At 40.6% G+C, this 121,896-nt stretch overlaps 2 protein-coding genes across 4 annotated transcripts; one reads left to right on the forward strand and one right to left on the reverse strand.

Moving 5' to 3' along the window:
* Positions 1-48,744: 48,744 nt before the first annotated feature.
* Positions 48,745-120,466, reverse strand: INO80D (INO80 complex subunit D). 3 transcript variants are annotated; one of them, XM_033429311.2, is made up of 11 exons: positions 120,328-120,466; positions 101,181-101,273; positions 100,830-101,076; positions 95,145-95,887; positions 88,574-88,682; positions 76,983-77,207; positions 70,653-70,762; positions 69,114-69,247; positions 63,457-63,674; positions 62,220-62,377; positions 48,745-60,863 (listed from the first exon to the last, which is right to left on the reverse strand). In XM_033429311.2, exons 3-11 carry the CDS (start codon positions 101,045-101,047, stop codon positions 59,698-59,700), a joined length of 3,081 nt encoding a protein of 1,026 aa, XP_033285202.1. In that variant the 5' UTR covers positions 101,048-101,076; positions 101,181-101,273; positions 120,328-120,466; the 3' UTR covers positions 48,745-59,697. The 3 variants fall into 3 exon arrangements, with proteins under 3 accessions (XP_033285202.1, XP_033285220.1, XP_033285232.1); XM_033429329.2 differs by lacking the exon at positions 101,181-101,273 and having other exon boundaries at positions 120,328-120,430; XM_033429341.2 differs by lacking the exon at positions 101,181-101,273 and having other exon boundaries at positions 100,830-100,985; positions 120,328-120,427.
* Positions 75,395-75,913, forward strand: LOC101270908 (60S ribosomal protein L27a-like). The gene has a single exon (XM_033429375.2). It carries the CDS (start codon positions 75,412-75,414, stop codon positions 75,805-75,807), a length of 396 nt encoding a protein of 131 aa, XP_033285266.1. The 5' UTR covers positions 75,395-75,411; the 3' UTR covers positions 75,808-75,913.
* Positions 120,467-121,896: the final 1,430 nt, after the last annotated feature.

A 121,896-nucleotide genomic window follows, 5' to 3' on the forward strand; every position in this document is an offset into this window, starting at 1 on the left:
AATGCAGATGGAATTGAGAGTTGCTTCTCATGTGTTTATAGGTTACTTCTGCTGGGCTGCTTATGCAGGTGCACGTCTCTAGGCCTCCTTGTTTTTTCCTTTCTCTGCCTATTAGGGAAATGGAAACATATGGATTCCTTGTCTGGGCCCAGCGGACCTTATAGAATCGTATCCCTGTCGCCTTCCTCACACATCTTCCTGTATCACATGGCTCTGAATTAGCCTCTTAATCTCCAATGGAAAAGCCATAATATGGGGAAATTCAATAAAGTGTCTATGCAGTCTGAATGCCAAAGCACTTACAAAAATAGATGGGAACGTGGTCATTTATACAACTGTGAAAGGAGAGCCTTAGCTGGCATTGGTGATGAGTCACCATTGCACAAAGAAACAGACATTCAACATGGCAAGCCCGAGCCTGGTGTTCAGGCAAACTAAGATTTTTAAAGTCTAATTGGGAAAAAAGTAGTACTTGAGTGTAAAGAAATTGCAGGCTTGAATTTGGACCTGCACCACCAATGCAAACATTTCCAGGTTACGTGAGCAGTTTGATGCAGAGATTCCTTGACAATTCTTTGCCTGGAAGTTGAAGTCTAGAGACATATGCAGAGCGTTCCCAGAAACGAATGGCAAAACCCTGCTATAGGTAATATTCCCATGTTATAATTTTCATTGTAAATAAATAACTCATCTACTGAAGGCTGCATATGTTTTATTCAAATACCCTACTACATTCCTTTAGGAAGAGGAAATAAGTGAATGTTCACCCAGGAGGCTGTCCACCATGCCCAGCAGAGTGCTCAGTAAGACTAATAGGAACACATAGTGCCTACGTTGCTCCAGTTTTCAGAAAAAGAACATTCCTCAGGTGAAGATGATCATTTTGCTGTTCCTCCATGCCAGTCCAGGGACAACCTAGGAAGGAGGTGAAACATACAGACATCCGTCCCCAGCTACATCTGGACGAAAAGACGAATGCATCCTGTGAGGTATCAAGCTTGCGACGTTCTGCAGTTGGGGGCCTCAAAATGATTTGCAGAGGTTCAGACTAAAATGTGGCGGGATTCCATGTGCTTCCCTGAGCCTTTTGGGAACTTTGCCAAAGTTGCAGTCTAGAGGGAGTCACACTGTTGAGCCTTGACAGCCAGGGCCCCTGACCATCTCCGTGACACAATGAGTGGGAAACCTGCTCCTCTGTCTGGATAGATTCCACTTGGATGGGGTGGAGGCTCAAACCTTCACAAGGTCTTCCCTGGACCCACTAAGGTGCCCAAGGAAGGATAAGGCTCCAGGCGCCCCCTGGTGGAGAATCATTGTATGTATGAATGATATCAGTGATGGACACTTGCTTCGTGAACATAGTGAAAGCAGAAAAAGGAATCACTGATAAGGGTCTGCTTGGAAAACTCTTACAATGACCCTCATGACTTGAACTTGGTTTTTCCCTTCCCAAATTCATGAGTCCAGTTCTATACCAGCTCCCTCTCCAAAGAAAGTAGAACAAGGGCTAGCAGTGGGATCCCTGACCTGGGGATTGACACACCCCTGTTGTGGTCCCAGTTTTGCTTTGAACATATAACCTCAGGCAGATTGTGTGACATCTGGAGGCTCAGTTTCCAAATCTGCAAAAAAAAGTTTTGACGCGATGATGTCTAAAGTGGTTTCCAGCATTAACTTCTAGGACTCTACATTTCAAATGTTAAAAATGAACTATAGGGCTTCCCTGGTGGCGCAGTGGTTGCGAGTCCGCCTGCCGATGCAGGGGACACGGGTTCGTGCCCCGGTCCGGGAGGATCCCACATGCCGCGGAGCGGCTGGGCCCGTGAGCCATGGACGCTGGGCCTGCGCGTCCGGAGCCTGTGCTCCGCAACGGGAGGGGCCACAGCAGTGAGAGGCCCGCGTACCGCAAAAAAAAAAAAAAAAAAAAAGAACTATAAAGATGTGCTGCTCATACCATGCAAACACAATGCTCACGGCTCAGGTAAGCCCAGAAGAGGTTTCCCAACAGGGCAAGATTGGTCCCTCCCCCCTTGTGCGGACTCCCCTTCTGACCAGCAGCCGTCATCCAAGAGAAAGCTGGTGAGAAAAAAAAGGATTGCCCGTGTTTTGTCATGGAAGCATTTTCTCACTTGGTTTCTTATCGCCGGTAGGAAGACGTAATAAATACTAATTAAAATAACCTGATGCAGCATCTTTCATCTTGACAAATAGCTCGTCCCCCCATCTTTACATAAACAAATTAGAAAAACCAAATGAGGATACATGGATCTAGGGAGAGCAAAAGAACAGGAGTTACACCCCGCACGGAGGAGACAGTCACCTGTGATCCTGATCGCAGCTATTTCAAATGTAATTACCTCAGTCACCTCCCACTGGGCAGGGACTCTTAAGGTCTGCTCAGCTTCTAGTGCATGACTTGTGCTCAATAAACGACAAATGCAATTATAATAATTAATAATTCATATATTAATAATGCAGTCCCTTTCCCCACGCTCAGTAATTGCCCGCCAATATGCCATGCATACACAGGAACAGGGGCTGCCAGGCGCCCCGGAATTTCTCTACACTTCCATAAAGCTGTGTCCAAAGGTCACCTTGAAGAGGTGATCACAGCCTCCCGTTCGTCTAACAAAGATGGCTGGCTGACGTGCTTCATTTTCTCTCTGTCTCCTTCCCATGGCAAATATTGGAACTGTCTTTGAGAACGAGCCCCGAGAAATAAATGTCATGAAGACACAGCTGACATCTGTCTGGAGCCCTCACTGTGCTTCTCAGAGGCCCAGCAGTCAGGATACCTCACTCGTCCCTGGCACCTCCTTCCTTATCCAAAACCTGAAAAGAGCTTAAGCAACTGAAACGTCCATCCGGACCCTCCCCCGGCAGGGCCCAGCCTGGCAGCAGAGAGCCTTTGAGGCTTGTGGAGCAGCTTATCTGGGGTGAATTGGTGAAGACGGTTTGGGAAATCCTCATCCCACAGTGAACAGATTGTTCATTTCGGAGGCAGTCATGAAAATCAAAAGCTCAACCAGGTTATTAATACCCTAGCAGACCTCCCCAGAAGAGGGCTAATGTTGATCTCTTTATCTCATCTGTGTTTTCTTTTTTCCTGGCATTCTTTGATTCTTCGCAATGCAGGTAATTCTACTCTGATCAGAGCTCACTCAAGTGGTCTAACGAATTTCAATTGCCGGTTTATTTAGGTTTCCAACTGGCCTCTCCTCCCCGGACATTCCAAGCGATTTCCAAACTGGGATTAAAACTCAGTGCTTCAACCTCCCCCGCCCCCGTCTCCCACCCCCTCTGCCGGCTGTTCCCCACCTCAACCACCACTGTCCCATTTGCTGTAATATTAAGGCCGTGGTCAGCAGGAAACACAGAGACTGATGTCATCAGACAACTCTCTAATCCTTCTGGAGTCCAGAAATGACTGACCTTTTGTTATACATAAAATCCACTCCTAGAGAAAGCCAAATACCGTATGCTAACACATATATGTGGAATTTAAGAAAAAAAATGTCATGAAGAACCTAGGGGTAAGACAGGAATAAAGGCACAGACCTACTAGAGAATGGACTTGAGGATATGGGGAGGGGGAAGGGTGAGCTGTGACAAAGCGAGAGAGAGGCATGGACATATATACACTACCAAACGTAAGGTAGATAGCTAGTGGGAAGCAGCCGCGTAGCACAGGGAGATCAGCTCGGTGCTTCGTGACCGCCTGGAGGGGTGGGATAGGGAGGGTGGGAGGGAGGGAGACTCAGGGAAGAGATTTGGGAACATATGTATATGTATAACTGATTCACTTTGTTATAAAGCAGAAACTAACACACCATTGTAAAGCAATTATACCCCAATAAAGATGTAAAAAAAAAAAAAAATCCACTCCTACACCCTAACTCTGAGGAACCAGAAGGCAAAAGAGTCCTTTAAACTGATCATCTTGCTTCTTACAAATTGCTTTCTCACAGTTTTTTTTTAGCTTTACTTTTTTTCAGGCTCCAAGTAAAACCAGCTAAAATAAAGCTTTTGGTTTCACCTTCAGAGGATAAAGTATACACAGAACTAACTTTCAGAATTAATTTTCTGTGTGTTGATTAGATCACTTTCATCAAGATAATGTTTGATTGGAGAGCTCTGCCAAGCATACCATTGGCACTGCACCACCCTAAATAACTACTTCAAATAAGACCACGATCCCAGTTTCCACATCGCGGGAATGTCTCCCTTCTGTCTCCACTCCTCCTGGCGGAAGTGCTGTGTGTGTGTGTTTGGTACACTTTATGCCTCACAGGGGGCTGAGAATGAAACCCTTGAAAGATCAGGTTTTCTCTCTCTCATGCTTCTGGTTCAGAACCAGTGTCAAAAGTATCTGTATTCATGTTAACACCCTCCCTCCAGGCTGTTTAAAAAAAAACAACTTTGCCTTCAGTTCAGTTCTTTGTTTTTCTGAATTCCAGATTTCTCATTAAATAAAAACATTGCTCATCTGTAGATATACCCGTAAAAGAAGCCCAATATCACAAACCCATTATCTTTAGCTATAAATCTGGTCTTCCTCTCATAATCTTTATACTAACTCAAAGGCACCGTCATTGCCTAGTCCAAGGGTTAGGAAACTCTGTAAAGGGCCAGATAATAAATATTTTAGGCTTTGGAGCCATATGGTCTCTGTCACAACTACTCAATTCCACTGTTGCAGTGTGAAAGCAGCCACAGATAATACATCAGCGAATGGTGTGGCAGTGTTCCAATTACACTTTATTTACAAAAACAGGTAGTTGTCCAGGTGGGGCCCTAGGGTCATAATTTGTCCACCCTTTTGTCCAGAAACTTGGGAATCACCATCTTTGCTTCTCTCTTTAACCCCATACACCCAATCAATAGAAGAGTCTGCCAAGTTTACCTCTTAAATATTTCTGAAATCCCCTCTTCTTCACCATCTTTAAGTTCTTACTCCACTTTAAAGATATTGCAACTGAAAATTATAGACGATGCAAGAAAGACAATGGAGTACACTGATGTTCAAAGAAAATTGCCCACGTATCAAGATTGGAGGATAAATTTATGCTTACTGTGTTTCATCAAATCCAAGATCCCATTGACTGTAAGATGTACATTATTTTATGCATGCCGCTAAGAAAGAAAAAATGCAGCATAATCAAAACTTTCTTATTGCTCAGAATTTTTGTATTACACTTCTTGAAAAAATCATTTTAGACATAGAAGACATTGTTCTTCATCAGTTTTGTGCGTGCATTAAATATACATATATATGCAAAATAAATTGGTTAATGCATTCCTAAAACCTGACATGAAGAGCCTGATTTATACATCATTTTCCTTCTAGAGTCATGAAAGTCTGTGTCTTTTACCTCAATAGACCATCAGGGTGATGGTAACGCAGCATTTCTTAAAAGAGTGCTCCGTAATTGTTTCCAAGAATTCTCCCCATCCCCTGACACACATTCAACAAATTTTCATGCTGTCCCTTTTTTGATCTTACTAAAAGGTGTCATGGGAATGCTTGCCAGTAACAGCCAGTTCTCATGTTCCCTCCTTAAGGAGTCCCTTAGATGCTTTGTGGCTTAAAACATGGAGGATCTGCAGTTGTCTAGTTGTGACATCAGGAGTAGCAAACTAATATGCTCATGCTAGCAATGACAGCTACATCTTGAATTTTGCCTGGCAGACGGTGATTAGAAAACAATCCCAATTTCAGAGATGTTAACGTAAAAAAAAAAAAGTGCATCCATGAAATATGGTATACGTTTTAAGTTAGAACAAATGTTTATGGCATGTATGTAACATTTTTTATGATTCCCCCACTTGAACCAGTTTTTTTGATTAACTAGCCAACTACCAGTCATTGTTACCTATAAAATAATAAGGGTGCTTCTGCTGTACATGCCAAACAGGAATTCGACAAGCTCAGTCTTTGTCGGAGGTGAGATTTGGAGCTTAAGACACCTCTTTTTAGATGAGTATATGTCACAAGCAGCTAGACTGTCTCACTGGTACTACCTTTGACAATTAGAAAAAAAAAGAAACTAGTTTTTTCCCAAAAATTTCTCCCAGAGGACTTGAGTGGTGCTTATTCCCCCTACTGATTTGGCTTGAAAAGACTCTACCGTAGAGGCAGAAGGAGCACTGAGATTTTTTAGAACCAGTTCTTCTAGTCCAAGGATCATACCATGACCTCAAATAAGTGAAGTCTTGTGGGACCCACAAGATACAAAAGGAGAGAGTTGAATTTCACAAGGAAAGCCTTCTGAACCTGAGAGGTTAGAACATTCTTCCAAATTGACCCGAGGAGGGCACATGGGCCCACAGAGGCAAAGCCTCTGGGACCCTCAAGCTTCTATAGGCTAGCTCCCCATCAGACACTGGGGTTGGCTCCATCTTCCTCCTAGAATGAGTTGCTAGTTCAGCTACTGTTTACAGAAAGAGTGCCACTTATATAACGTTGGAGCAGGGGAGACCTCAGAAAGCCAACCTCATAAAACACCAGCTGGGAAGACTGGAGAAAGTGGGCTGGCCCATGGGACCACTCCAGGTCAAGGGCAGAGTGTCTAGATCCTTAAGCCAGTGTTTTGCTCCCCACAGCTTGGGGCCCTTGGTAGCAAAATCCCTATATTCTTCAGAGAAGCTACCCTGTGAGACCATTCTTTTAGTCATTAAAATAAAATGCTACCCTCTTCAAACTCTAGAATAGGAAATCATCTTTCCCCCACCCTCCTTGAAATGTGGCTGAGAACGGTGCTGGCTAAAATTCCATAAGACCTCTTCTTTTAAGCTTTAAATGGAGCTCATTAAAGCACTCGGGGAAAAAGACTACTGTTTATTTTCTTGTGTTTCTAAAGTACATTGCTGGGACTTCCCTGGTGGCGCAGTGGTTAAGAATCCGCCTGCCAATGCAGGCGACACGGGTTCGAGCCCTGGTCCAGGAAGATCCCACATGCCGCGGAGCAACTAAACCGGTGCGCCACAACTACTGAGCCTGCGCTCTAGAGCCCAAGAGCCACAACCACTGAGCCTGCATGCCTAGGGCCCGTGCTCCGCAACAAGAGAAGCCACCGCAATGAGAAGCCTGCGCACCGCCACAAAGACTAGCCCCTGTTTGCCGCAACTAGAGAAAGCCCGCGTGCAGCAACGAAGACCCAGCACAGCCAAAAATAAATAAATAAATAAACTTAAAAAATAAAATAAAACAAAATACATTGCTGAGGTTTTCAAGAGAAAGACAGACAGCATTGCTGGGAGAAGGAGGCCAGGAGATGGCTGGATAAAGCCACGGAGCTTCCAACTCACCCCTCAGCGTCAGATGACTCCTGAGAAAACAAAGTGAAGCCTGAGCCTATATGACCCTTTTCCTATGTGCCTATGTAATCCTGAGCTGACCCACTGTTGTGTGCCCAGGAGAACCCAGAGGTGGAAAGTGATGGGGAAGCCGTAGGCGGGTCACTTTGCTCTGTCTCACTTCAGCTGTAAATTTTCTGGGCTATACGAGCATGACAATTGATTTATTTTTCATTTAATACAGATTTATCCTGTGACGCTTTGAACACTCACTGACTCAAAATGGAGAATTTTCAGTTTAGTAAAGCAAACGCCCAGTAAATATTATTGGATATGAAATTTGTTAATCCGCACTTCCCTTGTTTGGAGATAACCATATTTTCTGCTACCCCATTGGACAGATCTCCAACTTCCAGCATTTCAACGTTAATCTGAAATGACAAGTTATGAAGGCTCAGAACCTATTTTCTTTTCAGACAAGACTCACATTATTTTTTTTTTAAATCACATTCTTAAAATCACCCCAAAGAACAAGTCAGGAATCCCCAGGGAATCTAATCAGATCTATTAGGCTAACTATAAAGACACTACTGCCCCAAGCCCTCAAGAAAAGATCTTAAGGAAGAAAAAATTAAATTGCCACATCTAATGGATTCCCTGTGTGACTAAATCATTGTATTATTTCTCATGTTTGAGGAGATACACAAATTTCACGGACAGGCCCACTCCCAGCTTCGATACCCCTGCTTTAACAGCTGTTGCCTTGCCCCTGTGTCTAAGGTCAGGTTCATCGGTGATGGAGCCCAGCGGTTCTTACTCAAGTGGGCTGAATGCATGAAAGAGTTTTCTGTTGACATTATTCCAATGCTTTCAGGAGACCCCTCCCCATCGGGTCCCAGGGAAGATTCCGCCTGGCCTCTTCGTGATGGGAGGTGGAGACGATTAAAGCCATGGGGATAGATGAAAGCTTTTTCATCTGAGAGTCTGAATAGCATAGGATGGTTCAGGTCACCCAGCTGAATTAAATAGGCTCTCCCCCCTCACAGCGTCCAACCTTCACCTTTATTTTCAACTATTTGCTTCTTCTGGTTCCCCATTTCTCATGCAAACTCCAGAGAGAAAACTAAATTAACCAGCTGAAATCCTTTTGGGGAAAGGGTGGCATAAACACAGTCCATAAAGCATCATAACCAAATAGTGACCTTCCCCTTTTCTTTCCTTGAACTCTCACATTGATCATCCCTGTCTTCCAACTGCAACCTTAGCAGCATAATCTAACATAGCCCCAAGGCTATGGGTATAATGTTTAGTTCTTTATTCTCAACTCCACTTACTACCTTTTAATATGGTTTATGTGTATATACATATATTCTTGTTTAGAAATAATTATTTAAAATATATTGAATTATGAAACAAATATAATCATCATACAGTTGCATAATAGTACATATGTTCATATGCATAATCTGAATAGTACAGTGCAGAATTCCATTTTTTTTCAAGTGGGTTATAAATAGGGTTAATATATTTTTTAGCTCTATAGTGGGCCTCTTTATCTGAACTCAGACAGGGACCATTTCCTCTCCTTCTTTTTATGAATTCTTTGCCTAGTGAACACTGAAAATAAGGCGATGCCTAAAGTTTAAAGTTAGCCCGTCAGGGAGTCCTTTGCTCTGATAATTTTAATCAGCTGCTAACACTTATTTCCATCTCCAACATCAGTTTTAGTTATGGGTTTTGTGGTTTTTTTGACTTTTTAAGGATTCAGTTTTTTTAAACTTTTTATTGGCGTAGAGTTGATTTACAATGTTGTGTTAGTTTCCAGTGTAAAGCAAAGTGAATCAGTAGCACATATCCACATATCCACTCTTTTTTAGATTCTTTTCCCACATAGGTCTTTACAGAGTATTGAGTAGAGTTCCTGTGCTATACAGTAGGTCCTTATTAGTTACCTATTTTATACACAGTAGTGTGTATGTGTCAATCCCAATCTCTCAATTTATCCCTCCCCCACCTTTCCCCTCTGGTAATCATAAGTTTGTTTTCTACATCTGTGACTCTATTTCTGTTTTGTAAATAAGTTCATTGGTACCATTTTTTTTAGTTTCTACCTATAAGCGATATCGTATGATATTTATCTTTCTTTTTCTGACTTACCTCACTCAGTATGACAATCTCTAGGTCCATCTAGGTATGTTGAAATAGGAGCTTCCCCCCAAAACTGTATCTACCTGCTAGAGAAAGAAATCAGAAAACACTACGATTATATTTCAAACTCTTTTTCTATCAAGTTGTCATTTGAAATGAGCAAAGGAAAAAAAAAAAAGGATGGTTCTGAGTTGAAAGTAAGGTGTGCGGTAGCTTGGGAGGGAGGACTGGTTACACCTGGCAATGAGAGTGATGTTCAGAAGTCAGGAAGCCCCTCCTCGGCAGAGCAGGGAGGTCTGGCCCGTGTACAGATGCCCAGCTGGTGTGCACGGGCCCTGACCTCAGCCCAGAGCCTACGAACAAGGAGCGGGCACTAAATGCAGAATTTGGAAGGAGAAGGGAAGAGAGAACTTCCAAACTCTCACACATGCACGCGCACATAAAAAGGAGTCTTAAATAAGATACAAGTGAACTTATTTACAAAACAGAAACAGACTCACACAAACATAGAAAACAAACTTACGGTTACCAAAGGGGAAAGGGGGTGGGGGAGGGATAAATTAGGAGTTTGGGATTAGCAGACACAGACTACTGTGTATAAAATAGATGAACAATAAGGTCTTACTGTATAGTACAGGGAACTATATTCAATATCCTGTAATAAACCATAATGGAAAAGAATATAAAACAGAATATATATATAAATATATATATATATATAAAACTGAATCACTGCTGTACACCAGAAACTAACACAACATTGTAAATCAACTATATTTCAATTTAAAAAAAAAAAAAAGGATTAGAGGGTGGGTAGAAAGAGCTACAGATTCACATAAGTTAACGAGGACCCAGGCCTCACTCTGCCACTGCATGAGCGCTCTGTTCCTACCTGTCTCAGTCCGCTCTGGCTGCCGTAACAAAACACCCCAGGCTGGGTAGCTTAAACAACAGACATTTATTTCTTCCCAGTTCTGGAGGCTGGAAGTCCAGGATCAGAGTGCGAGCCTGGCCAGCTGCTGGTGAGAACTGTCTTCCTGGCTTGTAGATGGCCGCCTTCTCCCTGTGTCCTCGCATGGTCTTTCCTCGGTGTGTGTGGGTGAGGGAGAGAGGCTCTCTGGTATCTCTTCTATAAGGGCACAAATCCCACCAGACCAGGGCACCACTCTGAAGGCCTCATCTAACCCTAAGCACCTCCCAAATGCCATTAATATGTGCTATATTTAGCTGTTTAATACATGTAATTAAATAAATACCATCACATTGGAGAGTTATGGCTTCGACATGTGAATCATGGTGGAGGACACAAACATTCAGTCCAGTCCATTATATAATGACACACCGTAAAACAACAAGCCACAGAGCCTCAGTGCCATTCAATAACAGCTGATTTCTCAAAATCTATGCGGTTCATTGATTTCATCTGGACTCTTTATGCATTTGGGATCCGACTGGGGGTCAGCTGGCCTGGACTGGATCCCCTGGGGCAGCTCTCTGGCCCACACCTCTCTCCTCCAGCAGGCCGGCCCAGCCGCATGCTCATGGGGTTGGCAGAGGGGTGAGTGAGAGAGCAAGCCTTTTCCATCGTCTGGTTGTGTCACATTTGTTACCATCCCATTGACCAAAGCCAGTTCACATGTCTGAGCCACGGCAGCTTGGAGGGCACCATAAAGTTACATCCTCAGTGGGGCGTAGAAGGGGAAGCCCTGGGGCCAGCCTTTAATCCCCACACAATGGTTGTGCAGATATCTTACCTCTCTGCAGACATTTCCCTTTCTTCTTCTGAGGGGCATCAGAAAATGTATGTAAGACCCTTTCCAGCATTATGATTCTGTGACAACCGCCTTAATATAATATTGCATGTATAACTTCATCCTACTGATGAAATAGTTAAGGAGTATATTAACCCTAATTAAATGGTATTTTAAGCAGTATTTTGACATATTGGGGGGCAGGGGTGATTTTAAGTTTATAGTGTTCAATTAAACCAAGACCTCTTGAAAGATTTAGCCAGAGTGAGACTGCTCGGGTTCTGACCCTCTGCTCTGCCATCCCCTGCTAGTTTTTTTCTCTGAAGGGAACTGGGGTTGGTTTAGGTAAAGTGAAGTATCCAATGGGGCCTATTTGTAGCAAATTCCGGTTTATGTGAGAAAGATAACACCCCATCCTGAAAAGTTACAAGGTGCAGAGGAAAGAAAAAGACAAAAAAGCTATTATACAGACATCCTGATGAATTTTTTAAAAAAAAAAGGAAAGAAAAAGAAAACCTAGATGGAGATTTAACCAGAAAATCTAGGGCTATGAGCTTGTGAGCTGTCAGGATAATTGAGGACAGGCAATCTCCTAAGTGGTAACGAACTAATGTGGAAGAATCGTGTTTTTTCAGCACTGGAAACAGGGTGTGGCGAGATATCAGATTTAGGAAGCTCCAGTGGGACAGCGTGAGACGCGTGTTCTGGGAGTGATGATAGCACACCCACCCGACAAAGCCAAGCGCGCTCCTGCCTCCACGTGGCTGCGGAGAGTGGAAGCCTGCAGCAGATTCCAGCTGTGTCACCAGCCCTCCCTTTCTGCAGTGGGGCAGAGTCAGCCCAGAAGGGGCCGCGGTGGCGTAAAGCAGGCAAACTCTTGCCCGAGAGTAGCCAAGGGTGTGGAGCTTTGTCTCTGGGGAAGATGTACTTCCCTGCTCCTTCCTGAGTCCCCTGAGGTGACTCTGCTAGACCCTAGGACCTCCACTTCTCCGTCTGCGGGACAGAGAGCCATTCAACTCAGGCCGGCTGAGGGCAGGCTGTTTGGACCAGAAATCACTGCCTGGACATGTCCCCCAGCACCACCCCCCCGTGTCAGGCTCCATGCTAGCCCCTCCACACCCGCCAGCTGTCAGGATCACACGTCACGTTCTGTGAGCACCGGCTCCCTAAGTGCAGACAAACCAGCCCTGCAGGACTCACAGGGCAGAAGCTGAGCCACAGCAAAGAAGATGAAATTGGATCAGCAGACACAGCGTTGGGTGCTTTGTGGGAGCAACTGGCATCCTGCTGAGTCCTGGCTGCCCCGTCCCCTCCCAACCCTCCTCTGTTGGGACAAGGTGCACAGCCCTGCCATTGACGTGTGTGGATGTGGCACTCCACGCTCAGCCCACAGAGTGACTCAGAGACGCCCATGAGCAGAAGCTGTCACACTAGTCACCGGCACTCAGTGATCTGGTGAAACGCCTCCCGGCGCTTGTGGTGACGTGCTATGCCCACAGTGTAAAGTGCTTAAAAAGAGGGCAGTGAGAGACTGGGCAAAGTCTGGGGCGAGGAGGTAAAGCAACTGCTGGAAAATCTCTTTCCACTGAGCTAGGACGTGAAAAACTTGATCAGCTGACGCATATTCACAATTTGATTCCACACCTGGATTTCTGAGGAAAACTATGAGGAAATGAATGTTTTATCCAAAAGGAACCAAACAAACTGCTTTGATGGTATGTCCCTTCTGTGCCTTTTTTTTTTTTTTTTTGTCATTTATTTGATTAATAAACAGAGGGGATTCAAAACAATTTTTTGAGTGAAACTTAGAAGGCACCCTTAAGCCATGTCAGAAAATCACCCAACCCTATAGAAAAACACAAGCACAGAAAGGAAACGAAATGGAAAAGGAGAGATGCAGGAGTGGCCCTGGCCCAGAAGGTAGCGATGTCTCTGTCTCCCCCAGGGCTGCATCCTCTCCCTTATCTGCCTTCCTCCTCTCAGCTCTCACTCGGTCTATCTGCAGACAGACGTGGGACTGGATACTACAAAATAGGCTACTTTTATACTAAAAGGAATTCAATAAAAGTGAAATACGTAAAAGCTGGGGCTTATATATTTTTATTATGATTCTTTTCAGCCAGGCTTTTAAAAATCCTCTATGTTGGGAGAAGTGTAGCCAGTGTATCTTGCAGGAAGAGACAGAAGAAAACAAAGCTGGTGTGTGTACATGAAGACAATCCCCGCCCAAAATAAAAACCTCACCTTTCACGGTAACCCAAGTTCAAGCTCCACCCTCCTCATCCCTGCGTGCTTTGAGACAACTTGCTTTATGCCGGTCCTCGTGATGGTTTTAGGTGCCAAGAAGGTGGTCCCCACAAACTGCATCTTTCTATGAATCTTTCATAAAAGCACTTTTTTCCCCTTAAGCAGTGGTAATCTGATGTTCATAGAGATTGATGAGAGCCCTGGGTGTCAGCAGAGAATCGGACAGATGGCAATTGTGACAATAAATAATCGTAATGCTTTTCACTCTCTTGACCTCAACAATTCAAGGGTCTCAAAACACAGCAGAGACTTAGAATTATAGGGCAGGAAGGGACCTTGGGAAAGGGCACCTCATTCATCCTTCCAGCTTCTCACCCAGAGCTCAGACTAAACGAGACGCTCTCATTGGCACTTGGCCTCTGACTGCAGTCGGGTGGCTGTGTTCCTGGTGAGAATACCGGTGCAGCCCATGAGTTATGGGACATGCCTCCTCCTTGCCCCAGGGGGAATCGAAGCTTCCAGACTCAAGGGCAGAGAATGCAATAGCTCCAGAGCCCTCCCAGTGAGACAGGGAAGCTGAAGAGAAGCTGGTGCCCAGGGCTGGCCCAGAGCACCAACCTGGCACAAAATGGCCGCTCTGGCCACCAGGAAGGAGCAGATGCTGGGGAACTTGGCTATGCCACAAACGATGTTAACACAGACCTACCACACCATGGATGCACATTCTAAATGACTCGCCTCTCGGAGCCCAGGCCAGGACTTCTTATGTGTGGATTTCTCTTCATTTGCTGTTAATCAGAGGTTAAGAGGGACTTTGGCATGAGTTGATAAATAGTCATTCACCTCACCTCTCAACTCCCAGCCGCCATGACAGGGCGCTTAGTGAATGGCAGTGTGCTTGTATTTCCAGATGGGGGTGGAGACAGAGGACTGCCGTTCCCAAATCTTGGTTCCAGGCAGAAAGGATGGAGGGCAAGTGAGGAGAGGAAATGAAACTTTGCTTTCAGTTACCCTTGTCCTCCCATTTCCCATCTTCAAGAACCAGTTTGAGGTGAATGTCTGGCAAATTGGTTGTAAATATCCTTATAGTTAATTTTTCCTCATGTCATAGGATTCAAGGCCTCTTGAGAACTCCGTCCCCCTTCATGGGTTCCATAATCATGAGTATTCCAGCCAAACCACTCGGAGTTCTCTTGTTTTCTGTCCCGGGATCTCTTCCTTTCCTCAGCGGCCCCATCTCTCCTGAATCTTATGTGTTTCAATTCTCATCTCCCTTGAAAAAGATCATCTTTGACTAGAAAAGCAGAAACTCTCCTGTATCCATGAAGATCTTTAATCACACCCTTGTTCTTGAGATGCAAATAAAAGAAGTAGTGGTGTTTTCAAGCCCTTCAGGCCTTCTTTGCCGTGTCTAAAAGGAGCAACCTGAATTGAAGGAATTTTAAAATTTGACAAATTTCTTAATTTTTCCAGTTAAAAAAATACAGTTGTTATGTTATCAGAAAACTCATCTTGAAGAAACAAATGCCCACAAGTAAATAGTGCAGGTGACAAACCATTAAGAAAAAATGAAGCCCTTTTTGTGAGTCCTATTTATGGCTCAGTTATCCTGTCCTAAGTACCCACATAGAAATAAATTCAAGCATCACTAAAACAACATAGAATCTAATGTTCAAAATGTTCTAGAAATAAACTCTTCCTCAAAGGCACACACACAGCTACTCTTCTCCCAGCCAGAAGCACAGACCTTCCCGAGAAAATCCAAGCATCATAATAGCACGACAGTGCTCTGCCATCTGGTGGCCAAAAGTGAAATGACCCTCAATACTCAACCCAAAGACTGCAGATAGTCATGTGAATTCATAGAAATCATGAACAACACAGTTTTCTCAAGTCCTCTACCAATGAGCAGAGAAATGGCATTCTGAAAAAACAAACCCAATTTTGAAGAATCTTCTTTAAGCCGCACAAGCTCTTACGTTGCTTGCTTGGATGAGCCTGACTGGTTACCACACATGTACAGAAAAACTGCAGTTATTTAAGTCTGCAAACCTCTTTGCTCAAATGTCTACAATGACCAACCATTGTGCCACGCACATGTCTATTGGTAGCCAAGTGGAGGAAACAAGTAGCTCATTCTGATAATACAATTACAAGACGGGGACCTGGTACATTCTGAGAGCCACTCGTGAATGTATTTACAGAGTTCTGGTCCGCAGGAGCATTTCCCAGAGTCTGGTCTATGAAACACCGGTTCCGGAGATAACTTACAAAACCGCTCAGAGGGCTTCCCTGATGGTGCAGTGGTTAAGAATCCGCCTGCCAATGCGGGGGACACAGGTTCGAGCCCTGGTCGGGGAAGATCCCACATGCCGTGGAGCAACTAAGCCCGTGCGCCACAACTACTGAGCCCGCGTGCCACAGCTACTGAAGCCCGCGTGTCTAGAGCCCGTGCTCTGCAACAAGAGAAGCCACCACAATGAGAAGCCCACGCAGTGCAACAAAGAGTAGCCCCCGCTCGCCGCAAACAGAGAAAGCCCGTGTGCAGAAACAAAGACCCAACACAGCAAAAAAAAAAAAAAAGTAATCAATAAATATCTGATGAATAAGTAAATGAATAAATTATTTAAAAAGGAAGGGGGATGAAATCAATGTAAGGAACAAAATAAAACTTCAAAGAGGTATTAATTAATATTCTCAGAGAGGAGTATAGTGTCCACCCAACAAGAGTTGGAAGCTATTAGGATAGTGGGGCTGACAAAAATAACCAGGGAGTAAGAAAGAGCTTTATAAAGTAAATATGTGGTAGCTGAAATTTAAAAAATTCAATAGAAGGCTTATTAGATTAAGCTGACAAAACCTTCTAAAAAGCTAAACCAAAAGAAAATAAGATGGAAAATGGCAGGGGAGAGTGGGGGCAAAGGAGTGGGCAGGGAGAAAATTAGGGGATAGATCAAGGCAATCTCACATCTAATACAAGTTCCAAAAAATAAGAACAGAGAAAATGGAACACAGCTGAGCAATAAAGGGAAATCACAGGAAGTCATGTGTGCACCAAGCCAGAGAACCCCAACCAACTGGAGCAGACCACAGAGGGCGGGGACTCAAGGAGACACAGGACTGATGGCTTGTGTGATTTGTCTGAGCATTTGGAGAAAGCATTATAAAGTACTTTGTTGGAAAGGTCTGTTGAAGTATTTAGGGAAAAAGTTTGTGTAGTGGTAGATCCGCAGAAAACTACAAAACTGAAAAATTAAGATAATGATTGACTCCAGGAAAAGCAAAACACTACACAGTGTGTCAACAAAAAATTAATCAGTCAACGCAAGAAAGAAATGGAAAAATGTGTTTCGAATTTTATTTTATTTTTTATACAGCATGTTCTTATTAGTTATCCATTTTATACATATTAGTGTATATATGTCAATCTATGTCAATCCCCATCTCCCAATTCATCACACCACCACCACCCCCGCTCTGCCACTTTCCCCCCTTGGTGTCCATACATTTGTTCTCTACATCTGTGTCTCATTCTGCCCTGCAAACCGGTTCATCTGTACCATTTTTCTAGGTTCCACATATATGCATTAATATACGATATTTGTTTTTCTCTTTCTGACTTACTTCACTCTGTATGACAGTCTCTAGATCCATCAACGTCTCTACAAATGACCCAATTTCATTCCTTTTATGGCTGAGTAATATTCCATTGCATATATGGACCACATCTTCTCTATCCATTCGTCTCTTTTTTTTTTAAACATCTTTATTGGAGTATAATTGCTTTACAATGGTGTGTTAGTTTCTGCTTTATAACAAAGTGAATCAGTTATACATATACATATGTTCCCATATCTCTTGCCTCTTGCGTCTCCCTCCCACCCTCCCTATCCCACCCCTCTAGGTGGTCACAAAGCACCGAGCTGATCTCCCTGTGCTATGCGGCTGCTTCCCACTAGCTATCTATTTTACATTTGGTAGTGTATGTATGTCCATGCCACTCTCTCACTTTGTCACAGCTTCCCCTTCCCCCTCCCCATATCCTCAAGTCCATTCTCTACTAGGTCTATGTCTTTATTCCTGTCTTGCCCCTAGGTTCTTCATGACCTTTTTCTTTTTTCCTTAGATTCCATACATATGTGTTAGCATATAGTATTTATTTTTCTCTTTCTGACTTACTTCACTCTGTATGACAGACTCTAGGTCCATCCACCTCACTACAAATAACTCAATTTCGTTTCCTTTTATGGCTGAGTAATGTTCCATTGTATATATGTGCCACATCTTCTTTATCCATTCATCTGTTGATGGACACTTAGGTTGCTTCCATGTCCTGGCTATTGTAAATAGAGCTGCAATGAACATTTTGGTACATGACTCTTTTTGAATTATGGTTTTCTCAGGGTATTTGCTCAGTAGTGGGATTGCTGGGTCATATGGTAATTCTATTTTTAGTTTTTTAAGGAACCTCCATACTGTTCTCCGTAGTGTCTATATCAATTTACATTCCTATCAACAGCGCAAGAGGGTTCCCTTTTCTCCACACCCTCCCCAGCATTTGTTGTTTGTACATTTTCTGGTGACGCCCATTCTAACTGGTGTGAGGTGGTGATACCTCATTGTAGTTTTGATGTGCATTTCTCTAATAATTAGTGATTTTGAGAAGCTTTTCAGGTGCTTCTTGGCCATCTGTATGTCTTCTTTGGAGAAATGTCTATTTAGGTCTTCTGCCCATTTTTGAATTGGGTTGTTTGCTTTTTTAATATTGAGCTGCATGAGCTGTTTATATATTTTGGAGATTAATCCTTTGTCCGTTGATTTGTTTGCAAACATTTTCTCCCATTCTGAGGGTTGCCTTTTCATCTTGTTTGTAGTTTCCTTTGCTTTGCAAAAGCTTTTAAGTTTCATTAGGACCCATTTATTTATTTTTGTTTTTATTTCCATTACTCTAGGAGGTGGATCAAAAAAATCTTGCTGTGATTTATGTCAAAGAGCGTTCTTCCTATGTTTTCCTGTAAGAGTTTTATAGTGCCCGGTCTTACATTTAGGTCTCTAATCCATTTTGAGTTTATTTTTGTGTATGGTGTTAGGGAGTGTTCTAATTTCATTCTTTTACATGTAGCTGTCCAGTTTTCCCAGCACCACTTATTGAAGAGACTGTCTTTTCTCCATTGTATATCCTTGCCTCCTTTGTCATAGATGAGTTGACCATAGGTACGTGGGTTTATCTCTGGGCTTTCTATCTTGTTCCATTGATCTATATTTCTGTTTTTGTGCCAGTACCATACTGTCTTGATTACTGTAGCTTTGTAGTAAGTCTGAAGTCAGGGAGTCTGATTCCTCCAGCTCCGTTTTTGTCCCTCAAGACTGCTTTGGGGGCTTCCCTGGTGGCGCAGTGGTTAAGAATCCACCTGCCAATGCAGGGGACATGGGTTCGAGCCCTGGTCTGGGAAGATCCCATATGCCATGGAGCAACTAAGCCCCTGCACCACAACTACTGAGCCCACGTGCTGCAACTACTGAAGCCCACACGCCTAGAGCCTGTGCTCCACAACAAGAGAAGCCACCGCAATGAGAAGCCCGTGCACCGCAGCGAAGAATAGCCCCCACTCACCACAACTAGAGAAAGCCCACGCACAGCAAAGAAGACCCAACGCAGCCAAAAATTAATTAATTAATTAGTTTTTTTAAAAAAGACTGCTTTGGCTATTCGGGGTCTTTTGTGTCGCCATACAAATTTTAAGATTTTTTTTTCTAGTTCTGTAAAATATGTCATTGGTAATTTGATAGGGATTGCATTGAATCTGGAGATTGCTTTGAGTAGTATAGTCATTTTCACAATATTGATTCTTCCAATCCAAGAACATGGTATATCTCTCCATCTGTTTGTATCATTTTTAATTTCTTTCATCAGTGTCTTATAGTTTTCTGCATGCAGGTCTTTTATCTCCCTAGGTAGGTTTATTCCTAGGTATTTTATTCATTTTGTTGCGGTGGTAAATAGGAGTGTTTCCTTAATTTCTCTTTCAGATTTTTCATCATTAGTGTATAGGTATGCAAGAGATTCCTGTGCATTAATTTTGTGTCCTTCAACTTTACCAAATTCATTGATTAGCTCTAGTAGTTTTCTGGTGGCATCTTTAGGATTCTCTATGTATAGTATCATGTCATCTGCAAACAGTGACAGTTTTACTTCTTATTTTCCAATTTGTATTCCTTTTATTTCTTCTTCTTCTCTGATTGCCGTGGCTAGGACTTCCAAAACTTCCAAAATGTTGAATAATAGTGGTGAGAGTGGACATCCTTGTCTTGTTCCTGATGTTAGAGGAAATGCTTTCAGTTTTTCACCATTGAGAATGATGTTGGCTGTGGGTTTGTTTTATATGGCCTTTATTATGTTGAGGTAGTTTCCCTCTATGCCCACCTTCTGGAGAGTTTTTATCATAAATAGGTGTTGAATTTTGTCCAATGCCTTTTCTGCATCTATTGAGATGATCATATGGTTTTTCTTCTTCAGTTTGTTAATATGGTTTATCACATTCATTGATTTGCGTCTATTGAAGAATCCTTACATCCCTGGGATAAATCCCACTTGATCATGGTGTCTGATCCTTTTAATATGCTGTTGGATTCTGTTTGCTAGTATTTTGTTGAGGATTTTTGCATCTATATTCATCAGTGATATTGGTCTGTAATTTTCTTTTTTTGTAGTATCTTTGTCTGGTTTTGGTAGTAGGGTGATTGTGGCCTCATAGAATGAATTTGGAAATGTTCCTTTCTCTGCAATTTTTTTGAAGAGTTTGAGAAGGATGGATGCTAGCTCTTCTCTAAATGTTTGATAACATTCACCTGTGAAGCCATCTTGTCCTGGACTTCTGTTTGTTGGAAGATTTTTAATCACAGTTTCAAATTCATTACTTGTGATTGTTCTGTTCATATTTTCTACTTCTTCCTGGTTCAGTCTTGGAAGGTTATACCTTCCTAAGAATTTGTCCATTTCTTCCAGGTTGCCCATTTTATTGGCATAGAGTTGCTTATAGTAGTCTCTTAGGATGCTTTGTATTTCTGCAGTGTCTGTTGTAACTTCTCCTTTTTCACTTCTAATTTTATTGATTTGAGTCCTCTCCTTCTTTTTCTTGATGAGTCTGGCTAATGGTTTATCAATTTTGTTTACCTTCTCAAAGAACCAGCTTTTAGTTTTATTGATGTTTGCTACTGTTTTCTTTGTTCTATTTCATTTATTTCTGCTCTGATCTTTATGATTTCTTTCCTTCTGCTAACTTTGGGTTTTGTTTGTTCTTCTTTCTCTAGTTCCTTTAGGTATAATGTTGGATTGTTTACTTGAGATCTTTATTGTTTCTTGAGGTAGGCTTGTATTGCTATAAACTTCCCTCTTAGAACTGCTTTTGCTGCATCCCATAGGTTTTGGATCGTCATGTTTTCATTGTCATTGGTCTCTAGGTATTTTTTGATTTCCTCTTTGATTTCTCCAGTGATCTCTTGGTTATTTAGTAATGTATTGTTTAGCCTCCATGTGTTTGTGTTTTTAATGTTTTTTTCCCTGTAATTGATTTCGAATCTCATGGTGTTGTGGTCAGAAAAGATGCTTGATATGATTTCAATTTTCTTAAATTTACTGAAGCTTTATTTGTGACCCCAGATGTGATCTATCCTGGACAATGTTCTGTGCGCACTTGAGAAGAAAGTGTAATCTGCTGTTTTTGGATGGAATGTCCTATAAATATCAATTAAATCTATCTGGTCTATTGTGTCATTTAAAGCTTGTGTTTCCTTATTAATTTTCTGTTTGGATGATCTGTCCATTGGTGTAACTGAGGTGTTAAAGTCCCTCACTATTATTGTGTTACTGTCAGTTTCCTCTTTTAGAGCTGTTAGCAGTTGCTTTATGTATTGAGGTGCTCCTATGTTGGTGCATATATATTTATAATTGTTATATCTTCTTCTTGGATTGGCCCCTTGATCATTATGTAGTGTCCTTCCTTGTCTCTTGTAACATTCTTTATTTTAAAGTCTATCTTATCTGATATGAGTATTGCTACTCCAGATTACTTTTGATTTCCATTTGTATGGAATATCTTTTTCCGTCCCCTCACTTTCAGTCTGTATGTGTCCCTAGGTCTGAAGTGGGTCTCTTGTAGACAGCATATATATGGGTCTTGTTTTTGTATCCATTCAGTGAGCCTGTGTCTTTTGGTTGGAGCATTTAATCCATTCATGTTTAAGGTAAATATCAAGATGTATGTTCCTATTACCTATTTTCTTAATTGTTATGAGTTTGTTTTTGTAGGTCCTTTTCTTCTCTTTGTTTCCCACTTAGAGAAGTTCCTTTAACATTTGTTGTAGAGCTGGTTTGGTTGTTCTGAGTTCTTTTAGCGTTTGCTTGTCTGTAAAGCTTTTGATTTCTCTGTCAAATCTGAATAAGATCCTTGCCAGATAGAGTAATCTTGGTTGTAGGTTCTTCCCTTTCATCACTTTAAATATGTCATGCTACTCCCTTCTGGCTTGTAGAGTTTCTGCTGAGAAATCTGTGTTAGCCTTATGGGAGTTCCCTTGTATGTTATTTGTCATTTTTCCCTTGTTGCTTTCAATAATTTTTCTTTATTTTTAATTTTTGTCAATTTGATTACTATGTGTCTCGGCATGTTTCTCCTTGGGTTTATCCTGCCTGGCGCTCTCTGCACTTCCTGGACTTGGGTAGCTATTTTCTTTCCCATGTTAGGGAGGTTTTTGACTATAATCTCTTCAAATATTTTCTCGGGTCCTTTCTGTCTCTCTTCTCCTTCTGGGACCTCTATAATGAGAATATTGTTGCATTCAATGTTGTCCCAAAGGTCTCTTAGGCTGCCTTCATTTCTTTTCATTCTTTTTTCTTTATTCTGTTCTGCCACAGTGAATTCCACCATTCTGTCTTCCAGGTCACTTATCCATTCTTCTACTTCAGTTATTCTGCTATTGATTCCTTCTAGTGTATTTTTCATTTTAGTTATTGTACTGTTCATCTCTGTTTGTTCTTTAATTCTTCTAGGGCTTTGTTAAACATTTCTTGCATATTTCGATCTTTGACTCCATTCTTTTTCTGAGGTCCTGGATCATCTTCACTCTCATTATTCTGAATTCTTTTTCTGTAAGGTTGCCTATCTCCACTTCATTTAGTTGTTTTTCTGGGGTTTTTTCTTTTTCCTTCATGTGGTACATAGCCCTCTGCCTTTTCATCTTGTCTATCTTTCTCTGAATGTGGTTTTTGTTCCACAGGCTGCAGGATTGTAGTTCTTCTTGCTTCTGCTGTCTGCCCTCTGGAGGATGAGACTATCTAAGAGGCTTGTCAAGAAATGGAAAATTTTATCCAAGCCAAATTATAACCCAGGAAGAGCATCTCAATAAACTCTGAGAACTGTTCCACCCATTAGAAGTCAAGGCACGGTTATATAAGTTTTTTGAGACAGAGAGCTGTGCATCAAATGATGTATTATTGACAGTTTACACAATCCAGATCTAAGCATCATTGTGGTCCCTTACAAGGTCAAGAACGAATGTTATCTCTTAAGGAGTTGTCTTGTTGATGCTGGAAGAATGTTGCTCTTTTTGGCTGAGGATGTATTTCTGCCAGTGTAGGAGGTTTGGTCGACGCATAATGCAGAAACACAATGCACAGTGCGGGGAGAGCTGGGAGGTCGAAGGGCAGAGAAAAAATGTTTTATGTTTAAATTTTTCCTGTTTTGCCATAAACTATGAATTTTATTTCACACATGTAACCTAGCAGTAAAGAGACAGGACTGTTAATTTATCCCCCAATGCTGATATCACCATTTTGGGAGAATGGGGGAGAGAAAGGCAGAGTGGAGGGAAAAGTGTATAAGGAGGAACTCCTCAACTACCAGGAAGCCAAGAGATGTGTCCAAAATGGATAAGTACTACACAGTAACATGAGCATATTATTTATCAATATGGAGTAAATACAATGGGGGCCTAAGGAGAGTAGAGAGAAATGGAGCAGTAAATGAATGTTTTTCTTTATAAGACTTTTGACACACATTGACTTTTCAGCTATGTGTACGTATGTCTTTGACTAAATAAAAGAAAAGGAAATAGACTAGAGTGAAGGAGATGCATGGGAAGGTATGGCAGATAGTGAGATCTGGGGCCCGGTGCTGCCTTCCTTCTCCTTTCTGATATTTCCAAATTTTCTGTAATAAAAGTGTAATGTGCTTATAATTGAAACATTTCAACAAACACTTTTTAAAAAACATACTTACAAATATTTATGCCAAAGTCATAGTCCCAAAATGTTGATATGCATAGACATTACCTGTGGAGTTACTTAAAATGCAGAAGCCCAGGTTTTACCCTCTGAGATTCTGGACCATTATGGATGCCCTAAATAGACCAGAAGTGCCACATATTGTTCAAAATATAAAGCAATACCAAGCCAGGAAACTTTTCTTCAATTTCCTAAATTACCCAATCCATAATACATATAGAATGGATAGGAAGTTTAAATAGTGTTTTTCTAGACTGGACGATTTTCTAATCTGTGTGTGTTCCTGCAAAAGCCTCTGCTTTGCTAGTGCTCTCAGCAGCTGCCAGCTGGGGTACAGAAATTTGCATTGCAGCACTCTCCCCGGTTACGTAAGAAACACTGCTCCGGGACCCCATTCCACACGGGGGCGCTCTCCCAGTTTGGTCCCTGTACCTCAGAGTCCATACGAGATCCAGTTCTTCCTTCCACTCCCAACATCTGGGACCACTCCGTAACCACAGGGGCAAGAGACACACTTGGAGCTTTCCTGGAAAGTACAATTTGTTTGAGAGCAGCAACAGCAGCTAGTAAATTCAACTGAAAAAAAAAATTAGCATAGTGAAGCAAGTTCCCTCAGGCAATGGGAGTCCCAGCCTCCACTGGAAGTGTTCAAGCATTACTCATTCTGCTCTAGCACCCCCAACCCCTCATCAGGGGATGACATAGAGAGCTTCCCACAGCCAGGAAATGGCTGGATTTCAAGGTCCCTCATAACCCGAGAGTGGTAGTTACCTACAGCAATTTTGCCTTTCCCCATACCACCCCCACAATCCCCCACCCCCAGGGACATTTAACAATGTTTAGAGACATTTTTCTTTGTTACAACTGGGGACTGGGGTGGGGTGCCACTGGCTTCTACTAGGTAGAAGCCAGGACTGCTGCTAAAAATTCTACAATGCACAGGATAGCTCCCTCCACACACTCCAATAAAGTATTATCTGACCCAATATGTAAGCAGAGCCTAGAATGACAAACCATGTGCTAGAAACTGTGATACAATTATTCAAATGAGGTTAAAAGATAAGCTGTCCTCTTCTTTTACCACAATAAAGCTCTATTATCTATTAATACTTGGCTTGATAAAATGTGTTCTATGTGCAGAAATTAAAACCATTTACAGACAGGTGCATCAGTCACCCTTTCCCAAATAGGATCCAAACACACACTATCGCCACCTCTCCTTAGCAGGCACAGCTGTAATCTCATAAAAGATGCTTTGCCTGATATGCTTTTCTTTAAGTCTTACTTCACAACAGAAGCTGGAGATGGTAAAAAATAAAATCTGTATACAAAGCTAGTGAGAAAAACAATTTGACAAGTGATGTCCAATGCTAAAAATAAAGTAAGAGGTGTTAGTTTACTAGTATTGAGGAGAATATAAGATGCTATAAAGCAAGTTCGAGATGCTATAAAGCAAGTTCAAGAATATAAGATGCTATAAAGCATGACATTTATTGGAACGGATGGTACAATTGCGACATTGTACCAGAAATAAAAGATCTGGCAATGTGCTAAGGTAAGGTGGTCTGTTATGTTTTATTATCACGTAGATGTGGTGAAACCAACAGATTAGGAGACGACTGATTGCCACTGAAAAGGATGTTTGTAACTCATACTTCTCAAGAGGAGAGGGAATGGTGTGCCACACAGGGCCACACGAGGAAGCACCAGGGTCAGTTAGGAGGCAGAAGAGGGAAGCAACAGCAAGAGTATTGCAGTTTTCATGGGAAGGGATGGGTGAAACAGGGTAAGCAGGCTAGTTTGAATAATTTCATCAGGCTGGACACAAAGGGTGTCTCTAGCTGTCTGGTACCTGGCCCCAGGTGAATAGGGCAGGTGGATAGTGGTCCAGAGTGTGACAGCCCCATTGAAGGAGGTGATTGGGGTGTGGGCTCTGAATCAGTTTCCTTCCTTCTGACAAGCACACTGGAGGGCAAGCTGTTTACTATCTCTAGGAATTGGCTAACCCTGGGAGGGGCAGTCCCTTCAGGGTCATCAAGGCCCCAAATAACAAAGCATCAGAATACAGAAAATAAAAGACATGGTTAATACACAAAGGGAATGTCAGAATGAATAACGAAATATCAAAACAGTAAGCTTATTCTTGTTGAGTGTGCATGGGTCCATGGGAAGGAGATATATGTCCAAGAAAGGTGAATGAAGCATGAGAAAGAGGTTTCTCTCTCCTCTGTACATCAGGTTTAATTCAAATGGCTGGGTCATATAATGGGTGAACAAAACCAGACATACACCCAAGCGCACATCAACTGATGAGTGTATAAATAAAATGTGGCATATTCATACAGTGGAATATTATTCACCGATAAAAAGGAATGAAGTACTGATACATGCTACATCACAGATGAACCTTGAAAATCTCATGCTCCGTCAAAGAAGCCAGACACAGAGGGTCACATATTGTATGACTCTATGTATATGAAATGTTCAGAACAGCCGTTGTATGTAGATTAGTGGTTGCCAGTGCCTGAGGGGAAGGGGGAATGAGAAATGATTGCTAACAGGTACAAAGTTTCTTTTGGGGGTGATGAAAGTGTTCTTAAATTAGATAGCAATAACGGTTGTATGTCTATGAATATACTAAAAAAATTAAACCGTACACTTTAAAAGGGTGAAATTTATGGTATATTAATTATATCCAAATAAAATTGTTATTAAAATAAATAAATAAACAGACTGTGCAAGTTTCCTCCTAAGACACAGTGATGAATTTATAGTGACTGAATAAGAAGGTAGGGCTCTGGGCTGGCTGTCAGCCCAGGGGAAGGGCCTGCCCCCCAATCCCTTCCCGACTGCCTGGTGTGGGTAATTGTATTCCACCCGTAGTTATTTATAACTTTGAGACTTGAAGGCTTTTGATAGTCGAGAGCCTCCTATTAACATGCAAATAATCCTGGGAGAGTTGTAAAATAGCAATCACTCCCCAAAGTGGAATGCAGTCTTGCAAAGGAAGCTGCTGGCCACCTGCATTCAAATGTGTTAGTGTAGGTATTGCAAAAACTGCCGTGAGCCTCAGCTCAGCAGGTGACAGCAGGTAAAAGGACGGAGGGTGTCTCATTCTGGGACAGAGAGCGAAGGAGGTGGAGCCTGGGAACATCCCGGGCTTCACAGGGAGGCATGGAGGTGAAGGCAGAGAGTGGCAGAGACAAGCCCGCACTCCCCACGCCGAGAAGACTCTCTACATTCTCCCTGAGTTGACAGTACGGCCACCCACATCAGGATGGGACTAGGGTACAGACTGGAAAAGACCTCAAGTAGGCTCGGGGGCAAATGGAGCAGGACAGGAAGTTAAAGAAATCAGCAGGCACAGCATCACAGGCCAAGAGGCAGGGCAGGGCTCAGCTGGCCTCAGCCAGGGAGGAGAGGATAGAGGATGCTGAGTTCCAGGGACGGGACCTTAAGGCAGCAGCACCAGGACAAGCACAATGAGCCTGAATCTCTCCCCATATCAGGTTCTGACCATGGTTCGGTTCTGTACAAAGTGAACACCAATGACAGAAGTACCAGGCCAGCCCTCACCAGCCTCAGTAGAAGGATGTGCTCTAAGAAATACGTTGGTGATCGATAGATTGCCGTGACCTCCCTGTGTCAGTAAACATTACTGAAGTTCTACCTGACACAGGCCCTGCAGCATGTGGAGAGATTGACACTTGGTCCCAAAACAGAGCGGGGAGCTAGTTACACCCAGAGTTGGAAAGAAGGCAGAAGGTGTGCCTCCTGTGGTCCCTGGCAGAGAAAGGCATCCTCCTTTTAGACTCTGCAGCAGCGTCGCTTCAGACAAGAGGGCTGGGGGCGGTGGCGTAAACCGTGTCACTGCCTCCTATTTTGTGAGCAGATATTATCTGACAGCCTGGAGCAAAGGTACTTAAGAAGGGGAAGGGGGAAGGCACACACGGAGATGCTGCTGTACCCAGAAGCGGGAAAGCCATCCTGCATCCTGGTCTCAAACTTGAGTGAGCACCGGAATCACCTGGAACAGAAAGGCACGTGGCTTCGTTACGTCCAGGGTGGAGCCTACCAATCCCCAGACGACACTGATGCAGATGCTGCCCGTCCCGCAGCCAGAAATTATGAACCAGCCCTGGGTAAACTATCTCACCTGTTTTCTCAGGTCATCTGAGCAGACGGGTCCTGAGAAGAAACACACACAAGTCTACAAGGAAAGGTCCAGCGCCACACAAGCTGGCTAGGGAGAAACAGAGGGAGAGATTCCACTGAAAAACACAAGTAGTGGAATAATAACAGCAGCTAACATGGATTGATTGTGCCCTTAGCCTGTGGGGAGGACACTCTAAGTGCTCTATGATTTATCTCATTTAAACCACAGGACAAGCCCACAACGGTGGTGCTATTCGTATCCCCGTATCCCCTGTTTAGTTGGAAAGGGAAACCCAAGAACAAGGGTGAAAAGCAGCTGGCCGGTGCCAAGATTCAGGTCCGGATCGAGTGGACCCATATCCTTAACCACTGTGCCCTGCTGTTGGCAGAGGAAACAGAAATGACACTGGAAACAGAGATGCTAGAATCTTCTTTCCCTCATGAATCCTCCTGTTAGGCCTTCAGGAAGGCACCTCAACTTTGCAAGCTAGTCTCTTTTGGGAGAGAAGGAGGTGAAAAGGGAAGTGTATTCATTTGGTAGGGATGCCCAGCCGAAGTACCACAAACTGAGTGCCTTGAACGACAGAAACGTACCGTTTCCCAGTTCTGGAGGCTGACAGTCCAAGAGAGAGGTGCCGGCAGGTTTCCATCCTTCTGCTGGCTGCAAGGGAGAATCTGGTCCACGCCTCTTGCTTAGTTTCTGGTGGCTTGCCGGCCATCTTTGGCGTTCCTCGGTGGATGGACATATCACTCCATCTTTGCCTTCATGTTCTCATGATGTGTGTGTCTGTCTCCAAATTTCCCCTTTTTGTAAGGACACATTCATACAGGATTAGGGGCCTCATCACACCTGCAATGACCTAAATTCCAAATAAGGCCGTACTCTGAGGTGCTAAGGGTTAGGACTTCAACATATAATTTGAGGGGGACAAAATTCAACCCATAAGAGGAAGCAAAAATCTTCCTGGTATGAACTCCAAATGCCTAGATCCTAAAGATATCAAAAATACTTTGGGAATTCCCTGGCAGTCCAGTGGTTAGGGCTCTGTGCTTTCACTGCCGAGGGCCTGGGTTCAATCCCTGGTCAGGGAACTAAGATCCCACAAGCCACAGAGCACGGCCAAAACAAAACTACTTCCCTGGGCAGGGCCAACCCACGATATGTATACACTAAATAAGAAGCCCCACTTTTATCCAAGACTTTAGAAATCAGCGCCTATGATGTAGAACCAAGTAGGAAAAAAAGAGGAGTACATTAAGGGAATTTATAATGAGAATTCTTTTTTTCCTAACACTTTTCTTCAACTTTAATGCTTCTCTTTCAGGTATATCTACCATCCAATTATAAAGTAGGAATGCAGCAAGTCAGGTGAAAATGGTCTTTTGGTACCTGCCACTAACCACTGTGTGAACCTCTCCTCTTTGAACAGCATTTGAATAAAAGCTGTGCTCATTTGAGGAGAGCAAGGTTGAATCAGAGAAGATGGATGTGAAGATTTCTCGGAACAAAGGTCTAAGAAGTAAAGCAAAGAGAACTGATGTTCTGTATCAAACCGCCTGGGAAAGACAGCAATCTAGTGATTTCATTATTTGACATTTTCCCACTCCCTTCCACGACTCAGGGTGGGGTGTGTCAAAGGTAGAAAAACGCAGTGTCTGAATCTCTCAAGAAGTTCCTGTGATGGGGGACGGGCAGAACAACTTTTCTTTGGGGACAGAATGCAGCATCCTAATTAATTGGAGAGAGTACAGCAAGGGCATTCTTGAGAATGCCAATTTACGTCCAACACAGAATTCAATTTGCCTTCATGTATGTCATGATTGTTTAGAGAGGGGATGATGAAGAGACTTGGGGTCCAGCCTTTGCTATAAATACCTCATTCACTCTCTCCTTTATTCACTGTTTGTTGGACTCCGATGATGTGCCAGGTGTTGTGAAAACAGTGAGTTAGAAAGTGAGATTGAACCAGCACCTCCTCTTGTGGGGCTCTTCCACCTTCAACAGTACTTTTCTTCATGTGTTAGCTCCTCAATCCGAAATTTGAAAATTGAATTTCCCTAAAGGATTCAAGGCGGGCTTCCCTGGTGGCGCAGTGGTTGAGAGTCCGCCTGCAGGGGACGCGGGTTCGTGCCCCGGTCCGGGAAGATCCCACATGCCGCGGAGCGGCTGGGCCCGTGAGCCATGGCCGCTGAGCCTGCGCGTCCGGAGCCTGTGCTCCGCAACGGGAGAGGCCGCAACAGTGAGAGGCCCGGGTACCACAAAAAAAAAAATTAAATAAATAAATAATAATAATTAAAAATTATTGTAATAGCATCCTCCAGGCATATTAAAGACCACAGACGTGAGCTCTGCCCTACAGGGTGCCACAGGTGAACATTTGCCTATGTCAGAGTAAAGAGCATTTCCACCAGCCTTCCCTGTTCTCCAGAGACAACCGTGGGGCCTCGCAAGTATTGGCAGAATTTCAGCAGATGGTGAAATGACACACACATGTACACTCCCACTGCATGTGTGTGTATGGTGAATGTGTGTGTGTGTGTACACGTGAACACAGATATCTATGATCTGTTGGGTTGATGATGCTGGCAGTGAAGCAAGGTGGGGAGGAGAGAAAAAAAAAAGTATTGAGAGAGAGGAAAATGAAGAGATATTTAATCTCAATGTAACCTTTCGGTGACATTTCTTTCTGCAGTAGCCGTCTAGCTAGTGAATGATGCCGCTATTCTTGGGTTAACACCTTAAGAGAATTTTTTGATTGAAAATGTGGATTCATTTCAAGAAAATAGGGAAAGCTACATATTTAGATGCAAGCCATTCAGGCCGAAGGCACAGCAGGCTAGGCCTTATCGGGTATGAATATGCCAATGACAGCCTTGTCCTGTCAAGCCTCTGCTGTAATTAATTACACACGCCCTTCGAGATTTCAACAGAAATGAAGGTCTGAGGGTCTCCTGGGGACGATCCACGAAAGCCACAAAGCAGATCTCTTGGACACAGACTGAAAACATCAGGTAGGAAGGGGTTCCCTCGGCTGGATTCATGGGAAATAAAAGGAAAAATAACTTAATTTTGGTATTTGTGACAGGCCAGGCCTACAAATCTGCAAAGCCTCCACAGGCAACAATCTGGTTTCCTCCTTTTCCATGAATGATGCGCTGGGAAGGCTGAGCCGGAAGAAATAAAAAAACAACAGCCCTTCATTCAAAGTAGCTCCTTGGAGGAGCAAGGTCAGAGGGGTGAGAAGGATGGGAACATGTGACCCAGAGGACACACAAAAGCCAGGGAGGGGGCAGGGTGGGAGGGCTGTCACTGCCACCACCCCCCCCAGCTCTCCCCACCAAAGCCAGGGTCACAGTGTCAAGTTCTCCCCTAAGATCTCCTTTTGCTCTCAGGAAAAAAAAATTTTTTCTACTTGACATCCATTTTTAAAGATTTTTTTCCCCCTATAGTGTACATGCTCAGGTCAAAAAGTTCACTCAGGGACTTCCCTGGTGGTCCAGTGGTTGAGATTTCACCTTCCAATGCAGGGGGTGCAGGTTCAATCCCCGGTCAGGGAGCTAAGATCCCACATGGCTCGGGGCCAAAAATCCAAAACATAAAACAGAAGCAATATTGTAACAAATTCAATGAACACTTTAAAAATGGTCTACATCAAAAAAAAAAACTTAAAAAAAAAAAAGTTCACTCAGTCCACTTTCAAAATGCCTCTGTGGTGCCCCTGTCTGAGCAGCTGACACAGGCGCTGAGGGCCAGGGCTTCGAACCTGCCCAAACTTACTTTGCAATAGTACAGAGTAAGAAAGGGCCAAGCAAGGGATGGGGCCGGGGAGGGAAAAGCACTGACTCCTGGGCAGAGAGAGGCGGGAGTGTCTGAGGCCAGCTGCTACCTCAAGCATTTCAGCATCAAAAGCTGATCCAGCTGGAGTTACGGGAGCTCCATGTAACTAACTAGCATTTTCTCTTTTCTTCCTGGCTAATGGCGTGTGTGTGTGTGTGTGTGTGTGTGTGTGTGTGTGTGTGTGTGTGTGTGAGAGAGGGAGAGAGAGAGAGAGAGAGAGAGAGAGAGAAGATCCACTCAAAGTCCTGTCAAGAAACAACCGAGGGACTTCCCTAGCAGTCCAGTGGTTAGGACTCCATGCTTCCACTACAGGGGGCACAGACAGGTTAGTTGAGGGGTGAAACAAGATGTTTTCTAGCCAAGAGGAGAATACACATAGATGTGTGTGTGTGTGTGTGTGTGTGTGTATGAAATGGGTATTTGTATCCCTCAAACATATATTTCTCAATTATTTTGTGAAGAAATTGAGAGTAGGAGATAAAACAGAGCGTTAATATTCACTTCTCATTTTCAGCCCGAGGAGCTCATTGGGCCTGAGCAGGCCTGAGTCTATTACTTAGATTGGGCTTGTTATTCGTTTCTCCATTTATATCCATTTATTGCATGTATGTTTATTTTCTTTATGAAAATCATCGTTTCTATGTACAGCAGAATATCCATGTTTAGTTCTCCCTCAGTTCTCCTCATTCTTTTTTCTGAATATTGAAAAATCTCCTTTTCAGAAAAAAGTTGATTAGACTTGTCTACTGGGTGAAAAAAATCCATTCTCCAAGTGTAAAATGAATTAGTAGGAAAGGAGCTTTTTGGAAAAAATAGAATTATTGAATCTAGATTGGCGTAACATATATTATACTGCAGTTTACTCTGAAGAGAGAGATGAGATATGGATGACATCATTCTAACAGAAAATCTCTCTGGAAAAATACTTTCCTGCTTTGAAAGAATTTTAACAAACAGTATTTTAGATGTAAGATTGAATCACATTGTAGGTCAAAAACAATTAAACATCCACAATTTCAATGACTGATTCGAATACAAGAGGACTGAGAAAAGCGTCATTATTTTTTTACTTAAATACAATAAAAGTTCTGCTTGAATTGTACATTTAAAATGGGTGAATCTTATGGCATATAAATTACATCTCAATGTTGTAAATTAAATGTTTGTGTACCCTCCAAAATTCATGTCGAAACCCTATGCTTCAGTGCGGCCTTTGGGAGATAATTAGGATTAGACGAGGCCATGAGGATGAAGTCTTCACGAGTGGGATTAGTGCCCTAATAAGAGTGTGGAGAGAGCTTGCTTCCCTCTCTGCTCCCTGCCATGTGAAAATATGAGAAGGTAGCTATCACAACCTGGAAGAATTCAACCATGCTGGCACCCTGATCTCGGACTTTCAACCAGGGAGAAATAAATTTCTATGGTTTACAGGCCATCCAGTTTATGATACTTTGTTATATAGCAGCCCAAATGGACTAAGACATGCGATAAAGCTGTTACAAATACTATTGAGTTATTTATTCATAACTATTTGCAAAGCACTAACCCATTATTTATAGGTAGGAGATCTACTGAGGGTCCATGAAGCTCTATGAGTTATCTAACTTATCCAGAGAAGGGGAGAAAAACAAGCCACAATGAAAAGCCCAGACCTTGCTCCTCTTGGCTCAGTCCCCTACCTCACAAGACTTGAGCGTAAAAGGGCCCAATCTATTGCCAGCATTTGCAGCTCTCCAGGACAGGAGGATAATTAAGCCAAGGCCACAGAAGTTTGTAGAAAAAGAACCAGAAACTAAAGTCCACCGTCTCAACTGCTTCTTTCTCCATGGTAAGTTAACCATTAACTTGAGACCAAACAGGGACTTTGTCTTTTTCTCTGAGGCTTCCCTCTTCTACTGTGACACACCTGCTTCTCCCTACCCCACCTCCTAGCCCATCCTGGAAAGTGTTATCAGACAACAGCCTCCCTGTGGAAGTTCACCTCAACCCAAAGGGTCCATGCTGGGAGACAGGAAAAAAAACAGAATTGGCAGTAACACTCTGAAAGTCTCTTGGGTGCTGTTCCGCATGCCACCACGCTAGCATGCTTTCCTGGTAGCAGATGGATCCACTAAACCTACAGGAAGCCCTCTGAGAGGTGCTTCTCAAACTTGAATCCGCAGCGGATCTAAAATGCAGATTCTGATTCTTTAGGTCTGGGCTGAGCTCTGAGAGTCTGTATTTCTCCCAAGATCTCGGGAAATGCTGATGCTGCTTGAGCAGGTACCACAGTAAGCAGTGAGGTTTTGAACAGCACTGTTCAGAAGAAATGTAAGGCAAGGCAAAAACGTGAGCCCCGCAGACAATTTTAAATTTTCTGGTAGCTACATTAAAAAAGTAAAAAGAGGGACTTCCCTGGCAGTCCAGTGGTTAAGACTCCATGCTTCCACTGCATGGGACCCGGGTTCGATCCCTGGTTGGGGAACTAAGATCTCACATGCCAGTGCGGTGCGACCAAAAGAAAAAAAAAGTAAAAAGAAGCCGATGAAATTAATTTTAATACTACATTTTTAATACATTTAATAAAAATGAACTTATTTACAAAAGAGAAACAGACTTAGAGAACGAACTTATGGTTACTGGGGGAAGGGTTGGGGGGATAGTTAGGGAGTGTGGGATCGACATGTACACACTGCTGTATTTAAAATGGATAACCAACAAGGACCTACTGCATAGCACAGGGATCTCTGCTCAGTGAAACGACCTAAATGGGCAACATTTAGGTTTCCCACTGAAACAACCTAAATGGGAAACAACCTAAATGGGAAAAGAATTTGAAAAAGAATAGGTACATGAATATGTATAACTGAATCACTTTGCTGTACACCTGAAACTAACACAACATTGTTAATCAACTGTACTCCAATATAAAATAAAAAGTTTTAAAAAAAATTTAATACTACCTTTTTATTTAACCCAATAGTTCAGAATGTCATCATAACTAATGTAAGAATTTATTTTTGAGGTGTTTTACATTCTTTTTTTCATATTAAGTATTTGAAATCTGGTATGTATTTTACACTTACAGCACATCTCAATTCCAACAAGCTGTTTTAAGGGCTTGGTAGCCCCATATGACCAGTGGCCACTGTTACAGGACAGCTCTAGGGACCTCCTTACGCGGCCCTGTAATGCCTGGCCAGGCACCCCACAAGCAGCAAATGCTAAGGGGAATTATTCCCATTCTACTCTATTCTTTCCTGGTGAGAGGTCTGCTAAGAGTTCCTGGAGACTCAGAAAAGGAGACAAGAAATGTCTTGTCTTTTAGGGAGGGGCATGATTCCAAGAGAGGAAGGAGGGCATTTGCATTTGGGAGCCTAGCAAGGACATAGGAAGTTCAGGGTGGCCAAGTGTGGTGGGTGAGAGGCAAGGAAGAGGCCCCAGAGCTCCTGAGCTGCTCGCTGGTCCCTGACTCTTCGCCACCCATCACTGACCTGGTGCTGCTTGGGTCCCTGCCCCAGACTCTGAGGTCATGGTCAAACTCACCAACCCTATGACTTGAATTTAGTGCCAAAATCAAAGAGGGCAAGAAAGAAATTAAAGAAGTATAAAATAAAGAGAAAAAGGAAAGTGAGACAAGTGGGAGATAGAAGAATCCCAAGGAAAAGAAAAACTCCTCTAAACACTTAACCTCTATTTACTTTCTCACTTCCTCACTCTTAGTTCCCAGACTACACACAAAAAGATAAATTTTGGAGACTTTTTTTCCTGCCTTAGCCTAGAAACAGGAGGAGGCTTAAAGCTACAGCATTTAGCTTTTACAAAACCAGCATGAGAGTATCCCTCATGACTCTTCTACAGGATTGGCTTCTGGAAGTCATAGAACTGGAGGCCCATCGACTTCAAACTCCCTTCAAGGCAGGAATTCTTTCAGAAACAACGACAGCCAGCCAGCCCTTCCATGAGAACTTCCAGAAAGAGTTCACTACCTCCATAAGACATCCTTTTCCATTTTTAAGAAATGTTACAAAATTGTTTCTATCAAGTGGAAATTTACCCCCATTTAATGTTCATCCACTCATCCAGGTCCTATTTTCTGGAACTACGCAAAATATATGTCATCCTTATCCTTTAAATAATTGAAGACAGATGTTCTGACGTGCTTGTCCTAGATCTCTTCCTGTTCAAGTCTGCCAACACTTTTGTATCAATCTGAGACCAATATATATAATATTATAATTGTCCAGAAAGAGAATTAGTTAAGTAAATTGTAGTCCTTCCATACAATGGATTACTATGCAGCCATTTAAAAATGATGATGGAGATGCAGATTTATTGACATTGAAAGATTTTTACCATATGTTAAATGATTAAAAGGCAGGCTAGAAAACCATATGTATCGTAGGATCCCATTTTTAAAATACATATATAAGTATAAATAAACAGAAAAGTCTAGGAGAATACACACTAAAATATCACAGAGGTTATTTATGGGTGAAGGCGTTATAGATATTTTCATCTTTTTGCTTAACAGCATTTTCTCATTCTTTTACAGGAACATGTGGTACTTGTATAGTACAGTTAAATAATGTTTTCTGTAAATAAATTGTAACCAGTCTTCATAGCAGATAAGGATCAGTGACAAATCATTCATCATTCATTTATTCATTCAATGAATGAATGTCTACTATATGTCAGACACTGTTCTAGGTGCTGGGAGACAACAGTGAACAAGACAGTCAGAAATCCCTGCACTTCTGGAACCTACATTCTAATGAAGAAGACAGATATCAAAAAAGAAATAAGAAAAATATATAGCATACTAGTAGTAACAAGTGATCTGGAATAAAAATAAAACAGGCAAAGGGTGGCAAGTGTACGGGAGGTTGAAATTTTAGATAAGATTGTCAGGGAAAGCCTCACAGAGAAGGTGCTAACTGAGTGAAGACCAGAAGTAGGTACAAGGATGTGCCACAGTTCAGGTGTGTGTGGAAAGAGAGTCAAGGGAGAGTAAGTACAAAGACCCTGAGGCAGGAGCATGGCCCACATTCAGAAACTATCAAAGAGCCCAGCAGGGCTGGAGTGGAGGGAGCTGGGGAGAAGGAGACAAGGTCAGAGAGGAAACAAAGGCCAGATCAGCGGGGCTTCGCATCACTCTAAGATGGGCAGCCCACGGAGGTTTCTGAGCAGAGGACTCACGTGATCTGACTTGTGTTTTAACAGAATCACTCTGGCTGCTGCTGTTGAGAATAGACTGAAGTGGGTAAGACCAAAAGCAGGGTGACCAGGTGGCCTCTGGAATCATCCAAGCAAGAGATGACAGTGGCTTGGACCATCATGGTAACCGGGTGGTTAATCAGATTAACCAATTGTTAGTGACCAGAGTATATTTTGAGAGTAGGAGCCTCAGGATTAGCTGACGGGCTAGACGTGGGGTATAAAAGACAGAAAGGAGCGCGGAGGTTTTGAGGAGGAACGATTGCAGTGATTGGTATTCGAGATGGGGAAGATTGGGGAAGGGGCAGACAGGGTTAGAAGTCAGGAGCTCAGCTTTGAACATTCAATCTGAAAACCTCTTGGTGGTTTTCACCAAGTGGAAGTATCAAGAAGATAAATGTTTCTGGAGACAAAAGGAAAGACGCTGGATAGAGATATGTTAACGAAACAAAATTCAACTGAGAGACAAAAAAACATTCAGCTGAGGACATTTGAAAGATCTTACTGGCTTCAGGCACTGATTCATGAATCAGGCAGCATCTAGTCTAGCAGATAGAAAGGAACCCCAAGGAGCTGTACAAAATGAAAAACTTTTATAGGCAGAAGGGTGCAAGAACAAGAAAGTTAGGCAAAAATCGGATCGATTATCACAAGGTTACTTTCCCTTTTGGCAGGGGCCTATCAGGTAGATTATCTAACTGGTGTTGATCAGGGGATTCCCGACTGACTGGTTCAAGGTTCCATTTCTGGGAAAATCAAAACCTTAATTAAGCTAAATCTCGGTTTTGGTGACATGGGGCTTCGCATAAGCAACTCCCTTTGGGGTCCGTTGATCTTAATAGACATAAATCAGGAGCTGTCAACAGATGGGACTTAAAGGTATGAGACTGCAGGAGATGACAAGACTGTCAGTGTAGGGAGAAGAGCTGCAGGTCTGAGCCCTGGTGCACCCGACGTTATAAGTTCAGGGCGAAGAGGAAGATCCAGAGGGAGACTGAGAAGCAGCTGAGTGGAGAAGGAAAAAAGACGGAGAAACTCTAGCATCCTAAAAGCTAACTGAAAAAAGAGATTGAAGATGGAGGGAGTGGTCAACTGTGTCAAGGACTGCTGCTAGGATAAGTGAAGGGAGGAACGAGGGTGACCTTGGGATTCAGCGACACAGAGTTGTGAGTGACCTTGGCCAGAGCAGTTCTGGTGGGGCATTCAGGGCTGGAAGCAGTGGTGAAAATCTCCTAGGAGTAGGATCAAGAGAGGCTGGGAGGAGAGAAACTGGAGACAGCTTTCTGGGAGCTTTGCTCTAAAGTGAAGAAAAATAGAATCATAACTAGAGAGGAGGAATCCAGAGAGGGTTTTTTGTTTTGTTTTTTCTGAGATGTGAAACATAACAGCATGTTTGTCTGTAAGTGGAAATGATCCAGTAGAAACAATAGGGAAGAGAAGGGAAAATTACCGGCGCAGTGTTTTGGGTGGATGAATAGGTATGGGATCCAAGCACCAGTGGAAAGCGAAGCCCTTGCTAGAGGCACAGGCTCATCCTCCACGGTACCAAGACAAAGGGAGGAAATGGGAACAGATGCATCTACCAATAAGTAGATATATTGTAGGAGCGTGTAGGGTTGGTCTCTGATTGTTTTAATTTTCTTAGTGAAACAGGAGGCAAAGGATATCTGCTCAAGGTGAGGATGAGGTGTGAGATGAGGTTGGAGGAAAGAGGAGAAAGTGTGAACCTATCATCTAGGAGAGGGAGAAGAGTAAAGGGATTACGGTACTTGTTTGCTAGGCAGCATTAAAGGTAGGCACACTTGAATTCAGTGACCATAACATCATGTTTGAGGCCTCCGATTTATAATTCCTTTTTTTTTTTTTTTTTTTTTTTGCGGTACGCGGGCCTCTCACTGTTGTGGCCTCTCCCGTTGCGGACCACAGGCTCCGGAGGCGCAGGCTCAGCGGCCATGGCTCACGGGCCCAGTCACTCCGCGGCATGTGGGATCTTCCCGGACTGGGGCACGAACCTGTGTCCCCTGCATTGGCAGGCGGACTCTCTACCACTGCGCCACCAGGGAAGCCCCTATAATTCCTTTTTAAAGAATAACTAGGAATCAGTCAATGGAAATATTGTCTTCACTACTAAAATCACAGAGCCCTAGACCTTTTGAATTGGAGGAAACTTGAAATACTATCATTCAACTTCTTTCTTTCAAAGAGAAAAACATAGGAGACCAGGGAAGTTAAGATGTTTACTAAACGAGGTCCCTAAACAAGTTAGTGGCAGAACTCAGATCCTTATGGAGGGGAAGAGAATAAATAATTGAGTGGTGTGTCCCCCAGATACAGACTACACATTAATAGCTGGAATGTATATAACACTTCCTTGCTAGAGATGTACAATAATGGCATGGGCTACCTGAGAGGGAGGGAAGGTTAAAAGACATCTTTTAAGTGTTGTGAAGGATGGCTCATGCATTACAGAGTTAGTCTAAATTACCCTTCCAATTCCAATGTTCTACCCTTCAGATGAAATGTTCAAGAATACTGTGCATGAGAAAAAGCGTACCGGGGCAGCGTTAGGACTACTAGGGTAACTAAGGCCCACAGCTCACGTAACAAGCCTCCTCCCCTAAAGTCTTCAACTACAACTTTTGAAATGGCAGAACTGACTGAAGTTCCTTATTTCCCCTGCCTGTGCTACGGTACCTGTGCTTATCCAGCAGGAAATGGCTATAAAACAAGTAGCCAGAGGAAGAGGTAGGAGACTTAAGATGCTTGAATATTAACAGGACAGATAATTAGTCCTTGAATAATTGATGCACTTAGGCTCCCAGGCTATTATTCTGACAAACATTCCTAATGGTGCTAAAACTAATCCAAAGATTTCCCAGTGCCAATCAATGAATGGACCACAAGTTTGCTCCAAAGGAAGTGCACAGAAATGATGATTATGTTGCTATTCTAATAAATAGGAATTGCCACAGGAGAGACGTTGCCTTTAAACAAAATCTGGGGAAGTTTCCTTCAATCTAGTTTGTTTCATAGCGTGTTCGTAGTTTTTAAATTTTTCTACAGCATATTGGAAAAGAATTGGGGGAATGATAAGGACAGATATAACACGTCCACTGATAATTGCCGTGTGTCAAGTGGGGCTGGCAGATTCGGCCAGAGCCCTGTTAGATTCAGTTTATTATTTACATAGCAAAAGAGCAAGGAGCAAAGGTGCCAGCTCCTGTGTCCTCTGTCCCACAGAGGGGGCCAGGTGACAACAACATGGACGATAGGAAGCTCTATTGCAGAGGAGCTATCACCAAGCTCAGCTAAAGAGTTTAAAGCCTGCAGTTGTGCGCTCAGAGTAGGGACAAGGCCTCAAACCTCATCAGAGGCTGGGAAGCAGTGAGGAACTGTCTCATGTTGGCTTCCTAGGGAGACTGGGAGGCAAGTGGGAAATGCCTGATAGCATCTTCTCACAAGTCTCTCATGTTCTGAGACAATCACAGGGCCTGAGTGGAGACATGCACAGATCGCCATGGCGCCAGGGCGGAGCCGTCGCCTATACCATGGTGGGCTTAGAGTCTCTTGGGAAGGATGGTGAAAGAGAGGGAGGAATGACATGCAGAAATCAGTAAAAATAGTCAAAAGAGCTCTGATTAGGAAGCTGAGTCACTGACTAGTCGGCAAGAGAAAGAGGACCTACAGGCAGCATTGGCTCATTGAGGGGGGACCCACTAGGGGCAAGGAGCTGACAAATAGCCCATTGGACACAACATAACGGGAGAGTCCAGGGCATCCCCAGCACATGGATCTGAAAACACTACTTCACATCAACAAAATCAAAAGCTATTCAGAACAAAGAATTTTTTTTTTTTTCTTTTCTTTTTTGCCGTACGCAGGCCTCTCACTGCTGTGGCCTCTCCCGTTGCGGAGCACAGGCTCTGGACGCGCAGGCTCAGCGGCCATGGCTCATGGGCCCAGCCGCTCCGCGGCATGTGGGATCCTCCCGGACCGGGGCACGAACCCGTGTCCCCTGCATCCGCAGGCAGACTCCCAACCACTGCGCCACCAGGGAAGCCCAGAACAAAGAATTTTTAAAGGCTAACGAACTGTTCTGAGAAACATATTATGTTATGTCATATAAATATGCAATTGAAGAGTTTCTGTCATAGATGGTGCTCCCTCATTATTGTCAGCAGACTTTGTTAGAATCTGGATCTTCCTAATCCTTCAGACCCTACACAGCTACAACCTGGTGGAATAAGCAGGGAAAAGTATAATTTAAAAAGAGAGAGAGAGCTTCCCTGGTGGCGCAGTAGTTGAGAGTCCGCCTGCCAATGCAGGGGACGTGGGTTCGAGCCCTGGTCCGGGAAGATCCCACATGCCGCAGAGCAACTAAGCCCATGCACCACAACTACTGAGCCTGCGCTCTAGAGTCCGTGAGTCACAACTACTGATCCCACATGCCACAACTACTGAAACCCACGTGCCTAGAGCCCATGCTCCACAAGAGAAGCCACCGCAATGAGAAAGAGTAGCCCCCGCCCGCCGCAACTAGAGAAAGTCCACGTGCAGCAACAAAGAACCAGTGCAGCCAAAAATAAATAAATTAAATAAATTTTTAAAAAAATAAAATAAAATTACCTTTAAAAAAAAAAATCACTTTTGTTCCCCTACTGGACTAGTTCCATGGCATCAAAAATAGCTTCCAGGGCTTCCCTGGTGGTGCAGTGGTTGGGAGTCTGCCTGCTGATGCAGGGGATGCAGGTTCGTGGCCCGGTCCGGGAGGATCCCACGTGCCGCGGAGCAGCTGGGCCCGTGAGCCATGGCCGCTGGGCCTGGGCGTCCGGTGCCTGTGCTCCGCAGAGGGAGAGGCCACAGCAGTGAGAGGCCCGCGTACCGCAAAAAAAAAAAAAAAAAAAAAAAAGCTTCCATTCTTAGTAATTTAAGCATTATTTTATCAGAACTTTAAGAATATGTGACTTTAATGTTTCATTGCATTATCTACCAATATTTTAATTTAGTCTTAGACCCAAAACACTTTCCAAAGGAGAGCATCTCCAATCTGGTAATTTATGTCAACAAGAAAATATGATGAATTAATATAAATCAGATTTACTGCCAACTTTTCATGAATAAATTTATTTTGTTAAGTAGCTTATTAATTAAATAGGAGTATGATAAGATAAATGATAATAATACAAATAAATTATAGCCCCAAGTTTCTTGTTATTTTCAGAGAGAAATGTTGTAGGTAATAGCCATGAACAGGAAAACATGTTATACTTTCAATACCAAAATTCAAAAATAATTTTGGCATAGCTGCTCCATCAGTATATGAAAATTAAATAAATTAAAAAGAAACTGGAACACATTCTTGTTTTTTTTAATTTGTTTATCTTATTTATTTATTTTTGGCTGCATTGGTTCTTTGTCGCTGCACACGGGCTTTCTCAAATTGCGGCGAGCAGGGGCTACTCTTCGTTGTGGAGCACGGGCTCTAGGCACACAGGCTTCAGTAGTTGTGGCACACAGGCTCAGATATCCTTGATTGTGGTGCATGGGCTTAGTTGCTCCACAGCATGTGGGATCTTCCTGGACCAGGGCTCGAACCAGTGTCCCCTGCATTGGCAGGAGGATTCTTAACCACTGCACCACCAGGGAAGCCCCTGGCACACATTCTTAATGATTAATATTCCACACATATTTTGAGTGAGACATGAATAAATGAATGCTGACAATTTAGCATATGCTGTGACAAATGAGTGTCATAGACAAGATCAGCAACATTGAATATCAAGATATATTTGAAGATTCCTCGTCTTCTCCCTACCCAAAGAAACCAGATGTATTATTTGGCTTCTGCTAAGCATCACAATGAACAACAGTTTATTGAGGATCTGCTGTAGGCACTGGGCCACCATCCCAAAACAAGGATTTTTAAAAGACAGCTATCCTAATGTAGCTTGTTCTTCTTGAGCAGACATAGGACATAGAAAGATAAATATATAAGTCAAGGAAACATATTTTGCATCAAATTATCACTACAGGTAATGAGTGTTGCCGAGGGAAAGTAACTAAGGATTTCTCTGGAGAAGGAAGTCTTCTTGAGGGTAGGATGGCTTGAAGGAAGGTAGCTCTTAGATAAGCAAAGGGAAGGTCTTCACAGTATGCACTATCACAGGTCTAGACAGGACTATGGGTATATGCACTCAAGTGTGTATAGATAAGTTTGGCTGGAAGAGAGGAGCTGTGAAGGGAAGCACATTTGTTGTTGATGATCATGCAATGAAATGTGGTTCATACAGGTTAGAAGAGACAACATGTGGAGCCTTGAAAACCAAACTATGTTGGGGACTTCCAACAGGGGAATGGAAGGAGATTGAATGAAGGACGTTCCCACTGGAAATCATAAATTGCTCTTGGCCAATTTGGGAGTGTCGTGGGAAGGTCAGTCTGGCAGGAGCATATGTAAAGGATGGGTTTGAGGAAGGAGAGATTAGAAGCAGGGATACCAGTCAGAAAACTAATGTGCTGGTTCAGTCACCAAGTGATGAAAAGCTGGGAGGCTGGGAGAGATCAAGATGACTGAAGATTCTAGTGTGGGTGACTAGGAGTCTTTATACTTGCTGAATGAATGATTGAACAAGGGAGCAAGGGCAGAAATTCAGAGTGAAAGCTGGTTTAAAAGGGATAGATGGTAAGTTTGGATTTAGACAAACCAAATTTATTGTGATGACTGAATACAGAGGTGGAGGTCCTCAGGAAGCAGCAGGAGATGTGAGACTAATCAGAGCAGTCAGAGCTGTAGACATATGTTTGGAATTAATCCCCAGGGAGGTCAACGTTTAAGCCATGGCAGTAGAAGGATCCTACACTGGGAGCTCATGTACAGAGAAGAACAACAGAGAAGGCTGAAGAATGAGGTTGAGACATGTTCAAACTTAGGGAGAAGAAAGAGGAGTTGGAACTAACAAAGAACCCAGAAAAGACATAATCTGAGAATTAAATGGAGAAACAGGACAATGAAACGTCGTCAGTGCTGACTGGATCAGAGTGGTTCAGGAGAATGACAGCAAAGATCATAGATAGCCTTGGAAAGAATGGCTTCAGGAAAATAACAAGGTGAAAGCTAAACTGCAATGGATTAAGGAGTAAAGGTGGCAAAAGCAAGTGTAATGCTTAGCAGTAGAAAGAAATGACAGCAGTTGAAGGGAAAAGAAAGTAAGGGAAAGATCTTAAAGAAATATCTGTGGTACAGAGCGTAAGTACTGCAGGGCACCATGCTTGAACTCTATGGACTGCGGAGGTGATATATGGTTTGACTCTTTAAATTTGATTTCTACTTTTTAGTTTAGCAGTTGACATGCACATCTTTTGATAAAGGACCCTCTACTAATTCTTTATACTTGTATTTTATTTTCTTAAATACTTTTTAACCCAATGTATATTCTACAAGTAAGGATACAATGATATATTTTGTTCCATTACATGATGCTTTGTACTATATAAGGTTAAATGTAGAATTTATAAAAGTTATAAAGCAAAAGACAAATATATTTTAGTTTACAGGGTTTCAGTAACTGAATACATCCTAGAATATTTTGGAACTTGAGTAAGAGTAACCCTATTTGTTGGTTACCCATGTCTTCTTGTATTACAAAAATCAGCACTCCTTTATCAGACCCTTTATCTTCAGACACTTCTTACCCAATCTTCGTGCCTATCCTCATCCTCCTTCTCCACAGCTAACTTTTGTTCTTTTGCTCATTTTCTTTCCACTTTCCCCTAGACACCTATGTTGTTTGTATCTTCAGTCTTTTCCTCTAGTCATAAAATGAGCATAACTAAAATAACAAAGTGCTTACTTAGTATGTGCCAGGGACTACTGTACATGCTCTCCATGGGTTGTATCATGTAATCCTCCCAATGCATTTTATGGATGACGAAACTGAAGCAGGGAGAGGTTAAATGACTTACCCAAGATCACATAGTTTGTAAAAACAATGAAGCCAAGATTAGAAAACAAAGGAAGTCTTACTCCAAAGTCCATAGCCTTAACCAATTGCTACATTGCCTCTCACCAGATCCTGTAAGTCTCTTCAAATCTGCATTCCTTCCAGTCATGAACTTCTTCAGAGTACTAACTTCATTCAGTAATATTTTCCTGTGATTATGGGCAACCCACATCGTGCCAGGGGGCTGGGGGTTCAGGCGCTAAGAGTATGGACACTGGAGCGCCCTGTCCAGGTGAGGTGAACAAGAAGTCATTAGAATGGAGTGTGAGGGGTGAATGCACGTTCACAGGCCCTCACAGGCCAGCGGCAGGGGAGGGGCTGACTTTCCTCAACACCATCACCCCTAGGCAAGTCAGCCTGCTAGCCTTTACTAGATAAGAGACTGGAGAAATTATTGAAGCTCTTTTCAGGTCTGTAAGTAAAATATAACAGATTATGTAGTGTTCTCCAAAATCTGTCCTTATCTTTCTTCTCCATCACTTATAGCTGGCTTCAACAATCAACTGTATGTCCATAGCTTCTGCATCTGCAACGTCAGCTTGGTCCTCTCTTCTGAGCCCTAACTACAATCAGTTGTCCATGCCAATGGGATGCCCCTGCTTCCAACTCAAACCTTAAGTATTTAAAACCCATTGAGAACCAAACCAAACCAACCCACTGACTCTCTGAAACCGTTGTGTGTAGAGAGTGGTGCTGTCCACACCTGCCACCAGCACCTCCATTCTTCCAGAAATCCAGGGAAGAAGCCTCTTTTTATTCTTCCTTCTCCTCCCTTGGTCCTGACATCTAGTCAGTATGTTTCCCAGTTTTTTTTAAATTCCTCCTTCCTTTCCATTTTTTTTTTACTGCCACACCAGTTTCAACTTCCTTAGCAAGCCTAACCATTGCAGTAGCAGCATCCTAACTCACCTCTCTGCCATGAACCCCTGTCTCTTAAATGAGGCCAGATTAGTCTTCCTGAATCACAGCTGACCATCTCTCCCTGTCCCACTGCCTAGTCTATCCTTCCATGCTCGTTATGCTCTCACCCCCATTAACTTCTCCTCACCACTCTCCTTCATACATCTTATACATGTCAAGTTAAACCGCTCCCTATTTTCAAACCAACCATGAGGCATCCTGTGTATGCAGCTTCCTGCATCTGGAATACTTTATTTTTGGATGTCCAAATACTGCTCATCCTTGAATGCTCTGATCAGATGCAAAATTTTCTCTCCCCCTTGGTTGGAAATGATCTCTTTCTGACATGAACTTACACAGCATTCTATTGCACTTCTAAGCACTTGACGATTTATACCTTGTTTGTGTAGTCGTGCATCTTCTCTCTTCTACGTGGCCGTCTTGGAGTGCACAATCCCGTTGTGATTCTTTCTTATATGAATAGATACTGTCCTTAACACAAAGTGCTCAAAAATATAAACAAGTGAATAAAAAGAATGGAAGGGCAAAAAAGACAAAAGATGGAATGACAGAAGATTGGAAAGATGGAAGAATAGAGGCAGTAATATAGCATATTACCATGGGCTAGAATGACATTTCAGAATTCTAAGCAGTAGGCATCTTTCCATCACAGGGATTTAAAGTAGGAAAAATAACTGACTATAGTGACATGTTAGAGAAGAATTTTCCAAGAAGCCAGTTATGTGAAAGAAACAAAGTAGTACCACCTTAATGTTCAGATGCACACATTGCTGAAAGCTAGAAATTAATGCAAATAAGTAGGCTTTTAAACAATACAGGTTTTTTTTTTTTTTAAGAATTGTTGTTTTGGAGGGTTTTTTAAAATTAATTTTTATTGGAGTATAGTTGCTTTACAATGTTGTGTTAGTTTCTGCTGTACAGCAAAGTAAATCAGCTATACTTATACATGTATCCCCTCTTTTTTGGATTTCCTTCCCATTAGGTCACCAAAGAGCACTGAGTACCCCGTGCTATACAGTAGGTTCTCATTAGTTATCTATTTTATACATATTAGTGTATATATGTCAATCCCAATCTCCCAATTCATCCCACCCCCTCCTCCCCCCCTTGGTATCCTTGTTTGTTCTCTACGTCTGTGTATCTATTTCTGCTTTGCAAATAAGTTCATCTGTATCGTTTTTCTAGATTCCACATATAAGCAATATTATACGATATTTGTTTTTCTGACTTACTTCACTCTATGACAGTCTTTAGGTCCATCCACATCTCTGCAGACGGCACAATTTCGTTCCTTTTTATGGCTGAGTAATATTCCATTGTATATATGTTCATCTTCTTTACCCATTCCTCTGTTGATGGACATTTAGCTTGCTTCCATGTCCTGGCTATTGTAAATAGTGCTGCAATGAACATAGAGGTGCATGTATCTTTTTGAATTATGGTTTTCTCCAGGTATATGCCCAGCAGTGGGATTGCTGGGTCATATGGTAGTTCTATTTTTAGTTTTTTAAGGAACCTCCATACTGTTCTCCACAGTGGCTGTATCAATTTACATTCCCACCAACAGTGCAGGAGGGTTCCCTTTTCTCCACACCCTCTCCCGCATAGACTGTTTGTAGATTTTTTGATGATGGCCATTCTGACTGGTGTGAAGTGATACCTCATTGTAGTTAATAAGAGAGATGAAAGAGCAAGGAGCTAGAGATACGCTAATGAAGGAGTTAAGAAAACATATTCTCTTCTAAACTTGAATTTTTGCTTGTACCTGGCAATCCACAGGCTCTCAGCACCACCCCATTAAACACTGCCTAACTCAAACATTTCACTAATAAGCTTATCTCCTTAAGGCTATTTTTTTAAAAATCAAATCAAGAACTCAGCACAATCTCAAAAGTTTCTGCATTTACACAGATATCTAGAAAATTATCCTTAAGTAGAAAAGGAGTTTAAAATCAACTACTATATAACTGAAGAAATGGACAGATCAATTTCAAGCATTATTCTTCATACCCTGTCAATTTCAAATGCAGAGAAACGGATGAATGAAGCTGTCAGTGCTGGCCATTTCACTAGCGCTGTAGTCATCTGCTTCTAGCTGCAGAACGTTAATTTCTTTTAGAGAAGCAAAGTACAATTTTGGAATGTATCTTAAACATGCCTGGATTAGACAGAAATCAAGGAAAAAGTACAAATGTCCCACAAAAATTAAAAATCATAAATCTCTACACGAGGAATGTGTGATTAGAAGATTACTAATTTTTCTTTGTGAATTTTTTCCTAGCCTCTATTTGTATCACAAAATCCCTCAGTACAGGAAATGAAAAGTTCCAATCCACATATTAAAAAAAAAAAATTCAGTTCCAAGGAGATACAAGGCACTTGGCAATGCCTTAAAGCAGCGGTCCCCAACCTTTTTGGCACCAGGGACCGGTACCCATCTGTGGCCCAGGGGTTGGGGACCCTTGCCTTAAAGGAAGAGTGTTTCTTCCAGTTTTTTGTTTGTTCTTATACTTATGAAACTATGAAAATGAATAGAGAAAGGGCTCCTGATTAAATGAAATAGAAATTGGCTTGTAAAACCTCCATTATAGCATATAACAATTTCCAATGCAACTTCCAGTTGGATTTCAAGGTTGGATACCACATTAAAGTCATCTTGAGTAGCATTTAATTGATCCACGGTTATTACACAAATATTAATCATTGTTAGTCTAACCATAAAGTACCATGAATATAGCATCCTGGGGTTCTTGACAAAATATAAAGTATAAATATATATATATACACACACACACACACATACACACACACACACATATACTCTATTTAAATAACAAAGGGGAAAAAATACCTACCCTGGATTAGCAGCTTCCATCAATATCCAGGCAAAAGAAATTAAACCAAAAGCAAGGCTACTTCACAGCAAGATTTATTAATACATCCAAAAGAAAGAAAGAAAAATCATTTTGTCACACTATATACAGATAATACATACAGAGTTTTATACACATATTACATCAGTTTTTACACAAGAAAAATATACATAAAAATGTAAACCTTTGTATACAAAAACCCTTAAACAAATTAAACAAGGACCAGATAACAAAAGGAGACCAATCCATTATTATTTCATCAAAATTTTAAAACGGTGATACAGTACATTCATTGAGATATATATGGAAAACGTGAGCCATCTCTTCTTGTTTAAAGGGAAATTACAAACCGAAAGCCCATCATCTCCCAAAATGTGGTCTCCCCCAGCAACTGCACACCCAATGCTATAGATATGCCTTTCCTCAGAACTGGGGCCTCTTCCCAAAATCTGCCAGTCTCCTCATCTAGCTCCTACAGTCTGTGCAGAAACAAGTGGCTCCTAGCTTTTGTGCATATAACTAAGCTTCCAGCCACTCTTTACACAAATACAGAGAAGATTCTCAGTTTGTAAGTTCCCTTTAAGCAGCTTTTTTTTTTTGTATATATTTTTCATGTATGGCCTTAAAACATACTTGTGTGCCAAGGTGAAGGAGAACACTGAAAAAGAAGGGCTTTGAGAACGGCTAGTCCTTGCTACCGTGCAGTTACTTCGTTAGAAGAGATTTCGAAACTGTGCAACCTGTCATTTTACTGGTTTCCAATAAGCTACCTCACCTTTGATTTCCCACTGCAACTTGGTTTCAATCTGTACTTCAGTACTCTGGTTAGTACCATACAATTGCCAAGAGGCTTGTTAAAGGCTGCTTCTGATATCAAGTTTCAGCTAAGCTACTGTGTGAAATCCCTCAAACCCCAACCTCTAGAGTCTTCAGGGGTACTCTTACTCCACCTGTTTTCTGTTAACATCTTAAGATTCAGGATTGTCCATTTACACACTCCTCTCTCTATAAGGTCTTGAAATGGAATCTGCTGCCAACTCATCACAAAATAAAATATGAAACAGTTTTCTCATAATATTCTTTCATTCAGTGTATCAAATTGATATACTAATGAAAAATACCTGAAGCTGTGGGGAGTAAGAATTAAATCTAGGTCAAGTGTGTGCAGACTTGGAGTTCTTAAAAAAAAAAAAAGTCTGGGAAGACCTCTAACTAAACAAATGCAAAACCTACTTAAGACAACTGCATGAGAGAGCTGCCTTCTCTCAAAGCTGAATTTTGAACAAGGCTGAATAACAATTAGGTGATATATTTCCCTGCAGCTAGAGAGTAGTTAACTTCCCCCAGGCAAAATGATCTTAATGATCATTATTTATTAATGAAAGGAAGAGGCAAGTTGGTGAATTAAGTTGGTCTAGGAGATGGTGGATGACATACAGTAATGGAAATGTTAGGATTGCTTTATAACTGAAATAAACAGGTTAGTTTGTGGTACATCTCCATTTCAGAGAGAGGAAAATGCACAAGGTTCCCCAAGTGAGTCTCCAGCTCTCTTCCTCTCACGGGACAGATGGCATTTTTAAAATGACAGTCTCCCTTTCAGTTAAAAAAAATAAAAATAACAATAAAAGGAAAAGGAAGATAAATAAATAATGTGTGGACGTCTTTAGATGAGACTTTTAAATGTTCTTTAAATAACTTTTGATAGTGTATTTTAAATCATTACATACAACTGCCATTGCAGTGACAATATTCCAGTAGGGGCAGCATTTTGCTAAATGTAAAAGATTGCCATTTAAAACTCATACATATACATATGTATATACAGTATATCAACACTATTTATATACATATATATCTAGAGAGCAACATTTCATTGCCTTTGAACATCTATATATCCACTCCCACAATATATACTAGAGACATACTGTGTGAGTATATATGAAAGTATATGTACACATGCTCCGACATGTATATATACACTTTTGTCTGTGTGTGCATAAAAGCTTTAAAGGCACAATATATAGGGATGCAAGTTTTCTAGAGAGCTGCAGCAAAGTTAAGACAGGATGTCACCAATGTGAGAAAAGTCAAAAGGAAATATAGCAGAACTCATTACACACGAATTCACTAAAGCAGTTTCATCATGAATAAAATGAATTATAGAATTTAAGAGGCTTAGGTTATAGAAGTCAAGAGGCTTTCCATTAAAATGAAAATGGTAAATTTATGATTAAATCACAAAGCAAACCAAACTTTTGAAAGGACAAATTAATGACAATAAATGACAAAATAAACCTAACACTAATGTCAATCATAAAATCATAATTATGTTCTTTTTCAATTTAAGTAAAACGTCCCAAAATTATCTAGGTAAAACTTTCGAAGCAGTCTTGTTTGAACGTGGTTTTTTGGGTTTATTGGTTGTTTGTTTTGAGACAAAGATGATGCCCAATTCTCAAAATTACTATAAAAAGTATTATAGGGCTTCCCTGGTGGCGCAGTGGTTGAGAGTCCGCCTGCCGATGCAGGGGACGCGGGTTCGTGCCCCGGTCCGGGAAAATCCCACATGCCGTGGAGCGGCTGGGCCCGTGAGCCATGGCCGCTGAGCCCGCGCGTCCGGAGCCTGTGCTCCGCAACGGGAGAGGCCACAGCAGTGAGAGGCCCGCATACCGCAAAAAAGAGAAAAAAAAAAAAAAGTATTATATACAAAATTTGTATCTTCTGGGAAATTTCAGAGACAAAGATATTTAAAAGAATTGAGTGAAATATTAATGAAATATGGCTAAGCCAAATGATTCTGGCGAGAAAGGACATAATAAAGGGAAAAAACACAACGAAGTGTGATTTTTAAATGTTGAGAGATTGACTTAGAAGGTAATGAAGATGAAGAATAGTGAGACTGGCAAGTAAGTACAGTTCTAAGAGGAACTCATAAACAAGACTATAATCCTAAGGACTTCCATCTTTGTATGCTCTGACGATTACCCTAGACTGTCACCTCTTCTTGTTTATAGAATAATCCAGAATTTTCCATAGACGTATAATCTTGCTTAACAAAGGCTGTTTATCTATTATACACACACTTTTTTTAGGGAAATATATGTATATATATATTTATCTATACACACACATATACATACGTGTATATATAGATTTATACAAATGTATAAATAAACATAATACTTCTCAATCTTTCCACTGACAAGGCAAGTTCACATTCAGCAAAGTGCCACCACATCCCATATACACATCTCTGTACAGATATACACAAAAGGGTCTATTTTCACCCTTCAATCAGGGGGAATTTATTCTAGCAAATCCCATAGTAACTGAAGGGAGAAATGGCACCAATACAACCTCCCTTCTTTCATTTGCATGCATATGTACAAGAAATACGCAGATTTTAAAAACCTATAAAGCAAAGAGTGAATGAAACTGGGAGATGCTGCAAAAAATACAACTGTAAAAAGAACAACGTACAAAGCTTTCCCAGGTCTTGAGTTATCTAAGATGAATGAGGCTTCAAAGGTAACTACAAACTCAGATGGATTATTAGAAGTTGTTTTGACATGTTTCAAAGTATATGATTTTTTAATATTAAAAATAAATGTGATTGGAGCATTTAATAACAACTCTAGCTTTGACTATTTTAGACCACCAGATACTTCAGTAATGAATGTATAGCAAAAAGACAAAACTCAAAATATAGGAATGTATTTTTTTTTAAATTCCAGATAAATCAGGTAAATAGTCAAGGGTAGCATAACTTTTCGTATAGCCAAAATATGGGGGTTGGGGGGCATGCTAACTTCATAAATAACAACACAACTGAGTAACTTTTTTTTTTTTTTTTAATTTTGGAAATAACTGAAATCAACCCAGCTTTGAAATGTTCATGGTGAAATGATCCCACCAACTCTTTAAACAAAGCAGCCCCTTAAAAAATGGCATTCTTTATAAAAGGCCTATACTTTTCTTAAAATTTCACCAAGAAAAGGTGATCAATAATATCTTATAACTCAGAAGATGAAGAAATCTATTATTAACATAAAAAAGGTTCAGCTGATCTCTGGTCCCATCACCCCAATAGATAAACACAGCTCATGTCCAGGTCTGTTTCTCTTATTTTTACTCTCAAAAGTGAGAGGCTGGTCTTTAGAACCTGCTGTTTCTTGAGTTATTTTAAAAACACAGCATAAGTTAATCAGAAGGTTAAAATAAAATGCACATGATATCAGAGCTAGCCTTTTAACATAACATAATCAAGAATTTGGTGTATTTATACAACAGAGACGATGAGAAAGTAACTCCAATACCCTCAACTAAATAAATCATATTTCTACTATACATTGTTACCTTTTTCTCTTTTGACCTAAGCACACATTCATCTCTCTCACACACGTGCCCCCAATGTATATTTTTGCATGTGTGTGAAAGCACAGACATATACATGCACACAAGTACTTTAATTCTATTTTTAAGTCACAGTGGGAATTCCTTAGTGAGGAGGGATAAAAAGTTCCTGAATAAGACACTGAGAACATCTAGATTTATTATTTTCTCTATTTTACTTCCCAACTTAACTGTAATTAAAGAATAAATCCATAGGAAATAAAAGAGGTTTTAAAAACTTAGTTTACAAATTCCAGCTACAGTAGTTGGGAGCTTTACTTGATCTATGTATTTCTATTTACCCTGTAACTAAGCTTCTAGCCATCGTAAGTGTAAACCACAGATCATTTACTAAAGAGACATCATTCTCAACAGTTCTATGAGCAGTAATAAATGGTCTAAAGGTGTTCTATGTTTTGAGGCCCCAGGATATCCTTTTATTTTATATATCTGCAAGGTAGCAAAGGATAGCTATACACCTTGACACGGCAGAGATCCAGTGTAAAAAGGTGCTTCACTAGTTTGTTTTGTAAAAAAAAAAAAAAAAAAAAAAAAAGCTCATATATAATTTTTTAGCTATTAAACACATAGGCAACATAATTCATTACACTCAATACAGCTTTAGTATAAAACTTATAATTTATGAGGTGATGTTAATAGTATAAATTAATATACCTTTTCTCTTAAAATCTACAATAAGTATTCTGAAAGCTCATTGGGGAAGGAAATTTTTTAAATAAAAGTTTTAAAGCTGTGCGTGGTGGGAAAGGATTCTGTATGCTGAGGCTGAGATGAGAGCCTGAAGGAGAAGGAAAAGCGTCCCATGCAAGACACCGTGGGCTACGAAACCAAATGTTTTCTCTTTCTTGCGCTCTCTTCAATGATGAGTCACCTTTAGCTTCTTTTAAAACTATTTTCTTATTTTAAAAACTGCCCTAATTTCCACAAGGAATCCCTGAGACATACTCAACACTATACAGTGAAAAGAACTATCACTGTTGAGAGGAACTGATCCAACCCTTCAGAGCAGATGAAGACACCGTCACAAGCACCAAACCTCCCATCCCTTCCACACTCCTCGGCTGGAGCCAACTGTACCTCAACAACGCAGGGTGGAGTCCTTTCAGGGCAAATCAGTCTATTCCCCAAGTAAAAGCAAGGGTGGCATTTAGCTGCATTAGAGCCTTCTGCACGGCATGTTGAAATTTTTTCCAAGGGTAACTTTGGGTGCATATAGAGCTTACTTCAGTGGTCCCCAGCTTAAAAAAACAAACAAAAACCAAGTGAAAGAAGAAGATTCTATTACTCTTAGGCCAGGAGCAGTACAGATTGTGTGTGTGTGTGTGTGTGTGTGTGTGTGTGTGTGTGTGTGTGTGTGTGTGTGTGTGTGTGTGTGTGTGTGTGTGTGTGTGTGTGTGTGTGTGTGTGTGTGTGTGTGTGTGTGTGTGTGTGTGTGTGTGTGTGTGTACTTCAGTGCCGGGTCTCTAATAAGACTGTTTTTGGACTGAACTTCAGATCACCAAAACCCTGCCACTCAAAAGTGGCCAAACAGCCCCAAGATTTGGGAACCTGGGGTAAAAAAAGTCATTCCAAGTTTGCTCTCTTTTTTTCTCTCTGAAATGCCATGTTTCTTTTTATTTGCTCTGTATCACAGTGCAGAGAGGAAAGCTAACAAAAAATAAGAGCTGGAGTGAAGAGAATTTTTGCTATTTAGAAATAAGGCTAAGTTTGACCCACAATTTTCGCATTAATGACACCGGTCATTAGGAGAGACATAATTATTCATTTATGTTTTATGTTTTCTTTCCTAACTCACTGGTTAGGAAAGAAGAAAATGCTTAACGGATATCCAACTATGTCCTTCACTGATATCTTATTACACATCTTTTGAAAGGTGGCATTTAAAAAATGCTACTTTATTCTATTGAACATGGATTTCGGGTCCCTCCAGAATATGATATTGGAAAGCTTTATAAAGTTCAGAATATTAAGAAGTCATTACATTGTTTTACTTTTCTATAGAATGCCCATGAAAATTCAGTTGTTTTCAATGTATTGAGAGGAAAAAAAAAAATCTACGTTCTATCACATATATATTCCCACCACCCCCCTCCACCCCATCCTCAAGAAATATATTTCTTGTCAGGAAAAAATCCTTGGAGCGATGTAGGTGTCTGTGATGAAAGATCTGGTATGACTACATTTTCTTCCAGGGAATCCTTTAAATTGCCTCATTAAACTGCAGAGTTCTGTTGACCATTTAAAAGACCACTGTATTATTCTATATATACCAGATTAAAAACAGAATTTAACAGAATGTTAAAAGAACGCTAAAAAGAAAAAGGATGAAGAAACTGGAAACGAGACACCTAAACAAAATTTAAAGGAATTTCTAACCCTATAAAACTTGAACTGGTTCGCCTGGTGGTGTTAACATCCTCGTCTCCTTGCGATACCATCCACAGCAATCTTTTGAACTAACGGGAAGAAAAGGCAACGTGCCCCACACAAGCACTGCCGACGAAGCTACCACCCGTCACCACCACTCCCACCATGCAGGGGCACAGGAAGGACTGCAGGCAGGTATCAGTGAACTCACAGGATGGGTGTGACCTACATAGGCTCAAATTCTAGTGCCCAATGATAAAAGCCCAACGGTAAAGGTCAACAGAAATATAAATTTCTTCATGTAAGAAGCAAATTGTACAGCTAGGGCATCTGCATGTATCACGGACACTGTTTCCTTCCAAATCAAAGAACTGTCTTTGCCTCTGTGGATCATGATCACTGACTGAGAACGAGCTCTGATAAGGAAAAGCTTTAGTGTTAGTCGCAGAAAGTGATGATTCTTAACTTGCAGTTGAGAGGTTGGGCTTATTTAAGAAATAAATCTTATAAATAACTATTTGGCAAAGATAAAGTATTAGCTTTCATTAGCCTTAAACCGCTCAAGACAATAACTACAATTTTAAGGAAAAGAAAAAAAATTTTTTCCAACTTTATCTCCATACCTACTATTTGCTTCTCATTAAATTATACTCTTTTCATGGAAGGACACTAGACACGCCGTACTGCCTGCCAACATGAAATTGCTCAGGAAGTCATTTATGAAGCAGTTCTATCTCACATGGTAGGTTACTAGAGAAAATAATCCTTTGCCATATAAGCTATGCGACGATAATTAGAAAATTTTTCCATTGCATAGTCTGTCACTTGGTGGGTAAATGTAATTGCTATTTACTATTGCGAATTGTTAACTAACTACATAACCTACCCAGATGTGCAAATTGCTAAGCCATTTGTACAGAAGAAAAACAATGTCTTAAGTACTTTAATTAAAATAATACTAACAATTATGCAGAGGGTGTAAAGGAGAAAAACACATCTTTCCTTCGGATGCTACAGATCACAGCCAGTGAATATTATACGTTAGAATGGAATTCAGATTCTCAGAGCACAGAATGTATCCATTAACTGCAGCAACTCTGTAAATTAAATCACATTAACACAATCTAACTGGCCTTTATAAATGGTCCCAAAGTACTGCAGAAACAGAGTGAACCTTCTTTGCCACTATTTCTCATGAGTTTAACACTAGAGTGAAAGCTAGTATCCACCTAATTAGATAGAACCTTATATAAAATTTGTTTTTGATTCCAGTATTGCCTTATTATAGAATAAGTGCTATTTTAAAAGACACTGATTTTCATATTTCTGGAGTAAAAGACACTTCATTCCTTTCTTTACATATTAATAGCCAACCTACTACTAATAGACTAGAATTGCTCCATTAGGTGAAAGAACAACATAACAGATATCTCTGGGTTCACAGATGTTCTTCTCTCTTCCAAAAAGGGACTCACAAGAAACAGCAAGAACAAACAAATCGCAAGCTCGGATATTTGTTTTGAAGTAGACGAAACGAGAAGAAAAATTTGTTTTTTTGCTAACTCCTCAAACCTACACTGGTACTTTCTACAGGTGCCCTTCCTTCAGCTATCATCGTGGGCATCTACACAAAAATGAATTTACTCAAAGTTTTTGGTGTGAAGCTGTAACTGGCAACATTCCTGATCATTTCATGCCTCCTTAGCAGAAAGCAGAAAAGGGCTTAAAAATGCACAGAAAACAGAAAATTGCAAACAATAAAATGTGCAACTTACTGCAAACTCAGTTTTGATAACTGAAGAATTTTAAGCAGCTACCACAAGGGACAAATAGCCAGAAAAATTCAGATCAACGTCCCATGACTTGCCCTTCACTGTCAAAGAAAGGCTGGTGAGAAAGTCAATGTGTATGTACCACTTTTACCTCCATAAAAAAGAAAGTCAATGGGCTGCTCTGCTACAACCTTTAATTAGTACACAATGGAGACGGAATCAAATCACTGGGAATGGACAGTTATCTCGTGATGATTATAACGGGATGTGAAGAGTTTAGCAAACTAAATGACACTTTTGAGCAGAGGTAACTACTCATAATCATTTCATTACAGTACATTAAAATAAAAAAGCTTACTAACATAGGTTCACAGGTGAAAAATATTCAGATGATCTCTTCTCACCCTTCAGAATAGAAATTTACGGTGCTACCAAATATAATTTTGCTTTGTGACATAATTTTATAATTTAGACATTTCTCAATCTGCAAAAAAGGCAAAGCTATTAAAAAATAAATCTTCCAATCAATTATCATGATTAAAAAAAAAAAACTAAATATATTACAAACATATTTTTGGCCCACAAAAAGAAACTTCAATAAATACAAAATAGGGCATATAATGATTTCATACAGTCATGTGACATTTCCCCTCCATAATCTCAGGCACGTTTTATCTGCATAATGCCTGCTGATTACCATCATTCCTTTAAAAAGCAGAGAAAGGAAAGCTTTCAAAAGAAGGGACTGGTTAGAATTAGCACGGCATAAAGAGCACACATATAGGAAGTAGGAAAATACATCCAAATCTTTACCTATTGAAAAGGAATTAAGATCAAATATTCCCTGACAAATGAATTATTATATCCCATCATTAATAGATATGTTCTCTCTACTCATCTTAAAATATATATATGTAAATTAGACTAGACTCAGGTATAAATAGCCAATGGTATCTCAAGGGACAGTGAAACCTCTCAGCAAAAGCAGAGTACAGATGCCTTTAAAATCTAGTTCCACCCTTGGGCGGGGGGATCGGGGGTCGGGGAGAAGGCAGGTAAAAAGAAACCTCACATATTCATTTCATAGTCACCAACTTACTAAACTATCCAATGGGATTTTTAACCCTAAAGTTCTGGTACTTAAAAAAAAAAAAAAATTTCCCCAAACTTAAACCTAAATACTTAAATTATTTTAAAAGTACCAAAGGGTGGGTAAAATTTGTCTAATTTCCATATTCCGCTTTGAAAGAAACTTTAAAATGTGTATCCTTCAGATATTACACATCACTTCACAACTGGTACATTGATTCTACAAGTGTCTTCAACATTTTACAAATCTTACCAAAGAATCACTACTGTAAACATGAAAAATTCAAAAGCAAAAGATGGATCAAGGAGTTCACAGATCCCATCTTTCCAAACCTATCTGACCTATCCTGCTTTTCACATCAAAATATTTTAATTACATCTTGCGAATATATTCCATGGAAGAGGGATTTAGAAACAAATGCATGTCTAAAAAGGCAATATAACCAACCACCAGACCTCAGAATCGCAGCAACCCTGCAGTCCCTCCAGGCAAGCTTTTCACGACATCTGCAGGGCACTGACATGAATTCAGCTTTTTGTGTTCTGGGCTAACTTAGCAGAAAAGGGTTGTGCTATTCACGCCACCAGACCACCACCCTTCTCCATTCAGGAAAGTCAGTTAACTCAGTGGGAAAGAATGACCAACCTTATCAGGGCTGTGAGATGTGGGAAAGGAGAAGAGCCTTCTACTCATTAGGAAAGAAAAAACAAAACAAAACAATGGGACAGCTGCTTCCTGCCCTGCACAAAAACACACGCGTGGGTGCACACATACACACAGGCAGTTAAAAGACTAATTTTTTTCTTTTTAATTAAACATGATCACAATTAGGAATGGAATCCTGGCCTCATGTGATGTTTAGCAGTCGGTGCTAAGTCAGAGCCTTGATCTGCCTCTACACACCACTTGCCATCTCTTACACAGGAACTCAATGAATAGGCTCATTCCATTTAGAACCACCTATGTAAAGACCTGGTATTAGAATGGAAAGCATTGATCTGAATACTAGGAAATAGTAAAGGGCACTGGTAATCTGAGGTATCTTTCACTTCTAGGACTTGCTGCTAAAAGTCGATTCTATCCAGTCACTGTGCTGAGCCACTACGGAAACCACTGGGGGAGAGTGGACCTGCCAGGAGGGAATGAGCACCAGTGCGAAGGAGCACATGTGAACACTGAAGCGAGGTCCACTGTGGGGTGACCTGCTTAACTGGAAAAGGGAGTTCTCCTCTAATCCCCATCTGTTATTTCTAAAATCTTCTTTAGGAAAAGGGGAGAGGGGTGATAAAGAGGAAAACAAGATAGAAAACACCAGGTTCCCCACCTGCCTGCAAGCACACAGATACGCTCAGTTAGGGGAGGTAAAGGGAGAAGACGCATTATTGGTACTTGTAGCTGTGGCACCTGTCACTGTGAAGCCTGTGGGAGGCGCTATTGAGCTGTGGCTGGGCTGCAGGTCCTTGGGGATGCCACTGTGAGAACTCAGCTGGTGGCCGAAGGCTGCGCTGAACTGAGGGAGTTGCTGCTTGGGAGAGGTGGAGGCCAGCAGTTCAGCAGAAGGCCCCATGCCACTGAAGCTGGTCTGCGGTAACCCCGGAAGCACACTGGAGCTGCTGGGGGTCACGGTGGCGAAGGCAGGCTGTGTGGTCTCTGAGTTCGAAGTGGTGGGTGGTGTGGATAGGGAAGTGGAAAGAAGATGTCCATCTGCGCCGAGAAGGTTGCTAAATGGAGAGGGATCTCCGAGGCTGACAGGGAGATTGCCCCAGTGAGTTCTGGGGTTTACGACTCCTCCAAGGGGCACCTCAAGTTGGGCTGGGAGCAAGTGCTGCGCCATGATGGGCATCTCTGCTGAAAAGGTAGCTGCCATGTTATCACCAGAGTAAGATGTTGTGTGGGGAGAGGTGATATGGTCGCTGTAGGGAGACGGCACGTGCTCACTGTCATAATGGCTTCCGTGGGGCGAGGAGTGTGAATGGTCACTGCTGTATTGCTGTCGTGAGGTGATTAGGTCATCTGCCTTGCTCAGCAGCTGGGCAGGATGCGGCCTCTGCGAGGCATGGCTGCCATCGTGAAGTCCATGAAACTGTCCTGGGAAGGCTCTCTCCCCAAGGGCACTCTGGCTGATCAGAGTGGCAGAAGTAAGGCCAACGTTGGCTGGGGCAGAGAACTGCCCCTGGATCTGCCCTGCCAGGGGTGTAGGTGGGTTAGACAAGGTAGCAGAACGGAGCAGGCTCTCATCCAGCTCTAGACTAGAAAAGTTGTCGTGGACTATACGCCCATTCAGCAGCTCCCCCAGGTCCGTGTTTACCTCTCGGCTCAAGGACTGAATTCCTGAAGCTCCAGTCCCTGTGGAGAACACCCCTATTCCTCTGTCTGACAACTCCTGGACGGGCACACCATCTGACTGGGTGAGCACCCCAATGGTACTCAGGCACTCAAGAGACGTCACGGCCTGCAAGGCCCGCTCAAGCTCCTCGGCCTCTTCGGTGGTGGGGAGGAGGTCCCCGTTCTTGCCTGAGTAAACGAGAGCCATCAACAGTCAGCAGAGCTTTCACCGCCCCAGACCACAAAAATCATACAGCGGAATTATGTGTAACAATATTCTAGTAAGGATCGGATGGAAAGGAAAAAAGTGAAACATTCAGCTGCAGGACAGGTGTGAGGGGTCAAGCTGTCCCGGAACCTGAATCACATCTTCAGTTCGTTTACAGCACTATCAAAATCCGTCTGAGCCAAGTGTTCAGTGCTTAGGAGTCTAAGCACTACCAATTTAAAACACGTGGTGACTATCTGATTTCACGTATGTTTTTACCCGAAGCTATATTAACGTCATTAAAACGGAAAACATGTCAGTCAGTTCAGATCTGAGACAAAAGGCTGTGTGGGAGGAGCCGCCTTTGCTCCTCTACTCTTGGGCTCTTCCAGCTGGAAGGGCAGCTGTGAAGCCTACGATACAGAACTCACGTGCATATCTCAGCGCAACACCAAGCACTCAGCTCACTTCATAGGTTACCTTTTGAAATGCTTTTGCGTTACTCTCTACCCTTCCCCTCTCATCCTTCTCCCATTTCTAAGTGATTTTCACAAAATGGAAGTCACAGGCCTCACTGATTTCATTTCCAATATAAAAAACCCATTGTTAGGAACTTGACTAATCACCCCCAAAATATCCAGTTTTTAATGGTGAAAGAAACCTTCTAAGAGTAGAAAAGATTTCCCCTGAAAGCACTAGAGAATTGGCAGTATTAAGTCAACTTTGTTCTGGAAAAGTGCACTTCAATTGAAGTACATGGTGGGGTATTAAAATGAGGACAAGTTCTGAAAGGTTTCAATAAACTCAAATTTAAAATGTCTTTGTTCAAAAATAAACGAAGGGTGTATATGTATAACTGATTCACTTTGTTATAAAGCAGAAACTAACACACCATTGTGAAGCAATTATACTCCAATAAAGATGTAAAAAAAATAAAATAAAATAAAATAAACGAAGGTAGGTGCCTTCCCTGGCGGTCCAGTGGTTAGGACTTAGGGCTTTCACTGCCACGGGCCCACATTCAATCCCTGGTCGGGGAACTAAGGTCCCGCGTGCTGCGCGGTGAGGCCAAAGATAATAAATAAGTAAAGGAACAAAGTTATAAACGTAGCTCTCAAACCTACCGATCCACTAAGGCTAGGATATCAGTCTAAAAACTGTACATGCCTCACCTTCTAAAAAGAGTAAAACAGCTTCAGTGCTTTACCTTTCCTGTCTCTGGTGAAAGACGTTACACGTGAGGAGGGATACTCCAAACATATCTCAAAAAAGCTACCTCCCCCTTTAAAAAACTCATTTTAAAAACCAGTTTTCTCCAATCAAAACATTGACCATACCTTCAAAAAAATCAAAATCTTGTAAGTCATCAGGTAGCCGCGGCAGGACGTCTGAAAAGTCCTCCTGGTTCAATTCCAAGTCATGTGGAATGTCAGTGATCTCATTGGCAATGTCATCCGGCAGCTCATCAGCACTCAGCTCTGGCGTGGACGGGCTCCTGGGGAAGACGACACGATTGGCCCCGCCCCCCCCACTTGACCTCCACATCAGTGTCCCCAAGACAAGTCTGTCGATGCAAAAACGGAAAATCCTAACTCAAAATGTCTCCCTTCCTACTCTAAGAGAAGAAATTCGGAAACCAAAACGACAGAACTCGCCATATGCAGTTACACACTTCTGCAACGCTTACCCATGTATTAAGAGAAGACAACCATTTGGAGATACTATTTTTACTGCAAATTAGAATGAATGACAATTTGGTGCACTAGTAAAATGAATTACAATTTGGTATATCAAGTGTGTCTTAGTACTTTATAGTAGAATTTAAAATCTGGTCAAAATAATAATTTAAAAAAAAGAAACAGGGCTTCCCCGGTGGTGCGCTGGTTAAGAACCCGCCTGTGCCAATGCAGGGAACACGCGTTCGAGCCCTGGTCCGGGAAGATGCCACATGCCGCGGGGCAACTAAGCCTGGGCGCCACAGCTACTGAGCCTGCGCTCTAGAGCCCGTGCTTCGCGACAAGGGAAGCCACCGCAATGAGAAGCTCACGCACCGCAACAAAGAGTAGCCCCCGCTCGCCGCAACTAGAGAAAGCACGCGTGAAGCAACGAAGACCCAACGCAGCCAAAATAAATAAATGATGAATGAATGAATGAATAAATAAATAAATTTTAAAAAATGAAACAGATAAAACTGGGATGTTTAGCTGAAACAGAAGCCTCATTCATCTGGTCAAAATGCTTATTACCCCTGACAAAATTAATAATGCATCAGATTTCTGATGGAATATTTCTGTTGGAACATATATGGAATTTCTGTTGAAACAGAAAAATCTGAGAGTAGTCAATTAAATTCCCAATATCAGCATTTGCTCTCATGGTTATCAAAAGCTTTACTTCAGATCTAACCCCATCAGATATTTTGTAAAAAATCATATTGAAAACTACAAGGTCTAGGCTTATATACCAAATGGTTCCTTTAGCCTACTTCCAACACTAGAAAAGTAAACGAAGCCAGATGCTCTGAGAACAATCAGAACACGTAAAGCAGACGTAAACTCTGGCGCCACCACTGACCGGATGTGAGAGGCCTCCACTGGCAGTGAGACGCTGGTGGGCATGCTGAGGTTCCCCTGAGGAACTGCAGGGGGAATAGGCTTTTGGGGTCGACGAGGTCCACGCCTTCTCTTCTTCTTGTGTTTTTTGGTAAGTGCAGGAGGCTTGGTTTTTTTCCTGGGTTTCCTCTGCTGCTGGTGCTGAACTTTACGGGAGCTATCTCCTCTCAAGAAATTATCCTTTGGAATGAATAAATGGGTATTTTTAAAGTGAGATTATTTGGGAAAAACCAAACAGCTATCTGAAAAAAATACTCATATCTCTTAAAATTCTATATAGTGCCTGAAACTATGTATAACGATAATTAAATGAATAAGAAATTCATTTTAAAATTTAATTCAAATCAATTCAATATATACATATAGCTCATCCCACATTTACAGGCATTGTCATGGGTGCTGTAGTATAAAAAATTGAATAAAATTTGATTTGTGCTCTCAAAGAACTTAAGTCTCCCATGGGAAAAACATGACTACAAGGATACATAAATACAGTAGAAAAAATTGGGCAATAATGATATAAACACCTTCTAAGGGTACACAAAAGGAAAATCCTTTATTTGTAGTTAATGTGAGATTAAAGGATAAACAGGATTTTAAGTAGTTGGGATAAGGGGGAAGATCATTCTAGGCTAAAGGAAATGGCACAAACAGACAAAAAGGACAGCAAATAATTGGGTATGACTATTGCTCGGGGTAAAATGGAGGACAAAATATAAAAGTAACCTGTAAAGAAGTCTGGAACCAGATCCTGTATGACTTTGAATACTCTGTTAAGGATTTTAAACTTTATTTTATAGGCAATGGGGAATGAGTTTTGATGACAGGAGTACATGTTTTAAAAGGATTAACTATCCTGCTAGCAACGTAAAGGGATAAAGAGAAGAGGCAAGTGAGTGGAGGAAGAAGTTCCAATCAGAGGGCTATTTCAACAAGTATTACGAGACTGATAAATAGCTGAGGGCAAAGTGAGCAGGAATGGAAAAGCGCCGGCCTGTTGAGAGAGAATTCTCAAGATGTGACAGATCCTTGGGTGTGGTGAGGACGTGGGGAATATAAAATTCTCAAATGTGTCCAGGATTTCTAGCTGAGGTGATTGTTAGGGGATAATGCCATTAGTTGGGATACAGAACACAGCAGAATAAACAGAATCAGGAAAAAAGTTAAGGAATTCAGTTGGCCTCAGATAGAGTTTGAGACGTGAAGACGTCCAGGGAGGCAGGAGAAAACCGTATCTGGTGCACAGGAAGGAAGACAGGGATGGAGATGGAGACCTGGAAATCTTGACACAGTAAAAGTCCTTCAAATAATTTATAGGGACCAGGGAGACATGGTAAAGAGAGAAGACAATGGGCACACAGCTTTATAAAACTGTTGCAATTAAGTGAGGAGGCAAAGGAAGAAGAACCAGGAAGTAATAGAAACCTGCACTACAACTAGCTTTCTTCAGCTAAGTACCCTTAAATCTGAAGACCCAGATGCACATTTTACTCTCTCTACAATCGGAAAGCATTTTACAATGACGGCATATTATTCCTGCCGTCAGCCAGGTGATGGTCATTACAGTTGGTGCTGCCTACATGTTCAAAGTTGGTCATAGCTCTTTGTACTGTCATTGTTTGAATGAAGGTATATGCATTGTTGGTTTTACATGCAGAGGAAAAACTGCTGTGTATGCAGAAAGGCACAAAAAGTGGCAGTGTGTAAAACTGTTACTGGTGAAGCAAATATTCATTATTGAAGAACTGACCACAATACCCCCGCCCACCTTTTTATTGCAAAGCCACAACCAAAGGAAAAAGGAAAATAATCCACAAAGTAGACAAAGCTGTGTTATAGTAGATGTATGTAGAAAATACTGCCTTTCACACACCAAGAATTAGCTGAAACCAGGAGTGCTATAGAAGATAAAAATATCTATGTCTATCTATCTAAGACTAAAAAAGCTATTTTGGTAAGTATAAAATAAAAATTTTAAGTGATAAGAAATGCACTGTGCAACATTTTTTCCTTCTTGGTGGTATATAAAACAATCGTGGTTTTTACGATTGATGTCACCTTTGAGTTGATGAACTCAGTAATAACTCTTATAATCAAATACATAAAAAGACCTGAAGACTAATAATTATCACTAACATCAAACAAATTCAAAGCAAGAATAAAATTAAGCATAAATTCAGGAAATCTAAAAGATGTTTAATCCCAGACAAATACTTGAATCCAAACACAATTACAGGCTCAAAATTCACAAATTTAGAAAACAACAAAAAAGAGGCTGCTTCCCAGCCTCTGTAATTCCTTTTGGTTCAACAGGTGACGTCTACTTTTTTTATGCCCACTATGTAACTGAATAAATAGTGAATAAGCAGCTACCAGTACCCACCAGGTGCTGGCATCCATTCCAGGATTTCCCTCTAGGACCAGTGTGAATCTTGAGCAGGAGGGAGGAAGAGAGCTCTAGCCAAGAATATACTAATCCTACTGGCTCTGCTTCTAGGCTTCTGTCTTCCTCTCAGGCTTATGCTGTGTAGCCACGCAACGTGTTTGGTAAGGTGCCAGCTCCTCCACACAGAAGTGCCCACGTCTGAGACCCTGCCTGGCCCTTGGTGTTCCCTTACGTAGCTCCTCCAAAGAACACCTGTGTCCTAGAGGCTTTCCTAAAGCCAACTGTTCATGTACCTACACTACTTACAAACACTGTTCACTCCCAGCATTCTCACTGTCCCATTCTACTTCTATGCAGGACAACGCATTTAGTGACTTACCATCTGTTGTATGGTCTCATACCTGTTGAATACCATGTTCTGTCTGCCAGCCTGGACCTCGGGCAGCTCTAGCCTCTTCTACCAATGGCTGTCCTATCAAGTGGCTGAGTCTAGCTCAGAATCTCACCCCTATCCCCCACAAGCCATGTGCCTAACCGATAATTTATTCAACCATTACTTACGGAGCATCTTTGTTCCAAGCACTGGGGATATAGTAGCATTGAACAAAAAAATGTTCCTGCCTTTGTGAAGTTTACATTCTAGTAGGGGGATTCAGACAATAAACAAACTAATGAATACATAATGTTAGGCAAATATAAATGTTAGGAAGAAAAATAAGGTAGCGTACAAGGATAAAAAGTAGCAGGGTAGAGGGGAAGCAGAAATGAACTGACACTTGATCAGAAACCTGAATGAAATGAAGGAGTGAGACATGGAGAATCTGGGGAAAGAACACTCCAGGAAAAGAGAAAAACAAGCAGGAAGTCCCTGAGGTGGGAGCATACTTAGAGTGTTTAAGAAAGAGCAAGAAGGCCAATGTTGCTGGAGCTGTGGAAGTGAGGAGAGGGTATAAGACGAAGCTGGAGCGGTTGCCAGGGCCAGATCAGGAAGTGCCTCATAGGCATGGTAAGAATTTCAGATTGGATTCTAGATGCGATGGGAAGCCCCTGGAAAGTTTTGATCAGGGAACTAAAATGATCAGATGTATATTCTAAAAGGCCTGCTCTAAAGGCTACATACTGAATGATTCCATTTAGAAGACATTCTGGAAAATGTAAAATTATACGGACAGAAACAGATCAGTGGGGATAGAAAAGGGCTGACTACAAAGGGCAACACTAGAGACTTTTGGGGGGTGATGGAATGATTCTGTATCTTGATTATGTACCTGTATGCATGTCAAAATTCATAGTACTGTACACTAAAAAGAGTGAACTTTACTATATGTAAATTCAAAGACAGTGGGACCCACATGCATAGTCTACCCTGGCTGATCTGTGAGCAACACATCCGGGCACAGGAGGCGTGGCAGGAAGAAGGGAGACTAATTAGGAGGCTATTACAATAATGCAGGCAAAGATGATGGTAGCCAAGGCTAAAATGGTAGCAGCGAAGTTGGTAAAACGTGTGTGAATTCAAGATATAGTCTGAAAGTAGAGCCATGAGATTTGCACAGTTTTTATCACCCAGTGTTAGTCTCTCACTGGGGGACGGATGGAATACAAGTGTTTGCTCTACTCTTATGTAATTTTAAACTTAAAAATAGCTCAAACTAGGGCTTCCCTGGTGGCGCAGTGGTTGGGAGTCCGCCTGCCGATGCAGGGGACACAGGTTCATGTCCCGGTCCGGGAAGATCCCACATGCAGCGGAGTGGCTAGGCCCGTGAGCCATGGCCGCTGAGCCTGCGCGCCCGGAGCCTGCGCATCCGGAGCCTGTGCTCCGCAACGGGAGAGGCCACAACAGTCAGAGGCCCGCGTACCGCAAAAAAAAACACAACAACAATAACAAAAAAAAAATATGGAAGTCATTCTTTAACCGTGATAACACCTCAATAAGCTAACAAAAATGTCTATATTTTAAATGTTTTAAAATTAAAATGGGAAAGTAATTATTCAATATTTGTATACACAGTTCAGTATACAACTTTTCAAAATATATGGTCCATAAAGGAAATCTAGAAAACAAAACAGGTTCTTAGAGAAGAAGCCGGTAAACTTCATACACGGCTACTGAGGTCTAGAAAGGATGACTCATTAGTCCATGTTATACATATAGCTAGTGGCAAAGCCAGGACCACAGTGTTACACTACTAAGTCCTGTCCAATGGCCACTTGGTTACCCTGATGCGTCCCTGAAAACTAAAATATGCTCATAGCAGGTAAGAGTTGTCTTATTCAATTTTTTAATACATAGGTACCTAGCACAATACCTTGCAAATAGCAGAACAACTCAGTAAGTGTCTAATGGGTGAAATGCATTTATTTTAAGTGATTATATAATTCAGGTAATTCACTAATTCAGACTTTTCTCTCCAAATTATTCTGAATTAATTAGGGCTTACGCTACCAGCATTAACTAAAGCAATAATTAAGTCCAATGGAATTATAATAAGGGTTGGCTTTTGGCTGAAATTTCATCAAATATCCAAGACATTTGCAGAATTATATATAAGAAAAGCAAAATCCTAGAGAAATGGAGCAAAGAAAGATCTTGGGAAATCTGCCTATGTATAAAAAAATGTATCTTGAGAAGAGAAGTATAGACTAGCTATAGTCTATAGATAATAAATTATAGTCTATAGATAATAAACTATAAGCTTATTATCTATAGATAATAAACAAAATGACCACATCTAACTAACTACTAAATACTTTCTAGAATAGTGTTTTCTTTCAGTGAGGGTATAAAATTAATTCAATCAGTTATGACCAGCATTTCTTTTTCTTTTTTTTAGTGAAATAGAAGAGACTACAAAATATGAGGTACTAAAAGAGTATTGTTTCACAAAACTCGTTTCAGTGATTTACATACACATATAGTTTGTACTAAGTCATAAAATATTTCCTACTCTGGACAGCTATCAAAACTTTGAAAGCCTCAAGCTATTATATATAGGATGGATAAACAAGTTCCTACTGTACAGCACAGGGAACTGCATTCAATATCCTGTGAAAACCATAATGAAAAAGAATATGAAAAAGAGCGTGTATATACATATATGTATAACTGAGTCACTTTGCTCTACAGAAGAAATTAACACAACATAGTAAATCAACTATACTTCAATACAATTTAAAAAATATATATATGAACTTTGAAATCCTCTGTTGCAGAAAATAAAATTTGAACTTACCATTTTTTTGGCATGTTCTTCACACAGAGGTGTCTGGTGTGTAATGTCAAAAACGGGCACAGAGCACTGCTGTCCATCTGCAAACTTGGCCGTGCAACTTGAGAAGAGTTGCTGAGAGCGGTTCAAGAGGATATCTGGGGTTTTTTTAAGTTAGGAATAAAATACACTCAAACCATTTAATTTTTCGAGCTCTACATAAAATTTGTTTCTTCCCTAACTTGTGCTTAGTAAGTATAAATTTTATTATCTATAAAAGCTAAAGAACCAACCCAACTACTAATAATAGAAAAATGATAATAGTTTACATCTTTATTTCTCAGAATATACTTCTGAAGGAGTCTATTTTGCTAATGAGCTTCTAACATGAGTCTCCCATTGTGATTTATGGCCATTGTGATTTCTGCTATTTAGACAAGCAGGGTCATTTCCTTCCTAACACATTGACTCCTAAAGTTCCACTATGATGATTAAAAACAAACAAACAAAAAACTTTCTTTTAAGGAAAATTTCTGCCTAAGATACTCATCAAGAATAGATATTTAAAGATATAATTACAAAAAACTTGACTATCCAAATTTGAATTTTTCATTTCACACTTCCAACAGCAAACTCAAACTTATGAAAAATTACTTTTAAATCAAAATTGCACTGTTAAAATTGGAACATCAGCTTTTTATCATCATCATTTTTAAGCATCTATACTTTTAGCCAGCCACTAACTACATTTCCATAGATTTACTTTTTATCTATTAAGGAAATACCTTTCATTTTTCCTTTATGCTTTTACGGTTAAGGCTATTTATAAAGCCTTTACTGCATAGAAACTACTGCTGAAAAAGCTGTGAAAATACAACACCAAGAACAGAAAGGAAAGCAAAAATCAGAGAGATAGCAAAGAAAAGTAATTGCAACTATATAAATTTTTAAAATGCCACTCAACTTCAAATGCTTAATAAAAGTGAAAGTAATAAGATTTCATAACCAGTCTGAAGCTCCTTAACATAGGTTTTCCTCAAGCATATCCTGTCTTAAGATATATTCTTTCCTAGTCAGTGATGTTTGTTATCTTTCATCTCAAATCAGCACCATATTCTATAAAAATAGCAAATTAATCCCATACCAAAAAGTGTACTGTAAAACTGTATAACTTTCTTGGAAGACTAAAAACAGTTTTTGAATAATGGGATTTGACTTTCCCATCAATGAGTGTCATGGTTGCCTCATACAAACTACCTAGAACCACTGGAAGGACCAGAATCCTATTAACAAAATTTATTTAAGTGACAGCCACTGGAAAAACCTACTACTTGCTGTCAGCTTTGCTCATTTTGATATGATTCTTGAATACAGAGTCACAATGATATAAGCAGAAAAAAACTATTCAGAGGACACCAAGAAAATCAGAAGTAATATAAAAATTATTTTCAATTATTACAGTTATGATTTCAAAAGCCATTCATCACTTGGCCTGAGAATGAAATATATCACCCCAATGAATTAGTACTTTTCAACGCACACTTGATTTAGTTAAGAGGATACGTTGGAAACAATGTCTGGTGAATGGAAGGGCTTTGTTGGTGCACTGTTCACCCTTCACGGTCCCACTGCATGCTGCTGGCTCCACCTCCTTCAACTTGGTCCGGCTTATGCTAAGGAACAAAAGCCACAAAACTGATTTTTAAAAATGGTTTAAAAATCCAGGGCAATTATTTAAATAATGTTACTACTCTGTAACACCCACATTTTTAACTACCTACATTCATAATTTAAATGCAAATATGGGGGCTTCCCTGGTGGCGCAGTGGTTAAGAATCCGCCTGCCAATGCAGGGGACATGGGTTCGAGCCCTGGACTGGGAAGATCCCACGTGCCTCAGAGCAACTAAGCCCGTGCACCACAACTACTGAGCCTGTGAGCCACACTACTGAGCCCCTGTGCCACAACTACTGAAGCCCGTGCGCCTAGAGCCCATGCTCCACAACAAGAGAAGCCACCGCAGTGAGAAGCCCGTGCACTGCAACAAAGAGTAGCCCCCACTTGACTCAACTAGAGAAAGCCCACATGCAGCAACGAAGACCCAACACAGCCATAAATAAATTTATTTTTTAAAATTGCAAATATGAATTACAATGACCAGTTCCAATACTTTTCCAACCTACTGACAAAACAAATATTACATTATAATTGGTCTCAGCTATGTCTATTTGTTTTTGTTTTTTTGCTTTTTTAAGTGATATTTTGGTTCCTTTTACTTTACAAAGAGGCAGTAGAGAATAGTGATGAAGACCATAGACTAGATCAGAAAGACCTGGTTCTGAATCTCCGCTCTACCTCTTATTAGCTCTGTGACCTTGGGCAAGTTACTTAGCCTTGCTTAAGCCTCAATTTCCTCACCTGTAAAGTGGAGATAAGAGTACTTCTAGTCGACAGGCAAGCGCCAAAAGACATAACACACCTAAAACACTTACCACATACAGTATATAGTATGGTAAATAGATAGTAAAGAGTCAATGGTTGTTAGCCACCACTATCATCATCATCATCATTTTTTTTTCAGTTTATTTTTTTTAACATCTTTATTGGAGTATAATTGCTTTATAATGGTGTGTTAGTTTCTGCTGTATAACAAAGTGAATCAGCTATATGTATATATATCTCCATATCCCCTCCCTCTTGCGTCTCCCTCCACCCCTCCCATTCCCACCCCTCTAGGCGGTCACAAAGCACTGAGCTGATCTCCCTGTGCTATGCACCTGCTTTCCACTAGCCATCTATTTTACATTTGGTAGTGTATATATGTCAATGCTACTCTCTCACTTCATCCCAGTTTACCCTTCCCCCTCCCCGTGTCCTCAAGTCCATTCTTTACGTCTGCGTCTTTATTCCTGTCCTGCCTCGTCAAGCTGCTAAACAATACAGCTGCAGAAAACTTAACCTAATACATGAGGAATGGGATACAGAACAGAAAGCTACGCAGTGAAGAATCTCCTTTCCACCCTCGTCTTGATTTGCTAGTTCCCACTCGCTCTATAATAAGTATTCTTTTTTTAAAGGAACTCCTTTATTTATTTATTTATTTATTTATTTTTGGCTGTGTTGGGTCTTCGTTTCTGTGCGAGGGCTTTCTCTAGTTGCGGCGAGCGGGGGCCACTCTTCATCGCGGTGCGCGCACCTCTCACTATCACGGCCACTCTTGTTGTGGAGCACAGGCTCCAGACGCGCAGGCTCAGTAATTGTGGCTCACGGGCCTAGTTGCTCCGCGGCATGTGGGATCCTCCCAGACCAGGGCTCGAACCCGTGTCCCCTGCATTGGCAGCAGATTCTCAACCACTACACCACCAGGGAAGCCCAGTATTCATTTTATTAGTTTGTGATCCTTCCATAGTTTTATACAAACATAAAAAAAATTTAAAAATAAACAATATTTAAATTCTCGAAAGTATCAATATAAAAACTATGCTATCTATGTAATTCTATAAAGCGTCACAAACTATTAGGCCTTTACACATGCCTGAGCATGGAAAAAGAATCTACTTAATGCACTGAGTCACAAGTCAGGCATCAAAAATAAAGAAATATTTTGAATTGTTTGTTTCTAATATCTTTCTAAGGATTTAAGTGGAATGATTTACACTAATTAGAGAAGGTCATATAGAATAAGTTACATATGAACTTATTACATAAAATCTAAATAAAAGAATATTTTCATTATAATTGTAACTTTCATATAAACAGTAAATGCAAATAGATGCTTCCAGGTGCTGCCATAGAAGTTGCTTCAATTAAGAATTCTGCAAGGGCTTCCCTGGTGGCGCAGTGGTTGAGAGTCCGCCTGCCCATGCAGAGGACGCGGGTTCGTGCCCTGGTCCAGGAAGATCCCACATGCTGCGGAGCAGCTGGGCCCGTGAGCCACGGCCGCTGAGCCTCCGCGTCCAGAGCCTGTGCTCCGCAACGGGAGAGGCCACAGCAGTGAGAGGCCCACATACCGTAAAAAAAAAAAAAAAAAAAAAAAAGTTCTGCAAGATTTGTCAGATCACAAGAGTGAGGAACTAGGTCATTAAACCCTGTAAAAAGAATACACACTTTCAAAAAAAACGAAGCTTTACTAATTTGGCAGCTAAGCCTAATTTCTCTTGGTCTAGATTTAAATAGAAGGTACCTCTCTATTTTGAATGGATAATTTTCATTGAACAGTTTAATAATTTGCTCAGCCAGCTACCAGGCCTAGTGTTACAACACGACCCTCACTTTCTTTACCCTAAACTTCAAAGTAAACCATTGGTTTCATTTTTTAAAAATCACCATTATGTTCCAACTCACCAATCTTTCTCTTAAAATAAACCCAAAGTCAGAATTTCAATATCCCCATGGATAATTAAGGTAAAAATGCCTGCTGTGATGTTAGATATATTTTATTATCCAAATAATCCCAACAAAACAAAGGTTTTGATGTTGTTAATATGAAAATATCTATGACGGGCTTCCCATTTGTATGCTCTACTGGATACCCCATTAAAAAGGAAGTTTTCACACAACCAACACTATCTCTCTGCAGGATTGTGGGTTACAAGATACTGAGGTTTGGGTTTACATACTTTAAGTTATTTCAATGACTTGTTCCACATATTCACCAATAAATATGACAAAGTTACTATATAAAGAACATTTTAATGTTGTTCAGTTTACATCTAAACTATATTTAAAGAATACCTATTAGAAGGTAGTCACTATAGTTTTAATTTCTAAAATATTTAGTGACTTCCCTGGTGGCGCAGTGGTTAAGAATCTGCCTGCCAATGCAGGGGACTTGGGTCCGATCCCTGGTCTGGGAAGATCCCACATGCTGCAGAACAACTAAGCCCGTGCGCCACAACTACTGAGCCTGTGCTCTAGAGCCCACAGCCACAACTACTGAGCCGGCGTGCTGCAACTACTGAAGCCTGCATGCCTAGAGCCCGTGCTCTGCAACAAGAGAAGCCACAGCAATAAGAAGCCCACACACCACAACGAAGAGTAGCCCCCGCTCCCTGCAACTAGAGAAAGCCCGCGCACAGCAACAGAGCCAAAAATCAATAAATTTATAAGTAAATAAATAAATGAAATATTTAACGGCGGGACTTCCTTGGCAGTCCAGTGGTTAAGGCTCCGCGCTTCCACTGCAGGGGGCGTGGGTTCGATACCAGGGAACTAAGATCCTGCATGCCGTGCAGCACAGCCAAAAAATTTTTAAAGAAATAAAATTTTAAAAATTTAAAAATAAAATAAAATAAAAATGAAATATTTAACAGCAACCTTTTAAATGTCTTTTGTGGAACTAGGTCTTTGAGAACAAAAAATATTAAACACAGAGGACATTATTCAACTGACAGCTGATTTCTGCAAACCTAAAATATATGTAATGTAAAGCAGTTAGTTACTAATCACCAAGGAATGATTATGGCACACTGTCATATGATCATCAGTGATGCACTGAGCAATAAACTTTTTACTAATCATGGGAGACATAACCAAATGACATCACATAAATCTGAGAACTATAATCAAGTTCATCTTGGTGTTTGTTTTGTAATACTTAGTTATCATGAAATTTTCTTAAAAACATCACTAAGGGTGGTTTGGGAGATGTTCTGAAAAGGAAGCAGTCGATTCTGCCAGTTGAAAATCATAGGCAAATACAGTTTCCACACAAACAGCAAATTGTCCCAAGCTCACAGTATAGTCTCTTTCATCTCTGACAGGGTCATTATAATATACGAGACCCGATACATACAATGGTCTACATCTAGATTGTTTTATGTTGGACAAAACTCAAATTTCTACTGAAATTATACTCTTGAAAGCATTATATAATATAAATGTTAGATACCATTATTTTAAAACCTATGTCAAACTGAGTGAGTTCTTTCAATAAACAGAGAATAGACCTTCACTTGTTCAATTCTATTCATTCATTCATCAACACTGGAGATTAAAAACAAAATATACATTGTTCCTGCCCTCATAGAAACCACTGTCTAGCATGACAGACAGACATTAATGTAAGTATAAATTCTACAGTGAAGCAGAGTACAGAGCACAACAGCATATATATCAGGGGGACCCAACACAGTCAGTGGAATCTGGGAATGCTTCTCTGAGAAAGGCAAGTCTCTGAGTAAGAAGTAAGCTAAGATGTTCTAACATGATCTAAGATGTTCTATGATGTAAGCTAAGACATTCTATGACAGACACTACCTCCATTACGGGGGACTGGGAGCTCTTAAGAGTGAGGGGAGCTTTTTTCGTCTCGGCCGCCGACATGCCATCCCGACTAAGGAAGACCCGGAAACTTAGGGGCCACGTGAGCCACGGCCATGGCCGCATCGGCAAACACCGGAAGCACCTGGGAGGCCGCGGTAATGCTGGTGGCATGCATCACCACAGGATCAACCTCGACAAACATCACCCAGGATACTTTGGGAAAGTTGGTATGAGACATTACCACTTAAAGGGGAACCAGAGCTTCTGCCCAACTGTCAACCTTGATAAATTGTGGACCTTGGTCAGTGAGCAGACACGGGTAAATGCCGCCAAGAGCAGGAATGGAGCTGCTCCTGTCATTGACGTGGTGCGATCGGGTTACTACAAAGTTCTGGGGAAGGGAAAGCTCCCAAAGCAGCCTGTCATCGTGAAGGCCAAATTCTGCAGCAGATGAGCTGAGGAGAAGATTAAGGGTGTCGGTGGGGCTTGTGTCCTGGTAGCTTGAAGCCACATGGTGGGAGATTCATTAAATGATAACAAGTGCTTTTCCAAAAAAAAAACAGTGAGGGGAAATACTGCAGGCTGCAACCACTATGGAGGTATATTAGATATACATACACAGTTTCAAACAACTTAAATATGCCAAGAAGCAGAAAAATCTTAAGGGCATAGTATTTTTTGAGATACCCAACTGAAAAATAGGTTATTTTTTTTTACAGCAAATATAATGAAAACCAAATTACACAAAATGAAATTTCAAAAATTATATAGCTATGTAAGGAATATGATCAATAGCTACAAAGCAAAGGTTAATTTTTAGTTTTCTGCTTTTTTCCTCAAATGACTCATGCATGATCACTACAGAAAAATTAAAATACACAGACTACAAATTTTTTTTGACTTTATCAATAATCCCACCATCTAGAGATAAACACTGGTAATATTTAGGTATATAAACCCCGAAATGTTTTATCTATATAATGTTTATTTGCGCATGTGCGCACGTGCGCACACACAGAAAAAGACTAGAAGGAGACAGAATCAAAATGTTCACAGTGCTTGGTCTGTTTTGTGAATGTTGACATTATGGTGATTTTCTGCCTTTTTCTATATTTTTCAAATTTTCACAATAAGCAAGTATCTTCATTATAAACAGAAGGGATTCCCCCCCCAAAGAAATCCAATGTAATAAAACATTTTGAATACATGATATATGGGATTATGTAGATATTAACAGAAAATACAATGGAAAGAAAATTTTAAAATAATATAAGTAAAAAACATACAATATCACTTTTGTGGCTTAAAAAAACCTAAATATTACTTTTAAATAACACAAAATTTCTAAGCATTGTATTTTTTTAAAGACAGGTAACATTCTCAAATCCTCTACTGAATAAATTCTAATCAAACTCCAGCAAAATTACAGTAATACTTTAATTTTACTGTCACCTCATGGCAGGATTATTCTGCCATCATAGAACTTTGAGCAACAAAACCAAAATACAATGCTTAAATATTTCAAGATAATATGCCCACCACTCATTGTGTCTCGACTATCCTCTCAAAAATTAGAGAAAACAGACTGAGGTGAGTTCTTAGAAAGAGGTGGTAGTGTGAGGCTCTGACCTGGTCCGACTGCATGCAGCTCTCTGTAGCTCCTGGATCAACTGGCCAGTACATTCTGGCTCTCTACTGGCCGCCTGCAGCAAAGCTTTCCTAAACGTGTGCCGGCATTTCTTTTGACGAGATTCTGCCCGCTCCAGGCGGCAGAGGTGCTTATATTTCTGCTGAAAGTAAGTGCAAAGTTGGGTCACCCTGGAGCTCCTACTCTCTGTATCATCATCATCCGACCTAGAGAGTGCAGGGAGAGAAGCAGAAAACTTGATTACACGTTAGGCTCATTTTAAAAAGGGGAAAAGCAGATGAAGAAGGGGGGCTGGATGCACAGGCCTGAAACTTGTGGCATGTGAGCACACATTTAACAAAATTAGAGGAAGAGCATTTCAGTAGAGCCGCTGAAAATAAGTACAGTGTTTTTACAATAAGTGAGCAGTAGAGACAATCCAATGCTCTAAGAAGCTTAACCTTCTTAGCGTGTCATGATTAGACACTCAGTGCATCAGTGTCTTCCAAGTTTTAAGTGACTAGGGATTTTGGGGAAGAAAATAATTTCTTTACCTCTACTTACTAAAAAGTCTGAGTAAATGACACGACGGTTATGAGGAAACAGCATAATTTCATAAACGATAGGTCATACCAGAAATAGAGCAGTGAATTCCAATGGACCATGAATACTATCTAAGAGCTGCTCTTTCAGATGTACTGGTTTTTAACTACCCTTTTTTTTGCTAAGCACTTAAAAGAATTTTGATTCTAGGGATCACAATCATTCTACAGTATTTTTTTAAACTACAGGAGATATCCTAAACAACATTTCATATAACAGGGAATTACATAGAGGCTTTTCTATCATTAACGCTAATGTTGATTGATTGGTGGCCCCTGCTGGAGCACTACACTGAAAAGGATGCTGAGGGCACATTCAGGCTCAACAAGAAAGAGAGCTGTGGTTAGTTAGCAATGTCTACCACCAGGGAGGTTAAAAAGGTCACCTTTCTATAGAATAAATGTGACCTCATTTTTTTTTACTGTTAGGAATAATGCACACAAGACTTGAAAACTGACCTGTGTTATTTTACCTTCCTTCTCTTATAACATAAACAAACAGCACACATATGACACTACAGACGACATATTTATTATCTTACTAATATTCTGTAAATCCTTTCCTGGTTTCTCTTCTTGAGTGGTAGTACCTGTTTTTTCTTCAGAATAGCCCATAACAGGCTACTCTGTAAACTTCTGTTTGGTATATGTCTTAAGAGTCATGTTCTCTTCAGTACAGTTTCTACTACAGATATACCAATTGAAGGATCTCACTTCAACCTTTTCACCTATTAGACATTCAACATTTACTCTATGTCTATCATGCTTTGTGAAAAAGCTAGGAGCTTTTTAAAATTGCAGTTTCCCAAGACCTACCCTACATCTACTGAACCAGAATTTCCATGGGATGGGATGCAGCAATCTCTATTTTAATTGTTCCCCGAAGTCCCACAGCAGGTCTCCATTCGGGAATTGTAGTAGAGCCAGTACATGCTGTTAGTATCTTTAATGTGAGGTAGAGAACAATAAACATAGGAGAGGTACAGATAAAATGCTTTTAAAGTTCCCTAGAAAGACTGCTGGATGAAAGGCTTTTTGTAGAGGAGATGACAACAGAACTGAACCTTGAAAAAAGGGTAGAATTTGAAGATGAGCACAGAAAGGTACCTCACAAGGATAAAGCAATATAAGCCAAGATACAGAGATGGACAGGATGGGAAACAGCAAGGACTGAGTAGCTTGGTTTGGCTAAGGCGTGGGGAATGCAGGGGAGTGCTGGTGGGTTAGGTAGCCTTTCTAAAGCTAAAGGCCAGATTAAAGAGTTCAACCTTTATTCCATAGGCAATGAAGAACCTTGTAGATTATTTAAGAAAATAGCTAACAATAACAGAGCTATGCATGAGAAAGATTACACTGTCAGCAGATATAAATGGAAGAAGAGACAGAAGAAGAGAACAGTGAGGAAATTATGATAAAACTCCAGGTAAGAAATAACAAGAACCCTACACCAGGGGGGCAGCAGCAGGACTAGAGAATATCAGAGGTAATCTGCATGTATAAGAGACTCTGGGGACTTCCCTGGTGGTCCGGTGGTTAAGAATCTGCCTTCCAATGCAGGGGACGCGGGTTCGATCCCTGGTCGGGGAACTAAGATCTCAGATGCTGTGGGGCAACTAAGCCCGTGCGCCCCAACTACTGAGCCAGCGTGTTCTGGACCCCGCATGTTCTGGACCCTGCACGGTGCAACTAGAGAAGCCCACGCGCTACAACAAAAGATCCCATGTGCTGCAACGAAGATCCCATGTGCCACAATGAAGACCCGAAGCAACCAAATAATTAAAAAAAGAAAAAAGAGAGAGACAGACTTTGTCAACTGGGCAAAGAAGATGGAAGGGACAATAATCTCCCAGCTGTTTCCATTGGCAAAGAGCAGGAAACAGGAGCAAGAGCAGATCTGGGGTAGGAAATAAATTCCATTTTAGACCTAGGTAATTTAAAGTACAGACGAGGGGCTTCCCTGGTGGCGCAGAGGTTAAGAATCCGCCTGCCAATGCAGGGGACACGTGTTCGAGCCCTGGTCCGGGAAGATCCCACATGCCGCAGAGCAGCTAAGCCCGTGCACCACAACTACTGAGCCTGCACTCTAGAGCCCGCAAGCCACAACTACTAAGCCCGCGTGCCACAACTACTTAGCTCACACGCCTAGAGCCCGTGCTCCGCAACAAGAGAAGCCACCGCAATGAGAAACCCGCGCACCACAACGAAGAGTAGCCCCCACTTGCTGCAACTAGAGAAAGCCCCAGCAGAGCAACAAAGACTCAACGCAGCCATAAATAAATAAGTAAATTTATGTTTTAAAAAAAGTACAGATGAGGCAACATAGGGAGCGGTGGAGAAACAGTTGGAAATTATAAACTTGGGCACGTTTAGAGAAGAGATACAGATTTCGGAGTCAACGGCTAACAACTGGGAGGGACTAAAAGTAAAAGGCCACAGAGATAATAGAAAGAACACAACACATAAGGGCCATTATCACAGAAGAACTTGGTGACTGGGTATGAAGGATAAGAAAGGCAATAATGACTTTGAATCTGTATAACTAAGAGAATGGAAGCGCCATAACAGAAAGATGAAAGAGAAGCAGTAAGTCTTAAAGGGAAAATAAAGCTAGGGTGGAAAATCAACTGCCAACGTTGTTATTTAAAAAGACTCTTATTACTGCAGAGAAAATGGACTAGATGAGTGTTTCTCAAGTTAACCATGGGAAGATGCACCTGGATGCTGCATGTTACATCATGATAAAAGTTTTCAAAGCTTATTCATAACTTCCAAAATTATCTTGCTGTGGTCCAGTAACAAGCAGTTTGCAGACTAGCACAGATCCACAGACCATCCTTGGCACTGTCCTAAACTAGAAAATCTTCAAGATGCCTCCCACTTCTAAGATGCTAGACATTAATATTTCAAATCTGGTTGCTGAGGAAGAGTAGCAAATTAGGAAGAGAAAGGCCAGTTCCCATAATATACCAGCAGTGACAAGGGCTGGTACCTACAGCATTTCTCGATGTGTGTTAAGTTTCCTTCTTTCTTTAACTTTTCTCATCTGGGTGAAATGGAGACACAGCTGGCTCACCCAACTCCCATGGTCAAGAGAAAGAAATGATACATGTGAAATCACAATATAAGTACAGGTATTATTATTAAGATGCTACTAATAGCTCCAAATAAATACAGAGCAGTAAATTCCAAACCTGATTTCGTAAAACTTCAGGCTTGTCTGTAATCTCAAGGCATGACGTGAAATTTTCCAAATAAAAGTCACTTTATCTTATTTTATTAAAACAACAAAAGAGCGAAAACTTCCCACAAAGAAAAGATTCATGACCAGATGGCTTCACTGGTGACTTACACAAAATGTTTAAAGAATTAGGGGACTTCCCTGGTGGTCCAGTGGTTAAGACTCTGAGCTTCCACTGCAGGGGGCATGGGTTCAATCCCTGGTCGGGGAGCTAAGATCCCGCATGCCACGCGTATAGATAAATAAATATTAAGAAAAGAAGGCATAGTCAGAGCTGAGGGAAAAAAATAAGGCATAGACAGTTACACCTCAATAAAAAATAAATTTTTTTAAGTGACAGCAAAATAAAAACTTTTTCAGACTTTCAAAAGCTGAAAGAATTTATCACTGGAACACCTGCACTACAAGATATATTAAAGGAAACCTCTCATACAGAAGAAAATGACATCAGATGGCAATCTGGAACTACTCAAAGAATGAAGAGCTCTCTAGAAATTGTAAAAACGTGGGGGATTATAACATGGGTAGAAGTAAAATGTACGACAACTATAGCACAAAGGATGGGAAAGGAGAAATGGAAGTACACTGTCATACGGTTCTTATACATGAAGGGGTATAACACTTAAAGATACACTAAGGCAATTAAGTATATATACTGCAAACCCTAAAGCAACCACTATAAAAATAAAACAGAGGAATGCAGCTAATAAGCCAAGAAAGGAGATAAAATGAAATCATCATAATCAAAAAAGAAAAATGGGAAAAAGGACAAGAACAAATAGGACGAATAGAAAACAAACAGAAGATTTTAGACTTAAATCCAATAGTATCAATAATCACATTAAATTTAAATGGTCTAAATACCCCAAATAAAAAGCAGAGATTGTCAGAGTACATAAAAAAGTAAGACCTAACTATATGCGGCCAACAAGAAACCCACTTCAAATATAAAGACTAAAATAGGTTAAAAGTAAAAGGACTGAAAAAGATACCAAGTTAGCAGTAACCAAAAGAAAGCTGGAGTGGCTATACTAATATCACATAAAGTAAGATCTCAGAGCAAACACTATGACTGGGATAAAGAGCATCATTTTATAAAAATAAAAGGATCACTTCATCAAGAGAACAGAACAATCTTAAATGTTTATGTATCAAATAACAGAACTACAAAATGGGTGAAGTAAAAAGCGAAAGAACTCATACAAATCAACAGCAAAAAGGCAAAAAATCCAATTTTGCAAAAGAAAACATACAGATGGCTAATAGGTATATAAAAAGATGCTCACCATAGTTAATCATCATTAAAACGCAAATCAAAACCACAATAAGATATCGCCTCACACCTGTTGGAATGGCTACTACCAAAAAGAAATAAGTGTTGGTGAGGATGCGGAGAAAAGGGAATCCTTGTACACTGCTGGTGGGAATGTAAATTGGAGCAGTCACAATGGGAAACAGTATGGAGGGTCCTCAAAAAATTAAAAATAGAACAGAATTACCATATGATCCAGCAATCTCACTTCTGGGTAAACATAACCAAAGGAAATGAAATCACTGTCTCAAAGTGAAATCACTGTCTCAAAGAGATATCAGCATCACTGTATCATTATTCACAATAGCTAAGATGTGGAAGCAACATAAGTGCCCACACACAGATGAATGGATAAAGAAATTGTATGATATGTATACAATGGAATATTATTCAGCCATAAAAAATGAAATGTTGCCATTCATGACATCATGGACGGACATCAAGGGCATTATGCTAAATGAAATAAGTCAGAAGTAGAAACAAATACCATATGTTCTTTCTTATATGTGGAATCTTTAACAAAACAAAACAAAACAGGGACTTCCCTGGTGGTCCAGTGGCTAAGACTCTGCGCTCCCAATGCAGGGGGCCCAGGTTCGATCCCTGGTCGGGGAACTAGATTCCGCATTCATGGTGCACCTAAGAACCCCGCATGCTGTAACTAAGATCCTGCATGCCACAACTAAGACCCAGTGCAGCCAAAATACACAAAGAAAACAAAACAAACAAAACCCCCATCAAGCTCACAGATACAGAGACTTAATTGGTGGTTGCCAGAGACAGGGGTAATGAGTAAGAATAATAGGTGAACTGTGTTTTGGGGGATTTTGTTTTATTTGTTTTTTAGTTTCCCTAAATTTTTAAAATTTTATTTATTTTAATTTATTTATTTTTGGCTGCATTGGGTCTTCATTGCTGTGCATGGGCTTTCTCTAGTTGTGGAGAACGGAGGCTACTCTTTGTTGCAGTGCACAGCCTTCTCATTGAGGTGGCTTCTCTTGTTACGGAACACGGGCTCTAGGTGCACGGGCTTCAGTGGTTGTGGCACGCAGGCTCAGTAGTTGTGGCTCACGGGCTCTAGAGCGCAGGCTCAGTAGTTGTGGCGCACGGGCTTAGTTGCTCTGTGGCACGTGGGATCTTCCCAGACCAGGGCTTGAACCCACGTTCCCTGCATTGGCAGGCAGATTCTTAACCACTGCACCACCAGGGAAGCTCAGTTTCAATAAACTGAATAATAAAAAACGATCCTGTTTAGTCTCTCATGGTAGAAATAAGACAGCAAAAGAAACTTTGTGAACAATGATACCAAGAGTCTTATTCAGGGGCTGAAGGTCGTCCTGCTCTCCATCAACATTGCCTCACCCCATCTTCCACACCCAAGCATACATATGTTGTTTTTATTGGCTACAAAGCAAATGTGATAATATTAAGGGATGGTTTACAAATAAAGAATGTAATTTTCAAAAAAAAAAAAAGTGAGAGAACTAAAAGGAGAAATAATCAAATCCACAAGTAGAGATTTCAACATCCCTTTCCAGTAACTGACAGAACAAAATGAAAGAAAATCACCAAAGATGAAAAGAAAGAAAATTAAAGAAGACCTGAACAACACTATCAACCAACTTGACTTAATTGACATTTACAGAACACTGTAATCTAAATGTGGTCTCTGGACACAGTACAATTAAATTAAAAACCAATTCCTGATAAATCCCCACATATGTGGAAACTAAATATCACTTCTAAATAACCCATAGATCAAAGAAGACATCAAAAGGGGTATTAGAGGGAATTCTCCGGTGGTCCAGTGGTTAGGACTCTACTCTCTCACTGCCAAGGGCCTGGGTTCAATCCCTATTCAGGGAACTAAGATCCCACAAGCCACGCAGCATGGCCAAAACAGAAAAAGGCAGGGGCGGGGGGGGGGAATTAGAAAATATTTTGAATTGAATAAAAATGAAAACACGTCGTATCAAAATTTGTGGGATACAGCTAAAACCAGTGTTTGGAGGGAAATGTATAGCACCAAGCACCTATGTTAGAAAACAAGAAGGACTTCCCTGGTGATGCAGTGGTTAAGAATCTGCCTGCCAATGCAGGGGACATGGGTTCGATCCCCGGTCTGGGAAGATCCCACATGCCGTGGAGCAACTAAGCCAATGAGCCACAACTAAGCCCACGTGCCGCAACTACTGAAGCCCGCACGCTGCAACTACTGAAGCCCATGCTCCGCAACAAGAGAAGCTACTATAATGAGAAGTCCACGCACCGCAACGAAGAGTAGCCCCCACTCGCCACAACTAGAGAAAACCCTCGCACAGCAACCAAGACCCAACGCAGCCAAAAATAAAATTAAAAAAAAGAAAACAAGAAATATCTCAGATTTAACTGATTTAAGCTATTACCTTAAAAACGTCAAAAAAAATTAAAGCCAAACAAAAGGAAACAAAGAGCAGAAAGCAATGAAATAAAAAACAAGAAATTAAAATAAAAAAAAAAATCAATGAAACCAAAAGCTTTCTTCAAAAAGATTAAAATCTGGGCTTCCCTGGTAGTGCAGTGGTTGAGTCTGCCTGCCAATGCAGGGGACACGGGTTCGTGCCCCGGTCTGGGAAGATCTCACATGCCGCGGAGTGGCTGGGCCCGTGAGCCATGGCCGCTGAGCCTGCGCGTCCGGAGCCTGTGCTCCGCAACGGGAGAGGCCACAACAGTGAGAGGCCCGGGTACCACACACACAAAAAAAGATTAAAATCTATTTGAAGCTATTTTTTTATATTTATTAATTTATTTTTTGGCTGTGTTGGGTCTTTGTTGCTGTGCGTGGGTTTTCTCTAGCTGTGGCGAGTGGGGGCTACTCTTCGTTGCAGTGCGCGGGCTTCTCATTGCTGTGGCTTCTCTTGTTGCGGAGCACAGGCTCTAGGCGCTTGGCTTCAGTAGTTGTGGCTCAGCGGGCTCTAGAGCACAGGCTCAGTAGTTATGGTGCACGGGCTTAGTTGCTCCGTGGCATATGGGATATTCGCAGACCAGGGTTCGAACCCGTGTCCCCTGCATTGGCAGGCGGATTCTTAACCACTGCGCCACCAGGGAAATCCCTATTTGAAGCTATTTTAATTAAAACTTTGAAGTTATTTGCACAAGGACAAATAGGCCAATGGAAGAGATTAGAAAATGCACAAACAGACACACACATTTATGTCAAGGCTTCCAATGCAATGAAAAATAAGTGTTCAATAAATAGTGCTGCTTAAATAGAGAAGCCATATGGAAAAAAAAAAAAAAAAGATCCTTGGCCCTAACTCACATCATATATAAAATATACAAAAATAAATTCCAGAAAGATTGTCAGTGAAACAATAAAGCTTCTAGAAGATAATATGAGAAAATAGCTTCATGACCCTGGGGTAAGCAGTGATTTCTTATAAACAGGTCACAAATTAACCATACAGGAAAAAACTAATAAACTGTACCCATTGAAATTAAGAAATTAAGAACTATCAAAGACATCTTTAGGAATGTGAAAAGGGAAGCAGTTACTGGCAGTACTTACTGTTCCTTAATAGTACATTTAAGATACCAACTTATTTCTGCTACTGAGAGACGTAAGTAAAATCTTAAGAGCTCCACTTTGGCATAGGCATCTACAACTAAACTAAGTAACCAAGGAACCTCTGCCAAAACGAGGCCAAATTTTCTCCCCAAATTTCTTTAAGTACAATTTTGGTTTTGGAAGAAAGCCCATGAAAAGGTTCTTCGGGGGGAATGTAGCGATCACGCCACTGTGCCTTTTTTTCCCCCAAACACAATGAACTCACTGAGCAATTTTAAATGGCAAAACCTTGAGAAATTTCACATGGCCAAAACTTCTTGAAGATATAATGGACAGGCGAGGTAGGGCCAATTTTCTACAGCTCTCCATTTTCTATTACACTGAAGCACACCAAGAAGCTGGAATAAGGTAGTTCTATAGGTAGTCTAAAAAAAAAGGACAGAGGTTCCTGAGAGAGAACACAGTGGCAGATGCACAGCTGCAGGCACGGAAGGGATGGTAAACCAACGCAATCCCAGTTTCACCCAAGGAAAAGAATGTAGTGCCCCATGCCTGAAGCATAATACTAGTTCAACAAGAATATGCTGAACAAGTGAATAAACAAATGAGTGAAGAGGAAAAGATTAAAGGGACAGCTGGGCAGGAAGTAAGGAAAATTGCTTGTAAAAAGGAGAAATATATACTGAAGGAAAAGAAGAGCCAGTCAAAGAAGAAGCAAGTTAGCCAAACTGGCCAAGAAAGTAAAATGCTACAGAGATGAAGACAAAGCTGATGGTCACAAGTCTGTAACAGCAAAAGAAATATTCTGAGAACTGCACTAGAAGGCAGAAATGGAATATACATGGCTCCTAATCGAGGGCAAATACTCCCAATACTAATGTTCAGGTAATTTTCAGAATTAAAATAGGATTCTTAGCTATCATTTATCATTTCCCATGAACCAGGTATTGTGCCGAGCATTTAGTTATCTATTTATAGCATTTGGAAAATTAACCCAAAATATCCCAAGTCAGGCTAAGCTGATTTGAATATCAACCTTAGGAAGCACAGCTGATATTATCTATAACTTAGAAAGCTTAAGCTCAATTGTACTTCTGTCTGAAAACAAGAAATGCTAATGGTGAGGAAACAGTCTTAAATGACATATAAAATGGAATCTCAGAGAGAGAAAAAAAATATATAGCATTTTCCAATAGTAACTAGGAGACAGGGGAGACAGGGACAACTATACGGGATATAAAGCCCAAGAGTGGAAATGGAGGCATCAGGCTGTTACAGTTTAATGACACTGACCATTAATAAATCCAGCTAACTCTCCTTGCTCTAATTCCACGTCCAAATAAGCTTCTGACTATAATTTGCTTCCCATATAGTTTTGCTTAGTGAACATCTGTTCTACTTAATGATGATACTTCCTACTAAAAACTGTCATTTTGGCTTATACATTAGCCTCTAGTGAATCAGCTCCCTAAGCCTAATCATTTCTGGGTGTACTAACAAATCACATTTTTAAGCCTATAAATTCAGAAACCGGACCTTAGAATGTATATGCATACTATGATACTGTGAAATTCTAGGCGTCGGCCTGGGTGCAGATAGTCTCCCCTCTGTCTTGCTGAACACCTATTCAAACCACAGTACTTAAACGAAAATAATAATTAGCTGAGTCTGTGAGTCATCTTTTAGCCCCACAGAGAAGGATCTATCTCAGTCCTGTCACACCGCACCAAGCATATACCTATGATGCTGAGGCAGTCCCCTGAAAGAGAACTAGTCTTCTTACCACTGAAGGGGCTGGGCATTAACCTACAGCTTTCTGATAAGGTAGATATCGAGAACCTCTAACGAGATTATTTCAAAAAAATATTTTAACACAGAAATATTCAGCGCATTAGAAATATCAGAGGATGGATAGGGATATCCCTGGTGGCACAGTGGTTAAGAGTCTGCCTGCCAATGCAGGGGACACAGGTTCGAGCCCTGGTCCGGGAAGATCCCACATGCCGTGGAGGAACTAAGCCCATGCGTCACAAATTCTGAGCCTGTGCTCTTGAGCCCACGAGCCACAACTACTGAAGCCCTCGCACCACAACTACTGAAGCCCGTGCTCTGCAACAAGAGAAGCCACTGCAATGAGAAGCCCACGCACCGCAACGAAGAGTAGCCCTCACTCGCCACAACTAGAGTAAGTCCTCGCGCAGCAAAGAAGATCCAACGCAGCCATAAATAAATAAATTTATCTTTAAAAAATAAAACGAGGGCTTCCCTGGTGGCGCAGTGGTTAAGAATCCGCCTGCCAATGCAGGGGACACGGGTTCGAGCCCTGGTCTGGGAAGATCCCACATGCCGTGGAGCAACTAAGCCCGTGTGCTGCCAACTACTGAGCCTGTGCTCTAGAGCCCATGAGCCACAACTACTGAGCCCACATGCCTAGAGCCCATGCTCCGCAACAAGAGAAGCCACTGCAGTAAGAAGCCCGCCCACCAGAATGAAGACTAGGCCCCACTCGCTGCAACTAGAGAAAGCCCACACACAGCAACGGAGACCCAACGCAGCCAAAAATAAATAAATAAATTTATTTAAAAAATAAAAATAAAATAAAATGAAATTAGCATATATAGGAAAAATCAATCTACTACAGTGGAAATTTAAGAATAAAAAGAGGGCTTCCCTGGTGGCGCAGTGGTTGAGAGTCCGCCTGCCGATGCAGGGGACACGGGTTCGTGCCCTGGTCCGGGAAGATCCCACATGCCATGGAGTGGCTAGGCCCGTGAGCCATGGCCACTGAGCCTGCGTGTCCGGAGCCTGTGCTCCGCAACGGGAGAGGCCACAACAGTGAGAGGCCCATGTACCGAAAAAAAAAAAAAAGAATAAAAAGAAAAAGGAAGACTCACGTGTGTCTTTCGTATCTGAGGGTCTCTCGGATGGACCAGGCAACCTGGTATGGCGAGGCCTGCTCTGAGTCCTCCAGTTCTTCTCCACTCTCTTCAGACCAGTCCAACCCTAGGACGGAGGAGAGGATGTTGCAAGTTAGAAAAAATGAACATTTATTTAAAATTTAGATAAAAAGCTACCTGAAATACATAACCCGACACCTATAGCAAGTACTCTCATAGTGTGAATAAATCCCTCCTGATGAGTTTCAGCCCTGTTCTGGCAAAGGTATTAATAATGAATGTATGACATGCACTCGCATTTAAAATAATGACATTACAACAAAAAGGCTATATTCCACGGATGAACTTCTTTCGTCAGATGCTTCACAAATGGAGTAGAAACAACACAAAGCAAAGAGAGAGTTCAAGTCAAAAAAAGGGGTAAAATTTCTTAAGTATCAAAATGTTATACACTAAAATAATGTCGAAAAACATGTTCAAAATGACAGGAGAAGAAGCCTAATTCATGTTCAGGCAAGAAAAAGTCAAAAGGTGCCAGTGGACTCATGCTATACGTCAACAAAGAAGGGGCCTAGAATATATTGTGAAAGGCAGGCACACTCCATCTCCTTTTCCCAACAACATCTCTGGAGGAAAGGACACCATCCACTAGGCAGGGCCATTCCCAGGCTCTTGTCCCCTACGGGAAGAGGGAAGGGCAGGATGGCAATGTTCTATTTCTAGTATCGCTTGGGGTTTCTTTCAGTTCTTTTAAACAAGAGCTGTCACATTTTGAGTTCCATTTGGAAAACAAGGTTAGAGGGAAAAGTGGAGAAATACAGTATAATAATGCTTATTTATTTTGTTAAATCCTATTATTTTTAATGACTGGATAATTGTTAGCTTCCAACATACAGGTTTTGCCTTTTCTTTTTTTCTTGGCCACACAGCAGAGTATGCGTGATCCTAGTTCCCCAACCAGGGATCGAACCTGTGCCCCCTGCAGTGGAAGCACAGCATCTTAACCACCTGACCGCTAAGGAAGTCCCAAAGGTTTTGCCTTTTTAATTTTGTATCTTGAAGAGGTCTTAAATATTGATGTTGCATAGCCTAAAATACAACAGTGTGTGGACTACATAACCTTAATAAACTCATACCACTATGAAACTTTAATTAGATACCTTGATGACTAGTATTCTATGTCTTCCTTCTCGAGACCCTCAAAAATCAAAAGACCATCTTCATTAGGCACAGTTAGTTAAAAAGGACCTCACAGATTTCTTCCATAATTTAAATGAGTTTACATGTGCCAAATTGGGAAATTAAGAAAAGGTTAATTGAAATGCAAATTATAAATGCTTAAAATTAAATATTGCCATTGGCATAAAGAAACGCCAAATCTAGTTCCAAGATGACTATTCAAAATGTCAGGTCATCTTAAAAACTAAGTTACTTTCTCTAACTAAAATAATTAGTAGTTTGTTAAAGAGTAAATCAAAAAAATAAAAAACAAATAAGTGACCACATCATCACCTTCAGGACGTTGAAAGGTGAGATCCTTCAAACACAAAGTGACACTCAAGGCACCTTTAAAAATGAGAACATGAGTTGTTATTTTTTATATTTTCTGTAGAAGTCATAATAATGTCTTCTAAGATACCCATGCTTTCTCTGAAAAAGTCAAGATCTAAGTCAAAAGAAGTAAGATGGAAGTGTTTCTCCTGTTGTAAAATTAACTGTCCAATAAAGCAAACCTTTGATCTTGGCTTCATTATCACTAGTTTCAACGTAACTAATTGAGATAACCAGCCCAAACAGGACTGTAGAAGCCAATTAAATACTGCGTTTTTCTTTAAGTATTCTTTGCTGACATGAATGCAGAGTACACTTGGTTATAATAGTGCACTGTAATTTCTGGTTTCTCCAAAATAAACTGTTTTAAAAATTTGGGTCCCTCATATGCTTGAATTTTTAAAAAATAAAAAGACAATACTTTTCTATGAGTTTTAGTTCTGTTCAAAATGATTAAAAGTCAGCCCTCAACACAACATAAAATTTCATAGTTTCAAAAGCTAAAATATTATCAGCATCTAGAAATAAACAGAAATATAAATAAAAATTTAGCAGATGATATGGGTAAAAGGTAGAATAAAAGGCAAACATTTGGAAGAAAAGTTAGATCTCTGCCTCAAAACTAATGCCTAATGAGTTCCAAACAGATGACTAAAATAATAAAAGGACTAAAAGAAAATATAGGTAAACATATTTATATACTCTTGGAATGAAGAGAGCCTAAACAAGAGGAGAAAAAAAACCTGATTCAAAAGGAAGAAATCTTTAAAAAGAGAGAGAGAATACATAAAAAAATTTAACCTCTAAATTCCAAAACCTTTATAGTAGATACTAAAAGCAAGTAACAAATGGGAGTGAGAAGAGGTTTTGCAACAAACATTAAATATGTATAAAAAGCTCTTACACCTATCAATAAAAAAGAGAAATGCTTAAATAAAAATGGATGAAAAAACTGACAAGATAAAATAGGAAATACATATGTCCAAAAAAAGTAGTATGAACCAATATTCAAAACTACATTATTAATCTAAAAGAGCAGTCCTTACTCAAAAGTATGGCCCACAGATCCCCAGGGGTCCCTGAAACCCTTTTTAGGGAGATGCTTAGGTCAACGCTATCTTCAAAACAATACTAAAATGTTATTTGCCTTTTTTACTGTGTTGACATTTGCACTGATGGTAAAAACAACAACAAAAAACCCATGGTGGGTGAAACTGCTGACGCCTTAGCGTGAACCAAGGCAGGGGCACAAAACTGTACCAGTTGTCAATATATATTCCATACCATGACTTGCAATTAAATGAAAACAAGTACACAAAAAACAATTTAAGACCATCTTGATAAAGCACTCATTTATTAAAGACTTTATTTGATTATATCTTGATTCTTGTGTATATGTCTTTATGATGCTGTGTGTGATGAAATGTGAGGTATATATAAAGCAACTCTACTGCATCCGAAGAAAGTACAGCAGCTGTCTTGAGGAAAAGCATTTTGTAGGACTCTTAGTTGTGACCTGAACTAGCTGCTTTTCCCTCATTCAATACCAATTTTATTTAAAAGAGTGACTGACAAACTATTGGCTATCTTGCAGTCATTTTTTCTAAAATGAACATAGTGAAACCATCACCCCAAGGAAAACAATGAACAGTATTTATTGCCAATGGTAACATTCAAATGTTCACGTGAAAGCTGAGTTTTGGGGGAAAACTTGAATTTATCACTGAAAGTATGACAAATACCTAAGAGTTGGACTTCTCCGATAAGACTGGTGTTAATATTAATGAATGCAATCTAAAATTTTTGTATAATGAAATGTGTCAACATTTGGGACATCTGTGTAACTCAGTAGAGCAATATCTTCCAAATGACCAACATACGATGTTACAACATCACACATGGGTAAAATATTCATTCAAATATCAATGGAGGGGGGCTTCCCTGGTGGCGCAGTGGTTGAGAATCTGCCTGCCAATGCAGGGGACACGGGTTCGAGCCCCGGTCTGGGAAGATCCCACATGCCGCGGAGCAACTACTGAGCCTGTGCATCTGGAGCCTGTGCTCCGCAACAAGAGAGGCCGCGATAGTGAGAGGCCCGCGCATCGCGATGAAGAGTGGCCCCCGCTTGCCGCAAGTAGTGAAAGCCCTCGCGTAGAAACGAAGACCCAACACTGCCAAAAATTAATTAATTAATTAATTAAAAAATAAAATCAATGGAGGGCTTCCCTGGTGGCGCAGTGGTTGAGAGTCCGCCTGCCGATGCAGGGGACACGGGTTCGTGCCCCAGTCCGGGAAGATCCCACATGCCGTGGAGTGGCTGGGCCCGTGAGCCATGGCCGCTGAGCCTGCGCGTCCGGAGCCTGTGCTCCGCAACGGGAGAGGCCACAACAAGTGAGAGGCCCGCGTACCGCAAAAAAAAAAAAAAAAAAGAAAATCAATGGATTTTAATGTAACAGTATGCAAAATTCCTAGATATGGTTTCAGATTCCATGTTGAAACTAATTTTTAAGAAACTACCACTTGTCAAGTTTTGGTGTAGAACCAATTACTAATATCTACAATTATTTGGAAAAAACTATTAAAATATCCCTCCATTTTCCAGCTACAAATGTGTAAGGCCATATTTTTATCTCCTAACCAGAAAAAAAAAACCCCACATATCAGGACACATTGAATGCAGAAGCACATATCTAGCACATCAGACATTAAGATCTGCTAAACAACGTCAAACAATGCTGCTCTCCCCATTATATTTGTTTTTGTTTTAGAAAAGTTATTTTTCATAAAAAGAACATGTTAACATGCAGTAAATTTATTGTTATTTTAAAATGAATTAGTATTTTTTTTAATTTCTCAGTTTTAACTTCTAATTCAGTAAATATCAGTAAATATAACTCACATATACAAAATCTCTACCGTGTCCTCGATAATTTTTGAGTGCAAAAACAGTGATTCTAAGGCCAAACACTTGAGAAACACTGATCTAAGGTATGCAAATTAAAGCAAACTTTCTATCAAATTTGCAAAGGCTAAATAATAATAATAATATCTAATATCCAGGGCTATAAAGATGTAGAGAAACTGTCATTCTCATACACTGCTGAAAGAAAAGTAAACTGACAAAATAATTCTGAAGGAAAATTTGGCAATATACATCAAAAACCTTTTTAAAAAGTGCAAAAGCTTGGGATCAGCAATTCTGCTTCCAGGAATCTATTTGAAGGAAAAATTAAAGACGTGACGGTAATTATTTTACTGAGAGGGCTATATAGTTACAACACTTTACACTTTAATAAATTGGAAATGATTTAAATTCAAGAAAGAATTCAGCTGTGACAAACTGTGTATGAAAAATTACTAACATGATAATACATTGCAAAACATTTTTAAACAGGTTACAATACTGTACATACAATAGGAACTTACTTTTATATATCTAAAAGAATATGCCAAGATATTAACAAATAGGTATTAATAAGGCTTGGGGTGTTTTAATTTATTAATTTGCTTATCTATATTTTTTCTTTAAGTTTTATTAGTTTTTTTAATTACCAAAAGTCATGCATGGTTTACTAACAAATGAAATAATATGAAGCTATAGAAGAAGAAATATCACTCCCATCTCCCCAAAACACATCCTGTCCAATTCCATCCCCCGCCATGGTAGCCAATGTTAACAGACTGATAGTGTACATCCATTCACACTTTAACTATGCTCATACCAGAGAGGCATACATCTATCCATATGATTGATCAATAGATATACTGGTGTCCCTTGTTTGTTCACTTTGCTTATTTTTACAAACATGGGACAGTATAATACCTCTTGGTATTTTTCTACTTGTTAATGTATCATGAGCACATCCAGGTAGAAGATGGAGATTTCATTCATTCTTTTTAATAGCTGCATACTTCATAAAATGTATATGTACCAGAATTTACTCAATTCTGAATTTCCTATAGGTTATAAAGGTTGTTTTCAGATTTTTAATACTGCAAGCAATACTGTAAGCAATGCTGTAGTAAACATCCTGGAACACATATCCTTACATTCTGATATTTTTTTTATCCATAGATAGAGTCCCAAAAGTGAGCTTGCTGGCTATACATATACTTTTAATTAGTATATATTGTTGCATTACTCACCAGCAAAGTATGAGATCCCATATCCTCATCAACAACAGATATACTTTTTGCCAATATGATGGTAACTCATTGTTACTTTAATTTGCGTTTCCTCGTCTGTTACGAGGATCGAGGTTTTCATTTGTTTATTGACCATTTATATTTCTTCTTCCTCTATTCCCATCCTTTTCCCATTTTTCTATTGCTGTCATATGTCATGCAAATAATTTTTCCTAAAGTTAGAATCACAACTCACAACAGATTCAAGAATAAATTCCAAGTGAATCAAAGGCTTAAATGATCAAAAATAAAACAAAACAAACTATTAATAGAAAATACAGAATAACTGTATAAACTCGCTATCAGAGAGATTTTGAGTAAGATAAAACTCAGAAGCAACAAAGGAAAGACAGACATTTGACTACATTAAAGTTTTATCTGTAATTTTTTGCTTTCCAATCGTGAACAGGTATTACTTTAAGATTTTTTTTTTCCAGAAAACTGTCAGCAGATATTTACAATGCTATCTTATTCCAAAGTCCTGTGATAAGACATGTGGAGAACTTCATTAGACACACAGGGACTGAGCTCAGAGGCACAAAACCAAACACAACTGCTTTTAATACTGCTACTACTACTGCTAGAAGCTATAACTGGAATTCTAAATTCCCAGCTCCTATTTCTTCTGTAACCTGTTCACCAGTCACTGTCCTGTCCAGTAGCATATTTACTTTAAAGCGGTCTACCTAAATACAAATCTTTAATTGACCACTCTGTCCAAGTATTCTTTTACTCCTATTACATGAGAAGGTTATGAAAATAAAACCTTGTGCAATAGGCACATCTTGTCACATTACACACACATGATATGGTAAAATAGACGGTAACTCACCTAAATGGGGAAACAGATCAGTGTCCAGCTGATGTTTTTGGGTGCACAGTTTCACCAGTCTCTGCAGTCGATTTATACAAGAGAAGTGTGGAGAGAAGGCTGTGGCTTTCATAAGGACCCGGTCAGTCCTGGGCGGGTCCACGACGGGAGCCCTACTAGATGGCAGGAGGGGCAGAGGCCTCTTGTGAGACAACTGCCTGGCTTGTGCTATAGTGTGTGGAGTGGGGGCCACTCCCTGCATTGGTAGGCTGGTGTTCTGAGGTTGAGGTGACTTGCAGACTAGACCCTGCGGTGGCGCTGGAGGTTTTAAAGTGGATAAAGGTGACAGGTGGGAGTGCTGCTGCGGAGGCTGCTGCTGAGAAGGTGCAGGAGGGGGACTAAAGTGCTCTTGTCGAACTTTTAAAATCTCTGTCTCTCTCTGGCGCTGCCGATTCTGGGCCAACTTGCTCTGCAACTTCTTTCTCACAGTTGCCCCTTTCTTTAGGTCATCATCTTCCTCGTTGAAAGCAAATGGGTCTTCCAACTCAGTTTCCAGGTAGTGGAGAGGGACCCTTGCCCCCGGTGGAGAGAGGGACATTCCATCCAGTCCATTGGGCATCTTCAAGGCCAACGTGGGCACCGTCAGGCTAAAGGCCATGGTATCCATCTGGTGCCTGACCTTTACCTCATCTATAGGATCATTCTTTTTCTTCCTCTCTTTTTTCGGGATAAAGCCAAGTACCTGCAAGTGGCTGTTGCAGTACCTTTAAAAATACACACATATACAGGAAAATGTTCATGATACATATTAAGAAAAGGAGAATATAAAACTACGTATCATAAAATGTGAATCCTAATATGTTCAAAATGCATGACTATAATAACTCTTTGGCATTCATGGATGTGATTTACACAACTTCCACTACCCTCAAGCAATCCTCAAAGTCTGTGCAATTTTGCTAAAGCAAATATATGAATTGCACATGTGAAGAGGCTGCCAGACAGAAGCAAGTCATTCAAATAGTGAGTGGCCCTGGATAACCAACCACGCAGCTATTGCTTCTCACACTGCTTTGTTATTCTCTATTCATAGCATACAAAGTAGCTCATCAGGAGTCTAAAGGATCACTTAAAATTCTCTTATGGAGAAAAAAATACATGTCCCAATGCCATTCAAGTATTGGAGATTCACAAAGATCTTATGACATAACACTTCAGAATGTTAAATGTCAAAGAAATGATACAAATGAACGTATTTACAAAACAGAAACCGACTCACAGACTTAGAGAATGAACTTATGGTTATGGGGGGAGGGGGGAAGGATGGAGGGAAGGGATAGTCAGGGCGTGCGGGATCCACATGTACGCACTGCTGTATTTAAAAAGGATAACCAACAAGGACCTACTGTATAGCACAGGGCACTCTGCTCAGTGTTATGCGGCAGCCTGGATGAGAGGGGAGTCTGGGGGAGAATGGATACCTGTATATGTATGGCTGAGTCACTTTGCTGTGCACCTGAAACTATCACAACATTGTTAATCGGCTATGCTCCAATATAAAATAAAAAGTTTAAAAAAAAAAAATGTCAAATGTCTACTGTGTGTGTTCTACACACACACACACATACACACACAAAGAGAGAGAGGGAGAAGGAGAAAATGAAATAATAAAACTAGTTAGTGCGATAATCGATTAAATGAGTTTCTCAATAGCCAGCCACGTGTTAAGTACATGGATTATCTCCTCTAGCTAGTTTCTACCTGCAGTAGGTACTAAAATAATGCCCTTTATACAGATGAGGAAACTAAATTTTATACAAATTAAATAACTTGCCCAAAGCCACCTATCTGGAAAGTGACAGAGCTGAGACAAACTAAAAATCAAAGCTTGTATAGCACAGGAAACAATATTTAATATCCTGTGATAAACTATAATGGAAAAGACTATGAAGAAGAATGTATATATATGTATAACTGAATCACTGTGCTATACAGCAGAAATTAACACAACATTGTAAATCAACTATACTTCAGTTAAAAAAATAGAAAAAAATAAAAGTCAAAGCTCACAAAGACTCAATAAGTCTTCAACAATGAGCAGGTTACTTCTGTAATATAAATGCTATTTTAAAAATACTATGAAAAGACAGAATCCTTCTACATAATGAGAAAGTAGAATGCATGTTATTCCAATAAATTTCACTGAAATCCTGTGAAGGCTTCTAACCAGTAGAAAAGTAGTATTTCCTAAACTGGTATACCTCATGCAGTTCCAAGGTATGTTAACAAGTATGTCATAAAAACAGTATTCCATGCTTAAATAAATTTGGAAAATGGTGGCTTAAACAGAATTAGATAATGATTTCATCATTTGTTTCTGCTAAACAACCTCTCAAAGCATTCTGTATGATGATGTGCATTATACACCAAGGGTAGAAATCTACCCATATAGCATTGCTTCCCAAACATATTTAAAACGGCACCTATTTTATTGCAGCATATTTATGACATCTCCATAGAACACAGTTTGGGGAAAAAGGCAATAAAGTAAATAATGTCAATCCCCAAACTCAATGGGCTGCAACAAAAAACTGTTTTAATGACTGTTAAAAACACAGATTCACTAAAAATCAGGACACATGGTTTTGTTGGTTTGTCTTAAAAATAAATCTATCAGAGGCACTCTTTAATTTTAAATAGAACTATTAAGAAAAAGCTTTCTGGACAGTAAAGAGACGTTACACTGTGTTTGTGTGTGTGTGTGCGTGCACGCACACGCGTGTGCCTAGCAGGTTTGAGCTAGGTCCCTTACACACCTTAAACAGAACAGATTCATAAAGCTGCAGCCAACAGGGAAAAGGGTTTCAGGGATAACTGTACTAAGCTTCCCAACAAAGAGTTAATGGTTTTTGTTATTTTCTACTCATTTTCAAATTAACAAAAGGATTAGTACTATTAGTGGGGAGAAATGAAGTGGGTTTTTTAAATTTAGAAATCAAACTCTTCTGCTCATTTACATGGGCAGCCTGGACTGGTAAATGAGGCTACTATGTACTACATTACCTAATCCAGCAGAGGCAAATCCACATGTACAGTCCTCCTTCAACCCCAGCCTCAACTCCCACTCCAGCCACTGTCACACTATCACAACATTTAACCTGAACTCTTAAAAACTCTGCTTCTTCTAAAAGGGAAAATTCTTCATAACTAGAATTAGAACAGCTTAGTTATGAACAGCATTTAAAGTAATGCAAATATGAATTTCCAGTCTAAAAGAATACAGGGGACTGACTGCAAATGGGTTCTTTTGAGGGGATGAAAATGTAAAATTAGACTGTGTTGATAGTTGCACACTCCTGTAAATAAACTAACAAATACTGAATTGTACACTTCAAATGCGTGACTTGTATGGTATGTGAATTATATCTTAAGTTGTTTTAGAAAAGAATAAATATAGGAAACAAGAAAATTTCTTGGTAAATACCTACCATTAAATAAATATATATATAAAATTATACCAAACTTAAATTTAAAATACTATATAAAATAACCAACTTAATATACCCATTTATCTCTAAGCTATCAAGGCTACAGTAATGGGCCTTAGCTTCCCACTGTATATTAGAAAATGGACTTTTCAATTATACCAGTACTTCTACCGAACATAACACTATTCTATCGAAAAGACGGAATCCCATAAGTTAGCACTTATAATACACACCAGGTTAAGTTACACACCAGATATTAAGAAGCTTCCTCTAGCTGACTACCAACCAGATAATTCTGTCAATTAAAAGTCCTTGGGAATTTGTTTTCTAAAACTATACATAAAACCATGTCAAATCCCTAAGTGTCCAAGGAGTAACTTGCCTTAACAATGATAAAAGCTAATTTTCAAAAGAATATTCATCTTTTCTACATTGTATCATATAGTACAGTTATAACTATTATATTTATACACAGGTTTAAACATATTATTACATGAATTCAATCTGGGTTTCTTGAGGTAAAATATTACCTCCTACTAATGTCTACTTTAATCTGTTTTCAATCAACCCTACAACAAGAAAAGTATTCATAGCATTTGTGTTCATGTGATTTTGGACCAATTCTGAAAAAATGTATAACTTAGCATTTATTAAGCCTAGTTTCTCTTGACACAGCAACACAAAAGTCCTTTCCCTTCTTGTTCTAAAAAAAGAAAATTACTTCAAATATAAAGGTGAAGACGTATGCTTCAGAGAATTAATATTTTGGAGAAATTCAGAGTGACTCTCACTTTACTTCTTGCTGTTAGCTATTAAGATAACACTCGCTTCGACTGAAATAAAAAAAATCCAAGGTTGACAAAAATTGCAACTGTGTGTGATAAACTAAATTTAAGACAAAACTATAGAAATGTGATTATAATGGATCTTGAAGTAAAAAAGTTAATCCAAGTCCATCCATTCTTCAAGTTAGAAAAGGGCAGCAGTAAGAAATTATTTTCAGTCAGCTAAAACCAACTGGACAGACATGCTTAGCCTAATACCTTGGTACCTTTCTCACCTGAGATTAAAATTTTATTCCTTTCCTCACTAAACAGCTGTTTCTAACTTTCAGGTATTGTAATCTGAAGCCTAAAGTGCTCATTAGAAATTCTACGAGAGTATTCCCAAATCACATTATACTGTACTCATTTTGGTGGGATATTTATCAGTACAAATTATTTATTTCACCCTAAAAGTTTAAAAGTTGCTCACCATGACATATAAAATACATGATTCCTTTTCAACCAATTTACGTAGGTGACATTCGCTTATGTATAGGAACAAAAATAAAGGTTGTATATGTATTTTTTAAAGACAGAAGTAAAAAGTTCAAATTTCTACCTAAAGATAACAAGTATTTGAAACTTTTAGGAAAATAAGCATGCATCTCTCTGTAATATCCTACAATGATCAGCATGGTTTCTGGAGAACTGAGAATAAAGAGACATAAAAAAAGAGATTACATGTGAAATCATATAAATTTTCCTAAGAATATGAAAGATGAATAATCAGCATAAGACTCCTTTAAAAACACCTCCACATTTAACTCAGAAAAATATAAATTCATAATCCTAGTCAAAAAGCCTACTTTACTATGAAAATACAGTTTCTAAATTATAGTAAATATAGTCTATATGGAACCCTTTTTAACCAAAAGAAGTCTGAGAGGAAGTAAATCTGAATGATTCAAGTAATCATTCTTTTGAATAATTCTTTTTCAATAAGTACATACCATTTGCTACCTTTCAAACAAAGATTTAAAAACTCTAAAATTATTATCATTAATTATAACACCTAAGTAGTTCCTATAATTTCTCTCACTTTGGCTGATGAAATTCTAAGTAGAGAAATCAGGAAATACTTTCTAAGGCTGCAAACCAAACACATCAGTGCCAAGACTTCAAGCAAAAAAAAATTTTTTTTTAAATAATCCTATAAAGTCTATTAAGTAAAAAAGAAGAAAACAAACATACTTTTCAAATAATTCCCCAAAGTTACTACTCCATTTCTTAAATATTGCCATCACTCATCTTTAGAACCATTCTAAAGTTTACTTAGATTACCCCCAGAACTCAACATTTAAGTTCATCATATCAAAACACAAACAAACAAAAAAACCCAACTCCCAAGCCTACTAATTAATAATCAAAGATTGCTTTCCACTGTCAGCGCTTACCTGCGGTCCTCTGATTTAGGGATGGGGTTGGTGCAGCGCTGGCTATTATACTTGGCCACATATTCACATTGCTTGAAGGGGGCAGTCTTGTCCTCCAGAACGTGTCTGATACAGAAAGCGTAGCCGTTGAGTCGCCGCTGCTTGCACAGTTTGGGGCTATATGAGCACAAGGGCTTATTGTCAACCTCAGAGAAGTGTATATGTTTCCCTTCATACATCACGTGACTCTATTCCTTGTGAACATCAGCTAAAAGACCACCACAAAAAAAGAAACCCAAATGATAAATCAGAGAGTATAATGCAGATTTAAGTTGAGAATTTCACTGAGGGACTTCTGCCCCACAGCCATACCTGATTTTAAATCTTCTGCACCATAGCAATGTTAAGAGAACCCCAAGGATACCACAGTTTGGAATGCTGCAGAATCAAGATGAAGCAGATTGTCTACAAAAATATCAAAAGGCCTAGTTAACAAAGAGAAATAAGCAAAGCTTGCTCATCTGGGAAGTAAAATACTAGGATATCACCCTTCCTAACAGGATGGATTCTTCATTGTAATCCAACATCCCAATATTGAATTCAAATAATAAGACACATTATAAAATATTAAGTTGCCCTACCACTCCAAATTGAACTAAATAATTTTTGCTTTGGTTAAGTTTTGTAAATAACTCAAAGCAGCAGGGCTCTCCCACCAAACTAATGTCATAAGGTGGCAAGTCACTTTTTTCACTACTGATGGTTGCATGCTATGCCTATTTTCAGAACCCAGGTCTCTTTAAAATGACAATGGAATGAGCTCGTAGACCCAAAACTTCCCCCAGAACTTCTACATTTTTTGATATGTTGGCAAAATATTTAGCAGCTTATAACAAATGTTTCTATAAACTACAAAAAAAAGAACAAATTCCTGTTTTAAAAAGTCATTTTCCCTCTAATATTCCCCCCTACCTATCCCATCCAGACTGTAAATTTCTTGAGTCCAAAGACTATTCACCACATTTCCACCATTCAGTTGAGCGCTCTGCAGCACACTGTGCTATAGGATAATTATCATGGCTTATGAGTCTTTGGAGGTTTAAGAAAACAGAAGGAAGCAATCACACAATAGTCACTATCTCTCTACACACAAAAGGTCCAGCAGTAACATTTATGTACCATAACACCATATAGTCTGCAATGAAACTGAAACAACTAACCTGTCACATCAGGACATAGGGGGCTGCTGTGGTCTAACCCAGGGATCCCCAACCCCCAGGCCGTGGACCCGTGACGGAACCCGCGGCCCACCAGGTGGGCAGCCGGGGAGCGAGCGATGCTGCATCTGCCACTCCCCATCGCTCCCCATCGCCCACATGACCACCTGAACTATCACCCCCACCACCCCACCGGTCCGTAGAAAAACTGTCTTCCACGAAACTGGTCCCAGGTGCCAAAAAGGGTGGGGACCACTGGTCTAACCCACCTTCTCCACATTCCAGAAGTCACCCAGACAGCTGATGAACAGCTTAGATACCAGCTACAGAGAAACTCAAGAAACACTCTGTCACTTCGAAAACTAAATATGAAACTCCTTATACCAGTGAATGACAAGATACATAAATCCTTGAAGAGTCAGAAGATAAGTCTGCTCAAGTCTGATTATCTGCCAAGGTAACTACAGTATTCACCTTGAACAAATGATTTAACCTCAGTTTTCTCATCTGTAAAACAGGGATAATATTAGTAGCTATGTTATCAGGTTGCTCTAAGGATCCGATGATACAAAGCACGCAACACGCGAAGTACCATGCCTTGTATAAGTTAAGCACTGAAAAAATAGAAGTTATTACTCATAAATGTTCTTATTATTACTACATTTTACCTGCTGATGATAAAGGGAGAGAATCTGTACTACCTTTGAGAAGCATTACACTTACTTTAGCAGAAAAAAAAAATCTGAAACATTAGCCTGGTTAATAAAAATCACATTTATTACTGAGTAAACCTAATCATACATCAATGTAAAACAAAAATAAGAGCTTTCCCTTTTCACTTTATCAGGAGGCAAGGAAGAAAAGTTGGACTAAAAATTTAAATTTAGCTGCCCCAAAGGTCTGGATGTTCAGGACAGGAAATTATTTCAAAGCAAACCCATGCTGTTTCATTTTTACACCCTCTTTGGCCTGCTCATCCACCTGGCAAACATAAATCTTTCATGAATTAGTCCAAGTAAATCTACATGAACTTCAGGAAATAAATAGGCTGGAAATAAGTGACTGAAAAAAGTAACTGCCAGTATGAAAAAAGTAGCCTATATATGTATGAGAATATTTTATAAATCATATGAAGGGTTAATGTTCACTTTTTACTGACATATTCTATCTAGGTGGCATCATATCTATCAAGATTGATGATTCCCCCTTTCTTTCCAATGTTTATGCATCTTCTTTTTTCCTATTTGCATTGGCTAGAACTACTGGAACAATGTTAATAATAGCAACCACTGGTACTCCTAACTTTAAATGAGAACTGTTTTGAGTAGTGGCAGCAATAATGCTGACTTCTGTGTTATGTTAAAGAAGTATAAAGAAATTCCTTTTATTAAAAGTTGTTTCTTTTTTAAAAAAAACTCAGAATCGATGGTTAATTTTTACTGAATTCTTTCCCAGCTTCTAGGGAAATGATCATTTTTCTCTTTTGTACTTTTAAAAATATGTACTAAAAATATTTAGTATTGGGCTTCCCTGGTGGCGCAGTGGTTGGGAGTCCGCCTGCCGATTCAGGGCGCGTGGGTTCGTGCCCCAGTCCAGGAGGATCCCGTGAGCCGTGGCCGCTGGGCCTGCGTGCTCCGCAACGGGAGAGGCCGCAGCAGTGGAGGGCCCGTGTACCGCAAAAAAAAAATTTACTATTTAGTGTTTCCTGATACTGTACTCTTCTTACACTCCTGGGATGAAAGCAACTTGGTCATCATGCATTATCCTTCTAATGTATGGCTGAGTTACAGTTGCTAATATTGAGGATTTCTGATTTTTGTATTTTGAGAATGTCTAGAGGGTTTTTTTTTGTGCTTTGGCAGAATTAGGTGTTAATATAATATTTTAAAAAACAATTTATAAAATCTATGTTCCTGAACAGTTAAAAAGCATTGTAGTTATAATGTTACTTAGAAAGTTGCCTGGGCCTGCTAGTGTTTTCTGCAGATCAGGTTTTCAAGTTTATCTGCATACAATTTAGCAATGTGACCTCTTACGTTTAAATTTCTAAATATCTGTGACTCATTCTCGTATTCTGTGTATGTCCATACATATACGTGATATTTGTGCTTCCTCCTTTTGTTCATGATTGGGTTCAACAGGAGTTTATCTGTTTGATATTTTTACCAATATCCTCCCCCCAAAAACAAAAGCAAAACAAAACAAAACAAAAACCTCTTGGATTTATCAGCACCTCCATGTATTTTCTAATTCATCAATTTCTGCTTTTATATTTGTTCATTCTTTCTGCTTTCTTTCCATTTATTTTATTATTTTGTTAACTTCTTGGGCTGAATTCTTTTATTTTCATTCTTTTCTTGCTTAGTAATTTGTTTACATCTATGAATTTTCCTGAGTACTGTTTTAATCATATCCCATAGGTACTAATACACAGAATTCTGATTATCAATACTTTCTAGTTGATTTGGATTTTATTTTTTTATTTCTCCTTTGACCCAAGAGTTATTTAATTTTTTCAGATGGTAGAGTTTTATGCTTCCCTTTGTTTTAGTGCTAGTTAAGAATAAGGAGCATTGGGAATTCCCTGGCGGTCCAGTGGTTAGGACTCCGTGCTTCCACTGCCGGGGGCCCAGGTCCAATCCCTGGTCAGGGAATTAAGATCCCACCAAAAAAAAAAAAAAAAGAAGAAGAAGGAGCATACTGGTGTCTGAGTGATTCTCTGGGCCCAACAAAGGAACCAAGTTTCCAGAGCTCTGATGACAAGGGGTAACACCCCAAAATATGGACTTATTTTCCATTCCACCTTCATTGGCCTAGCAGCTACCAAGAACAAAGGCTGCATCTCCAGATACCTAGTAAACAAACGCAGTACTGCTTCATGAACTGATTGCTTCTCTGAGGTGCCCACAAGCGTATCTGGGGAGAAGCTTCATGAGTAAGTCAAGGAACGGCTGTCTTATGAGACTGGAGAGATTCCACAAAAGAATGGATGTCATGAAGGAGGCAATGGTTCAGGCAGAGAATAGATGCTGAGATTATAAGGAAGCTGGAGAAACAGAAGAAACACTTGAAGAAGGAAAAGAGAAACAGCTGGCTGCAACTGCCCTCACATCTTGAGAAAACAGCAGCAGTGTAGAGGAGTGTGAGGAAGGACAAAGGTGCTGAGACCTTGCTGAGAGCCCAGAGAGCTGACTGCAGCACACACTCATGCCCTGGGCAAGTCCTCGGCTGCCTCCCAGGAGTGTAAGACCCCAAATGAAGAAAAGCAAAAGCCCCAGTAGGCTCCTCAGGAGAATGGAATGGAAGACCCATCTCTTTCTCTAAACCCAAGAAAAAGAAATCAAGAAGCTGGTTAGCAGTGACCTTGAAGAGACAGCTAGCAGTGGAAGTCTTCCCAAGAGGAAGAAATCGTTCCCCAAAGAGGAACCAGTTAGTGACCCTGAAGTCAGAAACAAGAGTGCCCCCAAGAAAAAGAGGAAATTCTCTTCCAAGGAGCAGCCACTCAGCAGTGGACCTTTAGAGTCCGCTGGCAGCAAGAATAGCAGCTCTAAGGAAAAGTTCTAAAAGCTATCCCAGGAAGATCAGAATGGACACTTCCCTGGTGGGGCATAACCCACGGAGATATTTCTCAACCCATCCCCTATATCCTAATAAAAACAAATTCACAAGGAAAAAAGAAAAAGGAGCATAATCTGCATATATTTCTGATTTTGGATTTGACTGAGTTTTTATTTGGGGACTAATAGATATTCCTGGGAAAGAGTATTCGTTGTTTCCAGGGTATGTTGTTAGTTGTATCATATATCATGCTATTAACATTCACTATGTTATTACTTATTTCGTTTGCTTTCTCTATCTACCAAGAGCTGGAAGAGATGAATCAAAATCTCCTACTATCATCTTATTTGTTTCTCCTTGTATTTATTTTATAAATTTTAAAGCTGTATTATTTGATACAGAGATTCATGATCACTAAACTGTCACTCTTTATCATTAGGAAATATAACTCAATTGATGCTTTTTGTCTTGAATTCAACCTTGTCTGACACTAATACCTGGACTCCATTTTTTTGGATGTGAACTTGCTGGTTAAGTCTTTACCCATCATTTTACTCTCAGGTTTTCTGAGGCACTGTTTTAGATCACAGGTCAGCAAACACTGGCTTATAAGACAAATTTGGCCCACTGCCTGTTTTTGTAAATAAAGTTTTATTGGAAGGCTGTCCTGTTCATTCATTTACACGTTGTATATGACTGCTTTCATGCTGTAACAGTAGAACTAGTAGTTGTACCACAAAGCCTAAAATATTTACTGAATTATTATTTGTTGGTCCCATTTTTAGATGCATCGCTTAACAGGTTTGACTTTTTTGCTCCAATCTGAGTCATTTTCTTTTAATCAATGAGTTCATCCAATTAATAATTTTGTATTTACTTACATGACAAATGTTTCATCTTAATTTTATTACCTTATTTTTTGTATTGTTTTTAGCTTTCAATTCTATCTTTTTATTACATATTTCACTATACAGTCTATTTTCTTGAAAGATTTATAGTCTGTGTCCTTTAAATAACATTTCTTTACTCCAAACTAAGAAAATTAGTATATTTAGCATTATTGTGATTAACCTCGTTACGAATGAGAAAAATTTCCGTTTTTGTTAACTACCTACCCATTCCAACTCAGTGTTTCTTCCTTAGATTATTATTTCTACATTGCTATAGCTTATGACATTTTAATGTTTGTCCTACATTTAAAATTATTCGATGCTGATCACTACTCTTTTAACTTCATTTTCAATTCATCTCTTGATTCAATAGTTTATAAAATATTTACCTCCCTTTTCCACATTCCCCACCAAGGACTGACTTATGGAAAATAAGCCATGGTTTTTGTTTAAAAATATATGTCATCTGAAATTGTATTTAAACTATAGCTTGCGTGGACATTAAGTCTTGGATCATATTTTTTTCTTTTCTGTCTATTGACTTTGTGTAATTTTTTTCCATGTCTCCTAGAATGAAAAAGCCTGAGGCCAGCCTCTTTTATCGGAGGTTTGATTTTTTTTCCCCCCACTTTAACCTAACAATAAAAGTCTTTATGGGAATTCCCTGGTGATCCAGTGGTTAGGACTCAGCACTCTCACTGCCCGGGCCAGGGTTCAATCCCTGGTCAGGGTATTAAGATCCTGTAAGCCACGTGGTGTGGCCAAAAATTAAAAAAAAAAAAAATTTTTAAATCTCTATATTTAAATACTAGAAGCCATTCTAGAATTTCGTCTTTTATTGTGGGAAACTCTTCCTTAGTATCTTGAATTTTTTTTCTACTTCATTTATTCTATTGTATCCTTCAGGGGTACCAATTATTGGTATGCTAGATTTACTGTCTTCCATATCTGTCTGTCTCTAGTCTTTATTTTTCGTTTATTTATTTGCGGTACGCGGGCCTCTCACTGTTGTGGCCTCTCCCGTTGTGAAGCACAGGCTCCGGACGGCCATGGCTCACAGGCCCAGCCGCTCCGCGGCATGTGGGATCTTCCCAGACCGGGGCACGAACCCATGTCCCCTGCATCGGCAGGCGGACTCTCAACCACTGAGCCACCAGGGAATCCCTCTAGTCTTTATTTTTACTTTTTCCATTTTGGATTGTTCAAATTTCTCAAGCTCACCTCCATTATCATCAGCTATAGTGTATATGTGCTGCTTTGAAAGTGACCTTCATTTCTACAATGACTATATTTTCCTCTTTTATTTCATACCCTGGTTCCCTGAGCTCACTCTTATATCTTATTTATTTCTTGAGCTTTTGTATCTCATCTTTAAACTCCTGTTTCAGAGGAGCCATGTCTCGCCCCCAACTCTGCACACCACCTCCCAGCATAAGGAACTATTTATTCATAATTTTCACTTTCTCTGTTCTTTCTGAAAATGATCATCTCCAACACTCCTCCCTTAAGGCTTGACTCAATGTTGGATTAGTCTCCCCAACTCGCAGGGGCCCACATGGCATAGATTAGGGGATGATAATTTAGGCTTTATTTCTGTTCAGTTGACCAGATCAGCAGCTATACGGCTGCATGCTGCCAGTTTCTCCTCTACTCTCAACTTCTTGCAAAAATAGTACAACTCTACGGTTTGTTATTCAACCCCACCTCTCCTGCCACTCAGGGAGCACAATGTATATACCAACTTTGACATTCCTAGTAAGGGGATCACTAGTTTCGTCCTCATGGTGTGTCACCTACTTGGGAGGAAGCTGCTCCCCCCACTTTGCTTGAGTTCTACAGAGGAAATCATCCTCTCCTTGCATCTTCTCTTGCCCTGGTTCCATTCCCACTGCACTTCAATAGCACTAATTCATATATTCTGATTACAAGGTTTTTTTTAGTTATCAAAGATTGAGTTTTTCTTCTGTTTCTCATTCTCCTTATTCTTTTTAGCTGGTTTAGAGAACAGAGATGTCAGTACTCTGACATCATTAACCAGAAGTATCTTTTAAAATTCTGTATAGTAAAATGTACCAAAATAAAATCAAAATCATAAAACAAATTATCTAAGTTTTACAACAAACATATTCCTTACGTTATTTTCTGTTTATTTAAAAGAATCAACATGTTATTAAAGAAGTTACTAAACTTGATTCATTTTCACTATGTCAAATCCATGTGATTCTAGCTTTAATGACAAGTATTTATTTATTAAACACTGATGGCAAGTCCATCATTTTCGGAGAAGCTATAGAGGATATTAATAGTAAAAGACATAATTTTTTCCCTGAAAAGATTATAATCTATGCAATGAGAGGCACTCAATAGAAAGGAAGTGAATAACTGGAGGACTTCACCCAGAGCTCTGAGCACCCAGGCGCCTCTGGTCTCACTAAGCCCAAGGATAGGCCCTCTGTCCAGAGCAACGGATGTCTTCCTCTTTGTGCCCCCTCCTCCAGCCAGCCCTAGCCTCAGAACACAGCTCAGTTGTCACCACATGCAGATTCCCTAAGGCTGAGTTAGTTACATGCTCCTCTGAGGTACTCTGTGCATTTCCCTGTTTTAACCCTTATCACATTCTACTTTAATTGCCTGTTCTTCCGTTGTCTTCCGCCTTTGGAAATAAGCTCCTAGAGGGATAAATAGCTTTCTGTTCATCATTATATCCCAGAGCTCAGCATAGTGCCCAGAAGTTAATAGCTGCTCAATAAGTACATGCTGCCTACATAATAGCTTGTGTAGTACCTCAATTCTAGGTTGTCTACCCAAAACAGATTACTAGATTCACCCACCAATCATTAATTTTTAAAAATCACTAAATTGGTACTTCAGACAGTCTACACAATAATTTCTAATAGCCATAGCCATATACCAAGAGAAAGTATAATTTAGAAGCTTTAAATTTTTTGAATATTGCAGTACATCTGAGGTAACACCAAACGTTTCATCAAATAGATTCACATAATTTGCTACCCAATGTCTATCTGGCAAATAATGTTTTTTAAAACAATGTAAGGGGCTTCTCTGGTGGCGCAGTGGTTGAGAGTCCGCCTGCCGATGCAGGGGACACGGGTTCGTGCCCCGGTCCGGGAAGATCCCACATGCCACGGAGCGGCTAAGCCCATGAGCCATGGCCACTGAACCTGCGTGTACGGAGCCTGTGCTCCGCAACGGGAGAAGCCACAACAGTGAGAGGCCCGCATACCGCAAAAAAAAAAAAAAAAAAAAATCAATATAAGGGGCTTCCCTGGTGGCACAGTGTTTGAGAATTTGCCTGCTAATGCAGGGGACACGGGTTCAAGCTCTGGTCTGGGAGGATCCCACATGCCGCGGAGCAACTGGGCCCGTGAGCCACAGCTACTGAGCCTGCGCGTCTGGAGCCTGTGCTCCGCAACAAGAGAGGCCGCGATAGCGAGAGGCCCGCGCGCCACGATGAAGAGTGGCCCCGCTTGCCACAACTAGAGAAAGCCCTCGCACAGAAACGAAGACCCACACAGCAAAAATAAATTAATTAATTAATAAACTCCTACCCCCAACATCTTCTGAATTAAAATCTACCTATTCAACTTCCTCCTAACTCTAAGAATTCATTAATCTATCCAACTGCCCTCTTTCAGCATTTGCCACAAGGTGCCAAAGCTCTTGCTAATGACCTCTATGCCATTACAAATGGGTGTTTAATTGCAATATCTTATAAACAACTTCTCTTCAACCTTAGTTTTTTTTACATCTACCTGTTTTTTTTTCTATTAATATTTCTTTGATTTTTAACGTATTAAAGTCCTACTAAAAGCCAACTTTCCATCTCCTTTTTGAACAATCACCTACCTGTTCTCCATTTTCAAATCCCTCTTTTAAAAGCCCAATTCAGGGACTTCCCTGGTGGTGCAGTGGTTAAGAATCCACCTGCCAATGCAGGGGACACAGGTTTGATCCCTGGTCCAGGAAGATCCCACATGCCGCGGAGCAACTAAGCCACCGCGCCACAACTACTGAGCCTGCGCTCTAGAGCCCGACAGCTACAACCACTGAAGCCTGCATGCCCTAGAGCAACTACTGAGCCCGAATGCCTAGAGCCCATGCTCAGCAACAAGGGAAGCCACCACAGTGAGAAGCCTGTGCACCATAACGAAGAAGAGTATCGCTGCTCGCCGCAACTAGGGAAACTTGCACGTAGCAAAAAAGACCCAATGCAGCCAAAAATAAATTAAACTAATAAAAAAAATTTTTAAGCCCAATTTAATCTTTATACTTATATTTTCAATTCCTTAATGTATTCAAACTCACTTTATATACCATAAAAGGAAAGAATGTTGGGGGACAATGGCCCTCTGCTTTGAAATCTAACTTCCTTCTTAATGAGTATTATTTAATATCAAAACCACTTTGTCTATAGGGACTTCCCTGGCAGTCCAGTGGTTAAGACTGCACTTCCAATGCAGGGGGCACTGGTTCGACCCCTGGTTGGAGAACTAAGATCCTGCATGCCGCATGGCATGGCCAAAAAAAAATCACTTTGTCTGTAAACTGGAAACAACTATTCATCTGGTCTTCTCTACATTAACAGGTTTTTCCTTTTAAATTAAAGAAGAAATCATCACAAAAGCGCTAAGGTAGATCTCAGGGGAAGAAAAAAAAAACTATATATTTTTCATTTTTTACGTCTAGCCTCCCACCACTTAAGTTCCTTACCCCTACTCCACCAAAGATGAAGTTCACATGGCCTTCACTCATTGACATTCATTGTAAGATAAAATAAGAGATGAAACATATAATTTATAAAGTCCACATGATCTTAATCAAATGGCTTACAGACCCTAATATTTAAATACAATCCCACTGACTAATCCACTTAGAACTATACCTAAGCTCTACCTTTTAATACACGATGAATATCACTAAAAAAAAAAATCCTAACCAGACTAAATTTATCACAGCTATAGTACATACTATATTCCGCTGTGGAAATAACTTGTTTAGAATTAGAATACAAACAGATCTATGCTCCCTTAAAGAAGAGAATTAAGGTAATTAAGCACTTAAGAGCAGCAGTAGAATATACACTCTTATTAATTATTACCAAAAAAGCAAAAATAACTTATTGCTGAGAATAGACCCACAGAAAGAATACTTTCACAGCAAACATATCCATATACTGAAATTCAAGAGAAGGAAATATGGGTCGGTGTAAAACAAAACAAAAAAATCCTTCTTGATATTACATGCTGAGTTTAATGAAAAATAAATTCCTTTCCACAGTTTCTTTCTTCTGCAAAAACGGAGGAATAAGACATTAGCAGGGAGAAAAGTAAGAAAGATAAGCTTTTTTTTTTTTTTCCCTGAAGTCCCTGTTTGTATTTCTTTTTTTTTTTTAACATCTTTATTGGAGTATAATTGCTTTACAGTGGTGTGTTAGTTTCTGCTTTATAACAAAGTGAATCAGTTATACATATACATATGTTCCCATATCTCTTCCCTCTTGTGGAGACAAAAGACCTGTATGCAGAAAATTATAAGACACTGATGAAAGAAATTAAAGATGCTACAAATAGATGGAGAGATATACCATGTTCTTGGATTGGAAGAATTAACATTGTGAAAAAGACTCTACTACCCAAAGCAATCTACAGATCCAATACAATCCCTATCAAACTACCACTGGCATTTTTTACAGAACTAGAACCAAAAAATTCACAATTTGTATGGAAACACAAGACTCCGAATAACCAAAGCAATCTTGAGAATGAAAAATGGAGTTGGAGGAATCAGGCTCCCTGACTTCAGACTATACTACAAAGCTACAGTAATCAAGACAGTATGGTACTGGCACAAAAACAGAAATATAGATCAATGGAACAGCATAGAAAGCCCAGAGATAAACCCACGCACATATGGTCACCTTATCTTTGATAAAGGAGGCAAGAATATACAGTGGAGAAAAGAGCCTCTTCAATAAGTGGTGCTGGGAAAAACTGGACAGGTACATGTAAAAGTATGAAATTAGTACACTCCCTAACACCATACACAAAAATAAACTCAAAATGGATTAAAGACCTAAATGTAAGGCCAGACACTATAATACTCTTAGAGGAAAACATAGGCAGAACACTCTATGACATAAATCACAGCAAGATCCTTTCTGACCCACCTCCTAGAGAAATGGAAATAAAAACAAACAAATGGGACCTAGTGAAACTTAAAGCTTTTGCACAGCAAAGGAAACCATAAACAAGACCAAAAGACAACCCTCAGAATGGGAGAAAATATTTGCAAATGAAGCAACTGACAAAGGATTAATCTCCAAAATTTACAAGCAGCTCATGCAGCTCAATAACAAAAAAACCACCCAATCCAAAAATGGGCAGAAGACCTAAATAGACATTTCTCCAAAGATAAGCTTTTAACAAAAGCAACCTACAGCCCTTTCGGTCTTCCAACAGCAACCATAAACCAATTTGCAAAAATTTGAACATTATTCTCTCTGGGACTGCCACTGTATCACCTCCATGTGGAATCTCTGCGTGTCATTACTGTTCTTTTGAGTCTCAAGTTTCAGAAGCACGTTCATTTCACTGCCACAGCATTTCCCCCTAATTGCCATCTGTAATTTTATATTCTACCCCCTTTTAAGAGCCTGGACCTACAACATACCTTACAATTTTTTCTAATCCAACATGAACCTAAATTCTCAGAATGTTAGTTTTCTAATGTATTTAATACAAACAAAAAGAATTTTTACTTATCCCAGATCATATAAAGTCTTAAAAAGCATGTCTCCCCTACTTTAAGCTTTTTTTGAAATGAATTTTAATTCAACTTCATGGAGCATAAAAATGCGATACTAAACAGATTATTATTATTATTGATTTTTTAAAAAACCAGCAATATCCCACATATCAATATGAAAAGTAGTAAAATTAGACTCAGAAATGATAAAAATCTATGAACTGATGTGATTCAAAGAGAAAGATCAGTGAGAAAAACTGTCTGTCACCCCAAAATATAAATAATATTCAACATGAAGTTCAAACTAGAATATTTAAAAATAAATTGCTTATTGAATGTCTATTATGTGCCAAACACTGTGCTCAAACAGCATTGTACAAATAAGTTTGCACTGTGAATTTTAATTAAAATGGCCTTTATGCTAGTCGAATTCTTTACCTAATTTACTAGAAAGGTAAGGATAGCTCATGCAGCAGTTGAGAGCACTTACTGGCTTTAGTGGGCATCAGAGATGGTGCTTCAATCTGGCTCTGCTAATTACTGGGTGTCTGACCTTGGGCAAGTTATTTAGGTTTCAGTTTTCTCAGTTGTAAAGAAAGGATTTACAATAGTATGTACCTCATTGAGTCACTTAGGAGAATTAAATTAGGTATTTCATGTGCATGGTACCTAGCACATACTAATCACTTAATGTTAAGTACTATTAGAAGCAGTAAGTAGTAGTTTATTGGTATTATTTTAATCAAAGACCTGCAGGGCTGAAATGCAGTCTCCAGCTGCTGCTGGTTTTCTGAATGGCACAACATAATTCTCGGTTAAGTCAGGTCCTCCCACCTTCTTGAGGCTAGGGTAACAGAATCCACTGAGACCTGTTTTCTATAATCCATATTAAAAACCTAATATTAAAATATCTTCTACATTCTACAGAACATCTATATTCCTGGTGTTCTGGTGTTCTTAGGATGACAATACTAGCAGAATGAGCAGTGTCTGATTGGGTTACAGCATTTATTAGCTCCAGTTAACAATCCTTTACAACAAATGCTTTCTGAGTTTCTATCCATGCCACAGTCACTCTCAATTGTTACAGAAACCCTATATTGCAGGACAAGAAGAAAGAAAAATTAAGTTGTAGTTACAGTCCTCAAAGTTCTTTTGTTCTAAGAAATCTGAAACCAATGGCCTCTTTGTTGCTAAATTCCAGGTCCACCTTTCCATCCTTATCTCACTTGACCTCTCTGCGGCACCTGACACTTTCTCTTTCTTGAAAACTCTCTTTCTGGCCGCTCAGTCATGGCTTCTCTTGACCCCAGACTTAAATGTCAATGTTCCCCAAGATGCTCTTAATCTTGTTTTATAGGGATCCAAGATGAAATGCCTACATGGGCCACAGGGGTGGGCCATGGCCAGACTTTGGCAAACTTTGCTTATCTAAAGGCAGCAGACTCAAACCAGTTCCAACAAGTTGTCACGATTAAAACACACAGGCGCGCGTGGACCCAAGGGTTCCAGATCTTCCAATTTTTCAAAGACAAAAATCCAAATTTTCCCACAAAATCTTTTCCATGTCAGCAGCTCATTTAAACTGTTGAAATACAAGATGCGTGACCTTGAGCAAGTTATTTTACAAATCTGTTTCCTCATCTATAACGTGTCAATGATAAACTCAAACACAAAGAGTGAATGTCAGACAAAACATTTTTACAGGCTTTCATTTTAATGTCTGCTCTACATCTACCCCAAGATTAGATTATTCCAAGTTTCAAGCAAATGTATAAAACTGTGAATAGGCATAAATGCATTTTACTGGAGAAGGGGCCAGAAAGATCATCAGATTCCCAAAAAAGACTAAGAACCACTGACTAAACCAAATTTTTCTAATTCTACAACTTCAGCTGTTACCTATACGAGGATGGTTCCCAAATCTACGTCCCGTCAACCTATGAAGACCGCTTTTTACCTCCGTAACAGCCTCTCCACTGACTTCTCTCCATCTCCACTGCCACCTCGTTAGTCCAAACCTTCAATCTCTTCTCAGCAGCTGTCTCACTTGCCCTCCTTCGTTCCACTTTTTGTACAATTCAAATCTTCTAAAATGCAAATAATTTATTTGGCCAAAGGCCTACATAAATGTAAAATGAATCCAAATCCCTTGGCCTAAGTACAAACTCCTTAGGACCTGGTCAGGCTGACCACTCCCTCTCCCATTATAGATTCCTACTCCCCCAATTCCTACAATTTGCAATACAGAATACTCCTTTGTCCTTAGGCATTTATTAGTACTTGCAGGTCCCACCTCCTGGAATGCCTTTCTAACTCCTCCCATTCCCTCAGGGCAGAAATCCCCCCCTGGAAAATGCTAACTGCTTGCCCCTAGGCCAGAATAAGTAGGTTTCCTTCCTCCAGGCTAAACTATCCCTCACCATTCAAAGATGTAAATGTCAGCTTTATTTTTCTTCTCCACTAGACTAAAAACTCCTCAAGGGCAGACAATGTGTCTTTTTATTACAAGGCCCAGGGCTACCACTAAAGAAGCTAATCTGTTAAATGAATGAAACACCACTGGCTTCAGCAAATCCTACCCTCACCTCAGATAAACATCCTACCCTCCCAAGGTGAGCCTACCAAAGCCACAGACTACTCAGCCCTTCAAAGGCATGCAACACACACAGCTGCAGGCAGATAACTTCTAGAGTTTAAAAGGAGCTAGAAGTAAACCCACCTTCTCTGCCCACTGGTGTACTTACCACTCCTTTACATTTACCAACTCACAGAGTTCAACGACAGAGACGAGGCTATCATCAAGCTACTGAAACTTTCTATGAATATACTGCTGATTTTTACTGGCACAAAAATATTTATTTGCCCCATGAAAGTAATTATTATATTGTATCTGTACTCAAATACGTATTAGTATTAATATATGCTGAGTCAAGCACTCATTCACAGTGAAAAATTCACATCGAGAATATTAAAAAATCTTTAAAGGAAAATATTATATAAAGGTCACATGCCAGGCACCACTCTAAAGGCTTTATGTGCAATTCCTCATTTAATCATCACAGCAACCCTATGAAAAAGGTGTTATTATCACCCCCTTTCACAGATGAATAAACTGAGACTTAATGAGAGTAATTTACCCAAGTTACATAGGTAGAATTCAAAGCCAATTTGTCTCCACAGCCCAAGCTTTTAAGCAATACAAAACTATACAACACTGTTAAATGGAAGATCCTGAAATTATGCAGTATGCACATACAATCACAAAATAGGGAAAAACACACACACACAACAAAATGTTAACAATGGTTATCTCCTGAATGGGATGAATATGAGCAAATATTACCTTTAGTCAGAAAAAAACCAAACAAACGAGAAACAGTATAGACGGTGCTAATAGAAAAGTAGAGTGGGTTAGGGGAATTAGGAGCCAAGCACATGGGCTATCTCATCTAATCTTTACAACAAAAAGAAGTTATTTCTGTTCTATAGATAAAGGCTGAGAACCTGCCCAGTGGAAGAACTGGGATCAGAACCCAAGGCCCAGCCCAAATACGGCTGACGGCAGGATACTATGCTACAAATAAAATGCAACCAAAAAGCTGTCTTAAAACCAAGTCACATTCTGGGAAAGAATCAGAACCAAGTAGCCTGGCATCTTAAGTGCAAGGAGGGGAAAAAAGGGAGACCTAAGGTTTTCATTTTAAGCTGATCAAAAGTAACTCTGCAAGTGTCCCCCAAAAAGCCAGGACCAGCCACTACAGTCAGGGTTCTGGAATAAACTCATACCTAAAGGAAGTGGGGAGGAGACTCCGCTGCTGTTTGTTTTGCAAAGCACAGAGTCGCATTAGCATAAGTTAAATGGACTTGGATGGGACACCATTGTATAGGCAGTGGAGTAGCTCCACTGGGGACAATTTGCTGCCTCCACCCCAGTCTCACCAATTCATCCATTGTTTACAAGTTACCAGGTGTGTGTGGGGAGACACGGAGTGCTACCTGTCTCGGACTATTGCTGTTAACTGTATTCACATACAAATACCTCTCATTATCAATAACTACTGTTCCAAAGCTGGATAGTGAGAGCTACTAACCCTGGGGAAACATTTCAGGTAAGAATGAATGGATCAGCATTTTTTTTTGAAATGACATGTTTAATTTTGGGTGCTCTGACTTGGAAATTTTTAAATCCATCTAAACTATAATTTCATTTCTCTAAAAATAGTACTAACATTACTCACTGAGAAAAATGGTTGGGGTAGGGTATACAAATTTCCTTACACAATCTTTTGGAGGAAAGAAAACGATTACTTCAGACTTATAAATGAAAATTAAACATCTGTTTTTGAAACTAAATATTTAACAGTGAAAAACTATATTACCTTAGCAACTTAAAATTCATTCAATTTTGCCTTGAAAGTCTTTTCTTAGTTTCACATACAATGTATTTGAAAACCACCATTCCTTCAAAAATAAAGTAGCCCATGGGGTGATTAGATCAGGAAAGATGTGTAGGCCGGGGAGTTCAAAACTTTTGGGATTTGTTCATATACAGATTTTGGAAGTCTGGGAATATGATGCCAACAATATACCTTAAAAATATCAAATTATGAGGCAAAGAGATTTTTTTAAACCTTAAAATGTCCTAAGAGACTCATAGACTGATTTCTTCCATCCAATATGCTCCAAAAATAAGGACAAGCTATAACAGAAGTAATAATTTTGGGTACACAGTATATGAAAACATCAAAATCAATAAGCAATTTCAATTAATCAATAAAGTTAAACAACCATTAAATGTAATTTGCATTTTTGTAAGAAATCCATACAATCTCAAATATCAAGCCTTTCTTAAGTAAAATACTAAATGGCTGGATGGCTGTCATTGTGGAGAAACAGAAGGAGTTTTATTTTAGGCAGACAAAAGGAAAAGAAGCCACACTTACTAAGAATCACAGAAGGAATCTCACTTCCACGCCTAACAGAAGTCAGCACTGACCAAGTCCTGGGTTACCCCTTGCCCTCTGCAAGTACCACCTTGTCCCTGGGTAACAGTGTTCTGGGTGGGTGGGGGAGGAGGGATGAGCGGTCAGAATGTGGAACACCTATGCCAGCCAACTCCAGCCTGCTACCAGGCAGGACACACATACCTACACACAACCTCCTGTCCTAGGTCTGCTAAAAAAAAAGCTGGGAAGAAAAGGGCGAATGAAAGAGGAAAAATCACCTCTCCAAACATGCCCACGCTGGGGGCTGGGAGTGGGGGGCAGGGCACATTAACATTTCGACTTCCACACTAAAGAACACCAGGAGGTTAAGTGTAGCCACAGGAAACATCCCATCCCCGAAAACCAGGAAATCTAGATTTGGAAATTTAAGTTTTCGATTTTTCTTTTTTTTTTTTTTTAACTTTCAAAACTCACGGCACCAAAAGATAGCTAAAATTGGATCCGTTTAAACATAGAGAGAGAGAAAAAAAAAAAAACCCATACTCAAACTACACCGTGTCACCTATGTTCTGTCCCCCGAGGACTCTTCCACAGACCCTTCTGAGTTGTGGCAATAACAAGTTTCCTTAAAATGCCCATTTTTCTATTTCTAGGGTCGAACCTAAGAGTATCACAGAAATCCAAATAGCTGTTATCAGAATAAATAAACGACTGATCCTTAAACTGCAGACTTTGTTTCAGAAGCTGCCCTGCCCACCTCCACTCCCTCCTCATTCTTAATGCTTCCCAGCAGGGTCCGTCCTGAGAACCTGGGTCTCCCTCTTGGGTCCCGTCCCCGCGCTTGTTTTCCCGGACATTGACCAAATAGGACAGGAAACTCCTCCATCTGGGGGCTGCTCGAGACATCCAGCCCCCTCTCACTGACAGGCTCCTCACCGCTCCCTACCTCTTTCCCTCAGCAAGGCTGTCCAGAAAAGGGGGCTCGAGACCCAAAGGAGCCAGGGATGGGAGGAGGGTGGGTGCTCAATCTGAACATAACACCCCCGGTTTCCGGGGTGAGGGCTAAAAAAGCGATTAGGAAAGCCTGCCCCGTAGAAATACCACCTGAATTTACCTCCTCCCTTCCCACTGCAACAAGCCCAGTCACTAACTAATAAGCTAAGACAAATCCCTGGAAAACTTTTGCAAACGGGCCGAGCGGGCCCTCTCCCCAGCCGGGGGGCTCCCGGGGAAGGGGCTGGAGTCTGCAGCCCTGGAAGGGCTCGCCGGGGAGCGGGCGAGGGGTGCAGGGGCGGAGTACCTTCCACGGACAGGAACTGGCAAAGAGTTTCAAAATAGCCGAGTGCTCTCCCCCACGCCCTCGGGGGTCGCGAGCGCTAGGAGCGGGGCTCCCCGAAAGGAGACCAGCCCCCAATTCGGGCCTAAAAGGAAACTTTCCGGGCCGCGGCTGCACCTGACTCTTCACCACCCCTTCACCCCACCCCACGCCCGCCAGGCCGCCCGCCCCGCCCCGGCCTGACTGCCCGGAGCGCAGAGGAGGGGGAGAAATAAATTCAACTATTACCGGAATCGGGGGTGGGGGGCGTCGGCGAGAGAGCGGGGGAGGGGGTCGGCTGGGCGCCCATTCCCCGCTCCTAGGCCCTGACGCCCCGGTCCCGGCCGCCCGGGCCTGCCGCCCCGCGGGGGAGCCTTCCGGGGCCCCGCGCAAGATTCGGCCCAGCAGCGCCGCCGTCCCGCCCGGAGGCCCCGGGAGACCCGAAGGGGCGCGGGGAGGCCCGGGGTGCGGGGGCAGGGCGCGGCCGCTGCGGCGCCCGCCGGCCCGAGGCCTAACCGGCGCCCCCACCCCCACCCCGGCCCGCGCAGGCCGCGCCGCTCGCCCCGCTCCGGCCCCGGCTGCACCCCCGCCCGGCGGCCTGCCGTCGTCAACCGTGGGCGCCCCCCAGGCCCCCGAGTCCCCAGCCCCCGCCACCCCGGCGCCGGCCCCTCTCACCCTTTCATTCTCTGCCCGGGGCCTGGCGCGGGCCGGCGAATCCCCGGCCTCACGTAAGCGCGCTCGCCGCCCGCCCTGCCTGCGCGGCCCAGCCCGTCGCCCTACGGGAGCCCGGGGATGTGGGCCGGGCCTGGGGCCGCCTCTGCTTACCTTTCAGCTGCTTTTTTTTTTTTCTCCTTCCCCCCTTTTCCCTCGGCTGGTCTGACAGATCAGAGTGAGAGGCGCTGGCAATGGACTAGGAAGCTCGGCCGCCGCTGCTACTGCTCCCCCCTGGGCTCCGGCAAGAGCCTTTCCCTGTCAAGCAAGAGGGGTGAGGATCATATTTTTATTTTGGAAACTAAAAAGTGCTCCCAGGGTCGGTGATTATTAAGGGGAAATCCCTGAATATACTCTCCAGCCAAGAAGGCAGGGCTGCCGGAGCTGCACAAGAAGAGGCAGCAGCCTCCTACAGCACCACTACAGGCACTGCGAGGACATAACACCAGAGAGCAGCTCCTCTGCCCTCCGAAACGACAACTTTCCTACCATCTTGGAGGCAGAGGAAAGGGGGGCCGGGGGGAAAAGTGCACCCGCTCCCGGTAAAGTACAAATTTCGAATTCTCATCTCTGGAAAAAAGTCCACACCGGCCGTCTACACCGGCGCCTGGGGGAAAAAGCGGGGAAGAAACTGGGGGTGCTTGAGAAACGTTTGCATTTGCACCAGGGGGAAAAATGTTTCTGCATCTTCTGATGGCAAGAAATCTTTACAAGACACAGGTTTTCCGGTGATTATTGTTTTCTATTTTCTGTTTAATTTTTTCCATGTTCGTGAGAGTGGTGTTTGAATTTTTTTCAGGCTAATAATGATTTTTTTTTTCCGTTACAGATCTAAGTTCTGGGTCTGGTGGTCAGTTTATAAATTTGGACTTCAAGAGACTTCCTAGCCACTTTATTTGTCTACTTATTTATACGTTTTTGTATTGATATACAGAGAGATTTATATGTTTCCTCATGTATAAAAATTTGTGTTATATATTCCCCTCCAAACTGAGATTGCTGGAAGACAGTTGTAGAGGGATGTCTTTTGTCTCCTTTTCTCAAAGCAATGTAAATAAAACCTATTGACTGTCCAGAAGGGCAAGATACAGCTGTTTATTTTTCACAGTGCAAATTAAGGCAGAGATCACTGGGGGCATAAATACAACTTAAGTATAACTGACCACCTTTATAGAAATAATCCTAATGCTGTTATGATCTGCCCATGAAGAAATGTTACTGTAAAACTGAAAACAGATTTTAAAGACAGCTTTAGATTTTCTCTAAGTACAATTGCTTATTTAGAATTATGTACAGGCATTTAATTTTTATTTTAATTTAGATCCTTTAAGGTTTAGATCTTTGGTGCATTACACATGTTGCTGTCCACTTTCTGTGTCACAGAATTGAGAAATGTGTCTATTGTTGTTAGAGTTGAAATGCTCAGAATTTCTAATGTGCTGCCAAACTGTGTGAAGTGCTTTTAATATATTGCAATGGATGTCATGAATCTACTTTTTTCCAATAAGCAAAGCTTAGAGATAGATGGGAACAAAGTCACACAGTACAGAGCTAACACAGGTGAGGGAGAGAAGGGTGCTGCCCACTTGCAACAATTCCCATAGAACTCTTACTGGAGAAGAACAAATTGCAGAGAGATTTTGCTGTTTTTATGAAGAAAGAGAAGAATACTAGAAAATGAAC

This window comes from Orcinus orca, chromosome 7 (genome assembly GCF_937001465.1).
Source record: "Orcinus orca chromosome 7, mOrcOrc1.1, whole genome shotgun sequence".
Taxonomy (NCBI): Eukaryota; Metazoa; Chordata; class Mammalia; order Artiodactyla; family Delphinidae; genus Orcinus; species Orcinus orca.

Coding starts and splice junctions, on each gene's coding strand:
- INO80D (XM_033429311.2), bottom strand. CDS start 101,047: ATGTATGAAGGGAAACATATACACTTCTCTGAGGTTGACAATAAGCCC. Junction 62,378..63,456: donor GTGGAGGCCTCTCACATCCG/GTCAGTGGTGGC, acceptor CGTCTTCCCCAG/GAGCCCGTCCACGCCAGAGC. Junction 60,864..62,219: donor AGATTTTGATTTTTTTGAAG/GTATGGTCAATG, acceptor TCGTTTACTCAG/GCAAGAACGGGGACCTCCTC.
- LOC101270908 (XM_033429375.2), top strand. CDS start 75,412: ATGCCATCCCGACTAAGGAAGACCCGGAAACTTAGGGGCCACGTGAGC.